At 40.6% G+C, this 112,012-nt stretch overlaps 7 protein-coding genes and 1 long non-coding RNA gene across 11 annotated transcripts; 4 read left to right on the forward strand and 4 right to left on the reverse strand.

Moving 5' to 3' along the window:
• The first annotated feature begins 5,459 nt into the window (after window positions 1-5,459).
• Window positions 5,460-17,467, forward strand: sin3aa (SIN3 transcription regulator family member Aa). Its single transcript, XM_029523065.1, has 20 exons — window positions 5,460-5,645; window positions 5,927-6,109; window positions 7,156-7,262; window positions 8,241-8,535; window positions 8,693-8,941; window positions 9,056-9,208; window positions 9,455-9,610; window positions 9,740-9,829; window positions 10,223-10,341; window positions 10,441-10,651; window positions 11,218-11,334; window positions 11,576-11,814; window positions 12,245-12,428; window positions 12,598-13,174; window positions 14,411-14,580; window positions 14,660-14,833; window positions 15,151-15,243; window positions 15,806-15,900; window positions 16,126-16,318; window positions 17,237-17,467. Exons 1-20 carry the CDS (start codon window positions 5,460-5,462, stop codon window positions 17,465-17,467), a joined length of 3,822 nt encoding a protein of 1,273 aa, XP_029378925.1.
• Window positions 17,468-28,723: 11,256 nt separating this feature from the next.
• On the reverse strand, window positions 28,724-43,858 carry crabp1a (cellular retinoic acid binding protein 1a). The gene is made up of 4 exons (XM_029523318.1): window positions 43,515-43,858; window positions 40,783-40,961; window positions 32,555-32,668; window positions 28,724-29,027 (listed from the first exon to the last, which is right to left on the reverse strand). Exons 1-4 carry the CDS (start codon window positions 43,582-43,584, stop codon window positions 28,977-28,979), a joined length of 414 nt encoding a protein of 137 aa, XP_029379178.1. The 5' UTR covers window positions 43,585-43,858; the 3' UTR covers window positions 28,724-28,976.
• A 4,039-nt stretch (window positions 43,859-47,897) lies between these two features.
• Window positions 47,898-55,381, forward strand: skic8 (SKI8 subunit of superkiller complex). 2 transcript variants are annotated; one of them, XM_029522804.1, is made up of 11 exons: window positions 47,898-47,994; window positions 48,338-48,386; window positions 48,470-48,497; window positions 48,987-49,092; window positions 49,693-49,865; window positions 51,955-52,103; window positions 52,346-52,439; window positions 52,788-52,881; window positions 53,118-53,210; window positions 53,551-53,629; window positions 54,406-55,381. In XM_029522804.1, the coding sequence occupies exons 2-11, from the start codon at window positions 48,375-48,377 to the stop codon at window positions 54,493-54,495; spliced, it is 918 nt and encodes a 305-aa protein (XP_029378664.1). In that variant the 5' UTR covers window positions 47,898-47,994; window positions 48,338-48,374; the 3' UTR covers window positions 54,496-55,381. The 2 variants fall into 2 exon arrangements, with proteins under 2 accessions (XP_029378664.1, XP_029378665.1); XM_029522805.1 differs by having other exon boundaries at window positions 47,971-48,112.
• A 276-nt stretch (window positions 55,382-55,657) lies between these two features.
• Window positions 55,658-61,569, reverse strand: slc25a44a (solute carrier family 25 member 44a). The gene is made up of 4 exons (XM_029523248.1): window positions 61,290-61,569; window positions 58,650-59,358; window positions 58,334-58,461; window positions 55,658-57,417 (listed from the first exon to the last, which is right to left on the reverse strand). Exons 2-4 carry the CDS (start codon window positions 59,281-59,283, stop codon window positions 57,226-57,228), a joined length of 954 nt encoding a protein of 317 aa, XP_029379108.1. The 5' UTR covers window positions 59,284-59,358; window positions 61,290-61,569; the 3' UTR covers window positions 55,658-57,225.
• An 858-nt stretch (window positions 61,570-62,427) lies between these two features.
• On the forward strand, window positions 62,428-75,528 carry ireb2 (iron-responsive element binding protein 2). The gene is made up of 22 exons (XM_029523434.1): window positions 62,428-62,480; window positions 64,598-64,684; window positions 64,986-65,151; window positions 65,234-65,371; window positions 65,458-65,703; window positions 66,629-66,698; window positions 66,989-67,172; window positions 67,301-67,440; window positions 67,580-67,751; window positions 68,734-68,834; window positions 69,341-69,457; window positions 69,549-69,708; window positions 69,833-69,968; window positions 70,487-70,571; window positions 70,882-71,038; window positions 71,450-71,574; window positions 71,696-71,800; window positions 71,907-72,049; window positions 72,721-72,868; window positions 73,095-73,217; window positions 73,476-73,661; window positions 74,685-75,528. The coding sequence occupies exons 1-22, from the start codon at window positions 62,456-62,458 to the stop codon at window positions 74,793-74,795; spliced, it is 2,925 nt and encodes a 974-aa protein (XP_029379294.1). The 5' UTR covers window positions 62,428-62,455; the 3' UTR covers window positions 74,796-75,528.
• A 2,503-nt stretch (window positions 75,529-78,031) lies between these two features.
• On the reverse strand, window positions 78,032-91,105 carry snx1a (sorting nexin 1a). 2 transcript variants are annotated; one of them, XM_029523435.1, is made up of 16 exons: window positions 91,017-91,105; window positions 90,713-90,848; window positions 87,337-88,246; window positions 85,184-85,320; window positions 84,902-84,977; window positions 84,630-84,673; window positions 83,583-83,724; window positions 83,428-83,506; window positions 83,270-83,345; window positions 82,897-83,010; window positions 82,099-82,192; window positions 81,693-81,898; window positions 80,692-80,835; window positions 80,323-80,403; window positions 80,158-80,229; window positions 78,032-79,816 (listed from the first exon to the last, which is right to left on the reverse strand). In XM_029523435.1, exons 2-16 carry the CDS (start codon window positions 90,839-90,841, stop codon window positions 79,766-79,768), a joined length of 2,355 nt encoding a protein of 784 aa, XP_029379295.1. In that variant the 5' UTR covers window positions 90,842-90,848; window positions 91,017-91,105; the 3' UTR covers window positions 78,032-79,765. The 2 variants fall into 2 exon arrangements, with proteins under 2 accessions (XP_029379295.1, XP_029379296.1); XM_029523436.1 differs by having other exon boundaries at window positions 90,713-91,067.
• sv2 (synaptic vesicle glycoprotein 2) lies at window positions 91,083-99,926 on the forward strand. 2 transcript variants are annotated; one of them, XM_029523438.1, is made up of 13 exons: window positions 91,083-91,330; window positions 91,618-91,710; window positions 92,113-92,175; window positions 93,149-93,311; window positions 93,552-93,673; window positions 94,298-94,461; window positions 94,547-94,627; window positions 94,868-94,960; window positions 95,631-95,719; window positions 96,338-96,465; window positions 97,542-97,637; window positions 97,909-98,068; window positions 99,214-99,926. In XM_029523438.1, the coding sequence occupies exons 1-13, from the start codon at window positions 91,246-91,248 to the stop codon at window positions 99,395-99,397; spliced, it is 1,521 nt and encodes a 506-aa protein (XP_029379298.1). In that variant the 5' UTR covers window positions 91,083-91,245; the 3' UTR covers window positions 99,398-99,926. The 2 variants fall into 2 exon arrangements, with proteins under 2 accessions (XP_029379298.1, XP_029379297.1); XM_029523437.1 differs by having other exon boundaries at window positions 91,087-91,330; window positions 92,014-92,175.
• On the reverse strand, window positions 94,246-98,571 carry LOC115056748 (uncharacterized). Its single transcript, XR_003841816.1, has 3 exons — window positions 97,898-98,571; window positions 96,318-96,985; window positions 94,246-94,582 (listed from the first exon to the last, which is right to left on the reverse strand). It is a non-coding gene; the product is annotated as an uncharacterized LOC115056748 (long non-coding RNA).
• Window positions 99,927-112,012: the final 12,086 nt, after the last annotated feature.

The raw sequence follows: 112,012 nt of genomic DNA on the forward strand, positions 1-112,012 counted from the left end.
CGGCCCCGCAGTGGAGATGATGAGTTCAGGGGCCGGTCTTGCCTGCTCAGGTTCTACCTGGAGGACACCGGACTGTTTCAGTGATGCCACCTCGGTTTTAGCGGGCGATATTCAAAATAAAGTGACGCGAATCGCGGTGTGAGCCAATCCCAGCGGAGGGGGCGTCTCCAACTATTTTGTTACAAACACGAATCCGGAGTAAGGAGTCTTTTTCATGGGTATGTAACAGCTGCTGAAACTAAACTATACCTCCACATTTTCTGCTATAACAAACTGAGCGTGTTTATTTGCAATCGCGAAAAGCGTTGCGTTCAGAGGCTCCTTTTTGTTTGTTGAAATGAATTGAAGAGGTTTTCTGTGCTCGTAAACGGCAACAGAATTGCCCCCTACTCCTCCTACAAAGAAAAAAAAAAAACAAAAAACATAAGGTGGTGGACGTCGAAATGTGTATGGCGTCATTTTGTTAGCTTGTAAACAGTCTTTCCCGGGCTTCGGGGGGGAATCTGAGGCGCCCCGCTGTCTGGAAGTCGAAACATTTTGTCTGCAGCGTTGTGTGAGCATGTAACGCTTGTTTGCGAATGGCTAGTTTGTGTGTGAAAGGGGGTTGAGTGGAGACAGGTCAGACATTTTACTACAGAAGTAAACAAATTGTAGGATTTATTAGAATCGCTTCGCTCTCTCTGGGAAAATGGAGCAGCTTCGGCCGCCTTGTTTGGGATTTTGGCGGAATGGCGTGGCACCCCCGCGCCGATGTTCCCTCGCGGCGACGCTGCAGTAGTTCCCGTTCCGTTTGACTTTGGCATTGTTTGGTAAGGGCAACTGAATCGGGGCTCTTTCCGCCAGAAAAAATGTGCACCGCCGGCCACCGAGGCCTCACAAGACCGTGTCCACTGGCGTCTAGAAGCGGGGCTCCAGGGTCTAGGTGATGCGTTTACGTCCCCTTTTGTTTGGAGCGTGCAGCCTCAAAAATACACACGTCGGCCGACCCTGAGTGTGTGTGTGTTGGGGGGGCGGCGGGCGCACTGCGTTGTCTTGCATGCTTTTTGCACAAACTTGGACCACAAAAAGATGCAGGGATCGATATTGCTGAATTAAAACCAGGCATTGTTTATTCGACCAAATGCTGGAAGTTGTCTTCTACAAACATGCACCGCCGCGATGTGGGGGAGAGCAGCCGGCACGGTGGAGCGGGGGGGTGTGTGCTGCAGCCTCCGGTCGCTGCTGAACCCCCTGCCCGTGCTGGAGGGAGGAATCCCGGGCTACTGCCTTTGCAGCTCCGCCTGTCGTGGGCGACGGTTTATTTTGGAAGTTCCACCTTTTGGGCAGTTGTAAGAACGATTCTCTTCGATGATTGGCTGAGGCGTCCACAAGAAGGCGAGGCTGAGGGGCGACTGCAGATGCTTTCCTACAAAGTGACGTGTTACCTAACTCCAGGAAGTAGATAGATTAATTGATCGATAGATAAAAACCTAACTAAAACAAATGGTGTTCCATTAAAAATTAAGTTGAAGTTATTGTTTAGAAAATTAGGTATAGGTGAAAGTAGAGTTCATAAGTGGCATAGTGAATTTTATACATCATACAATATGTTATTAGTTTGCTTGGTGCTTCAATGTCAGAAAACAGCCTGTTCTATTATTAGTGAATGACCCTTGTTATAGATTCAGAGAGGTTGTGCATGTGTTTGTGTGTTTACTGGGGTGCCTATAGGGAAGTCAAAAAGAGTCAGTTTTGGTTTAAGAATTGTCCTCTCAAGATTTATAAAGTATATCTGATTCTGATATTAAACATACACATTTCACTCACTGTTGTGTGCCATTCAAACAGCTCCATATAAAAGTTTAGACACCTCATATCAGATTTTTGCATACCATTAAACAGGCATGACATATATTTTCCAACCCTTAAGTTGAAGTTACAACAGATGTTGAAAATCAGCTTGTGCAGAACTGTTAATATTACTTTTTATTTATTTATTTTTTTTGTCTTGCGAAGAGTACTCCTCTGGTAGTTCACAAAATTTTGGGGTATTTGAAACTTCCACACATTGAAATTGTTATTGTATTGTATTTAGGAAAGGAAACGTACTTCAGATTTTATTTATTCAAAACACAGTACTTACTCAATTTTGTTAAATTAGGTCACCAAAAAAATATAAGGAAAGTCATCATACTAGAAAGTAATTTAGGATTATTGCATGGCTCGTCTTCACGCAGGGAGTAATGTTAAATAATGTCAATTTAAGTTATGGATATTTCTGATGCTGCTGAATGTTCATGAATGTTTATCAGTGACGCTGAACTTATTGAGCCATTCATTTTGTCCTATGAAACTGTGAAAATTGCCCATGTGTGGGGTTGTAATTAAAAATCTTTTGCCTGAAGAATAGTACAAAACAACCATAATCACTTTACTGTAGGGCCAAGAAATTGGTTTTCTTATAAGTTTTCATTTTAGCAAATATGAAATAAGGGAGTAATTTTTTTTTTCCTGTCAATCAACTAATTGATTACTCAACGTCATCATCCGGCTCGTCATGAAATAAGGAACGTCACATGTGCTGTGACATGGGCTGTAACGGGTGTTTGTATGGGTTCCCTCCGAGATCAACCTGGCACGACGCCCCTGATCCTATATATATGGACCAGAGCTGACTACTCGCCGCTGGTGTTGTCGCGCTTCAAGTCAAATGGGTGTGTTTGGAGACGGTACTGTAAAGTCTTGATTGACAGTTTGAAACCACAATCCGGCTCCTTGTTCCGCCTTCACGGGGTTCCTCTGAACAAATTGACCAATAGTGATCGTCAAAGGGCGGCTCTTTGTAACAAACTACGCCCCCTCCATTGGTAACCGAACGGAGATTGTTTTCCTCTCTTGGAGAGAATTTCACTTTGCAGCCAACCTCAGTTGTTTATTTTAAATCAAACACCTCTCTCAAGTTTTCTTTTCACCCACACGCCCGCTTCGGTGTAGTTTCCTACCTGCGACGTAGCGGTTAACCCACAAATATCGGATTATCAAAGCCTCATCCACCAACTTCAGCTCGCTGTTCTAGGAGAGGGGGTGAGTTGTGTTGAATTCATTCAAGCTAATGCAGCTAGCTTCCTATCTAACGTTAGCGGACGATTTAAGTGACCAAACGGAGGATCGACATTTCTCTGATTGTCACTCCGTCTTACTAACACCCGACACGAGCAGTCCGACACATCGATATTTAATCTTTTCTGCAGATGTTTCAGCAACAGCAAACCGCATCGTTAACGCGGAGTTGCTTGTGCTTCTCCGCTAGCTGCTCAGTGTCGGGCTGACCATGTTGTTTACATTAGCTGCCAGTTAGCCACTAGCTAACTGGCGGCTCTCGCTCTTGTTGAAGGAACAACTTCCGGGCGGAGTTTTTAAAATAAACACCCAAAAACGCTCCAGACTGGGCCACTGACCAGGCGGCTCTCAAGCCAGCGACTTAACGCGCATCCCATCTGAAGGGCGCCGCAAACCGCTACTCCCCTGTGCCACGCTCTAAATGGCGGGCGTGGAGGAGGCGTCGTGCTGGAACTCGAGGTCGGTGCTTGTGTCGCTAGGCCGTAAAGGGGACGGTCCGCTAACGGCTCTTAGCATGTAGCAGGCAGAACAGTTTTGCTTGTTCGTGACGGTAACATTGCTACACCGAGTGATAGATTTGATATATTTCTAAATGCTGCAGTCCCGATCTGTTTGGCCGTGGCCACGAGAAGGATTTGTCGGCGAACGGCTTCACCGGCTTAAGACTGAAGAGTCACACGATCACTTCAGTCTCACTGTCAGTGCCGCTCGGTTTTCGGCTGTAGAAACGTGGTATACTGTCTTCCCCAGCTTTATATTTTTTTTGCCCATGAATCCATTCATTGAGGATGACGTGCTGTTGCTGTTTGGAGGAAGTTGTGAATGGTAGTCTGTCTCCCACGTTCCCACAGCACCTGTTATTTTCAGCGCCGAGTCTCATTGGCCACGGAGGTTTCACGTTTTACATTCAGGACATTTTAACGTTTAGATGAATTGAAGATGTGACTCTAATTTTAGATTATTCTACGGAAAGATCTTCATTTTTTTGTATTTTATGTATTAATACGAAGCGGGAGCATATTGCTAATTTTTTTGTAGTAATTATATTTTTAATATTGTGTTTTAGGTTTCATACAGGTCCTGTGTGATATTAGATAACAAGCCGGAGGTGTATCGAAAGGAAACGGGCCCCTATCATGCGGGCCGCCCTCTCCTGCAAAACTTGAAATTCTAAATTTGTTAAAATTTAAGGATTTTGTCAGGCAACACTATGGTCATCAAAACACAATTAAAACTTTTTAAAATAAGAAATAAACTGAATAAATTAGCTCACTATTATCTTTTGACCATATTAGTGCATGAAAAATTTGGCCATCTAGATGACATAATTGATTCTCCTGTCCATTTTTTTTATTCCTCAACGCCGATTTAAAACCAATCTGCATATGCTGTTAGAGCAACAGGTCAAATAGTTGAACATTGCAAGGCTGACAGACTGTCACATACAAAAGGCTTCCTGAGATGTATGTTTGTTTTTTAGCTTCAGGTGAGAACATTCAAGCCATTGTTTATGTGACTATCACTATTTAATTTCCAAAATGCATGTGTAATATATGTTTTCCCATAATGTGGTTTCATTAACTGCTTCTAATTGATGTATGAAACATCATAAAACTAATACTGAAATGTGAAATGTACAAAATATGGTGTCACTTCATAAGGCTGTTATGGCAGTTCTGTCAAATAAAAGCTAATTTTGCTTTCTAATCTAAAGGCCAAAATGAGTATTCTAATGTGCTTTTAATGTGCAAACAAATACACAAGCACGCAACACAAAGAGAAACAAACATGCACGTATTCCTCCCATAAGTGCAATAACAAACAAATATTTTCATCATCAGGTAGTCTGCAGATTTTTTTTTCCCTTGAAACTGATTGGTTATTTGATCTAATAATTTCACTTGGTTGAAGCTCATCACCTTATGTAACTTAAATTACATTTAAGCTGCATATAATAAATAAAAACACTTTAGCAACATAACATGAGGTTCAATGGCATTTATGCTTTAAAACAACTTTAACAATTAATTCATTTTTAATGTGCAAAGTTGTCCCACCCATCCTCTCTGCAACAGTGTCATAGTGATGTAGCTCCTCTAAATGCAGCAGGTTTGAGGCTGACCATCACATCTCATGAGTTTACAGGCCTGGGATTGGCAAATTCAAACAAAAGTGTAATCGGACACACAACGGCAGTATGCAATGACACGCACTGACTGAATCCTCTGTCAGTCCAACCTGTAGTCCCTGCAAATGTACCAGATAAACTATGTTGGTAATTCACATAATTTGCCAATGTAAAACAAGGTCTGCTACTCTTTCTTTTCAGGTCTCTCAGCTCTCGTGAGTATGAGTTCATAATGAAGCGCCGACTGGAGGATCAGGAAGCAGTTTTTGCGTCCCCGCAGCGGCGCCTCACTGGCAGCACAGAGGCTTTCCAGCATCGTGTCCTCGCCCCTGCTCCAGGTCCGGCTGTGTATGAGGCTGTGTCTGATAGCATGCAGCCCACTACAGGTGTCCAGTATTCTGTCCCCCAGGGATACCAGGTAAACTATCTGTCCAATGTAGATATTATTTAGCTTACTCCAGAGTTTGTTTTACTACACCTCTTAACTATACGTCATATCATTTAAACCTGCACCACCCCCTGTGGTGCACAGCAGCCAAAGCTGTCAGCATATCCTAATTTTCTTAAAGATAAACTGCTTTACAGTTATTGTGTAAAGCAAGTGTTTAAGCGTTTCTTCAATGTGACATGGACCCATTGGATAACATTCAGTTACTGTTTATTTCACATCGATTTTTACAAGTAACTCTGCTTTCCCAGGTTCCCACTTTGGTGCAAAACAGTGGCGGGCATGGGCACACGCAGAGCCCAGCCGTCCATGGGGGGTCCCATCATCACAGCCCAGCAGTCCAATCCCATGGGCCTTCAGTTATGTCGGGACACAGCCATACAGCTGTTCCTCAAGCCTCAGCACAGGGTCAGCAGCAGTTTCAGAGGCTCAAGGTTAGTCTGCCACTTTTATTTTGACAGCTTATGATGGTTTTCTCATCCACCTTATTTGAAATAAACATATACTGGTCAGCCCACAGCTGCGTAACTGAATCACAGAGTTATACTGATGCTTATACGGATGCTGTTTCCCCATTGGTCGTTGTTCTTTCATAATGAATTAGTGCCAGGAATTCAGTACATTTGGCTAGGTTTGGCCACTTTTCAAAACCCTTTAGCAACTCCCCCAAATAAACCATAGCTACTTTCCATTGAACACCGTACCAGTAAGTGAGAGTTTGGCCTCTCTGTGTCCACTCTGTTCAATGAGCAGCAGAAAGGTAGAGGTTGCAAACTGTGTGAGAGAAATATGTTCTGTCACTTCTAACATCTGATGGTGGCAAAATTTGTTGCTGCAGTAAAGTTGACAGTACAAAAGGAAGTAAATCTAAAACCCTTAACAGACAAGATAAATAGTAAATAGTAGCACAATAATGATGTTTTAGAAGATATGAAGAATATAGATATATGCAAAGTTTACAAAATAGCAGCAGAGAGGAATATGCCCAGTTGGTGTGTGAATTATTGCACAAAGTGAGTTGTCAGTGGTTTACATAGTGCAATTTTTGTGATGTAGTAGGAAAAAAAGATCCTGTCGTGCGAAACCTTGGAATTGGCAGCTGGTTAACATATCATCGAGCTTCAGTCAAGACTTGAAACTTGTTCCATGTCGACAACAGAAGAAGAGGAACATGTAAATGAGAACAGCTTTGTTTGAAATTAAGCTATGTTAAAATACTGTATATGTGAGCACAGAGAGGAGGAGAGAAGCAGACAGAGGTCTGAAACCAGCTAACACCAAGCAGAACACAAATAGTACACAATGATGTCAGATGTTTACAGTGGTTCCACAGACACTGTCCATATGAATTACAGGCAGACTTTGGCCTAGTCTTGTTATATTTGTTTGTTATGTTGTTTGATATCAGAAATAGGCCTCTGCTGTCAAATATGAAAGGAAGAACATAGGAAGTTGACCTTAACCTTTGTTTCTCCTTGAGGTGGAAGATGCGTTGTCTTACTTGGATCAAGTGAAACTGCAGTTTGGCAACCAGCCACAGGTCTACAACGACTTTCTGGATATAATGAAAGAGTTCAAGTCCCAAAGGTGAGGCCACAGTTTTACATAGAGAAACTGCAGGACAGGGTTCTCGTTCAGCCATTTCATGCAATTCGCAACACCAGTGGTTCCACATTGTCTAAGTCAAGTCTGAAATAATATTGTTTATGGAATCAGGCACCTACATATGCATCTATCTGTGAGATTCCATATTACAGCAGAGCAAGTAGGTTGACAAACATTTACAAACATTTGGCTGTGCTGCATTTTCTTTAAGCAGTAGCCTCATGCTTATACATTGTGGCCACAAATCACATTCATTTTATTGAATGTCTATGTAAGATACCGTGTTCTTGAGCCTTAATAACTCCCTTGTCTGTGTGACAATATGGCAAGTTGTGGAAAATTATTTCTCGTCATAAAAATAAGGAATATCCTTTTCACATTCCTGGATCCATTTGTTATCTCTGTTGCAGTTGGCAGATAAAAGTAGGCATTTATTCAGAATAATGTGAAGTTCAATGTTGTGCAAGCAGCTTTTGGTTTTGTAAAGCTGATGTCAGCTCACATTGTTGAGAGCTTCTGAAAAATCACATCTCCCGTATGACAGCTAAAGATTAGATAAGGTTAGATTAGAAAGTATTTATATGTTGTCTGGGGAAATTTGGTTTGCAACAGTAGTCAATACAGTCCATAGATAAAATAACACAAGAAATTCTTCAACATAAATCCTATGACATATTGTAGATTTTATCACAATAATAAGTTAAAGTAAAATGCGAAGCACTATGAGTCCATCAGTCTTTCTTCATTACAGTAAGAACCTGGCCAACAACTTCTTGACAAACCCAACAGCTGACAGTACAAACAAGCCCAAATATCTGTTTTGAGGCAGCCATCCATGGGCGGGAGGGTCATGGGGTTTTGACAAAATGACCTTTGCCCTCTCATTGGCTGAGTGGCAACTTCGTGCCAATAATTTCTCCAACAGATTTACATTTTTTTCTCTGTTTTTCCTATTTCTAGTATTGATACTCCAGGGGTCATCAGCAGAGTGTCACAGCTTTTCAAAGGTCATCCCGACCTTATCATGGGCTTCAACACCTTCCTGCCACCAGGCTACAAAATTGAGGTCCAGACCAATGACCTGGTCAATGTGACAACACCCGGTCAGATTCACCACATCACCCCACATGGTATTTCAGTTCAGAACATCCCCATAACAGGAGCAGCTACCCAACACCAAGCTCAGCTTCCATGTGCAGCAACAACCACTGCTCCACCTCCTCTAACACAGCCTACCCCTGCCAGGATGAGCAAGGTGAGTGCTAATAGGAAGTGACTGATGGATACCAGCCATGTAGTAAAAGCAAAAAACCAAGTTGTTCCCATCTCAACTGAGTCTGGTTCAAGTGTTTAAAAAAAAAAAAAAAAAAAAAAAAAAACTAGTAAAAATCTAAATCTCTCCCTTCTTGTAGCCTCTCCAGCCCCAGGCCTTGACACCAAGCAGCCAAAGCAATCCGTCCATCCCTGCATACACATCTCCTCGCTCCCCACCCATGCAGCTCCACCCACCACTCAGTGGGACCCCCACAGGCCCACCCATGCAGAACAACCAGCCTGTGGAGTTCAACCATGCCATCAACTACGTCAACAAGATCAAGAACCGCTTCCAAGGCCAGCCCGACATTTACAAAGCCTTCCTGGAGATCCTCCACACGTACCAGGTCAGTGGTCAACCTAAAATGCTTCTCTCCGAATCACCATCAGGAGGGGCAGTTTTGAGATCAGGGTAGGCGAACTGTAAATTCTTATGGCTGTCTTGTGCTCATCTACTACAGAAGGAGCAGCGCAATGCGAAGGAGGCCGGAGGGAATTACACACCAGCTCTAACTGAGCAGGAGGTTTATGCTCAGGTGGCAAGGCTCTTCAAGAACCAAGAGGATCTGCTCTCTGAGTTTGGGCAATTTCTACCTGACGCTAACAGTTCCGTGGTAAATAAGGCCATGATGTTACATCTTCTTTAAGTTTCAATGCAGTAGTGCAGAAAGATATCTCGCATAGGAAGTTGGCACAAACCAATTTCCTATAAAGTTGTCCTGGTTATAACTCTATAATGTGTTTTACATTTTTTTTTAAATTGAGCTTTATTTCAATACATTGTTATATTATCTAAATGGGTAAGTTTCCAGCTGCTACTACATGAGTGCCTTAGTTATTATGCTGTGTATTCTACACAGCTGTTAAATAAGACCACGGCTGAGAAGGCAGAGTCTGTACGGAACGATCATGGAGGCACTGCTAAAAAACTGCAGCTCAACAGCAAACAGAGGCCTAATCAAAACGGCTGCCAGATTCGTCGACATCCAACTCCAGGGACCACACCACCCATCAAGGTCTGTACAAAGACTGACACACTGCTGAAGCTGTCAGCAGCTTCTGTTTCCTCTTCGATTTCCCTTTTTCTTTTAATGAATTGAATTGGTCATTATTGTGCTCTCTCTGTTATTTTGGTATTGCTGCAGAAGAAGCCGAAGTTGCTGAATTTAAAAGATTCCTCCGTGGCAGAAGCCAGCAAGCATGGAGTTGGCACAGAGTCTTTGTTCTTTGAAAAGGTGAGCTGAGGCTCTTTTTTTATTTATTTATTTATTTATTTTTTATTTTTTTTTAATGCATTTTTCAAAGCAACTCGTGAAATAAGAGAAGAAATAACCCATTATACAAGCAGTAACTATAAAGGCGTATTATCAGTAATTCACACTCAACTTCTAACAGAATTTTTGGTTTTGATGTTGTCTGTTTGTTTTACCATTTATAAACACTGAAACACTCATGTAAGAGTTTCAGTATGACTGTCATCAAACAATTTCGATTTGAGTTTCATTACAGTCAAATTGTCGAGAGCATCAACATTTATGCTGTTGTCTGAATTAAAAAAAACAAAAAACATGCTCTTCTCTTACATAGTTTGACCTTTTAGCTGTTTTTAAGATTGTTTCTAATCACAGGTACGTAAAGCCTTGCGAAGTGCCGAGGCCTATGACAACTTCCTGCGGTGTTTGGTCATCTTTAATCAGGAGGTGATCTCCAGGGCTGAACTGGTGCAACTGGTGCTGCCCTTTTTAGGGTGAGTGGTCTCATGTAGCATAAGAGATGGGAGTCTTTGCACAGCATATGGCTTGAAAATCTGATGCCCTTTTTTTTTTTTTTTTATTCTGTCATTCAGCAAATTCCCCGAACTGTTCAACTGGTTCAAAAACTTCCTGGGATATCGGGAAATGTCCCACATCGAACCATACCCGAAGGAACGGGCCACCGAGGGCATTGCCATGGAGATTGATTATGCCTCCTGTAAGAGACTAGGCTCCAGTTACAGAGCCCTGCCCAAAAGCTACCAGCAGCCCAGATGTACTGGCAGAACTCCACTTTGTAAAGAGGTGAGAGGGGAAAGGTTTGAGCCTCATGTGGGTTTAGAGAACAGCTTCAACTCCTTAACTGTAGCTACTGGTATACTCAAAGTATCTGGTCAGTCATGTGTATTTCTAATCTCAGAGGGAAGAGAACAGTGACAATAAGAGAAAGACAAAAAGACATGGACAGTAACATATTTAGAGCAGTAGAGTCTTTGGAGTTAATTTTTTTCATTATTATGAATGAACAAAACTCAGAATCAGATACAGAGATAGATCTGGAACAACCCAAACCTGTGTGTATGTTTCTGTGTTGGCATTTTATTTTATTATGGTTTAGAGTGCTTTTAGCTATTAAATAAGGACAATTCAAGGCGTTACTTGTTTTCCCTTGGTTTATGAAGCCATTACAGTGAACAGAAGTCTTGATTGAGTGACATGTAATTAGCTGAGGTTGTGTTGAGTCTGATTATGTGGAGCACTTGATAACAAGAGGACAGTAAACATCTCATTCTCACTGGTATCATTTTACATTGCATTTTTATTATTTAGAGTGTGCACCTTAAAGTTGACAGTGTTTCTGCTGTCTCCAGGTCTTAAATGACACCTGGGTCTCCTTCCCGTCCTGGTCTGAGGACTCTACATTTGTCAGCTCTAAGAAGACTCAGTATGAAGAGCATATCTACAGATGTGAAGATGAACGCTTCGAGGTGAGCCTGGATATTGAACTTATACAGCAAATTTTTACAGTTTGTATAACCATAAAAATTATTTTACTGCAAGTTCTTTTTTTTTTTTTTTTTATTAAACCTTGTCCATAAAAACTACGTCAAAGCAAAGACTTTTTATTTACCAGGGAGAAACTGCTCAGTGGAAGACACTGTTAGCCTTTCAATGAAGCATAGCCCCATCTATGTATCATAAAACATCTGTTTTCCTTTTGACATCCAGTTGGATGTCGTGCTGGAAACCAACCTTGCCACCATCAGAGTCCTGGAGACAGTACAACGGAAACTATCCCGCATGTCCGCTGAGGAGCAGGCTAAATTCCGCTTGGACAACACGTTGGGTGGCTCCTCTGAGGTCATACATCGCAAAGCCATCCAGAGGATATATGGAGACAAAGCCCCCGATATCATCGATGGCCTGAAGAAGAACCCTGCAGCTTCTGTACCCATCGTATTGAAGAGGTGGGTGTTACACTAAGGTCTTCTTGGATTGATTTGTTAGCTTTTTTTTTGGGGGGGGGGCTTGTCTTCCTTCTCCGTTACTGGAAGGTGTTTGGCTCACAAACCCCTTTATTACACAGTGTGGTATATGTGTGTACACATAATCCGTTGAGCCCAGACTCAGGTTATGAACTGCAGTGTACAAACTCACTAATCCACAATGGAGAGGAAAAGGCAGTTTGGAAAATTAAAATGACCCCTGGGAATTAATGTGCTTTTAAAGATGACAAACTTACACTGCTGCAAAAAGGATTTTAAAAGATGTTGGCCCTGTCAGTATTTTAACACAGCATTCCTGCCCAAAATGTTGCTCCAGATGTTTGTATGATACACAGTCCCTTACAGTATTGAGCCTGTATGTTAATCACCTGAGGCATCTGTTCTAACCCAGGTTAAAGACGAAGGAAGAAGAGTGGCGGGAAGCCCAGCGAGGATTCAACAAGATCTGGAGGGAACAGAACGAGAAGTATTACCTCAAGTCTCTCGACCATCAAGGCATCAATTTCAAACAGAATGACACCAAAGTGCTCCGATCCAAGTCCCTGCTGAATGAAATCGAAAGCATCTACGATGAGGTAATAAATTAAAGAAAGGCAGTGCCAGCACCAACACAAAACCTAAACTGAAACCTATAGTCACACAATTGTGTTGCTGACATTTTAACTGTTCTGTAATGGTTATTTTACATAACAAACTGCTTTATAATTAATTGAATCAATTATGATTCCCCCCGGCCCCCCGCAGCGCCAAGAGCAGGCCTCTGAGGAAAACGCCAACCCACCCACAGGACCCCACCTCACACTGGCCTACGAGGACAGTCAGATCCTGGAGGATGCAGCGGCTCTCATCATCCACCACGTTAAGCGGCAGACAAGCATCCAGAAGGAGGACAAGTACAAGATCAAACAGATCATCTACCACTTCATCCCTGACATGCTCTTCTCCCAGCGAGGTGAGCTCTCTGATGTGGAGGAGGAGGAGGAGGAAGAAGAGATGGACCTGGAGGAAGGAGCCTCCAAAAAGCACAACGGTGTCCCCAGCAGCGGGAGCCCCTCCAAGTCCAAACTGCTCTTCAGCAACACAGCGGCCCAGAAGCTGCGCGACTGTGACGATGCCTACAACCTCTTCTATGTCAACAACAACTGGTACATTTTTCTGCGGCTGCACCAAACACTGTGCTCGCGCCTGCTGAGGCTGTATGGGCAGGCAGAGCGACAAATCGAAGAGGAGGTCAGAGAACGAGACTGGGAGAGGGAAATTTTGGAACTCAAGAAGGAGAAGAACGACAATCCAGCCATCCAGCTACGGCTGAAGGAGCCCAGTGAGTAACAACACAATGACCTTGTGCATTTTCATCAATTCTCTCTCATTTTATTTGTGACACTCCACTCGCGTAGCTATTGACACTTTGTTTTAGAACATCATAGGAAATAATCAGCTAACAGAGTAGAAATGTGAACTAAGTTAGCTCACAGTTAGTCTGCTCTTGGATGGAGCAACATGTCAGCAGTTATCTGTTTGATAGTTGCTGGTAACAGACAAACTCATTGACTACAGGATTTAAAACAGGTCAATTAAAAGAGAATGAACTAAAACCTCTGAAACAATAGTAAGATGTTAGTCGCCAGACTTGTGGTGTTTGATAACATCTGGCTGGTGTTTGGAGTTGTAAGTTGATCAGCAGCACCACTTGCTGTCTTGCAGTTGATGAAAATAAAGTCCTGCAGCTCATAACAATGACTTGATTACTGATAGACATGCCTCTTTATTTTGAGATCACCTGTTCGATTCCTGGTTGACTGATTGGTATGTTGCTTTTCTGTTCATGTTTTGTGTTTTGTCACTGACCCTTCTGGTAGAGAAATAATACCCTGATGGCTTATAGGATGGGAGATGGTCTTTGAGATGTGTTTTAGTGCCCAAGCGTTTTTAAAAAAGTTTGAGAAACATGTTGATGCCCATGCCAACATCAAGATAATATTTGTGTTGTTTTACTTTGATTGTTGTAACACAAGATTTATGTCTGCTGCAGTCACATAAAAATGAAGCTTTTTTTTTTTTTTTTTTTTTTTTTTTTTTAATGGAGGTCCAGAGCGTTAGAAATTAGTTGATGTGTTGATATCACCTACCGGACATCAGGGAACGTGCTTGTTTGGTGCAGACCCATTATCATTATTATATTTTTCAGTGAAAGTTAAGTTTAAAAAAATTACCTAAAATAAAAACACTTATCTTATAGTATCTGTCAAAGTAACTACATCATTCAGCCCTATATTTTGTGCTGTGTTCTGTTTTTCCTTGAGAATCTCCAACCTGCAGCCCGTAGCTGCATGGCTCCCCCATCTCTTCCCCTGGCTTTCCTGTTTCCCCCACTGTCACCATCTGAATAAAGGCAAAACTTTAAGATGATTAAACAAATAAATAAAATAAATAAACAATTATGGATGAATAAGGAAAAAGCATTTGCCTGTTGGATATTGAAAAATATAGCATATGGACTTGCTGCCAGAGGTCTGTCTGTCATACATTGATTGACGATTGATTTTCTGCTCTGTAGTGGACATCGAGGTAGAGGATTACTACTCAGCCTTCTTGGAGATGGTGAGAAATCTGCTGGATGGAAACATGGAGGCCTCTCAGTATGAGGACTCGCTAAGGGAAATGTTCACCATCCATGCTTACATTGCCTTCACAATGGACAAGCTCATCCAAAGCATCGTACGGCAGGTGAAAATTTGTTTGACAGCTCCAGATTTCCTCAGGTTTAACATTTGTCACTCAAACACCCAACGCTTTCTACCCCCAGCTCCAACACATTGTGAGCGATGAAATCTGCATCCAAGTAACAGACCTGTACCTGGCAGAGAGCGCGAGCGGGGCTAGTGGGGGAACCATGTCCACCCAGTCCTCGAGGAGCTCTGCAGAGGCCATCTACCAGCGGAAAGCTGAGCAGCTCATGTCCGATGAGAACTGCTTCAAGGTGAGCACACAGGGTTGCTCTTGACGAAGATAAACTGAGGCATTGGTGGCATGAGAATGGGAGTTGAAATAAGTTTTAGTATTTAAAATGATCAGTTCTCCACATGCCTGCAGAGAAGAGCATCTCACTCATCCTGAAAACAATCCCAAACTATTTTTACCTTTGCATAACTAAAAGAATCAGAGCTGATGGAGACTATGATTTTACAACCAAGATCCTGTTTCACACTCCAGCCCTTCAAACCCCTCAAGACACCCCAACTTATTTGTGTTGTACACTTCATTTCAGTCTCACACCCGTCTGTGTCAATTTCTCAGGTGATATTTTTGAGAAACAGGGGGCAGATGCAGCTCATGGTGGAGCTACTGGACACAGAGGAGGAGAACTCAGACGAGCCCATGGAAGCTGAGGCAAGAAAACCTTCACTCTATCTCTATCTGTTTCTCGAATATGAGGTTTAGCCCATGAGCAAAGACGTAGGATAAACTCTTGAAAGTCGTTTTTTTAAGCCACAAGCAGTATTTTTTTTAGATATTTCCTGCTTCCATTTAAGCCATTTTTCAATACAGTAAAATCTTTTAAAGAAAAAAAGGCAAAACAAAAAAAATAACATCATCTTTAAACTGCCAACATGGGTGAGGAGTTACGCAAACTTACAGCATTGGAATTGAGCTTTTGGCAGGGTTTGTTCTCCCCCATTGTTGTTTAATGGTTGAAAATGATTTTTGGCTCAGATGAAGGTTAAAACTTAATTTTGCTGGCGAATATTATCCTCATATTCATTATGTAGCAATTAAATGGAAGTAAAAGTTGTCATTGTTTTTACATTTTGTCTAGTAAAAAGGTCCACTTTTCCAGCTGGAGTGAAAATACCAGTAAGGACCTGTTGCCAATCTTTTGGTGATACCAGTGTTAAGAGGGTCTTTATGTGCCCGTGTAAACCTTCTCTTCGTTCTTGTTCTATCTGTGCAGCGTTGGTCTGATTATGTTGGCCGCTACTTAAATCCAGATTCCACAACGCCAGAGTTGAGGGAGCACCTCGCTCAGAAGCCAGTTTTTCTTCCCAGGTAAGTTATAACACCAGGCTGTGTGTTCATGGTCAGGATTTAGGATTTGAAACAGAGAACCTCGATGCCTGAGTTCGTTGACTGATCACTTCCTGTAACAGGCAAATGCAAAAGACCCAACATGCATCCGTTGATGAAATTAGTTCTATTTGGTTTGTTCCAACACCTTTCCCCTGGGCCTCTTTAGTCACCCTCAGTATGCTTGTCTCTACCCTTGCACACTAGGAATCTGAGACGGATCAGGAAGTACCAAAAGAGCCGGGAGCAGCTAGACAAGGAGGCCTGTGAGGGTGGCAAGAAATCCCTGGAAAAGGAGAAGATGGAGTGCATGTTCAAACTCAACTCTTACAAGATGGTTTACGTCTTCAAGTCTGAGGATTACATGTACAGACGCACTGCTCTGCTGAGAGCTCACCAGGTATTTCCCGCAGTCTCAGCCACCCTAACTTTGTGTAGCTATCACTGGCTTAAAGATGTTCATCTGTAGCGGCTGCTTCAGTTTGCTCACTGAGGTTTGTTGTCATGATTCAGTCTGGATTAGAAATCCATTCACAAATTTATTCAAATTGGCAATCTGTAACATTGGCAACTTTGGTGGTAAACGGTTTAGGTTTACAAATGATTACTGGACTAAAAATGCATTGATATATGATATACGGATACAATACACAGGTAGATTATTTAGAAAGACTGGCGAAAAGCCTTTCTGAATGAGTTTTTAGCTTTCTATAGATCGCAGACCCTCCATCACTGTAATCCAGTGACTCCTGTATTCCTTACTTCAGGTGCTACAGTCTGAAAAGCACAGTCACCTCAGTCCTGTAAGACTGGTTGGGCTGATGGCCAACAATAAACACTTATCCAATAAATAGGAAATTAATAATAATAAATGAACATCTGCCCGACCAAGCTCAACACACTATGAGCTTCTGCTGCAGATGATGACTCATCGTGAGGGTCGCACTGCCTGGCGGTTTGGTTAATGCTCAGCAGTCAGACTGTCAACAGGGCTCAGAGAAACACAGGACAGTTCAGACAGACAGACCAAGGCAGCTGTACCAGAGCCAGACAGAAGAAGTGGAATCAGGTGGTACAGTTGGCATGTCTGCCTGATTCACACACACTTGTGTATGAATCAGGCTGACAGTTTGGATGTCAGGTAGTGTGTTGGATCATAGCCTCCAGTCACCAGTGAGGGGAGCTGCTGATTCTCACTAATACTCGTTCACCCTGATTTATTCTTTCATGTAGCCTACATTTGTGGCGACCTCAGTCATTATTCATTGCAGCATTATTGTAATCATTGCCCACAAACCCAGTCTCTGTTTTCTCTCAGTCACATGAGCGGGTGAGCACACGGCTGCACAAACGCTTCCAGGCCTGGGTGGAGGCATGGGTCAAGGAGCATGTCACCCGCGACATGAGTGCCGAGACCAACAAGTGGCTGATGGGAGAGGGACACGACGGGTTATTACCTTGCGCCACCACCTGCCAGCCCGAGGTCCTGCACTTCATGAACATCAATAAGTACCGTGTCAAATACGGCCCACCTGGCAAGGCGCCGTAGCTGAGGGGAAACGGGGAGAGAGACTGATTTCTGGGGGTGTTTGTTCTGAAGTCAAACAGGTCAGAAGTAGAGGAAAGGAGGAGGGCTTATTAATGTGTTTTTAAAGGGAGACATGGGAGCGCTGTGTATGTTGCACCCAGGGCGGCAGGATTACTGATTTTACCAGCGTTTTTAGCTGGGCCCATTTTTTTTTTTTTTTTTTTTTTTTTTGCAGGGCGTTCAGTGCCAAAACTTAGGAATCATCATGTTCCATTCACAGACCTGAGCTCTTACCAGCACTCAGAGCCACGTCTAAAACTAACCTCCCTGAGCCTTTTTAGAGCAGGGCTTAGTAACACAAACAGTGAGCTTGAAAGAGACAGAGTGGTGCTTTTTGTACTTTATCACGAACCAAGCTTCGGTTTAGCATTCAACCGACCAATTTGTCTGATTGACATCAATCACGCAGGGATTTCTTTACGACAGTGTTATTCTACGGCATCCATGAGAAACAATATGGTGGACAAGTGCACTTATTGAAGTAGGGGAGGAAAATTTCAAATAATTTAGTTAACCAGAATAAAGATTTGGATGGAGTTCCATAAAGTCTGAGAGATCTGGTTCAGACATTCCTGCGTTGAGGCCAAATGACTTATGTATCTGTCACTAGACGGAAAGAGGGTTACGCTTCCTTTTCCAAAAACACATGGCAGCATTATTAGAAACTTCCTGAGCCACAAACAGTATTGTCAGGTTAACATCGAAAAGCACTGTTGCATCTAATGTAAGTAAAAGAAAAAAAAAACTTAGCCTCACAGTACTGTTTGGTCTCAGACTGTAAAACTGTACAGCTTGTGAATGTCAGATACTGACATGTATTCCAGTATGTGTGTTGTGTGTATATATATTATATATAGTTCTATTAACACAAATGATCCTCGCCGCCCTGGAAGTCAACCTTTTTAAAATGCCCTCTGCCATTACACCAGCTTGTATACATACATACATACATACATACATACAAACATAGGCACACACACACACACACACACACACACACGTCTTGTTCTGGGAGGTCTGTCCACACACCGCTCGCTTTGTAAATACAATGTATATAGTCTCAGACTTTTTATGACAAATCTGTGTTGTTGTGCTAGTAATACTTTTCAAGGTTACAGTGGACTTTAGTGATAAATGGCTAAAGTTAGTATGTATATGAAAAAGACAAATGCAAGACCATTTATTACAGTTTTTACCAAAGGGAGTCAATTAAAAAATAGCTGTTTCCCCCCTTTGTGTGTTCCTTTACGACTTTTTCTTTTTAATTTCTGTAGTAAAAACATGTGGAGAAGTAGAAATGTATCCAGGTCTTTTGGTTTTTATATATGAAAAATTACTTTTTTTTTTTTTTTCCCCTTTTTCCCCTTTTTCCTTCTCAATGTGACAGTTGGTTTGTTTAAAGACAAAAATCACTGTCCCCCACTCCCTTCTCTCCCCTTTGACAACCAACACCGTCCGTGGTGTTTCAAAGTTTAGCCTTCAGATTGATGGACTCCACTACGGTTTCACCTTGTCTTGCACGTTTCCTTCCCTGGATAGATTTCTGCTGCAGATGTCACCCCCCACCATATTTTTGATAATGGATAAAGTCACATGAGCATGTCTTTAGTCCCTTTATTTAGACATTATTTAAAGTAATAATAAAAATGACATTTGTAGCCTACAGAGCTCTGTGGATTTTGTGTCAATTTTTATCATTGTCTAATCATTTTTTTCTTTTTTAATCTGCCACTTTTCCTTTGTTGTGACAGTGAAGCAACAGTTCCAACCAATACTCTCACTCACTTTTTCATTTTACATAATCATACACACATCAGTCTTGCTTTTCAAGCACATTTGGATAGTTTATATCCTCTCAGAAGTAGACAGGCCTCATTGTCATCGCATTGTCATTTCAGACAGAAAGACACTGATCAGCCTGTACATGATGACCACCTACCTAATATCATGTAGATTGCTTATGTAGTCAAAACAGCCCTGACCCATTGAGGTCTGGACTCCTATAGACATTTGAATGCTAGGTGAAGCTATGGTATCTGGACCAGGACTTGAGTAGCAGATCTGTTAAGTCCTGGCTCATCTCACAGTTGCTTGACTGGACTGAGATCTGCAGAATGTGGAGCTAAGTCAACATCTAGAACTTATTTTTTCTTCTCAGGTCTTTCCTGAAGCATTGTCGCAGTTTGGAAGGGAGCATAATCCGGCTGAGAGAGGCCACTGACTTTGGGGAATATTTTTTTCCATGAAGGGCTGGGCTTGGTTTAGGTCAGTGCTACGTGCCAAAGTAGACCATCCCACAGAGCTGCAATTTTAGGTAACTGAGCATCACAACTGGGCCCTTGTCAAAGTTGCTCACATCTTCACACTTGATCATTTGTTGTGCTTTAATGTCAACTTCAGGACTAAATGTTCACCTAATACATCCTAGCCTAACCAAAAGTTTAGAAAATTTGCACTCTTTATAAAATGCTTGAAGCCTTAATTTTCCAATCCTTTCGAAAATATCTGCAATTCTTGGAGAGTTTTAAAATTCCAGGTCAGTTTAATAAAAATAGGTCTTTAAAAAGCCATAAATTTAATTTTAGAAAATATTGTATTTCCATAGTTGCACATGTACACTAAAACACATAAATTGGATGTGTGCACACAATCCATTTTCTCGATTTTGGAGTCAGTTCAGTCCTTTGTTCATTAACTCAGATTTTAGCAAATACTTAACTTAATTCTAAGATTATTAAATGAATCCATCAATTTCTGCATCTGGCAATTGTAACTAATTTATGACGGCGTATTGCTGAAAAAATGCATACAAATAATTGTCAGGAATATCAACAATACTGATTTTCTATCTTATCCCCATACTGTGGCTTAGGTCATAAATACATCGAACATACATCGAACAGCTTGATATAGGGACATTTTTTGAGCATCTGTTAGCAGGTGATGCTGAGTGCAGATGAGTCTTTTGTGTTTACTTTTCAAATCCTGCAGAGGGAGCCCTCAGCACGCCTGCCAACAAGTAACAAGCATGCGCATGTGTAATCTTTCCATTGTCATGATAGCTGACAATTGTCTGGTCTCTTCTCTCCATGACTGACGGAGCCAATACTTCATCCTCCTCCCTTATTAGAGACATCCAGCGGAGGGATCAATGTGAGATTTCATCAGGGGTGGCGCTTATTTCTGTTTTTATTAATACGTTTGCATAATTTTTTCAGTTGATTCTAATCTAAGAACTACAACTATCCAAAGCAGCAGATCCACACATTTAAAAAGTACAAACCAGTGATAACTTGACATTTTTGCTTGGTAACTGAATCATCTCAGCTCACACTAATTCTCTTTATCTTTCTACTTAAATTTCACATACAAGTGCATCAACAGTTATAAATTGGTCTGATCAAGAAACTCCTCCATGGTTAATGCATGAGATTTCAAAATAACTGTCAAATAATCCCTCCATGGTTTCACATTTAAATTTTTCTATCTGGCCATTTCTGTGAAACGGAGATGCATGTTGACAACTGATTTAAACACAAACAAGAGGGCATTTTTGGGAAACACTGAAAAGCAAATTTGGAGCTGATTTGTTGTTGTTGCTGCTGCTCAAAAACCCACGAAGGGCCACTAATATCAGCCCCAACCTGTGTTATATTAACACTGATGTAACAAAACTGCTTTGTGTGAGATTCAGATCTGATGGGAGGACGATTGCTTGGTGATGCAGAAAGGCAATTTGCCAGACTCTACCAGGCCTCTGTAGCTGAGACAGGACATGTACCAAAACCAAACTTCCCCCACTTACTGTACCTGCGCACACTGTTTCAAGCACACACACCCTCTACCCACTTGGCCATGGCAGCTCTGGGGCCCTGATGAGGAGTGGGAACAACACGTCTGCAGAGGCCTTCATACCTCCCACTTGCAGCGCTAACAATGGCTTCCTCAAAGGCAGCACCAGAAAAGGGTGATTGGAGGCCTCCCCCTCCAAAAAGCTCTTCTGCGTGCTTACTCCCTTGGAGTGCACACTCCTGAACTTTCAACAGCTTTCAAGTCTCCAATGTCGGCACTTCACAGCTTCTGAGTTAGAGAGCAGAGCTATTGTCAGAACTAAAGAGCTTGTATTGTCAAGCTTGGAAGCATTGGCACCCACAACACCAAGCAATCAACTGAATGGGAGCATCCACGTACATTTCTGTTCTTTAGTCTTGTATGCCACAAAGTTTTGGTTCTTTATACTGTTTGCCATATTTCAATATTGGGCTGGTAGTCTTTGACACACTACAGTGCTTTTAAGGAGATAAAAGCTCTGACTGCATCTTAGTGGACGAGACAATTTTGCCAATCATGACTTTAAAGCGTTTGGATGACGGCAAGTTTTTTTTATTGCTCTGGAGCAAGACATCAGTTGTATTGCTGAGTAAGAACAGATGATGCAGAGCCTTTTGTATTCAAAAAATGTTTTAAATCTTGAAGTGATTAAAATAAAAAGCATGAGTTAGAGCAGCTATTAATAACTCAAAGCATTGTTTTCCTCGCTGGGTGATCTCTGCTGGCTTTATCCTGAGGATGTTTTTGCCTACATGAAAGGATGCTGTGGTTGGTGGCAGTCTGTGACATCTCCTTCACAGGCTGATTTGTCTTGGTGAGAAGCCACAACCCTGCAGGCTCCAATCAGCTCTGTAAAAGGATTAGTGAAGTCTGGCATTCTTGCATAACCACTGTGAGCTCCAGTGCTGAGGAGTTGATTTTTCATCAGCTTCAGAAGCTTCCACTCGCAAAAGACAAAAAAAAAAACATCCAACTGTTTTTATCATCTTAACAGCTACTTTGCAGCAGAGGTGTAGAACTCTTCCAGACCTGTCGCACTCTTGTTGGATTGATCCACTCTTGGTTTTTTGTTCTAGTGTCTTCACTGAGCCTCAGACTGTAATCTGAACTGCTCTCACACTGCCATCAAACAGAGCTGCTTCCATTGCTGCATTTGTTCTTATTAATAGTTTTTAACTGATCTGTAACATACTGATAAAATGTATCAGCTATTAAGAGTTTAATTACAAAAACTAGCATCTATTGAATGGCTATTGACTCTGTCTATCATTTATTAACATACCAGCTATTGTTTAAGGTCATAGGAGACTGGAGCTGATCCCTGGTGACACTGCATGACGATGGGCTACATCCCGTACAGGTAATTCTATCACAGGACAAACAGCCATTCATACTTACACCTAGAGAGAGGTTAGTCACCATTAACCTGCACACCTTATACTGTGGGAGGACACCCACACAGGCACAAGGAGGACATCCAAACTCCACAGGGATGACAAATTCCACAGCAAAAGGCCCGGGGCAACTACACTCCTCGTCTTGGATCATTTGTACAACAGCAACACCTCAACTACATGCATTAGAAATGCTCCATTAAGCGTCACACAGCAATTACATCCATCATCAGTGGGCTAATGGACACTACCAGCAGCAGTCTTAGTCTGCACTCATATCCAAGATTTGAGGACCATCTTGTTAATGATCCATGGGTCAGATATGATGGTGATGGTGTCATATTGAAATTAACGTCAACCCTGTTTTCTTCCCATATAATGAACTTATTTACCACTGGGACATGTGTTTTGAATCACATTAAAAATATAGTGAGTCATATTTTGTTTTTTAAACATTGCTCTTTGATTCTAGCTCGGTCCAATACTGAGTAAAGTTCATTGGGTGAACTGCAGTCATTTTACTGGCATGCGGCTCAAAGTAACTTACTGTAACATTAAAAAATAAAAATCTGGAAAGAGTACAAACCTCTGAGTACCACTTCATCCTCCGTGTCAGGTCATCATGTTATAGGAGTTGACATGCTCATATTTGCACTTTCAGCTTCAACATTTCTACTGTAGGAACTGTCATGTGTTGATAATGATTTTTTTAAATTTTCTGTGTCAAAGTATCACACCTGGGAACTAGTTTCTTGCAGTCATATAATTGAATTATAATGGTACCTAATAATTTTGCTTTTACTTTTACTTTTTCAGGTTTTCAGATCCCCATCTCTGAGACATCTGCCTCCCTCTGACAAAGTGGAGATGAATTTAACTTTAGTTAAACCCATCCCTAATTAACTTTGCAGCTCCATAAAAAATTCCAGTCAATGACTGAACAGACAGAACAAAGCTATCTGCAGACACAAAACCTAAAACTGGATGAAATGGCCATTAAATCTAACCTTACGCTTGCAATATGAAGGGTGGAAGATTGGACTCCAGGATGGACAAAGTGGGTGAACAAAGATAATACTCCAAAATTGCTGACTTAAAGCATCCCATAGAGAATCAGAGTGCAATAAGACTAAGCTGTGAGATAAATTTTCTGCACCACAGAAGAGGAATTGTCAAAAGAGTCACTGACTTCAAATTTTTAAACCTTAGAAAATCAACCATTTGAAGAAAATTCTGCAGGCCAGTTCATTCCTTGCTGAAAAAAATGAATAACAGGGAGGAAGCGAGGAAATCAGACCCAAACCATAAAAATTGTGGACTATGCACATTGCTAAAGACATTAATAGTTACTGGGCTGAATGGTATTCAGATGTCTGATCTTCCTCCTCGTATGTTTTCCTGTCTTCCTCTTCTTCTCCTCCTCTGTAAGCAGTGAGTTGTGGCCCAGTATGCGTTCGTTCCCTCCTGAGAAAACCATTTATCGAAAGTTAACCATGACTGAATATATCACAAGATGGAACTCACAGGGGACGTCAAAGGCACAAAGCACTTTGGGTAATTTAATGTGACAGCAAACCCCCCTCCTCTCCCACCAACACACACATACAGCCTTTTCCATCCTCCCTTGATGTTCATCTCCAATGTATTTAAGTGAATGTGCAGCATGTTACACTTCAGTGTAGAGGGTTAGTCAGCACCATCTGCCAGTCCATCTCAGGGCCCACTAACAGAGACAAAGACTAACAACCACTGACATTCACACTCAGACCTATGGACAATATATAGTCACTAGATAACCCAAACATGATGTCTTTGGACAGTGGGAGGAAACCCACACAGGCACAGGGAGAACATGCTAGCTTCGCACAGAAAGGCCCCAGGACGAGAACCCGTGACCTTCTTGTTGTGGGGCAGGCCTTAAATCATACAAGAATATTTTGATGGATTAGTTAAAAGCCATCAGTAAGGACAAACTTTAAAATTGCTTACACTTTCCAAAATGCTTTTTTGAAAAATCCCATTGATAGTATTAGTCATTAAGCCATTAGTTACAGTCATAAATAACATCAGCCATGAATTTCTTAGAGTGGGCAGGGTCACCTACCTGGCCAGTGCCAAACTTCACCAAGCTTCCTGATGGTCCAAAAATTGAAACAGGGGAGCTATGGGCAGAGCGGGGCCATGATAAAATTTAAACAGATGAGCTTGATGAAGAGGGCTCTTCCATACAGATCTCATGAAGGAGTAAATTAAATAAAACCAAAACATTTTTTGGACCAGAAGGTAAACATTTTCAGATTTTATTTGTGCAGTAACATTTTTATATTTATGTTTTTTTCTGTGGTTGCGTATATTTACATCAGAGTTTCTGGGAATTGACACATTTTTGGAACCAGACACCATAGGTCATAGACTTGAAGCCAAGTTGTGTCACTTCCCTGCTGGCTTCATCATTGTTCCTTGTTCCCATTACCATATGTATGGTTACCACTGTGTATGTGGACACCTCTGGTAAATACAAACAGTTAAAGCTAAATCAGGAAGTCTCTCTGTAAATTGTGACAATGATAATGGGCTTTCTAAATGCTCTTCAGATGCTGTTGGCATATTACCAATTTTCAGCAATTAACTTGCTGAGTTCAGTTTTGTCACTAAAAACAGGGACAGTGGTGAAACTAAAACAATACAATACAATACACCTAGGTTTAGTCACAGTTGAAATCATCTCTAAGGATATACTAATGAGTGTAAAGTGTAGAAAAACCTGAGGGCCCTTTTCAGTGGCCTTTTGCACTCTGAAAATCGGGCATGATTTTTCCTTTTTAGGAAGCAGCATCATATTTGACTGTACTCACAGAGGCCCCACTGTTTGGTGACCAGACCAGAGCAGTAAGAAAAGTGGAGGGGCCCCTTCTACGCAAAATGGAGCACAAAACACAACAATCCCTTTATTCAGCTGTTTGGACTTGCCATCTGAACAGCAGCTCGTCATTAAATTAACATCACAGCAGGCGCGCGCCCTGGCCCTTGCTTCCCGGGGCATTGTGGTGCAATCAGGAGGAAACTCATTCTTTCAGGGGATACCAGGTCAAAAAGCAGGGGTGGCATAGACCAGTCCCAGCAGCCTCTGTGTTTAGAAATAGAAATTCTCACCAGGTCTTCGTGAGGCATAGAGTTGAAAGGACAACCTTTTAATCCCTGGCAACCGTGAAGGGCGGAGACAGATTTGCTTTTTGTTTTTGATGATGTGCCATTTTCTGGCCATATCCACCCCCTGGACATGACCAAAGTCCATGCCAAGGCCTCTGATCATTGGTGAGGCTGCTACACATTCAGTTGGACTGAGGCTGTATTGGCCACAGGCCACAGGCTCATCTGTTGTGCACCTGCTCCGGGGAAATGTCATGAATACGTTCCCCAAGGGTTTCCCAATAGAAAGATTTGTATGGTGCTAGTGCGTTGCCTGGCTCGAGCACCCGAACAGTAAATTAGCTCCTGAGCAGCACTGAAACACTAAATTATTTGTAAAGACAGAAGAGTTTCAAACCAGTAATTGTAAGAAAAGCCACACAGTCACTTTACCGTTTTCATACACAAAATGAACGGACTCAGTCATCTAATAGAAACCGTTGGCACTCCACTCTGGCTGAATGGGTTGGCTTTGCTTCATGCGTCTGGCTGCAAAAGACCTTTCTCACAGAAAAAAAACCAAACAGTTCCTGCTCATCAGAGGAGGAGGGAGAGATTAGTCAAACAACCAAATAAAAAAGGTCCAATAGGCCAATGTGTAGTTGGTAAAGCATATAAACTCAAAAATCAAATATTTTATAATATAAAGTATCCAACAAAACATAAATCCAAAAAATGTCCAATAATATTGACTGAATCTTGAGACATTTCTAGAAATGTTTCCCTCTGTAGTTTTAAAGTGCAGGTTTTCATCACACACTAATTCCTTCTAAGTAACTTTATGTCTGTTTGTCTGTAAATCTTTCAATCGCCGTTATCAGACCAACGATTCCCAGCATCTTGGCCAGATTAATCACTTCAGTCGACTTCAACGATGTGAAGAAGCAACTCTGACTTCATGCTGAAGTCATTTCAGCTGGCTCAAATCCTCACTCATCATACAAAAGCACCTGAGTTTGATCATTATATACTGCACAAGATTAATTACTGGCACAGTCCACTTCTCTCCTTAGACCTGAATGTTTTTCAGACCTTAAACTGAGCAGTAAAGTTGTAAAAATGTTGGTCTTGCCTCCAAAACAATGATATGAAGAAGGTTGTCCAGAAATATTTCATGACAGCAAAACATGTTAGAATTTATTATCATTGTCCATTTAATTTTTCCAAAGATGACAAAAATATTGGCTAGAAGAAACAAAACGGATTTATTTGGGTTAACCATCAATTGTGTCTTCACTGTTGGATCTGGACTTTCCATTGCAGCATATTAACGTGAAATAGTGGGTTATTGCTCAAAAATAATGTACACTCATTACAGATGGGGGAACTGGCTTCAAAATTAATTTCACATATGTTTCTGTTTTTTCCACTAACTTAATTTGGTCTTCTGGGCTGCTCTAAAGTGTGTGATCCCACATTTCTAACAATGGTTCATGTATTATAACAGTATTACCACTGCATTCTCTCGCTAACGTTGTTTTAGTTCCTTAACCGACCACCTTGTTGGTATCATAGATCACTGGGCAATCAGGTTAGAAAGGCTAGTGAAGCAAAAGAGGTCAGACAGACGAACTGACCACAAGGCTGCTGTGTTTGTTCATTCCTGTGACATTGGCTCCAAATCCCAGGGCCATCTGAGCGCGAGTCACACAAGGACAGCTGTCATCATCACTTTGAATTCCCTGATACATCATGCCAAGACTGACAAATGTCCGTGGTGATTCTGTGGATTTAAAATTCATTTCATAAGAATGATGTCTCTCATATGGGGATGGTTGATTCATGTAAACATTAAGCTTTGGCATCAGTCACGCCGCGGCCACAGGGTCCTTTTGACTGGGTTTGCTCCAGACTCTTATCTTGCTGCCCCACTCTGCCTTTAATCTTGTTGCCTCAGAAATGTACCAGACACAAAGACATGTCTCTCGGGAGTGTCTGGGAAGAAGCAGAGCAAGCAGGGAGCAGCAGTGTGCAGCAAGAGGAGATGTGGGCTTATGAACCTACGGCTCTTTTAAGGGACATGTTTGGGGTTTTCAGAAAGCGTTTGTGTGATATCTTTATTCATTGGGACTTTTTGCAGATCAGCCTAAATATTCCTGCACTAAATGTTTGTATGTCTTAACAGGGTCTATAACGGTGTACCAAACCAAAACTAGCTTCTTTTTTTTTTTATGATAATATAAAAAAAAAATTGTATATAGGACCTGTATGTCTTCAAAATTGTTGTTTTTAACTAGATCTGGATCTCTGTTGAAGCTGCTTTCTGCCCATTCTATCACTATCAACATGAAACCTGTAAAGGCCTGAGCCAGTGTAGCAGCGCCAGAACAAGACCTTTTTGGTCCTAGTTAGGCCACCTCACCCACCCAGGTGTGTTGGTTGGTTGGCCCTGGTTTTAAAAGGACAGGGAGCAGTCTGAGGCTTGATAATGCTCTAAACCCCAGAAAGACTGGAAGATGAACATGTTGACAAAACGACACCATCTCAGCTTCCATTTAGCAGCTTTTCCTGAACTTTTGATCATTTGGAGTTTGCCCTTTTCCAAAGTTAAGGAACACATTAAGTTGACAGAAGGGCAGGACCTGTGTGTTAGTCCACAGCCAACATCACAGGTGGGTGTTGCAGAACTTCATGTAGCGACATGCTATATTGTGTGTCAGTCCATCACTGAATGTGAACATGTTTGTCAACATGAAAAACAGTATAGCTTTAATATAAAGTCATATAATCAGGAAAGACGCTCTCATACTGTTTGTTCCAGTTTTTATTGTTTCCTGCCATGAATACTTGATTGATGCAATTGATGACTACATCCTATGTAAACAGCTAACACCAGGGTTGCAGGTATGGACACTGGGATGTCCAGCTACTGTACTGCAAACACTATAATACTCACTACAAGTAACCAGATTATTGACACTACATAGGGTTGATGCTTTCAAATTAAACAGGATACGTTGCAAATGTGTTAGCATGTTAGAATGACGGTCTTGTTGGGTTCAGTTGCGGTCCAACAGGATCTCTGCCATGTCCCAATGACGATTGCAGGTCAAGCTTCATTCCCGGATGTAAATCCGTGTGCACACAACGTCATCTGCCCCAAAGATCTGGAGGAAACAGAGAGATACCTTTTTGTTTTAGACACCTGATAGAAGATTCACACTGACAGACAGCTGAATAAGCTGCTTCCCATGCAGCTTCCAAGACCGCATTCACAGATCTGTCATTCAAACTGGATATATGATTAATTAATTTCACTTGTACCAGCTGCCTTGCAAGAAATACAAAAGCACCAGATGAATTATCGAGTGTTTGTGTGCGCGCATCCATTTGCATCAGGCATAAGCACTATTTCACACTAACTGTATTTCAAATATGCTGAGCCCTCAGTCCTTCCTGAGAACAACCTCTTTCACAATCTTTGATTGTGTTTCTGTTACCATATTGTTTTGTTATGATGATGGTCTAACTTCCATAAATTCAAATCTGGATTTGACTTCACAGTGAGAAAAACTATCCAACTAAATTCCAAACTGTATAAAGACAATGATGTATGTGTCACAAGATCACAGGCCAAATTTTGTCAAGGTCACCTAACTGTTGGTGATGAAATCAAAAGAAACTGCTTAATGACTAATTTATGCATCACTTAAATGCACAGGCTTGAGGTCCAATCTTTTGACGTGACACAATATTCTGATTTGAATCCAGGCTGATACAGCGGTAGAAAATCACCATGTCTGGGGGCTTTCTGGGAAAACAGATGTAGATATTCCGACAGTGGTAGTCGTGCTTTTTCCAGTTGCTCGTCCCAAAATTGACAAGTTGTCTAGGTGCAAAGATAGCTCACGCCTGTCTCTGAAAGAAGCTTTACATTTTCAAGAATTGTATTGAAGCTGTATTTGTTTAACCTGTATCAGGTTTTGTATTTTAATAGGCAGGCCTTGTTCATTAGCAGGTGATTTAATGCTGTAGTTTCCTAAATGATTAGGTTGATAGTTGAGTTTGAACATATGGCAGAGTAGTTAATGAGATATCATTTTTACCTGTGATTATGTGATATAGCAGTTGAATGACTCACCTGTGTTGTATTTGAGACTAAATATTATGAGACTGGACCAAAAGCAGCAGGAGCAGCCATAGTCTAATTTTGACAGTGAGGTGAGGACTATTTTGGGTGCCAGCAGAATCAGACTGTCAGATGCTGCTGCTTTACTCCCGAGATATTTTCTCTGCTTCTATCATAATGGTCCAAAGATAGCTGAAAATGTCTGGTGTTGTTCAGTGTTGATTTTGAAGAAGATCTTTGTGTCAAAACATTTTGAACTTTGTGAATTTTATATTAATTATGAAAGCGGTTGATATTTTAATCCAGATTTCAGTCTCCAGAGTTGAGTTCCAGGGCGGACTCCACACTGACATATAAATATAAAAAGGGCAACATTAAATACAAACTCAGCTATCATCATTTAGGAAGGAGTTCTGTATTATTACGCAGTTTTTTGTTTTGTTTTGTTTTTCTTTTTACTTTGGGTCAGAATAGGCCAACAAATGCACAACTTACAATGCCCCAACTTTGCACACAGGATTACAGTCAGTGCTCAAGTCCAAGACAAGTCACAGTTCATAGAAACCTGGATTCAAGATGGAGTACAAGTTCAAGTCCTGGTCTCAAGTGCTACAACACTGGTCAGTTGCATTCTCAACGCAGGCCTTCATATTTCTATTTATTGAGTTGTATGTCTATGTTCTTGTAATTCAGGATATGCACATTAATTCCATGAAAGTGACGTAGTCTGTGAACAGCTATCTTGGCTGTTCCAATTCAGGCCATTGTCTTCCAGAGACTTCATCTGAAGACTTAACATGTCAAATTTGGCTCGACTTGACTGTCATAACAACATATGTCTCCTATTTCCAGAAACCCTGGACCCTTTGCAGCCCAATCAATCCCAAGATTCACTGTGTGGTGGTAATGAAAATAGCATAGCAGCAGGAAACGGCAGCATGAGAGCCTGAGAAAGCCACTCTAAAATGTCAGTACTGTCCTCATTCTCTTGAAGTGGGACATGGCATGATGAGCACATTTGTTTGTTATTCCTGTCATGGTAATAAAGGCAGGTTGGATATACTCAGAGCCAATTTCATTCCATATATCTACAGCACGTGTAAAGATTACAATATAATGCATTAGTGTGACTTCTAATGAAATCCAGCATTGGGTTTGCACCAGCCGCAGCACAAACCGCCTGACTGAGAGTTGGGCGATGGTGTGACAGCAGGGAGACACATGTAGGCTCGACTGCCATCGCAGGTCAGCTGGATCAATTTCCATTAGTGCACGAAGGCTTCACAGCTGCTCCAGGGCAGCAGGGCTAAAGTGTCACCAGAGAGTCATCTCAGCTAAACGCTGGGAACAATTTCATACGGTCTGTCTCATCCTGAGCATTGAAGGGAGGAGTAAATCATGTCTCTGCTCCTCATGTCTGGGTTGTGATACAAAGCTCTGCAAACATCCTCTGATTTATTTTTTTTTCAGCGTCTAAAACTTCTACACTGTTGTTTCAAGCTTTTGCCTGTTTACATTCGTCTTACTAGCACTCGAGGACCAACAAAGCAGACCATGGGAGCGTTGAAAGCTTGAGAGAAGAAAACTGTGGAGTCCTTGAGAACCTTTGGTCTGATCCGTTGGTCTTGGACTGTTCCCCTGCACATCGTTCAAGGGGCCCATATTAATACGGCTAAATACAGGGGGTTTTACTGCAGTGTCAACGTAGCAGCTTCTCTTGTTCTCCTTTCACATGTCCCTGTGGGGTGGATGAAAGCTCGGCTCCTTGGGAAACGGCCTCTCTCATTTCCTTTACTGATGAATCTCCAGGGTGACTTCATTCACTCCTTGCCTCATTTCATTAACTATTTCTCTAACATAGCACACTAGCTACTTGAAGATGCCATTTTGATGGACCTGATAACTCCAGATCCTCCACAAGTGCAGGCCGAGTACAAATTAGCTGAAAGAACATGCAGGGTTTGGATGAATTCAATTTCTGAGCATCAGACGGGTGCTAATACAGATCCCACATGACACTGAATTACCTTCCCTTTTGGCTTTTTGCAGGACTTTTTCTATTTCATTTTCGAGTTTTATATTTCAGTTATAAAATTAAATTTCAAATTGGCTTCAGAAAAACTAGCTGGACCTACAGCCTAGTCTATGTATTTTTTTGGAATTTTAGGAATTTTAATAATCAACCTTAATAATCATCCACAAAATGGTTTTTGATCAGTTATCAGTTGCTTTATCACACTTCCTCCTCATTTGCAGAGCGCTTTGTCAAATTGTTGCATCTGGACATAGACCTGCATTGTAGCTTGTAGTTTGGTAGATTGGTTCATTCTCGCTTTTTATTGAGAAACTTTGCAGCATGATTTTCAATGATGAAAAAATTCTAATCATATTAATGTATGTCTGTAAAATGTTACGTGTATTTAAAATGTGTAGCTAATTTTATCTTTACACAGACCTCACAAAAGTGAAGTTTTTGAGAGTTGTTAATCTTGGGTACGAAAGTGTTTTCCTTTTGTTCAGTAATTTATTAAGAGGTGAGATAATGAGTCATGGCTGTGAGCTCACCAGAGTGAGCTCATCTCCGTTCAGCTCTCGGGTCCAGTAGGTTTTGGGGCCGTGGCCATCAACCAGAGTCTGCTGGCAGCGGATCTTGTTCTCTGACTCCCAGGTGGCGAGGCTCTGAAGGGGGAGGCACAGCAAAGCGTCCAGGTGAACATGGTGCGAAGGTGGATCTTTACAGGACTTTACAGCAGAATTACAGATTTTTGTGTATGAGGGAACTTCAGAGATGAGCTCTGACGGTGTTGTCACAGTGACACACTTCGGAGGTTGCAGAGCAAGGTTTCCAGCTCAGTGTGTGTGTGTGTGTGTGTGTGTGTGTGTTAATCACATCCCCCATTAAGTGTTTGTCTCGTGCATGTGGACATGGGTGAGACGAGATACAGGGTTGCCCTGTTTCTACTGATCAACAGGTGGCAGGCAGACATGACTACAAACCTGTAGCCAATACATGGAGTTGATGCTGAAGTTAAAACACAAAATGTAGCTTTAATGAAATATAACATTTGGTTACAATAAAACTTCAACCTCTGAAAGTTAATTGGCCTTTTTAATCTATTTTTATTATTCTTTTCATTTACAGAGATTTTTACATTACAGAGAGTTTTTCAATATTTATACATCGCAAAGTTCACTATGTAAAATTTTTGTGGTTCAAGGGACCTCATTAACAACAGTTAAATAAACAGATACAGCAATAGACACAGCAGAAAACCCGATTCTGCGACCTGACACTTACCTAGAAATGTGAAAATAAATGGAAAACATTTCAACCTCAAAATGCTATATTCAGGTGGGTTACTGAGTTACTTTTAATGGGAACTCTTAAATTAACAAAATAAAAAATTTCTAGTTGTGGAGTAGTAGATGTGGACAAAACTTGTCAGAGCCCTGACGTCAACCCCATCAAACACCTGTGAGAGAATGTGGAACAGTCTGGTCTGGACCCTGTCCCCAGGCATCAGGCATAAAGCTGCTGAAGCTGAATGGAGAAAAAACAAAAAAAAATCCCTGTTGCCAGGGTATAAAACGTGGCACAAAGTCTGTTAAAGCTGCATACTGTTCACACAATGTTCAACTCTTAAGATATATAAAAAGTATAATATTGAATGTGTAATAAATCTCATACTTAGTAAAACTGAGTGTCTCCACAGTCATATATTGTACGGGCGAACAAAGAAACATGCTATTAAATCAGTGACCTGACTGAGAAGAAAAAGAAAGAAAACCAACACCAAATCCTTTGAGCACACAGTCCTGTCTGCTAATTCACTTCAATAGTTCAAATGACTTCAGCAGGATTAGTCAGAGTTTGAACCAAACTCAAATTGCCTATCAAAGTACAGGGTTCATAACGGATCAGGACAAAGGTGACCCTGTGCCACTAATTTGTCCTAGCAGAAAGGATTTGTCATTTTGGTGAGCTCACAGTCTATTAAACTCGCTTACGTTTCATTACTTCATCTATCTGCTGTCAACCAGGCTGCTCTGCCACACCAGCAGTTTGGGTAAAATGCTTTTTCCTTTTTTACTTCGGATTGAGATGACAGATGTGTTCCCACTGTCATAAGATTAATAGATTAAAGCTTGTTAATTAGCCATCACCTGCAGATGTGAGTTTTATCTGACTCACTAACTTATGAAAACACATGTTACACAGTTATTTTAAGGGCTGTTCACGTAGTGATTCTGATTATCCAGCGCAGATGAAATATGTTTTTCCTCTCGATAAATCCAACTTTTTGCTTTTTAGCATATCACTTTGAGTTTATAACCCCAGTCCAAAGCCTGGGACTGATCAGAGCTGTCGTTGTTTCATTCAACTCAAGCACAACACCTACATCCAACAAAATGAAACTGAAAGAATGAATGAATACACATGTATGTTTTTATGATGTTTTTTTCCCACAAGTATTTTCTAGCAAGCTTTTGCATTTTTATAGACAATGAGCAATTAGCTATGACTCCATTTTAGTGTCAGCATCAGTCAGCCTATGACTTGGATTGATTTTCTCTCATTCTCTCTATTGTTCGTTACCTCACACACAAATTTTCTCACACATAGTGTTTCTCTTCCCAGATAACACAAGTGAGCTTGTGATAACATGCATTTGAACCCCCCCCCTTGCGTTTCACCTATAAGACTATCTCATCTGCCACCTATGGCTTTTGTTTGGGCTCTCACCCTAACCCGAACCCTGACCCCAGCAATATTTAATTTCCTGCCCGATTTAAAGTTTTTATGTTGGGCTTCACAATGTTTCTCTAACACACAGAAATAAGACAGTAATTTCCACCTCTGTACCGCTCTATTCCTACAATGTGATCACATTTCTCTCCCGTCTCTCCTTCTCAGTAGTTTATGTCTTAGCCTGAGGTAACAAAATCTGAAACACAGTAGCTTTTTATCTGATCAGCTCATTTTCTTTGCCCAACAACAAATCTTTATAGCTAAGACAGTGCAGAAATGTTGTAAACTGCACTTCCTCAAATAAACACCCAACAGCTGAAAAAAAAAGTTAATTGAAAAAATGATCTTTTTCTTGAATAATTGGTTTCTGTTAGAAGTTTGAGCTATGGTGAAAAAGTTGGGTGTTTGTTATTTGTTTTTGATTTTTTTTTTATCAGGGTCCCTGAATCACCTGAGGACGTGTCAGCCAGAGCCGACTGAATTCTTTACCCATTCAAAGCAACTTCAGTAGCTAACAAATGTCAAAAGTGAAAATTTAATACATTTACATCCTTACTCTTTTGCTTTAATTTACTTCTTATTCAAAAGCTTCTTTCTCACTAACTGTCTAACTATTCAGTATTTGACACGAGTGTCGTCAAATTCCCCTTTCCATTTTTCCTTGATGTTGTGCCAATTTCCATCAAGGGAAAGTGGTTTGACACTTTGTCTTCCTTTTTACTTGGTTATTCTGCTGTGTATTTACTTTTTTCTCAATATGAAGGGTAACTGATATGTGATAGGCCTCACGTGGGTAGTGGTTGTTGAACACTACCCAGCCAGCCATATTTTGATTTCCTGGCTCAAAGTTTAAAGGCCTTAAATATTTCATGCTTTAATTTGCTGAAATTCATCCACTGGCTTGTGTGTATCAAAACTTGAGACAATTTCAGTGGAAACTGGAGCAACAAAGTCATTCAGCCCCACGTCCCGGTGCCTTTCATAGTGCTCACATGTAGAACATGTGAGCATTTCAAAGACATAATCCTTTAATTTGTAAAGATTGCCAAGAACAAATGTATGATACATTTACATGCACACACGCAAGTCATGCATTTACTTTCAACAATGTAATCAGTTATTCCTAAGTTTATTGGAAAGAGCTAAGTAGTTCTACGTACAATGGATGAAACAGACAAAAAAAACCAAAATAAAAAAAACATACCAGTAAATCGTGCTGAGTTTACTCTGGGAAAAAAAAACAACATTATTTATCTCTGAATGCAGTCGTCTTCACAAATACTAAACTGGATTTTCAGTCATTATGTTTGTCAACAGAGAAATATGATAAGTTTTTGTGTCGTTTGTTAATTTGTTATTCTGTGTCAAAGTTGCCAGTTTGCTGCAGCTTGCTACGTTATTTTCAGCAATGCTCCAATTCAACCAGAACTGAAACTGTGCATGACAACACAGTTGCTGCTGTGTCTTTTATATCACACCAGTTAAATTAACCTGGTGCAAGGAGCAAACAAGGACCTCTTTCCTTGAATGAAATGAGACTCCATTTCTACAAACAGGGCTGTGGATCTCTGCCTCACTGCTGACACTCTGTCAAGATAACAGAAATTTGGCTCTACAGTTTTCCTCTCCCTGCAAAAGCCTTTCAAGATCCACAGAAGAGACCAACCTCCATCATCCGGACACAAACACAATGTTGTCCTTGTCCCTTTGCCAGTTTACGATTCAACTCTTAGGTTTGTGATGTACACAATATTTTCTCGTTCACACAGCCTGCCTGCTTCCAATTTCTTTCCCAAGTCACCATTGCAGGTGACTGATACTTCAAGTGTATCTCTATGGCAACCAGTTGAGTTAACAGATCCCATTTGTCAAAGTCTCTCTGCCCAGAAGTGATTTTCTTTGTTGGCTAGAAAATGAAGTGTATGCACTCAGGTGAAAGTACTGCAGAATTGCCATAGATTTCTTGATGAAAGTCATGTTTCAGTATAATTCCTCTTAAACTGCACCAGAGAGCTCAGACTCTTGTGCATATTTTTGTGTTTCATCCTGTTCAAAATGGTCTCATTATGACTCCCACTGTGCACTAAAGCTGTCTGCTGTCTGCTTCCCTGTCGTCCCCTGTATGACTGACAAGACGAAGCCTTATCACCTCCCCTCCTGGATGTGAGAAGAGGCTGTCTAATCTTGCTGCGCTCTCACAGATTAACAAGAGCTCTTTAACCTTGTGGCGCTGTTGATTGGCCCTCTGCTCTTCGCCAGGCACGGATCAGCATGTAATCCCTTTAACCACGGGGGCAGCTGGACTCAGCCAAAACCCATTTAGCCCTCTCCTACCAGCCACTCTACCTGAGACTCCGTCAGCACGCTACAGGGCTCCCCCTCACCCCTGCTGCGGCACATGTGCCAGCATCACTGGGCGCTGCCTTCTGTAGGTTTAACTCCAGTCTTGTATGCGAAGCAGTATAAGTAGCACAAAGAACCACAACATCAATAATTTCTTTGACTGAAATAGACAAAAAGTACAGAACTGTCAAAAACAATTGAGACTACTGAGCAATTTTTCATTGTGTTGACTTGTGTCACATTGAATATGAAAAGATGACAAATCAGATTTTCAGGTTCTCACCCTTGACATGACAGTGTTGTAATTATCAGATGAACAATGTTTGTCAGTTAACATAAAGTTAACACCAGCATTTCATATTTAAACAATTCCTCAAAGGACTATGAACACTTTCACAAGGTTTGTCTGTGGTGACAAAATCTACAGAGAACCAGATTGAGTTCCACCTGCAGCATTTCGGTGTCACTCAACTCAGTGGAAGGAAACAATAAATTTTTTGTGTCCAACAGCAAATAGCCAAGAGGCAAAATTGGTGACTATCTGATGAACAAAGTGGAGCAAAAAGTGATGGATGTACCCCTCAGAGGTTGGTGGAGACCAAAACAGAGCTAAAAGAAAGTGAATACTGGACGATTTCTGTACTAAAATCTTTACACAGTTCTAAATTGTCAGTGTTGTGCTTACAGGTTGTTCTAATGTGACATTGATTGGTATCTTTTATTACAGTCATCTTCAGTACCAGTTTTGACCCTTTGTTTTCAGTCTTCATCGACAAAGCAATAGACAGTTATTTACAGCACGTTGAAACGTACACACTTTGACCATGTAGGCATTTTTACCATTTCAAATTCAATATGTTGGACAAGGCCAGACTAAACAAGCCCATTTTTTTCTGTAGGCGAATGCTGTGATGCTGAAGCTCAAATCCAGACAAAAAGGATGAGTCGTCATGTGACAAGAAAATGACAGTGAGAGCCATCTAGCCCTGCCCAGTACCCAGCATGCCCCAGGGCACAGACAGAAGGAGCCACAATGTCTCCTGGGATCTGAAATAGGTCATGTCTGCTCCCCCTGACTGCAACGCAGAGTTCAAACTATAAAACAACAGGTAGACGCAAAAATGCCATCTTTTATAAGCATCAGGTATATCTGCAGTTTTACGTGTTAAAAGATGTATTTTAGACAAAACACACAGATCAGCCACTTAATCAAAACCATACAGGATCCAGCTGGACATCATGCCTCAGAAAACACATGAATATTATTGGCTTAATATGCACTCTGTTACACATTTTCCCTTTCCATGTGTAATATTTCTCTTCTCTTTTCCAAAAGCACTAATGTCACAGTTTTCTGCTGCCCAGGAATGTTGCAGGATACTAATATTTTAGTAATACGTTGTAAGATTGCAGCAGAAATGCTGTAGCCTTTGAAAACATAATATTTGTTTTGACTGGGCAGTGGTCCTGCAGCCGAGACTGATGCAGTACCTTCCCTCATGATCCTTCAACAGAGCAAACTGTACACTTTTCTCTCAGCACAATTATGATCCAGTACAAGTGAGTTGAAGCACTGTAACAGTCCAGCTGACAGCAGTATCACCAACTCAACAGTCACCTAATGTGATCGTGAGTCATAAATTGTTACAAATTATCAAAAGATCAGCCTATCTTCCACAGTAAAATAAGAATTTCCTAGAAATGCTTTAGTCCTCTGATGATAGATGGATGTGTCAATAATATCAAAAACACACATTATTAGCAGCAATGCAGAGCTCACTTATTCCAGACTTGTCCATAGTTGCTTTCTTTTTTTCACTAGAGGATGACGGGTTGAGAAACTGCAGGCTCATATCTACCCTGTTGGACTGTCCATTAGCAAGACCGAGACACTATAGTCCTGCCAGCTGCAAAGTTTTCACCAAAAAGGAATCTTTTTTCCAAAATTGCATCTTTTCCACAAAATATTTCTGTCTTTTAAGGGAAAATGGCTGCTTTCTGTATTAAATCTAATTCAGACAATCACACAAGCTACAGCCTCCTTGATAAGACTGAAACTTCATATCTGTTTAGTTTCTTGGATACAATGTTAACATCTAAAATACTTTTCTCAAACAGCCCCACAGTTAACTTACATAGTGGTAATGAGAGAACAGTAATTTAACGCTGCATTGTGTTAGTTAATAAATTGTTTTCTCTTTTTGTGTGTGTGTGTGTGTGTTTTATCTGTCCACTTGTGTTGCAGGACATCACTAGATTATGTCTGGACCTTGTTCAGCCACTGTATCTTAACTGACACTAAAGTGACTAATTTATGTCAAATAGAGTCAAGAATTTCAAACTATGCAATCATCTCTGAGCACATATGAACACTGGAGGGCAGCTCAGAGTCCACGGTCTCTGACTTCGTAATAATGTGTGTGTGTGTTTTATCTGTCCACTTGTGTTGCAGGACATCACTGGATTATGTCTGGACCTTGTTCAGCCACTGTATCTTCACTGACACTAAAGTGAGTCAACCAGACCCAGGTTGCCGGGCGGAAGATGATAAACAGATTACATCTGAGTTGAACTAGAACTCAGAGATAGTTAATGAGGGAGATTCCCATTACCTGAAGTGAGTCAGCAACAAAACATCTTGTCTCAGCACAGGCCTCTGAGGACACAAAAGAGGCCAAGAGAATCTCAATGATGTGAACCGTTTAGAGGAATTATCACATTATATGTCCATAGATGTAGAATAAATTGATGGTCATCACTTCAACATCAGCAACCTGATAAGGTGGAACAAATACATGGATTTTGGAAAGAAAGTGATTCAGAGTATGTCAGTGCATATTTGTATAATATGTATATGTATGTATAATATAACACGTCATGTATAGTTCAGTATGTCTGCCAAATACCTTGTTAATGTGTGCTAACAATGACTGTATGGTAATAAATGGCTTTACCCAGAACTAAGGACTAATTTATGTCAAATAGAGTCAAGAATTTCAAACTATGCAATCATCTCTGAGCACATATGAACACTGGAGGGCAGCTCAGAGTCCACGGTCTCTGACTTCGTAATAATGTAATTAGCACAATTAATTAGCTTCCATTCATTTATGTATAGATAAAGATTCAGTGGCATATTTTGTGGAAAAGTAGGGAAATTGACGAGTGTCACTTGTGTGGCACTCGAAATTTTCGCATTGTGTTGAATTCGTTGCATATTTATTTCATCCTTTCAGGATGTTTCAAAGCCCCAACCTATCATATCAATGGAATAATACACCGCCTTCAGACTTACAGGTCATTTTCCCTGCAGGCCACTCAACTGACAGTCACCAAAGTTAGAATGTGCAAATTCCACATAGAGAAGACCAAGTGGGATGCATAACCTTCCCTCCAATCACTGTACCACCATGCCAACACAATAATGGTGCATCATTTTCAGAAAATGAATGTGTCTTTGGTGCTTTCTGTGCTATTTTATATATAGAGAGATTCTTTCTGCTAGGAGATGATGTAACATGTAATGTTCTGAAAAATGGAAAGTACTTGCTGCTGGAGCTAAATAAATAAATAAGAGAGTATAAAACTGTAGCTGTTCAAAAACGGTCAGCAGATAATGTGAAGTACACTTGAGAGGAATTAGTTTCATCTTTTGGATCTGACTGAAACTTGTTTTTATTCTACCTTCTACCAGATCTACCTTGCACTTTCGCCCGTCCACCGTCTCTTCGTTGAACTCTTCGCCGATGTGGAAGTTGATCTCTGTGGTGCGCACGCTGGTGGACGTTTTGATATAGAACTGCTCACCGTCCTGACGGATTTCCACGTGAGGGTTAGAGGCCGCTGCCACAGCCACCTTCCTCAGCATGGCGTTCACCCCTGAGAAGGCATGACAGCAGGTACAATTAGTGTGATGTTTCACTGCCTCAGCGAAGAAAATGACTGTATTATATTATTGGGGTCATTGACTCAGTAATTACATCTTGTGGCTTTTTTCGACTAACGCTCTTTTGATTTTTGTAATTGAAAAAAATTGAAGCAAAAACAGTTGTTATTTTGATATTTACAGCTATGTATTGTGATATTTTACATATTTTTTATATTACATATAAAAAACTGTTTATTTTAATTGATGAACTGAACATTTTTAATGTTTTTGTGTCCATTTTATTCTGCCATAATTAAAGGCTTCCATTGTTTTGCTTGCTATTGGCCACAGACATAGAGTCACAGATTTTTTCACTAGCCATAAAATCAACTTTAGTCATGAGCAAACTCATAAAGGAAAAATTGTTACTGGGCAACTGAGACATTAAAATTTTTAATATTTTGTTTGAACAAAATCTAACTTATGTGTGATACCAATCGGCATAAAAGAGAGATAAATGTTCCCTTGTCTTTCTATTCTGCTCTAACCTCAGCCCCACCCAGACTGAGGCGTCCCCAGGCCTTAATGCTATGTGTATCTCTGTATTGTGGACAGACACAGGCTTAAAAAAAATCTAGATTCACAGAAAAAATATGATGAATGTTCTGTGGCTCTGACAGAAATCTCAACAATTTCTCAAAACTGGGAGAAATCTGGAGGCTGTTAAGGATTATTCGGTCCAGTCTGGAAGAAAAAAAATTGAGGATGTCAGTGCCTCTGTTTGTCTAGGGGCTGTAAATGTGGTAAGTATGGGCTTGTTGCAACACTTTGGTTGGCCATCTGGCTCATGTCCTTCCAAATTATTTTCTTGTCCTATTCTAGTTTAATGTATAAAAAAATCTATGATTTTGAAAAAAAAAAAAAATCAAATATTCCTATTAATATTTCAAAGCTTTCATTTATCTTGAAAAGAAAAAAGATCCTTGTAACCCCAAACCAACTTTGATATTGTGTAGTATATTGCTTCGATATCTTAGAGCTGACCCCACCCATGATCTAAGGGGTCGGGCCATGTATTTTTATTACACTAAAAATGGATTAACGTTAGATTTTTCAGCACTTAAAAGAAACCAATTGTGTGAATATACTTCATACTCATCATCTTAAAGAAAAGCTACCAATAACCAAACACCAAACACCAGGTTTGCGCAGGTCCTGACAGGGTCCCCATTAACTGTGACAAGTCTTACAATTTATATTTTAACATTCTTTGATCTAATGCAGATGCATTTGGTTGCTCTCATGTTGCAGACTAGGTGTCTTTTCATTTCACACTGCTGAGTTCACTCAGCACGTTCATATCTGAACCCTGGATGTAACAATTCCCTCCTATAGTAAAGAAACCTCAGAGTCAACGGATAATTATGAAGACATTGATGGAAAGTGGTGGCTCGCTCTGCAGCACTGGAATCCACATGAGCTTCCCATCACAGCTCTCAGTTGGTCAGGCCCTTATGTAAGAGCGGATGAATGATTTGCCCCGGCAGATGTAGTTAATGTGCCCATGAATGGATGAGGTGCCAAACTCTGAAATTACTTTTATGATTCAAAATTGATAAAAAAGTGATAAAAAAATCTGATCTTTCAGTTAATGAATTTTATTAAATTTTATTTAAAGAGTATTTTTGATGGCCTTTTTGATGGCAACAATGGTGCGTGTCTAGTTTTTCATGTGGTTTACAACCACAGATCTTGGCCCACCTCTGAAATCTAACTTTCACAGCCTCGCTGTACCTCTCAGATTCATAATTCATTTGATTTTGTGCAATTTATAAACAGCTAAAACAACTGGGCATTGTAATTTTGTAAATTAAACTGAGTGAGTCCAATTTTGCAGATTTTCACTGGCTTTATAAAGCTTGAAAGTATTAAATAGCACAACACTTCAGCTGAGTTCAGTTTGGTGTCAAGATTTCCTGGAGAGTTGTGGAGGCTGCTTGCTGTACTCTCATTGGGACTTCTCCCGAAAGATTTCAACATTATTCTAAAGACGCCATGCCTTCTCTGTTTCAGCAGTGCCGGCGTGACGAAACACTGCAACACAATTGAATGACCCAGTTAAACTGATCCAAACTGAAATCATCACAATCATCAGTTAAGACCAGGATAAGGCTGAAAAAGAATGAAAAAAAAAAAGGGACACGAGAACAACACTGGGCTCCAGAGACTTTCCCTGGCATTGCTAATGCATGCCCCACTTAAATGCTTAACATGAATAATGATGCCCCCCCCCCCCCCCCCATCTCACAATACCACGTCTGTTTAGACTGGAATTCAGCATCCAGTGTTTCATATCTCCTGTAAAGCCGAGGGCTTTCCCTTCAGTAGCGTCTCCCTGTAGCTTCTCCAAACAATAAGATGTTGTTGGAAGTCAGGCATGCTATTCCCAAAAGAACAAAAGCAGCCTTTTTCTAAATGGACATGATGGATAGTCAACCTCATGCAGGATGTAGTGCTGGCTGTGAAGGAGTGAGCGAGGAGAAAAGGGATAGGAGAGGACTTACCCAGGGCTTTGAGAAGTTCATCAAAATTGTCACTCTTCTTCATCTTCCAGGTGCCGGCAAAGTTAGGCATTTCTGCTGAGGCTGAGTGCAAAGACTGCAGAGAGAACCTGTTCCACACTCTGATGTCTCTCTTCCTGTCGTCCCCTTTCTTGTCTGTCTCTCTTTGACTCTTTCTTACCCTCCTCCTCCTTCCTCGAGCTACTGTCTCCTCAGCGCTGGGCTCAGCCTCTCGTTCACACTGTTACACACGAGCCTTTCTCTGGGCTTCTTCTTTTATTTATTTATCCACGCAGCCAGGGGCTCTCACATACACAGACGCACAACACAAACACAGATTTCTGTTGTGTCCTTGCCCGTGTGTCTCAATGTGCTGACTGCAGCCTTGTCTTTAGCTGCTTTATAGCTACTGTCTTTAATGGGAGTCAGACAGGGCCCCTCCCCCTGAAGCTGTGGCCCATTGATACAGTGGAGCAAGACTGATGTAGCCGCTCTCTCTGGAAATCAAATTCACTCTTTTAAAGTGTATTTATGGATGTGTTTCTATGGCTAGAAACAACCCCATCATGAGAGTTTTTTTCTTTCTTTGTCATTACGTTTTCTTTCCCCAACAATGAAGAAGGAGAAGAAGAAGAAGAAGAAGAAGAAGAAGAAGAAGAAGAAGAAGAAGAAGAAGAAGAAGAAGAAACTATTTCATTTTGAAAGTCACAATATTATATCACTTTTTTCAAAATTAGCATTTCAGGTTTAAACTTTTTTAAATAGTTTAAAACTTGTTTAAATTTTATTTAACCCCTTATTGCAGAATATCCACACATTTGTCAGATTTTCTTTTTTTTTTTTAAAGATACTGAGACAAATTTAGGCCAAAATCACAAATTGACAACTTTGTACGCACACATACACACACACTGCTGTTAAGTATGGAAATTTGTAATAGTTTGAACCACAAATATTTCTAATGATATATTATATAGAAATATAAACGTAATGCACAAAAACATGTTATTAGATACAAATTACAACTCAAATATACTACAGCGCAGATTCTGTAGTAAGTTTCTGGGTAGCCACAGTTTACCTGCCACACATAAATCACAGTTATTTATAATTTATACAAAGATACATTCATCTCTAAGAATCCCCAAACATCATTTTGTTGTATGCCTGCAAAGGCAACTAAAACACCCTATGCCTTATTAAATATATATTATTATGCAAATGTTGTCAATTTGGGGGGTTTCACACACTGAACTTACAGTGTAACTCCTACGCTGTTTCCACAGTTCCTCTGTTGACTTTTCTCTGTTGGCTAAATGAGATATTATACTGAAAGTTAGAACAAATTGGCCTCCAACCAATCTTGAACCACAAACATGGATCAAAGAGACGCTTTATCGTGCTGATGATGAATCATTTAGATGTGTCCCTGTTGAGTTCCCCCCAGGCTTCAACAACAAACAAGGAATTATTTATTTATCATGTTGTATCATCCAATTGTATCCATTATTTATCAGTCGAGATTATTGTGTAAAGTGGAATCAGTGTAATCACTTAAGTTAGTTTTTTTTTTTCACATTGCTCAGTTTGAATGAACCATGAAATTTCTTGTACCAGGTGCCCTTGAGCAACTGTTCAACCCCAAACTCAACTTCAAGCAAGCTGAAGAAAAAGAAGAAGAAGAAAAGGAAGAAAAGACCTGCAGTCAATGCATCAACATAAATTATCAAAGCTGTTCATGTAAGTATATATTTTTGATATAATGCACTGACCTAAACTGCAATATTTCACAAGGCTATTCTAAACAATTGTCAGATCAAAAATAATTTCCATCCAGGAGATTAAAATGGCTCACCCTTCTTAGAAATGGACACTTAGAAATTATAGTTTCTAGTTCTGTCTCTTCCACTCACACAGTTTCTCAGGTCCTATAATCAGACAGTCCTGAACATTTAAAAGCCATAAGGGGAAGATGAAGATTAAATAAGGGGCTGACATGTTTAAGGACTTTTTACAGCCTTTTCCCATTTGTCTTTTTCCCCCAACCTATTCCTAAAATAAGGAGCAGAATTACAGAGGTACTTGATTCAGATGACTTTGATCAAGTTTCCTGAACATAATATAAGGGCAGAACACCACAAACAAAACATCACAATCATTGATTTTGGAAAAAAAAAACTGATAGGAAGTGCTAAATGTCTAAGACAATAGTGAAAGAAAAAGATTATATACTGCTGCAAAATTTTTTTTAACCACTTTGCATCATCTGTTGGGTATATTTTCCACGAGATATTTCTTGTAAATGTGTATTGTAGTATATTGTAAATTGATAGATTGAAACAGAAGAAGAGGTAGAGGAGGACAAGCATAGAGGCAGGTGAAGTAAGGGCCACAATTGTGGCATATTGTCATTCACAGCCTCATCAGTCATGGAAACATCTCATAGAGAGAACAGAATTGTGATTCAACTGTGCGCACTGTACTCTGAAACTGGACTGCTTGCATTTTATGGGAAGTATGGCCTTGTGCATTTTTCATCATTGTCATCTAAAATGTACCCCAAGTTTAACTCGTTTTGACAACATAAGCATTTCGACTAAACAGTGACCAGAAGAGTAGTCATTGTGATGCAACTGGCATGATGTTTGATATGAATCAAAAAGGTAAGGTAAAAGGTAAAAACCTTTGAGAGACAAAGCTATACCAAAGCTTTGATTTTGTTTTTATTTCTGTTTTTCATAGCTTAGGTTTTTCCAATCTTCATCTCTCTTCATCTCTTCATGTCTTCATACGAGTACAAGTATGAATAAACAAGACAAAACAGACATACTTTCAGCATGCCGCTGCTAATGCAATATTGTCAGGCTCATTACCCACCATTATTTCCCTGAAAACACAAATTAATCACGTGGCTACAAATAGCAGCATAATTGTCACTGCTGCCAGCAGGACTAACAAGATAAAATGTACAATTGCATGCAACAGATCTAGATTTATTGCATTCATAATTTGGAAAACATGCCATAACGTGATATTTTTCAGTGCTTGTATACTCGTGCTTTCTTCCCAATAGCTGATAAAAACATCAGTAAACACTTCAGCTTTAATCTACGTTAAAGTGTTTGCTAGCCTTGATAATTCAAGAACTTGTGAATGCAGGTGCATGTGAACTTGAGTTTTGGTGAACAATTTTGCTGGCAGGATCTCAATGATGTGTTGATACAATACACGGCCGTTTCTTAGATACAGCTATGCCCAGCTTGCCCAGTCAGTATCTTTCACCAGTTCCTTATATCTGTCTGCTGCACTATGTTGTATGTTTTACCAAGGCTTTAAACCAACCATCAATAGTAAAATTATAATATTATACAAAAAGATCAGAGTTCAACTGGAGTGCAAGACTATGGTTGACTATGGTTTCATAAGCATATAAGGATCCGTTGGTTTTTACTTTGACTTTGATCAATAATAAACATTTTCATTGCACAACTGTATAAACCTGGATTTCTTTTGAAAACTAGTCCCTCTGTGCTTCTTCCAGCCCTAGATTTCTATGGGGTTAAATGAAGAATGGTTTTCTGATGCATTTACTGAAATGTCAAAAATGATGAGTGAGGATGCGGGGCTTGGCTATATTCTAAGGGATTATATATTATTCAAAATATCTGCTACAGGAACTGCAAATGGCTAAAAGTACAATTATCTGGGGGTCTCAAAAAATCCCACCAGGCTCTCTCTGTCTCTCACATGCACACGTGCAAACACACACACACACACAAAGTCATGCACTGTTTTAAATAGGCCCTCTCTCATCTTCCTCATTATGGTCAAAATATTGGGGCAATTTCCTACTTATTCCCCACACTCATGTTTGCCTTCCTCTGTGTGTCAGATGTTTTACTTTAAGTCATTAGTATTGTTGTCAAAATATACAGGAAGCTCCTCTGGAGACATATATTTAGGATATTGTGGCAGTTTAGGCACCTTCGAAGAGGTGTTGCAGAGAACATTTGGAACATTTAGTGTTTCAGTTCTTTTGCTTCTATCTGGTCTGTGAAACAAAACCTAATAATATAATGTAATGTCACTGAATTTGAAGTGGGATTTAATTAAAACACTTCTTAAACCCTTGAGAAATTTGGATGGATAATTCCATTACATCAGTTTACTAACTAATAAGATTAACTTTTCCTTATTTTATTCTCATATATGTTTCACACATATGCATGTAGTTATATTGTCTATGATTTCTGTGTGGATAACTTCCTTTTATCCAGTTCAACATTTAAATCATAATGATAATGATCAACGTTCGGTCTCACTCTGCTTTTCCGCCACCATCCACCGGAGGCGATAGTGTTACTCCCTTTATTACCAAACGAAGAAGACAAACTCCGGAAGTAGAGCTATTAGTTATCATGGCGTTTCACATTTAAATCAGCGAGCTCCAGAAATTCGGCGAAACACATTTAGACATTTGAAGGTATTGAAGTTGTTGTTGTTAAACTTGCTGCAGTTCATTCGTCTAAAGAAACGAGAGTCTGATGTTAAAGCTGTAAACGTGACTTTGTTTTGAAAGAGCTGCAGCGCTGTTAGCCGGGGTAAGCGCCGCTAGCTACAGTGTTTCAGCACTTTGGTGCATTAATAATTGTCAGGCTACATTTGGATTTTACTGTCTCATTCCTGAACCTCAGTAACATGTTTTCTAGTTGAATGTGGGTTGTTGTTTTGTCTAGTGAAAAGTAACCCAGACAAACGACACCTATTTTTATTCAGTCTGCTCATTCACTCTAACGAACTAAATGAAACATTAATGTTGTTTGCAGGTTGAACTAATTTAGCTGTCTCTCCTGGACCAAAATAATGAGCACCCAAGTAAGATACAAGTTCACTGGTTTCATATTGGCTCTGTTTCCTGGATGGATGAGATTAACTGTAAACTTGTGTTCTGCTTTCAGTACAGCATCCTTTTCAAGCAAGAGCATGGTGAGCGACAATATTAAAATGTGCCTCATTTCTAACTTAGTAAATAACTAATTCAGAACTATTTCCACTGGATTTTCATCTGATTGAAATTGTGGTGATTTAATGAAAGCATAAATAAACTTTCATTAACTCACCACTTGAATAAACCAAGCGATCTACCAACATGTTAGATCACTTGGGTTATTTTTCTTAATCTTATTAAAGTCCTTTCAACCATATTTTTAAGTCAATCTCACATTCAATGCCTTTACTATCGAAATTTTATGAATGAACATCTCCAGTAGCACCACTAGCATTAGAGCTGAAAGCTACAAATGCGCTATGAACTCGAACTAATAAACTCTAGGTTTTGGTATGTTCATGGGATTTGTTGACCAAAAATAAATACTTTTCCTGCCACCAGATTCTGTTCTGCTAGGAAATATCACTTTTGCTTAACTACGTTTTATCTTTATTTTTTTATTATTATTTTTTTTTCCCCTCTGGTAGCACATGACGATGCCATCTGGACAGCAGCGTGGGGTAAAAGCGAGGCAGATGGGTCAGAAACCATTGTCACTGGATCACTAGATGATATGGTGAAAGTCTGGAAATGGTGAGTTGGTGGTCTTTTTTATGCTGCTGCTCTGACCAATTAAACAATAAATACCAACCACTAACTTCTTGGATTTTGCTAACTGTCGACCAATCAGCTGCCTTTCAGAGTATTCAGAGGAGAGAGTATGGATTGTGACCTCTGCAGACTGCAACAGCATGCTGCACTGCCTTTTTCGAAGGCACAACTGTGCCTGCACTCTGTAATATGGCATACATTACTTACTGGCAGAATAGAGGTGACTTTTATCATCTAGAGAACCCTATGATCAATATATAAGTGGCTTATAACACACTATCAGAGGGAGGTATGAGAACATTAATTAATTCATTCATTCAGCATTTGCACCTTCGAAGAATCCCATGCAACCCGGAAATTTGTTGCGGGGGATTCTGGAGCCAATCTCACTTCACATTGGTCGAGGGTGGGGTACATCCTGGACAGGTCACAAGTCCATCAAAGGGCGTGTTTCAGTATTTCAAGGATTTATTCATATCCAACAATTATTGTAGCTCACGTATTGCAGTTTCAGTGAAATGGAACCCAGATGTCCTGGTTCACATGGGAGTAAAATGTCTCTGTGCCACATTGTTAATACAGGTCAGATGAGAAGCTGGAGCTGCAGTGGACTCTGGAAGGACACCAGCTGGGTGTGGTGTCAGTGGACATCAGTCACAACGGAGCCATCGCCGCCTCCAGCTCTCTCGATGCTCACATCCGTCTCTGGGACCTGGAGTCAGGAAAACAGATCAAGTCCATGGATGCTGGACCAGGTAAGCCTGGGCCTTAGACTATAGCTGATATGTTGATATGCCTATATGTCATTGTCAGCCTGTCGGGAGCAGCAGCTCTTCTCCCTGCAGAATGTTGTTGTGTTCTGCTCTGTGAACAGTCAACTTACAGCAGGAATGATTTGATGGACCTCTTGACACACCTCACCTGTGTGAGAAGGAGCAAGAGATTCATGTTGTAATAGCTACGGGAGCTGAGATGGAATAAAAGACTCAGTCCACCTTTGCAGCAATATATTGAGGGAGAAAAGATTAAATTTATAATTAATTTTTTCTTTGATTGTTATTAAGTATTTGTCCTTTAAATGCAAATGAATGGAAGTTTTGCTTCTTTTTTAAATCATTATGATTGTTTACTTTTCACCTCTTATTTACATAACTATCAAATGAAACCCTAGTGTCCAAGTGATAGCTGACTGCAATATTCCCACATGTATTTTGTTATACTATACTATAAGACACCATAGCAGCATGTTGACAGTTGAACAGAATAGGCTATAAATTGTTTAGTCAGTTGACAGAAGAAAAGACGTTTGCGATTTCCTTCATTTTCTAAGTAAAAATGCAAAGCCTAATCTCTCACCCCCCCCCCCGACCTGTCCTGTTCAGCAGCTAGGGCAGACAGTATAAATGCTCCTGGTGCATTGTTGTGCTGAAACAGTTTTACTCTGCAAAGGAGTCTGACATACTCCTCCTGTTGCCATCTGTGATTAACTTTATTGGCAATGGTATTGGTTTATTGGTAAAGCTACTGGGCTGAGGCTTAGGAGTGGATAGAAAGAGAGAACAGAGACAGAATAGGGAAGACAGGAGTTGGTGAACACAAAAACAACAGCAGCAACAATATTAACAGAAACAATGATATCATTGGTTGCCAGAGCAACACGCCCCAGCAACTCCCAGAACACAGGGAGCCCCAGGGAGCCCTCTGGGTCCACCGTGCACGGCGGGCTCCCCAGCTGGAGGCTCATGGTCAGGGCACCCACTCCCATCCACAAAGAGGAGGCCAAGGTCTGGGTTGATCGCGAGACCTTTCTTACATTTGGAGGTATAGGAACAGAGATTGTTAGATCTGTTGTAGACAGTGTTGACTTAAATTTAGACTGTAGTTTAGGCGGTGAAAGCTGTAACATAACATAATATACAACATAACATAAAAAAACATAATTATTTCAGCTTAGTTGTGCGAAATAATATCTGCTCATTATTTTGCGTCAAAGTGAACTGAGTATTTTTAGGTTTTAGATTTTATGTTGGATGAAAAAAAACTTTTGATTATGTTGGTTGGACTTGACATCTTGTTAGATTTTAAGAATATTACTAAAATCAAAAAATATTTTTCGGTTCAATCCAAGTTTGAGGACCTTCAGCTTTTTTGGTGATAGATGGAAAATAAAATATGTCACAAGAGACCATAAATGAAGCAGTATTATTTTACAGAGATGGCTTGTAAATAAATCATATTCTCCAGGTGTGAGAATATTGTTTATTACAGACTCCAATTAAAGTTTTTTTTGTTTTGTTTCTTTGCTTTTTTTGTCAATACTAACACCAGAGACCAGAGAGGAAATTGTCAGCCAGTTTTGTCTAACAACAGGACAGGTTGTCCAGCCTGCAACTTTTATTTTTCACTCTTATCTTTGAAGAACCCCACACCCAGAAATTTCTATACCGTTGTGCCTTCTGGCCTGAGCTGTATTTTATCTAAATACCATTTCACCTTCCATAAGTGATCCTCCATTTCACTCAGTGGTTGTTTCGGGATTGATGGATTATTTTCTTCTCTGTTTGAACATACCATACCATTTTTCAGACAAGACATCTGTATGTTTAAAATTTTTTTTATTTTTATGGCTTTACATCATAATACTTAACAGTCAGCAGAGGACAAGTTTTTTTTTTTTCCTTCCCTTAGTACAGCTAGAGAAGTCAGAGTTCCTTATAGTTATGTGTATCAAAAAATATTTTAGAAGTACGTTAAAAATCATAAAGTTTGCTGTAGACAACCCTGGTAAAAGAATCTGTACAATCAGTCAGATCTTCCTTTTGTGTTTCTTTCGCTCCTCCTCAGTTGATGCATGGACGGTTGCCTTCTCCCCAGACTCCAAATACATCGCGACAGGAAGCCATCTTGGCAAGGTCAACATCTTTGGTGTGGAAAGTGGCAAGAAAGAATATTCCCTGGACACTCGAGGGAAATTCATCCTGAGCATAGCTTATGTAAGGAACCGTAAATTGTCATTTTGCACAGATGGGCGGTGTCCTATCAAACCCAGCGTCTCTGAGGACTTACTCAGATGAAACCTCACCACCTTGACTTCACAGTAACTCATCTTGAGTATTGTTTTGCCTCAGTCACGTCATTAACATCAAGGTTCCTATTTGTTTTAACTTTTGAACTTTCCCGTGCAGGTCAGGTTTTTTTTGTACTTTCATAGGTTCTATTCTAATTTGTTACTCAGAGTCCTGATGGAAAATATTTGGCTAGCGGCGCTATCGATGGAATCATCAACATCTTTGACATCGCCACCGGAAAACTGCTCCACACGCTGGAAGGTAGATTCAAATATTGATGTGCATTATTTACATTACAAAGAGGTTTAAATTTCTCTTTTCTGTCAATAGTGTATTTTGATTCAAAGTTAAAACACTGTTTTGTATGTCAGTTGGAAATTCTTAAAAGTTGTTGAATTAATTTTACTAAACAATTGTTTTGTTTTTTTTTTTTAGAATGTATGATAATATATATTAAGTATTGTTTGGATAATCTTTTTAGAACTTAAATAAAATTGAATCGAAGACTAAGACAATAACATAACGCCGTAGATTAGAATTTTAATTCATACTCTGAACACTCCCCCCACCCCTGTCTCCCCCCCCAACCCCCACCCCTCACCTCCTCAGGTCATGCCATGCCCATCAGATCTCTCACCTTCTCCCCTGACTCCCAGCTCTTGGTTACAGCATCTGACGACGGCTACATTAAGATATATGACGTGTGAGTTCACCTGGCAGCTTGCTTTTCATCATGATGTCAGTTCTGTTTCTTTAGATAAGATACAACTTTATTCATCTCAAAGATGCTCAATATATATAGAAAATAAAATATGCAAACACATAACAAGGAAGAAATGTGGCCACAGTGTTCCTATGTTAGAAATATGCACAGATACACAGACAGAATACAGAATGACCAAAAAAACTTTGGTCTGCTTGAAAAAATTTGTTTTGCAGGCAACACGCCAACCTGGCCGGTACACTGAGCGGCCATGGATCCTGGGTTCTTAATGTTGCATTCTCCCCAGATGACACCCACTTTGTCTCAAGGTAAATCTACATCTCAACTTCCGGTTCAGCTGCAACTCTATTAGATTTGCGGCTGTCTTGGGTACATTAACATTACACCTAATTTTGTGAAGTTGAAGAAAAGGAGAAGTTCAGAGTTTTTGCTCACTATGGCATTAGTGAGTTAGTGTGCATGTTTCTTGTGTCTACTTTCCCATGCTTTCACTCCCACTGTGCAAAGCTGCTGTCATCTGAAGCTGTTTTTCAGACATAATTTCAGACATAGAGCCAAGAAAAACCGAGCAGATCAACAAGACAAAGTTTAACTCTGACCGGAAACTGCTTAACATGTCAAATGTTCTGTCTGCTCTGCCGCCTCCAGCTCGTCTGACAAGAGTGTGAAGGTTTGGGACGCCAGCACCAGAGCATGTATCAACACTTTCTTTGACCACCAAGATCAGGTGACAAATCCGGCAGTGCTACTCTTCACTGTGTGTTACCATCAAATTCAAAGTGAGAAAACCCATCCACTGTTTTCCACTGGAAATCAATATGGCCAATGTGATTTGCTGGCCACTCACGTAACCCTGGTCTGATGTTTCTGCTCAGGCAAAACCAATAATCCCAGCTGTCATTACATCTCCGGTTGCAGATGTCTGTGGGGAGTTTTTTTAATCTATTCTCAGACAAAGCGTCTGATTGATATTACACATTTCCACGGAGAGGAGATCAGAGTCGGTTGAGTCTACTATATTGTTTTTGAGTCTCATCATTCTGTGATTGTGAGCCAATTAGTGGTTCTAGTTTTGCTTCTGCTTCTTCATTTGTATGGAACATTTTTTCAACCCTTTTGTTCTTGGCGGTCTACTCTCTGTGCTGCTCCTTCTATGATGAAACAAGGCTTTCTATTGCGTTTTTGGAAAAAAAAAAAAAAAAAATTAACAGCTTCCATGAGCACCAGTGTTTACCTTGGAAACCTATTTTCTTTATGCAGTTTTATACTTAAGCGATAATTTGTGATGGAAAATTTGAGAATTTTGTATTCAAAATTTTAAAGAGCATTTCACAGGAACAATCATGTTTTCTGTAAATGTTGGATTATGTGAAAGTTTCTCCATATAAAAAAAGTTTTATATTTCTGTCCTCTTAGTAAAGGTTCAACACAAGATAGCAAACCTGTGTCACTCATGCAAAGCGTTATTGAAAATCATATCTGCTCTGCTCCGGTTGTCTTCAGGTATGGAGTGTTGAGTACAACAGTACTGGCTCCAAGATCATCTCAGCTGGAGACGACCGTGCCATCCACATCTACGACTGCCCCATGTGATGAAGGGCATCCAGTACAGGCTGCATGGAGGAGGATCTTCAGATCAGTTTACTCAAATCATTACCAAGTTATGACTCGAGTCATAACTTGGTAATTGAGGGGGGGGGGGCAGATTTTAAATGTCATGGATTATTTTGCACTGGCCAACTTTGGTCAAATAAAAGTGTTTTTTTTTTTTTTTTTTTGTACTTTTGGTTCTCTTGCATATTTTTAGTGCATCATTTGAGTCATTCAAAATAAGCTTTATTTCTGTCTTCCAATTTGGCATCAGAATTTTGCAAGGCATGTAGTTGTAAATAAAGTCAAGAGTTTTATAGATACTCCAGTGCTTCTCTGGCAGGCCTTCCTTTGTGCTCAGTGAAATAATTTCAGGTGCAGCAACCTGTCTAGTCTTCAATTTGCTCCAAAAGGCCACATCACTCCTCCATTCATCAGTCTACACTGGCTACCCATGGTCAGTAGAATCAGGTTAAAGTCACTATATTGCTGAGAGACTTCTGGATCGGTACCATATGCTTTATTCATTCTTCCTTCTTGACCATTGTGATCCTCCATGAATGTGATCTCTCATCATCCCTGGAAACAAGGCCATGCTAGTCCAGACTTATTCTGGTCTGTGGTCTGTGGTTTGTGTTGGTGAAACCAGCTCCTGATTCCTATTAGAAGAGACATGTCGGTCCTCTGTCTTTAAGAAACTCTTGAAAACTTATTCTGAGCAAACCTCCTTTGTTAAACCCTAGCACAACTGGCACTTCAGTTGAACATAATTAACAAACGTATGATTTAATATTTACACTAAGACCTTTGCTGCACCAAAGATGTATCACAAATGTAAGTCATTTTGGATGTGTGTGGTGTCTGCTTTACTCTTTAATAAATGCAATGTTAAAAACAATTTGGTACGGAGGCCTTACGTGGACAAAGAGCAGCAGAAGATGTGACACCACCATACTGGTAGAGAATAGTTTTTAGCTGTGCAGTGACATTAATAACTGGCCTTAAGTCTAATTTAAGATTTCATCTTCTTGTCTGGTAAAGAAATGCAAGTAGAGCATGGGGATAATGAAGCGATGGTGTGATTATGCCATCCAGTGGTCCAGCTGTAGTACTGCAGCCTTACAACACTTGCATTAACACTAATAGTTTTGAAAGAGATCTTTATTGTGAAGAAATCATCATAGTCGTGACAAACTACAGCAGTGATACACAATTCATCTCTTTTTTCAAACACCCACAAGTTGTTTAAATCTTCAAACTGAACTTTAAATGATCCACATACATTATCAACAGGTAGTTGGTAAGTGCAGGCGTAGCACTCTGTAGGTTCAATGGTCCATTTAATCCTGGAAGAAGTGTTCTTCTAGATCACTTGAATACTGTTGTACAAACTGAAAAGAAAGTGAGGTTTATAAGAACACAGTGTCAAATCACACTGAAATGGGGTTCTCTGGTTGTAACAGTAAAATGGCTGTGTTTACATTTCTCCAAACATGGCAACACTGACCTATTTCACACTGCGATTGACTGAAACCTGAAGGCCACTGTGGATTTAAGTTGCTTCTGCTGGTGTGGTGCTGCCCTAACCCTAACCCTCACCCTGAGTCATCTGAACAGCATAAATAACAGTTATAGTATATACAGATAAAGTGACACATGAATAAAGGATTGGTTTGCCACTTTGCCGGTGTAGTTTCAAGCATTGGGATGTTAATCTTCTCTGCTACATCGCTTCTTGTTCTGTTGTGAGCCTTCAATTTTACCCTATGCCCTATGTACCTACACATAGAAACTTCACTACACCTGCACTACTGACTTAACAAGTGGCCAGAGCTACATTAGAGATACATAATGTCAAACCACACAGACCTGAATTTACAAAGATGCTATGTAAATAGACCAAACACAATCTACCTCACTCTTTTCACACTTAAAATGATAAATACATCTCTTCTTTACAATTCATCAGCATTGTTATAATTTAAATCTCTCTTCAATTAGGTCAAAACAAAGGAGATAGTTAGCAGATGTTTGCACAATATCTTTCACTGGAATGCACTCGGATATCAAACTCTTCTCCTCTGCTCTTTCCTGTGTTCATCAGGGCACAAACAAAGGCAAGGGTGTGTTCTACATTTTAGCACAATGAACACTCAGACACTCTTAAAATACGTACTATAATTTATATGTAAAGCTCAATTTTAAAAATTTAACCCAGCTGGAAAGTACGCTCTACATGCACCATGTTCACATGAGCTCAGGCTGCTGGGGTGCACAGTAAAAATAAAAAGTCTGACTTTATTTCCATAGCAAGTCACAAAAAAAAAAAAGATCATTTTGTGTTGTTACAGTATTGAAACAATGACTTGAATTATCTGCTGTCTTATAAGAAGCAGGCTCTGGTAATTTTTTAGTGGCTAAAATAAAAAAAAAAACACTTAAAAAATTTATTTAACTTTGCAACACATTGTTTTCTCAAATATTCAATACTTGCAGTAATAGCCTCACAAAAAGGAACAAAAATAAGATTTGTCAAATATATAACAATAAGGTAATCAACTCTGCGACTCGAGTTAAGCTGGTGACAAACATCAACACTTGTGCTAATCATACAGTGAATGGCTTGTGGCAGCTGTGGCAGCAGCAGCAGTTTACCCTGAGGCTGGAGACAGATCCAGGCCATTATCTCCTAGGGCAAAGCTGGTGCAAGGACACTGACTCCTGCTGGGCTTTTCACCAGTGTCTGGACTCAATTAGCTCAGCTCGCAGGCTCAATCTCTTCAGAGTCTCATAGCCCACCACAATGAGTACGGATGTGGGTAAGGAGGAAATTATGCGGGCCGACAGTCCCTTGGTCATCCCCCAGACACCTTCCTCTGCCAGCAGCTGCTTGAATGTCTCGATGACCGATGATCGTCCCTCCACCTTCAACACACAAGCAAGTATAAAACAGTTGAAATAAATAAATAAATAAAAAACACCTCAACAGAAGGTCCATGTCCTGTTATATTGGGGAGAGTGAAAGCTCCAGAACAGCTACTAAATGGAGTTTGTTGTGAGATTTTAATAGGCAGCTGCTTCCCAGGTCAACAAGGATTTCTCAAATCAATTCTATCATAATCTATCATAATAAATTTATCATAATTTTTTTAAATTGATGTATTTTTAGGGTTTTTAAGGCCTTTAAATACACCGTAAATGGCAGAGATGCCAACAAGATACAGGGAGAGAGAAGGGGAGGATCTACAGCATAGGTCTATGCTGCAGGTCCTCTCCCCCTGTCTCTCCATGGTTGGATTTATTTAAAAAAAAAAAATCGACTGTGCTGGAATTAGTCATTTTGTCATCTAATTCTATTGTGGACATAGGGACTGCACAATTAATCATGACAAGGCCAGGTGCAATATACAAAAGGTGTCACATTATTGTGCATTATTAAGATGAGTATTGTGGTAATACAGAGAAGGCCGAAACTACATATGATATTTTCTGGTAACATGATTGTTTGGTCCTTGCCCCTCTCTCACACATTTTTTCTGTGGAAATGAAATGCAAACATGATCATTACTACTGAATATCTGCCAACAAAAATCAAGTAGGTCTGGTATAATTTTGTTTCCAAAACTTAGAGGAACACAGTGCAGTTGTACAGCATTTGTTTCTGATGCGTAAGCCTTGAAGAAATTAATGTTATGTGTTTACACCTGAAGAATAAGCGATCAAATATCAACACTGTGTGGCTGTAGCGACCTCATTTAGAGGAATCAGCATAGGGTTTGTTTCTGTAATGTCAAGTTTAGTAGTAGGTGATGTACTGATCCAATAAAGGTTCAGGATTTACCTGCACTCTTGCTCGGACAACATCCATGGGGTTGGTGATGGTGGAGGCTGTTGCTGCTGCCATCGGTCCTGCCAAAGCCTGCAGGATCAGGTGTGGGCACTCACTAGGTGCTAGAAGGGACAGCTGCTCTGAAAGTAGAAAAGATATGAAGGCAGTGTAAGATCAAAATTTGCAACTGTTTTTGTGTTTGTTTGGTTTTTTTTATGCTTTTTTTGCTACAATTTTTTCCCAAAACATTTTTTCTTGTACAGTTTCCTTTCAGATGTATTTGATGTTACTATTTTTTGGCCACATTTCCTTATGAATCAGATTTTACCTGCATAAAAATGATAAAAAGGCCACCACAGTGCGCTGTTTGGGATGTATGTGAGGAGAGATGCCACATAGCCACGGTAAAATCCCCTGAATCCATCGGCGGCAAATATCTGCACCGTAATTTCTCGTGTTTGCCCGAAAGTCAGTCTGCGCTTTGTTGCTGCGAGCATCATTTTAGGTTTGGACTTGAAGCGAGTCAGGTGTTCCCCTTGTCCTTGCATCATGAGGTGCTGAGACACCACGTCGATGGGCACAGTGATGGTCTGGGCTACCAGGGATGCCGCCCCTCCTGCCACCACTGACTTCACTGTGTTACTGGGTGAGTACTGAGACACATACTTGCGCACCAGTTCATAGGTGGTGATATAGGCCTGTCCTGAGATGAGGGTGAATGTGTTGACCATGAACCCACGGTACAGCCCTTGTACCCCTTCTGCTCTCAAGATCTTGCAGAAGGCATCAAAGGTGCCAGAGTACAGGGCCTTTCCCTTTTGCACCTGGAGGCGAGTTCGGATGAGACTGGCAGGGTAGACCGTGGCCCGGGTGGTCAAGGTCATAAACACACCAAGGGAGTAGAACTTCCTCTTGTCCAGGTCCTCCCATTCAATAATCTTGATTGCACCTTTCTGCTGCATAGTGCCGGGCAGGGCAGCACTGTGGCCCCTAGAGCCACATGACCACAGTCACCAGCCCTCCAACTGCCATCACACCTGAAACCAAGAGAGATTAAATTGATGCAATCATTCAACACATAGTTTATTGAGTGAGAGGAAATTAAGCACAACATGAAAACCATATTAAACATTTTCAAGCAAACATTTCTAAATATCAAAGTTGATTCAAGGACATCTTATGTAATCATATGATCATTATTATTCTAAGATTTTATGAAAGGAAAAATCTAAATCTACATTAAAAAAACAAGATGAATCAATAATGAAGATGATATAGAATCACAGTGTTGTGCAACATAAACTAAACCTTGATGAAGCGCTCACAATACAGATGATGAATTGCGGGTGCAGTCAATGATCTACCAGGAATTTTTAAATTAATCCGATTACTTAAAAAATCCATGGAAGATCATTTAAAAATGCTAGTTGACAAAGTTATCTTATCTGAACCAAAGTTCAAAATCCCAAAGATATTTATATTACAGTGATAGAGAAAATGACATAATCAAATTCACACATTTAATGAAGTGGAACATATTAGGTACTTTCTTTAATGTCAAAGTATAACTAATGTGAACGTATGTTGCCATTATCTAGCTGAGGAGTAAATCACTCTGATAAATAAAGCGACTGACCTGGAGTGAGTTCATATCTATTACTCACATTTACTGTTACATACTGAAGTGATGGTCAGGCCACAGAGACCTTGCTTCCCTATCAACTGCCTCTATTTATCATTTCAAACACCTTAACATGATGAATCTAACATTACCATCACCTTCTGCTTTTAATCTGAACTGAGCAGTGTTACAAAAGAAAATATTTAAAATCATATTGCACTGTGTGAATTCATAAAATGCATGTTATTGACCTGCTAAATTACTGTTGTGTTTAGTTTCTGTTTCCCCACATGGGAGCTGAACTATGATTCTTTTGTGACAAAAGCAACACAGTGAAGTTGTTGGACATCACTGTGGGTGGATCTAAAACGTATTGCCTTTGCAGGAGTGCCCAAAATAGAAGTGATCTGCAGAGAGTGTTTGAAAACTCAAATCAGGAAGAGAAACAATCTTAGTTGGCTACAGGTGCTATATCCAGCTGGTGATACTGACTTTCCGCAAACTTTTTCACGTCACAAATACTTTTACTTTATTTTGGGTAAAGAAGTAACATTTCACTGCATGTCTGCCCCAGGGGTTGTATTTATTTACGTATTTTCTTAAAAAAATTCAACTGACTAAATCAAATCAGGTTTATTTGTATAGCATCAAATCATAACAAAGTTACATCAAAGCACTTTACATAAAGAGCATGTCTAGACCAAACTCGTTATAAAATGATTTAAAGAGACTGAACAGATCCCCCCATAAGCAAGCACTTTGTGACAGTGGCAAGGAGACTAGTCAAACACCTTGACTAGAATGTGGTTTGTCGCTTCATAACATATAAAAAACAGGCCAGATCCTGATGGACCTCACAGACTTGTCGCATCCGTAGGAGGACCGACTGCATGCCAGCAAGAGCCCACAGGGAGGAATGCAAAAAACAAAGCCACCCGCTGCTAACACGGAATTGAAGAAGTGTACTACAGCAGACATTTTTGTGTCCAGATCTCATGTTCTCACTAAACGAACAGTTTGACAGAACTGATGAGTTTGCAGGAGGAATGTGAAGTTCAGGGTATTTCTGTGCAGTAGTCATGATCGGCAGCAACACAAAAACCTAAAGGGTCCTTGTTACGGTCTCCAATTTAAACGTCTTTACTGTTCGAAAGTTTTGTCGTGGTAGAGCCTAAATAAGTCCATCTGACATTTATGTCGTTTCGCTGCCGTTTCTGAAGCCACAATGTGAAACACGTGTAACATCACCGTGTGTACCGTCGCTGCCAGTTAGTTAGCTAGCTAGCCGCTGGAGCTAGTTTCTTGTTTAACATTTACCGGAAACACAGTAAGGTTGAGTTGACTTACTTGTCAGGGGGTCGTATAGCTCGGTTTCACCCTTCACAGACACCGAAGCGAAGCTCGGCTGCTCTGCTGAACTTATACGGCCTGTCTTGCTATGAGGGGGGGGTCATGACTCACGTCCATTATTGCAGTGAACATACAGTGTCAAAGATGAAAGGCCAAAGGTTGTGTTTAGCCGCAGCCCGATGCCATTGTTACGCTTTTCCCAGATGAATAAAGACTTTGCGGTGAGGATGATTTTTTTTAACAGTAGATGACTCTTGGGTTGACCATGTTAACGAGCGTTTTGTGTAATCTGACGTGACTGCGCTGGTGCGTTTCAGGCCACATGCAAATGTAGGAAATTCAACGACTACGTTAAAATCAATCAAGGCAAACGTAGCATTGAATGTGTATTTTTGTAACAAGTATTATTACCATAACGAAATAGTAGTCATACATTCACAAGTTTAATTGGTTTAAACTATTTGCATCTGGATTTTCCTGATGTGCTAAATGTTTTCGTTTACTATGTATATTTTATATGAATATAAACTGTGTGCTTTTGTGCGCATGAATTTCATTCATTATAGTGAGGCCTTCACATACTTGAAACCTCATAAGAGTCTTCAAGGAATTAAAAAGGAACAGCTACAAATAATTACACATGAGAAGCATTTGAATGTTTTGCATGTTGACATAAAAACGGCCGAAATTATTTGAATTAAAAATGTTCTGTCACTTGACACATCGTAGCTGTACTTGTATTTTCTATTGAGTGGTTTCATTTTCATCAAAACATATTTTATGTCATTTATCTATGTTCTTTTTGCAAAGTTATTATTTGTAGTGTAATTTGTAACCAGAACTCTCATTTACAGTTGAATTGCAAAATATAACTGTGCAATTTAGGCTTTTTGAAGGGACAATGAACAAAAACAATAACCATTTTACCAATGTTACAAGATTTAGCTGGTAAATTAAATACATCTACAAAAAAGATCAAATAGTATAAAATGGAAATACACAAGAATATTTATCCAGTTCGTCCTAATTGTAATGACCTGATGTCATTATTTTGTTACAAATTTACGAATGGGCGTGGCCTCTGTTGTCTGCACTCTGATTGGTCCGCTCAACCCTGTGCTGTGCTGTAGGGAGGACAGATCGTGTTGGTTTCAGAAGTCATCATGGCGCTCACTTCCCCAGTCAAAGGTAAAGATGTGTGTTCTTCTAACCTTAGCTCGCAAACCGACCACCGACCGACCTTTTATCCTTCACGGACGGGCATCGGTTAGAGACGGGAACCTCTTCGCCCGAACAACACTGTCGTTTGTTTGCAGATGTTTCATTTACTGAGCCGGCGTCAAACTGGTAGAGATATACAGCTAACAGTAGCTAGCCTCGTTAGCCTTGCTATGACTAACCAAGCGCTGTTAGGTTAATCAATTCCGCAAGCCAGTGGCGGTATTTTGCCTTGTTTTGAATGACACAATAACCTTTTAACTAAAGTGAAATTGGGTGTTAATTGCCTAATTTTGTATTATCGCTTCAAGACGTCCAGCAAGTGGCGGCTGTGTTCGGCGATAAGCCGATAAGGAGAAGCGTTAGCAGCACTAGCCCCTGCTGGTTTTCTATGCCTCTGGAGGATGTTCATGTACAGCACTGTCATCATCATCACCTTATATAAAGCAATGCGTTGGTATCGCTCTTCTATTAAGCGCAGGGACAGCTTACAACGACACCTGATTTTATTCTGAATTCAAGACCGATTGTTTCTGTTTTCGAAAGAACAAAAAAAAATGAGAACAGATGAGCTTTGGGAATGTTTTGTAATAGCCTTTTCTGTCTTATTGAAATAAATTTTATTTTCACCTTTTGCCTACAACCAACCTTGCTGCATGTTCAGTGAAATCAGAGTTTCCCATAAGGACCCGTCTCCACGGGACCTCTGCAGTGATCAGACACCGTTCAAGTATGACTTATTTTAGTATGATTTATTTTTCCAAGCAGTTATTAAAATGAGGTAGGGAAAAAACTCGTTAGACCGGCGTTCGAAACAGAAGATTTAGGATATCGTAAGCAAAAAGAAGTCAAATTGTGCGGAAAATGTGTCATTCGCAAGGTATAATGCATTTGTTTTAAACGTTCCAATGATTCTGCCATATAAAGATTTGAATCCAATCCCTTGCCACATTCACCTACATTGGTATTGATGCTGGTCTTGTGTCAGGATTCCTATGGTGAATTGGAGAAAATGTATTACTGCTTATTTTTGCTTGGTCTTCAATAGCAGTGAAATCGGCTTAGTTGCAGTTCCCCTGCATTAGTGTTAGAAGTTCAGAAGCTACTGCACATTGAGAGGACAGGAAACATCTGATGTGCCATCATATGTGGTTCATGATTAAATTTGTAGGAGTCAGAATGTTATGGGTGCAGCCAACTTTTTTCAAAGTTAATGTTAGGGCCTTGCTTTCACCTCTACATACTTGATATTGTTTTGAAGGGGTTGCAGGATTGTCCTCAAACACACATTTTCTTTCTTTTTATTTATTCAGTAAACAGATATTCAGGATTCGCGAAACCAAAAGCTGCACAGCATGCTGTATATTAAAGACAATGTCTTGGGGTTGCTCCAAATTTCTCTTTGCAATTTCAGTCTCACGTTGAAAGGCAGTAACCTAAGAGCCAGAGTTACAGCATGATGTCCTGTTGAGAGACCAGAAGCTAATGCCAAGTGTCCATAGCAGTTCAGCATTGACTTTACTTTGTTTCTAACCTTAAATGAGAAGTACATCAACACTGGAAAACTACACTCTGAATATATCAAAATCCACCTTTTAGGCTGTGATTTTTATTAAATTTTTTTTCCCCTCATCAATCTTAGAAATGAATATGGGACTATTTCATTAATTTCTTTAAATATTTTTGTTGAGGTAACGCTGCAGCTCAGAAAGACCACAAAGAATGGAATGAAACCAGAAATGTTTTTCATTTCTCTTTTCTGTTTTTTTTTTTTCTAAATCTGTCCTAAAATTCACTTTGAATCATTTTTAATTTTTATCTAAACTTACTGACAGCCCAGAGAAGTGAAAAAACTGGCTCTGTCTGAGATATTATTTTCCAACATGGCATATAATAAGTCAGTTATAAGGCTGATAAGCAGAAATAGTACAGAGCTATTTTGTTTTGGGGAGATGTTGACTGTGTTAATGTTGGTGAGGTGGATCACAGACTAAAGCATAAAAAGCACATTTTAAATTGATCTATAAATTTCCTTCTCTCTTAACACATATGTTTGAACTGTGTGATGAATGTTTGTCTTTCTACAGAGCACCCATATAACCATCTAATTGAGACACTCAATGATGGCAGGATCAAGTACTTCAACCCACAGAAATTAAATGATCAGAGATATGGTAAGTTTAGTTCCTTTGACTAGCTGTTTCCTTAAAATGGGGTTCAAGGACCTCTAGGGGCTTTCTGAGTGACCACAGTGTACTGAGTCATTGTTTACCAGTGGTTTCCCCCAGGACAACAGCGTAAACCTTTATGGATGCAAAAGGTCAGAGAGATTATTTGTAAATAATCTTAAGGCATAAATCATGTCTGTGTACACACAAGTTAACAGAAGACCGATACATTTTAATTATGGAATGAATGTAACTGCATGTTGTTGACCAAAAAGAAAATGAAACATGTTCTCTTTGCCCTGTGTAGACAAGCTGCCTCTGTCCATCCGTGTCTTACTGGAGGCAGCAGTTCGTAACTGTGATGGGTTTTACACAAAAGAAGAGGATGTCCAGAACCTCTTGGACTGGCAGCAGCAGCAGTGTAAAACCGAAGTGCCGTTCACTCCAGCACGAGTCCTTCTCCAGGACTTCACGTGAGTTTTACACTGGTCATCTGGGCAGTAAAGCATTTCTGAAAAGGTTGAATTATTTTCATCTTCTGCTTTCTGTTGACAGTGGTATTCCTGCCATGGTGGACCTGGCAGCCATGAGGGATGCTGTTGCCAAGCATGGTGTGGATCCCAGCCTGGTCAACCCTAAATGCCCCACAGACCTTATTGTAGATCACTCACTCCAGATTGATTATAGCAAATGGTGTGTTAACATTTCTCTTTTCCATTTATACATTACGTTTTTGTTGGGCTTTTTTGAGTGAAGCTATTAATTTTTTTTGTCCACAGTGCCATACAGAATACTCCAAACCCAGGTGGAGGCGATGGCCCAAGCCAGAACCAGGGTCCCTCTCGTTCTGCTCCCTCCAGGCCTCTGCCCAGAGGGGGCTCACATTGTGGAGGCCAGCGGGGCACATGTAGTAAAGCTGCTGCTTGCAGTGATCCTCTGGCCTCCCCAGGTCAACCTCCAGCTTCTGTCCAGCAGATTGAGAACACACCTCTACTCTGCCCTTTCCACTTAAAGCCTGTGTCTGAGTAAGTGGTGCTTGTCAGAGCGGCTGTCGATGCAGCTGAAATTATTCATTTTCTGGGAAGGAGTGTCAAATGAGTAAAGTTCTGTTTGTTCGTTTTGTTTTAAGTTAGAGAAAAATGATTCTTGATTATGCAGGTTTTGAATCTTTGGCAGAGATTCTTCTTTTAGCTCCCTTTCCACTGGTCAAAAACCTGCCAAGACCAGCAAACATAAGGCTTATGTCTTCGATGGAAAAGGCTGCACTCAGCATCAGACCCAGCTCAAATCTGTCTGCCATTTACACAGGTGTACTTGCTTATTTTTGCCTCTTTTCGTTCTATGACGTCTCTTGGAGCATAGACATGTATATATCTGCCATCTTTCCAGCACATTCAAAACCAGAAACCAGCTGCTGTTGAATCAAGAAACCCTACAGCTACTCCTTCTTCTAGCAACTAAAGCCTTTAAGAACTCACAATTACTGATTGAAGCGTATCACATAGACACCAACACTTTTACAGGTGTATGAAAGCTTAACATAAAAGAAGAGATGAAATGTAACACATTTTTTTTTATTTTTTTTATTTTATTTTTTTTCATCTTTCACAGTGAAACTTAATTTTCCTCCTCTTTGTGTGTAAGTGCATGAAGATAAAATTTGTTGCAGTTGAGTATCCTGAGTCCAAACAGAAAGATGAAGTTCTGAGAGTGGAACACAGATCAATCAGTTTGTATTAGCAGATTTGAATGTATATTTAAAAAAAAAAAAAAAAAATCCTCTTCTACCTTTTGTTCGTTGGAAAATCGGTATATATGGTATAAACAAAACTGCGTGTTAGCAATTTCTAATCATTCTAGGAAAGAGGACTGTTCTCACTGACTGACAGTTCCCCTTCAGCTTGCTTGCTTACTGTTGTTCTGATTTATCTATATATTTATCTTTTGCAGAACTGAAACAACTTTGAAAAACCAGGGAATGGAACTAATTCGAAACAAAGAGCGGCTACAGTTTTTCAAGGTGCAGCAAAGAACAACAGATTTATTTATTTATTTATTTATTTATTTTTTATATTACATCATCTACTGTAGTGTGTGATGGAAGTGTTGTGCTGTTATCTTTTGTTTACTTTGGAACTGGTTCATAGTTTTTATTAATCACATGCTTTTGCTGATGGGAATATTTTTTAAGTTCTCTGTTAAAACCTACAACAGCACAAAACTTCATTTGTATCTTTATGAGACACAAAATGTAAAGTTTTAAAAAATGTCTTGCTGTTATTTACTGATGTTTCCCTGTCTATTGGACAGTGGTGTTCTAAAGCTTTCAAGAATGTGAATGTGGTTCCTCCCGATGTTGGTGCAGTCCACCAGGTGAATCTGGAGTATCTGTCCAGAGTGGTCCAGGTCAGGGGGGGTTTCATCTACCCTGACAGTGTGGTTGGGACAGACTCTCACACCACCATGATCAATGGCCTGGGTATCCTGGGCTGGGGTAGGTCATTTTAAAACTTAAAATTCTGCCTCTTATACTTTTGTTGTAAACATTGATACACACTGAGGCAGAAAAATGGTTCAGCATTAAGAGTAAGGACAGAGGAGGTTGATCATTTCTGCCTCCAGGTGTTGGGGGAATTGAGTCTGAGGCTGTGATGCTGGGCCAGCCGGTGTCTCTGACCCTCCCTCAGGTGGTGGGCTGTAAACTGGTGGGCTCCATCAACCCCCTCACCACATCCATAGATATTGTCCTCGGCATCACAAAGGTAACACATCTCTTCTTTGTATGGGTCGCAACCAGGACTGCAAGAACTGACAGCAAAGTGAACTGTACCATCCTGAGAAGTGGTATTTAATTACTAAAAATGGCACTGAGCTGTGATGTGCCACACTCTCATTTTCCAGCACTTGCGGCAGGCTGGGATCGCCGGAAAGTTTGTAGAGTTTTTTGGACCTGGTGTATCGCAGCTGTCTGCCCCTGACCGAACCACCATTGCCAACATGTGTCCAGAGTACAACGCTACTGTCAGCTTCTTCCCTGTCGACCAAGTCACAATCAAGCACTTTAAAAAGACAAGTGAGTGCTACCTACCAAACAAGGCACTGACTTTCATTCCAAGGCTTATATGAAATAGGAAAACATCATGCAAGGATTATCCTGTGCCAACATGTCATTCACCATATTATTGTGAAACTTGTTGTTGTTGTTGTTGTTGTTGTTTTAAAGTGCCCCTTGTGTTTTAGTTGGCTTGCATGGAAAATTTTTGTGGAAAAAAGTTTGGGTTCCCTTTCTTATTGTGGGGGGGGAGGGGGGGGGGGTTGATGTCTTAAATGGAGAGATCAGTGACAAAATGGAATGTGATATTAGAAATGAAAAGCAGAATAATAAGTATGCCTTTTCCACCCAGAACTCTTTTCTATGTATTCACCACTCTGTAATAGAGAGATCATGCCTCGCAAACTATAAGATAGCATGCAGAGCTTCCCATGTGGCTTTGTACTTAATGCTTTGCTGTGATCAAACAGGTCTCAGTCATGGTGAAGGCTTGTTGGTAAAAGTTAACACTTCCTGTGTGTCACTGTTTGTTAGCGAGAAGCACTTTATAGTGTACAATTATCAAATCATCTTGGAAAATATGTTTATCAATCATACCTCACCACACACACCAGGCTCGTTCTTTTCTTTTATATATACATTTATAAATTACCCCTTAATAACATTGTTATTTTTAATATAAATTAAGTCAAAGTGGGACTGTTCCCAAACTGAACCACTTTCGTTGTCAAACAGTCCTGCAGCCTTGATTTAGATAGGGTGAGATGTCCCAACCCTGGTCCATAGTTCGTAATCTCCATGCCATTTTATAGTTCCACAGCAAGGTCATAAACAATTAGCGCAATCATAGAGATAGTTTTTTTTTTTTTTTGTATTGTGATATCTGCTGAAATTGCATATCATCCCTATCTGGACTGTCCCTAACTGTTTACTGACTACAACGATAACATCAAACAGATTATCACCAGATTTAAAATCTAACCTGATATTACTGTCTTTTCAGATTTCACCCAGGAAAAACTTGAATTGCTAGAGTCTTACATGAGGGCTGTAAAGCTTTTCCGTTGCTTTGATGACCCTTCAGAAGACCCACAGTACTCAGAGGTAACTGATGTAAATGTGAATCTGAGCAATACTGCCTGATAGTCCTTGTAATATTATTTCTGCGGATCTGCAATATGTGAGCATTTAATTTTTAATAGTTCAGTAAAGATGACTTATTTCCTCTATTTGATATGATTTTTATATATATATATATATATATATATATATATATATATATATATATATATATATATATATATATATATATATATATATATATATATATAAGATTTTATATTTTTATATATTTTATATATATTTTATATTATATATATTTTATATATAATATATATTTTATATTATATATCATATCATATCATATCATATATTATATATCATATACAATTTATATGATAGAAAATGCAGAAGATGAGCCCTAACATGCTATATGAGGAAAATTATTGTTGTAAATTATGTTGTAATTCCAGGGAAGTAGTAATGATGATTGGAAGCTCTCCATTATGGGTATTTGTGCTGAAATTATCAAATTATTATTCTTCATGCAGGTGATTGAAATCAACCTGAGCTCCATTGTTCCCTATGTGAGCGGACCGAAGAGGCCGCAGGACAGAGTGGCTGTCTGCAGCATGAAGGAGGACTTCCAGAGCTGTCTTGATGAGAAGGTAAGAAAAAAACGCTTCTAAATGTGATGCTGGTGATGGTGTTGTGACTGATATTGTGCTGAGTCATTTATTTTCTCCGGCCTTCCTGCAGGTGGGATTTAAAGGCTTCCACATCTCCAAGGAGAAGCAGGAAACCCGCGTGCCGTTCCTGCACTGTGGTCGGGAGTACCAGCTGGCCCATGGCTCAGTGGTCATCGCTGCTGTCATCAGCTGCACCAACAACTGCAACCCAGCTGTCATGCTGACTGCAGGTATATTTCATCTTGAAAAAGCTACTACCTTTAAATGCACCTTGACTTTCAGCAGTTTCAAAAATGAACATGCTGCGTTACTTATCTTGCATAACATGGCGATGTTCTTGATTGTCCTCCTCAGGTCTGATGGCAAAAAAGGCTGTTGAGGCAGGACTAGTTGTGAAACCGTACATCCGGACCAGCCTAGCTCCTGGAAGTGGCATGGTCACTCATTACCTCAGCACCAGTGGAGTCCTCCCTTACTTTAGTCAGCTGGGGTAAGCATGTGCGACACACAAAAATACATATTTACACAGACAGCTGTGGCTCAAAAGGTAAAGAAGTTCATCCAGTATTCTGAAGGACACTGACCTGCAAAATGTGTGAATGTGTGTATGATCATCCTCATTGGTCATTTGGTGTCACTTTCACTCTGTCATCCTCACTCTGTCATCTTCGCTCTGACACTGTCACGCTGTTATCCTCACCCTGACCGGCCTGAAAGACATGAAAGCAGGAAAATGATAGTAATAATATATTTGATTCATGTTCCTTTGTTAGCAGAGTGGGCCTGAGTGCATTTTAACTACACAGTGAAGGAGGAGTACACAGAGATGTCAACCACAGGCTGCGCCATTATTGTGTGCTCTTGAGAAAGATCAGATACTGATAGTGATAACCATAGTTGTTTATCTCCATTTCCAGACACAATAGGTACTGTTAGTTAACTTCTGTCAGAATTCAGGTATTGTGTACCTGTCTTACTGACTTTAATCTTTCTTCCTTTATGCGTCAGGTTTGAGGTGATCGGTTATGGCTGTGCCACCTGTATAGGAAACACAGCCCCGCTACCTGAAGCCGTCGTGGATGCAATCAAACAGGTACAGTTCAAGAAGATATTTCATGACCATCCTATTGGTGGCTATTGAAACCAAATTTCACCAGGAGATCACAGGAGCCCCTAATGTCAGATGCTTTTAGAAAAATTTTATTTAATGAATTTGTTTTTTCCTTTTATAACTATACCATTTCCAGTAGTATCTTCTGTGACAAATACAGATGTCGCATACATTCAGTTTAATATCAGAAACACATTGAATGGAAACGGCTGATTTTCTACACTAGAAGAAACAATTGGTGAGATTGTGTTTTTTATTTAAATGTCAACCCTAACAATCCACTGTGCTTCAGGGGGACCTGGTGGCCTGTGGTGTGTTGTCAGGCAACAGGCACTTTGAGGGTCGCCTGTGTGACTGCGTGCGTGCCAACTACCTGGCCTCCCCTCCCCTGGTGGTGGCGTATGCTATCGCAGGGACTGTAGGGATCAACTTTGAGAAAGAGCCTTTAGGTAAGGAGCATGCACATCAGGAGCTAATGCTGCCAGAGCTGAGGCATTTTAGTGGGATATTTTATGGTTTTGGCTGATTTCAGTGAGAAAGTGTATAATGAACAATTGTCCTGTCAAACTAAGTCAGGTTAGTTTTGGTCTAGCGTCCAAACTACTGGTTTTACTTGCCTATATATTCAGTGTAACAAGTAAAAACATACACATAACGAATTTAGTTAATAATGACCTTTTAGTTTTACTACAGTTATATATATATATATATATTTTTTTTTATTGTTCATGGATGTGTTTGTTCAGTTTGAGTAGCAAAGATGGCACGGTGAGCACTGACAAAATAACAAACTAGTCAATGCAGTCATAATAAACCTTAATGGTTTTGCAGTACTGATGTGGGGCTTGTTGTGGATGCAGGAGTGACATCGGAGGGGAAGGAGGTCTATCTTCGAGATATCTGGCCGTCCAGGGAGGAGGTCCAGCAGACAGAGGAGGACATGGTCATCTCCTCCATTTTTAAGGATGTCAGGGGAAGGATGGATGTAAGGAGATGACCTTCGCTGGTTCCCTCTACCTTCCTGCATTGCCTCTCTCTCCTTTCTGCCTGTGGTTTAATTCAACTTAAGTGAATCATTATTTTTATGTTATTGTGGTTTCTTCCAGAAAGGGAACACATTCTGGAACAACATTGATTGTCCAGAGTCCATACTTTTCCCGTGGGATCACAAATCCACATATATCCGCTCACCATGTTTCTTCAGCAAGTTGGTAAGTTTTCATGGAGCATTGGGCACCTCCTGGTTTCTACTGTTGAAGTTACAGGGTCATCAGTAGGTAAATGGCACCTCCACTTGTCTTCCTCTTCTTCTCTCAGAGTAAAGAGGTTCCTCCTCCTCAGTCAATAGAGAATGCTCATGCCTTACTCTTCCTCGGAGACAAAGTGACCACAGACCACATCTCACCAGCAGGCAGCATAGCCAGGGTCAGCGCGGCTGCCAAATACCTGCAGAGCAAACGGTTAGTTGCCCTCTCACTCCAGATTTATTGAGTTCTCTTAGACTTTTATCAGCTAAATACTCTTTCAATCTGTTTTATGCTTCTGTGCCAGCAGCAGCCACACCTTAAGGCTGTCACTTCAGCCAGCCCAATTTCAGATTTGGCATTCACTAAGCCTTGAAGATGAACTCATTAGAATATGGTGGTTACAGATCAAACTTACGTCAGTGTGACCTCACAAAAACAAACGCAATGGGTTGTTTGTTTCACACTGCATGTTAATAACAATCCTGAGTTGTCTGGTTGTCTAGATGTCCTCATTGACCAGAGGACATTATTTGCATCCTGAATCAATGCTTGATGCAATGGCAAAATTTTCTTCCAAGGTTGAAAGATATGACATTCTCTGTTTCTAAATAAAATGTGTTAGCATCTTTGTTAAAACTTGGTATTTGGTGGAAAAAAGAAGTAGTAATTGCAAATTAAAAACTTCCATTGACAAATAGAAATGGAAAGGAAATCAACTGCTTTTTCCAATGGATCATTTAACACCAAAGATAACACTACTTCATAATAACTTTCCTTTTCACATTATTAAACAAACAGACATGCTAATATGACCCAGGTGTTTCTGCTACTGTTTCCTCATCACAGGACTAATTAAGTATTAATACCTTGAAATTTCTCCTCAGTCTGACACCGCGGGAGTTTAACTCTTATGGTGCTCGCAGAGGGAATGATGCAGTGATGACCAGAGGGACATTCGCCAGCATCAAGCTACAAAATCGATTCATTGGCAAGTCGGGCCCCAAGACTTTGCACATTCCTTCAGGCCAGACAGTAAGTGGACCCCTCAGCAGCCCTGGAGGTTAATTTCATTCAACGCATCACAGTTTTTTCACCTTTGATGAACGCTCCTCTGGCTTCCCTTTGAGCTTTGAGCTTGAGCATGAGATGTGTCTTGCACTTAGTTAGTTGCTACAGGATAGGACTAGTTTGGTCTAGATTGTTGTTTTTGCAATGAGCTGCTGCTGACAGTCTGTCCTATTCCTGTTTGTCTGATTAGCTGGATGTGTTCGAGGCAGCTGAACGCTATCAAAGAGATGGTATCCATCTCATCATCCTGGCAGGCAAAGACTACGGCTCCGGAAACTCCAGGGACTGGGTAGCCAAAGGGCCATATCTGCTGGTAAATAACAGTAGGCTCACTGCACTGATCAGGTAGTGATAAATGATCAGTAACAACCATTTTGCCATTTTGCACCCATTAACCTACTAGTTTACATGACATGTTGTTAAAAAAAAAACAAAAACAAAAAAAAAAACATGCCAATCTTTTACTTTAAATCTTTTTAGACTATATAGACATTTTATTGCTGTATCACATTAACATGGAGAATGTTCAGTTACCTCAAATCTGATTCACCTACGTCTCTGGGGTTGACAGGGGGTACGTGCAGTCATTGCTGAGAGCTTTGAGAAGTTGCACAAGAACCAGCTGGTGGGGATGGGAATCATGCCGCTTGAGTTCCTGCCAGGCCAGAATGCCGACTCGCTGGAGCTCAACGGGAAGGAGAGGTTCACTATCACCCTGCCAGAGAGCCTGAGTCCGAGGCAGCAGCTTAATGTCAACGTAAGACACATATGCAGTTTAGATGGCAAACTGTTTGGTTCAGTTTTATTATATGTGCATAAAAGATTGCTTCAGTCAAATAAAATGAATTGTCTTAATTTTCCTTATGGAGGAGAAGTAGTAAAATATGCTTTTGTCACTGTAAAAACAGACGAACGATGAAACAGATGAAAAGAAGGATCAATAGGTGAAGCAGAGTTTAAGAAAAACAAGGAGTTTAATTCTTCTTTACTGCTGAAATTAACAGGTTTTTAAACCCAGGCAAACCTGCAAAAGAGTCTTATCTTTCCACTGCCAGGATGTGATTGTTTTGTTTGTTTTTTTTTTTTTTTCTCCTTTGATGTGTGACATACACATGACGTATCAAAATGTGCCAGAAAGAATCAGTGATGGAGATAGGTGACTATGAATGTGAGTGTGTTATTGTGGTTTCACCGTTACATGGTCACAATAAATGCTGTAGCTGTTTAGGCAACATCTGCAACTCAAATGTGCATTATACTCTTATGCTGGAAAGGGATCCAAAATTACAGGTTCACGTTAATGCCAGTCAGAGCTGGAGCCGATGTAGACCACAGTTGCTGACAAACTGCAGACTAGCATGGATCTTAGCCAGTTTTCAGCAGTGGAAGAGGGACCTTATTAACAAACTAAAGCTCAAAGCACCAGTTTCAAATACACTGAACAACCAGTTTCCACAACATGACACTAAACTTATGTCAAAGAACAAACAGCACAGGTAAGTTAAATAAAGTAGCAAAGTAGGAGTAATCACATGCATCACATGTTGTCATTTGAGTTACCAAAAACATTAAACCACACACCTTTAAAAATTTATATTTGGTGACTCAAGTATTAGCAGACACAACTGCATGTTAGTAACTGAGTTAATGAATTAATCAATCAATGCTTGTATGTCACAATAAAGAGAATTTAAGGGGAAAGGACGGCTAATGTGAGACGCTTTAAGTGAACTGTGTTTGCAGGCTCCATAGAGATGGCTGTGTCTCTGTTTTCTTGCAGACCAGCCAAGGAAAGTCCTTCATAGTCACTGCACTGTTTGACACCGAGATGGATATTATCCTTTTCCAGCATGGAGGGCTTCTTAGATATGTTGCCCGGACTTTCCTCTGAAACAGCCTGCAGTTCAACCTTACTGAGGGCCACCAGGCTCATGAGCTGCAGCCATTATCATTTCACCAGGATGATTTCAGTTTTGGATGAAAAAACAGCTGCTCGGATAAAGACGCCAGGACGCAATGGTAGTTTGTCTGTTGAAAGTGGATGGACAGTTTTAGCTGCAACCACCATCACTATGTGTGGCTGTCTCTGCTTTTGCCACAGCCTTGTTATCCTCACATGGCCACCACAACAAGGACAAGAAGAACTGCTGATGTGCACAATCTGTATTGCTGGAGACTGAATGTTGCAGAGAACAGAGATAAGTTTTCTTTTGCCAAAAAGAAATTATTCCTGTCTGCTTCTGTTGTCATTTAGTTCAAATAAAAGAAAGGAAGCCTAGAAAGGCTGAGATGGTGCTAGGTACTATGGCATGAATGTTGTTTTTTACACTGCAGCACAGCCTGCTTTTCCCACTGTCCAAGTAAAACAAATAGCTAAATGTTGCCAGTCATCAGTTGCCTTCTGAGGCCCAAAAAAAAAAAAAAATAAGTAAATTGCAGTTTGGTGAATATTTCTATACTCAAGCTTTTTGGAAAAAGTACATTTGCCTCTCAATACTCAGTTTCTATTATGTGGAAAATGTGAAATTCTTGTTTTTGCTACTATCACTAAGCTCCCGCCATTAACCACAGCTCAACTCCAACTGACAATGTTCTGCATCACATTAAAGGTAACTTAGAAAATCTCTCCTTCATATATAATCTGTCATTACTGACACAGGAGCTTCAGAAGGTTGTTGTTTTGTTTTTTTTTCCTGCAAAAAGTTAGTATATGCATCAAAAATATCAAAGCTGTTGAGGTTAAGCTACATTTACACTTGTCATTTTGATCTAATGACTTTCACCCATGAATCTCCTGCAGCAACTCTTGAGCCCGAGCATCATTGGTGCAATTATGTACCAAAACAGGACCTCAACCAATTTTATGCTATGTTGCAGTGTTGTAATGCCAAGATCTGTTTCTGGCTAAAAAGAAGAAAGCACTGAATTTAAAGGAAAACTGACCTGTGATCAAAATAAATGCGACGACAAAATGTGTCTGTAACAAATCAGTATGTATCCAGAGTTGGATAATATTAGCTGACATTAGCTTCAGTAGCAAAACTGAATGTGTTTGGTCTGAGGGAGTGTGAATTTATATTTATTATGTATTTGTTTCACGAGTAAAACGGATTTTCATTTATTCTTTTGAATAAGTTTACCATTTTGTGAAATTGGTTTCTATGGCTGTGACTATGGAGCACTCTTTAAAAGCATAACTATGTAACTTTTGTGACAGTTCCAACAAACTACAAAATTAACGTATAAATGCTCAAATACAGCAGAAGCGCACCAGTGCAGAGGAGCCAGCCATGCTTATTAAAGGGCATAGTTATTTACAGTTAGATAATATCAGCTGATAATACAACTGCCAATACAGAGGAAGTTTTAGTGGGAACGCTCCTGAATGTGCTGAAGGAAGATGAACTTTTCAAATGTAAAATTGAAGAAGGTGTCATTTCCTATTTAAAGGAATTATTAGTGATTTTGTGAAATGGCTTTCTCTGGAAGCAGCTGGCTGGGCTCTGACTGTAGCTGCACAGATAAACCTGTCAATAATGAGCATGTAAGATCGTGGTTGTTTAGCTGCTGGTAGCTGGATTTTGGTTACAGCCAAGCCAATCAGATTTAAGGGCAGTGTCAGTGAGTGTGATTGAAAGGTTTAAAGCTTTGTGTTGAAAGTGACAAATGTAAATGTAGTGTCTCATCTCGTTGGTGCTCTTCATGGGTAGACATGGATGGGATCAGTTCACTTTCGCCTCTTCCATTAAATACAGCAAAGAGAGAGGCACGAGAAAATTATCAATCCATCCTGGTGACCGATAATCAACACTCCAATCTTTTCCCAGGTGAACTGCAGTTTGAGCTGACTGGACACTGGTGCTGCCTGAAGTTCACGCATCCTTTAGTGTGCCATCCATCACTATGATGTTCAGCATTCCCTCTGAAATCATGCTTTTCTTTTACTTTCAGTCCTGCAAGATTCCACGCAGGTGCATGAAAACAATTAAGCTCACTTAAAGAGTTTTGTCTTTTGCCTCTCTCCTGAAATCATCCATCCAGTGCAAAATATCACATTGTACAGAATGTGAATTGGAGCCTGAGTGTTTTTCAGTATATTTTGTGTGTGATGGTCCCCACTCTGACGAATGCGGGTGTGGGATGATTTGTAACACGACTGACATGAAGGATCCCCTTATCTGCAACTTAAGTATGGGAGGAAAAGTTTTGTTGCTGCAGGTCAAACTGAGTCAGCCGATTAAAACCACTGAATAACAGCCCGGCATGCTGGATTCTTCGAGCTACTGTGCAATTTATTTAAGTAAATACACAGCAGAAAAATATTTTATTCTTTTGGTAGAATTCAACAAAGATATGTACTCAAAGTCTCTTTCTAGCTGAATAATGGACAGCTCCGTGCCCTCTTGTGGACAATTGATGAAATTGAGAAAACATTGATGTACTTGTTTTCAGCAAATATTAGACAGGTCTGTTACTCTGGACTGCGGTTGAGTTGCTTAACATTTGACATTTCATCCCTAATAAGATTGTTTCATCTTTTGGCCCCAACAACTCTAGGATCATTTAAAGTTGAAGTGGAAAAATAATAAAGACACAGAAGCCTAAAGTTATTAATTTAATCTCCAAGTGTAAACAGTGCAATTTATATTGATTTGTTTGAAAAGAAATCTCTACGACAGTGCACGTTGCTGACATTGTTCTGCACAGTGGCATAGTGTGACGACACACTAAGAGCTGGGAAAAGAAAGCGCTATCTAATGTAACAACAGGTGAAGCATGGATGTGGTAACGGTCCGAAACCAAAACAAAAGTGCTAAGAAATGTCTGCAAATGTAGCTATTCCTTAATGACATGAAGTGTAGCGTCGTTGCAGCACAGCTTCTGCTGTCTGCATGTGAAATTAAAGCTGATCATAAGATGGCCACCCCGCCACATAAAGCCAGGTCACTGCAGACTGAGGTGCCAGAGGTGCATTAGGTTCACCGTGACATAAGCACATTTTGTATTTCACCTAAAACTTACTTTCACAACATCAGTCCTGGATACGGAGCTGAAATTAGGAACAGATGAGAATTACTTAATTACTGTCATAAAAGTGAAAAAAGAATCAAACGTGTAATGGTGTCACTTTCTCAAATGTGTATATTTGAGTGTTCTCTTAACATTAAAGGTACCCTGTGGATTTTATTTAATTTTTTTTTTTTTTTTGCAAAAAAACATTTTCAGAGCTGTTACAAATATTTAAATGCATGTACTCCCATATTAAACTTTTACAGAACCTTTTAAAAGGAAGGTTAACTGTTGTGATCTGTCTTGGCCTTCGCACAGTCGTTCTTTGGCAGCTGTCGATTAGGGGAGGTAATTGAACCATCAGGACTGTGTGCCTTGTCACCCATGTGTGTTATGGACAAAAACAGACCAACATAACATGTCAAGGGTAAAACTCTACAGGGTACTTTAAAATATCTTTGGGTCTAGAACTGATGCTGATGTCACCTCAGGCTCTGATCTCTTTGATCTCTTACAAAATAGAAACAATTGACAGTATAATTAAACAAAATTCATAATTTCATTCAAAGACATGATTACCAAACATATTTCAAAGCAGCATTCGACCTTTTGGGGAATAGTGTCCATTCATTTCATTACAATACACTGCTCTGCTCCACATGAACACGTCGGTATTAAATGGATTCTTCTTGAAGTTAGTCACCATTGCTTGTTAAAGCCTTAACTGACACTGACACTTACAGGTTGACCACACAATGATGATGAAGCTTTGACAGAAAGACTCAGGGGTGACTGACAAAGACTGACAAAAAGGTAGCAAATATAAATGTAAAGCTTACAGAATTTAGAGAAAGAAGAGGAAATGTCTTTTTTTAGTGAATGGACTAAAATGAGAACTCCCGCACACCTTAACCTCACCACTGACACTTATATCATGAAGGCTGCTGTGGGAATGACAAGCTTCTGCCCTGAACAAAACTGCACACAACTTTCTCACAAACCACAATTACTGTAACTGTAACTGTAAGTTAATTGTGTCAGGAGACGAAACACCGTTCAGACTATAAAAGACACAGACAATAGTGAAGTTTGCACAATGATTGAATTCTAATTTAAAACATTACGCCCATGAACTTCGCCTACAGCCCAAAGTAACCCTTAACCACAGCTAGAATTTGCTGATCTAATGCTTCTCTTCACCATGCACCCACTCCCCTCAGCATCAATAGTATTTTAAATCTCAAGGAAAAGGAAAAAAAATGGCTGGTATTGAAGGACTTTATCCACCAAGTGGAAGTGCTGATAATGCTATTTTTAACTGTTCTTTTATCCCTTTAAGTCTTAAAAAAGAAAGAAGGTGTGAGACTCTTGGCCACTTTCTTCATCTGGGTCCCCTGAAATAAATGATGAGAGAGCATTGGTTCATTGTTTACAGTGTAAACAATGTTTGTAAACAATGTTTACACTGTAAACAATGAACCGCTCCTGATGTGAAGGAGATCCTTATAACACGAGGGAGAACAACCCACTCACCTCATTTCCCTTCTCTTGTGGAAAACAATTCATCAATTCATGAAGATTCATGAACAATTCATCTACACTTTTCTTTCTTTTTGTGTCCTTATCTTTGTATCAGCAAAATCTCTAATAAGAAAATATTTGTGAAAGATTAAATGGAAAATATACAATTATTAATACAATAGAATACAGAGCTATTACATTAAAGGTGATTAAAAAAAACTTTCTGATTGTATCTCCCTTTACAATGCACTAATTTTCCTTGGTTGGAAGGCAAAAGAGGTAAAGTGTATAAGAAATAGGCAGCCTGTTGCATCTTCCAAAAGGCTGGGGCTAGGCGATTGCTTTTGCCTCTGGTAAGAAAGCCTCCCAATACTTTATCAGCTGGAGAAAAAAAAAAGAAAGTGAACAGTGAAAGGTACAGTCATAAGTTAGTTTGTTATATTTTTTTAGCTAATCGTCAAAAATTGAACATTTATTGGATTTTAACTGCAGTTTTGTAAAAATGTTTATTCATAGCACTTGACCAAAAAGCACAGCATCTTTGGTGAAGTGCTAGGAATAGATATTTTTACACTAAACAGAAAATTATGATAGAAATAGAACATGATTTTACAGTTGGCTGGGAAAACAGCACCGGACCTATTTCTATTGGCTGTTTGGACAGGATTAATGTTCGACTACACATTTATTTAGGCTTTATGCCTCGCTGGAAAAACACTCACCTGCTGCTGAGATTGGAGCAGAGACTCCAGGTACTTTACTATCTGTCTTTTGAAATGTTTGGCCTTTTCTTTCTGTAATAAAAAATGTGAAACATCTATCAGTTATGGCAAAAACGTTAAGCCAGGAAGAGTCAGCCAGAAAACAGAAAGGATCAACACTGGTACCTCAAAGCGAATGACCTCCTTGCGCACGGTGGCAGAAACCCTTTCAAAGTCTCTCTCATACTGTGTCACTTTGGCCTCCCACTGTTTAGGAGAAGAGAGGACAAGATTCAAGTACCTGTATAGAAGCCAAATTGTGTTTAAAACATTTGCAAGGATCTTCAATATTTGGCAAAAGCGGCGTGTTTTTGTAAGACAATGCAGTGTGAAAATCTCACTGTACCACCCTGTTGAGTATGGCTGTGATTACAGAACAGGTGAAGATCCTTAATTACTAAAACATTGTCCCTTAGGCAGGAAAAAGAGACCACATCAAACTCCAGCACGTCCAGACATCATTTTGTGTTGTGTTGATGTTGGGCGGTATTGTACCTCAGCGATTTCCTCCTTGGCCAGCTGCAGCTTGTCTGGTTTGTTGGCCCACAGCAGTTTAGCCTCGGTCTCTCTCTTCTTCTGCAGCATGGCCTGAGCGTCCTGCCAACGCTGCCACGCCTTCATACGCTGATCAAATGACCCCTGCAGGTTTGAACCCACACACACAAACAGAGAGTAGCATCGTGGTCACAATTTTAAACAAACTCCTAAATAGAACATCTTTCACAATAAAGGTCAAGCCTTTGTTTGCAGTCAGTTAAAATCCTGCTTGTTTCTTCTTCTGTGCTAAACATTTTTGTGATGTGTCTTTACATTATGCCAAATGTTTCTAGAAAATCTAAAACACAGAAAAATACATGTCTTTTGGTCGACTGTTAAATGACATCCTATGCCCTCTGTACATGCAAGTGTTGCTGGTCAGAAGCTTAAATCAACCACATTTGTATTATACGCCTAAAGCTGTGTCATTCTTACTTAAAAGGATTAAAGGATTTAAGGGCTGATGACCAAAATGCCAAGCACAGCTCAGTTCCCTTACACTACAAGATGTCGTGTGCACCAAAGAGCACAATGGCAATGCTGGTAATGCTGCTAATACTGAAGAAATCCAAGCTTAAGATGGTGATGACAACTCCCATGTCCTCAAACCAGTTATTGACATTGCAGAGCAGCATTTTTAAATATTTTGACTGACAGACCCTTCACAGCAGATGAATGATTGGTGTTGCCAGTTTATTTCAGGATTTATTTTAAATGCATTTAAGGCCAGGTTTGATCCTTCAGTAAATTTCTTACTTTTTATGAGCGAGGATGCAAGCTGAGATCCTCCAGCAGCTCTTTCCTGAGCTGAGTTTAACCACAATGTAAATTTTTTCCAACTGAAATGAATGCATGTGAGTCACTTAGATTGTGACTTTTTACAAATAATATGAACAGCTGACACAATACTATGCATGAATAGCTTTAATGATGAATTAAATTCCATAATTTCTCAGTACCCTCACGGCCCCAAGCAGACGGATGAAATCTGCGATGAGTTCGGCAAAGCTGAAGGTGTCGTTGGCAGCCTGGTCCTGGTGTAGCTGCTCCATCTTGTCCTCCACTTCTGCCAGCTGGGAAAGAGCCCGCGACAGAGCAGTGTTATCCTCTGCGCTGCCCAACATGGCTGCACTCTTGGCAAAGCTCGCTGTGTTCAATGACAGCTCTAAAGAGGTGGCAGCAGAAATGTGAAATCATTAAAAGATGATGAAAATAGCAGGGAATATAAGTCATTTCCTAATTGCACACACCAAAGATGCCATCAAAATCAGACAACTACTTGCCCCCCCCCCCCCCCCAAAAAAAAGAAGCATCTGCTTCTAATCTTATCAACAGATGTCTTGTTTCTCATTGCAGACAGCTAACCTTTCCTATGGATGACCAGGGATTCAACAAGAGTGTGGAGCTTCCTGAAGTGCTGGTCAGCAGACTCCACTTCCTGCAGCTTCTCCTCAAACCACTGCGGCAATACATACAGCTTGGTTAGTAAAATGAAAGTTAGGCATGTCCCCTGCATGTTCGAATTTCTACTCTTATTTCAATAAGTCAATTTCTAATGTGGACTGGACTACCATGGGTGGGTCCGCCTCACTCTCAATATATATGTCAAACCCAGTGTATTCAGTATCAGCTGTGCTGCTGATGAAATCACTGTCCACTTCCTGAAATTACTGTATCTCTCTAACTCTTTCTTGTTTCTTTTTACTCACGCACATGCGCACCATGACTGCGTGCCCCTCTTTTTTCTCTTCTTCCACCCCCCATTTAGTTACCATTGACCCTATTGTTGATGCTGTTATTACTATCACTGCATGTGACCCTATCTGTTTTTCACCCTCTCTCTACCGCTCACTGTCTCTCTCTCTTTCTTAATCTAACTGGCCAAGGCAGATGGATGTCCACCCTGAGTCTGCTTCTGCTTGGGGTTTCAGCCTCTTAAAAGGAAGTTTTGTTATTCACTGCTGTTGCCAAGTGATTGCTCCTTATGAAAATAGTAATAGTAGTAAATTTTGTATAAACATTATGGACCTACTATATTTTGAAAGTGCCTTGGGATAACTTCTGTGAGCTGGTGCTATGTAAACAAAAACTGATTCGGTGTTCTTAATGAATAGAGAGCGTTGAGAGCAGCAGTTGTGTGTGTGTGTGTGTGTGTGTACTTACCACATCTGACTCATTCATCTTAATGGTCATTTTACTGACAGCATCTGTTGCTTTGTTAATCATTTTCAGGAAGCCGGCACCACTCAGAGCCTGGGTGCTTACTGCTCTGGGCAACTGAGGGGAGAAAAAAAAAACACACACACACACACACACACACACACACACACACACACACACACACACACACACACACACACACACATACATATCAATCAATACTGTATTCATAATATATATTTACCCTAAAGATAATTTCCTCAGCAGCTTCTTTTGTGCTTTTGTTGCCAGGTTGTTACTGTGTCACACAGCACAGCACTAAATAAGTAAAAGTTAAACCACAAAGCTATAAGGCTCCTTACACTCAATTACTTACTTCCTCTCTCTCTAGGAACTCTCTGACATCTGGATCTTGGAGAAGTGATGGGTGATTTACCACCCTCTGGAGATACCTGTGGAATGAGAAGGAAAGTCACTCTCCTGTGTGTATGACAGAGCCAACATCAAAAACTTTGATTGTGTTTTTTCTCCTACCTCTCCAAAGCACCTCTTCTTCTCTCAACAAAGTCTGCAGCTGAGGAATCGTCCTTTCCTACCTTCACCTTTGTCATACCTGCACAACAAAGATCACAGCTGATGGAAATCGGATTTACTCTGACAGAAAAAACAAGAGGGAAGGCCATATTTACCCAGGATGCTCTTCTCTGGTGGTGGAGGCACAATGAATCCATTTGGTCCATGTTTTTCAGAAAGCTTTTCATAGAGGCCGAGGAAGTCGCTGAAGCGTCGCCTCACTGTGAATGTCTTGTTGCGGAACATGGCCAGAGTTGTCTGAAAGAGATGTTTCTCTCACTTTAAATCCTCATATCATTCACTTGATGTCTCTCAAATGTTCAAATCTGAATTACTAATCTAAAATTCTGAGTCTATTGCTGTGTGTCCAGTTGTGCACTTCCACGTGCATATTGGTTAATATCCACCATTTGACTGTCTTTCCAAGTGGACATGTGTTATGCTGTAGAGCCTTAAACCTGCAATCTATCTGACCATCAGTGGACGGTTCAACTAGTTATATGAAGTGGTCAGTTTGTATTGGAGCATGTGGAAAAATGGCCTCATTTCTCACTTGATTTATTATCTTAGTAAATGTTCAGTAAAAAAAAAAAAAAAAAAAAAAAAATTGACGGGGATGACCAAACTACAAACAGGAAGCTTTAAAAAAGTAGCTATGATAGTGATAGGTGATGTCATGGAACACTGATACTTCGTACAGCCAAATGCACTGAGCTACAAGTACCCAGATGATGCTCTCAACATGGGCCAAAAAGTAATGGATGCTTCTGTCCTTAATAATCGCCATCTTTGCACCACAGTAAAAGGGAAGGGACCAAACAGTGGAGGCTGGATACACTGTCAATGTTGATTTCTATGTTGAGTGACACAGGGGGGCTCACACAGACAATTAAATGTTTCTTTTCATGTTGGGAGGTATTTTGAAAGGTGACAATCATGGACAAGTTACGATGGTCATTTGTGGTGAGTACAATGTGGCAGTGTTTGACACACAGCTTGTCTGAACGTGTGTTTCACCTATGATGCAATGACTAATGCTTTGACTCCTTTCACTCTGACCATACCAAGACCAGGATGAGAAGGGACAATATTTACTTAATCTGGTCTACAGATGAACAACTTCATATCAAGATCAAGTAAAAAGGTGTGAGTAGTGATTTTACCTGTGTGGAGACTTTGTAGGCCATGTAAGCATTCATTCCATCCCCTGAGGAAAAATAAAAAAGGTACAAATAAATAGAAATCCTTCCAGAATATGACACACATTCAATTTGTAAGCCTTTATCACTGGTATCATTGTCTTGATTTCTTTTTCACACTTGAGGTCAAAACTCGGGCTCAGAATTCCTTTGCTTGCTTGATTTTTACTATGTAAACCAGCCCAAACCTTCACTTGAATGAATTCAATAAAACAGGATAAAAAGGAAGGCCTCACCTATTTTTTCCGGGTCTTTGACAGAGACATAAATGTCAAATTTGTCTTCCTGCTCCTCTTCTTCGACTTCTTCCAGCTGGAAAAAATAAATAAATAAATAATATATATATATATATTTTAAGAGGAAATGAAAATATTTGCAGTAGCAACTGGCAGTTCCTTGATGGAGATGAGACAGATAAATAAAATGTTGCACAGTGATGGCTTCTTTAGCTGGAACAGTTTTTAATCAATATTTTGCTACACTTGGACACTTCACTCTTGGATTAGATATCGCTCTACCTCCTCAAGAGCAGCAGCCTGTGGCATGGTCAGGCTGGCAGCAGCTGATAAGGAGAGGGCAGTCGCTGATGGTTTGTCTATCACCTCCTTCTTTCTCTCAGTGCGTGGACTGTCAAGAGACAGTTCCACTGTTGCTTCTGTTAAACAAAAAATAAATAAATAAATAAATAAAAAAAAAAAAAATCAGATTTTGAAAGGAAACTTTTTATTTGACACCCTGAACTGCCTGGGCCCTGTTAAGTCTTTATTGATAGCATGTATTTACATTTACATACTGTCAGTGGGGGAGAAGTTATCTTATACTTTAGTCAAAATTGACCCCTTTTTATTGCTTCTGAATGTGAGCTGTTGTTTTCATTTCACCATAGATCAAAGAAAGCACAGGCAGGCAAATTTCAATTTAAATTTTTTAACACTGCCATTCTTTCTCACCTAGCTTTCTCACCTAACAAAAGTGGTTAATCTTGTTTTATACCTGAATGTGATGATCTTTCCTTGGCCTGACAAAGAAACCTATTATTTAGGTTTCTGCCTACAGGGATTGAATTCTTGCAGTTTTCCTTCTTTTCATTCTTCTGGGTAAACATCAGTCCAGTTTAATGTGGCTCATTGTTTGGCCCATCTTTTGAACTGATTGTTTTTGTCATGAGGGGGAGAAAACAGTTTCACCCCAGCATAATCAATGTGACAGTATTTCTATTGTAAGTCGTCTCTGTTCTGTGTGACTATGAAGGAGAAAAATTGCACCACTGCGACCACAAAATAATTAGCAACATAATTGGTTTCAGTCCAACCACAGACCTTTGCTTAAATCTCTCTTCCTAAAGAGCTGACATTTTCTGTGAGCATTCTACCCTAACTCATCCACCAAAATACCTTCCCTAAGTATTCACCCCCTCAGTGCTTTTCCTGTTTGGCTGCCTTACAACCTGGGAATTTAACTGATTTTTTTTGGGAGGTTGCATAGTTGGTTTACACAAGATGTCTGCCACTTTGAAGGCGAAATGACATAATTCAAAGTATAAATAACATATATCATCCCCTCAAAAACAAGACCTCTGTAGAACAACGTTTTTGCTCTTGTTGGGTCCATTACATAAACATTTATCTGAAATCCAGGCTGTAATGAAACAATGCAAATGAATACAGCTAAGTGGTGGATTTAATTCAAGCAAATATATACCAACAAAAGTACTGGGATAAAGAATCAGAACAGTTTTGTCTATTATAATAACAAACTAACGATTCCCTCAAGACAAAAAAAGTAGTAGAATTTGGACACTTTTTCTTTCCTCTATTTTTGATTTAATATTTCCCATGAATGTACACTGCTCAAGACTTTATTAGAATGTAGAATCTTCTCTTCCTGAACAAATCATAAAACTGAAACCACATTTTCACCCAAGTACAGCATAAATAATTGTTGCACCCTTGTGGTTTTGAATTCAACATTGGATCGATTACTGAACAGGATCACTGGGGGAAATTGAGATCTACAAATTAATTACAAAGAGGAACAGATATACAAACTGTGACACAAAGAGCACAAATCCATACACAACACCCGCAATGGGATACAAAACAGAAACAGACAACAAATGGACATAAACAACTATGAAAGGAAGAAGTAATCCTTCCATTATATGAAGCATAGAAACACAAAATAGCCAGAGAGAGAAATAACTAAACAATATCAGATAACCACAGACATACACAAAATAGTGAGAGGATTAAACTCAAAATACCAAAAAAGACAGACAACATAGATGCAAAATGACAAAAATAGATTCAAACCAATCACAGACAAAAAGTAACCACAAATAGGAGCAAAGCAATCACAAATAGGTGCTAAATATCAAATAGGTGGCAAAAAATAGCCATAAAATGTAGCAAAGATAGACTACAAAGAGTCACAAAACAACTAGAAACAATGTGGCCTACGTACAAAGGGAGCAGGGACTTTTACATGTTCATGAGCCAGACAACTGAATGACTAACTTAATCTGTAACTAATCTGTGGCTCTTAATGTAACTGGATTCACATGATCTATGTGAACACTCCCTTTGGCACTAATCCTTATTTCAGAGAATAAACCCTACCAATGGAACCAAAGAATTAAAAAAAATAAATAAAATAAATAAATCTGACCCACCTGCAAAGATATCAGTGTCCTCCTCAGAGAGGACTCCATTGGTCTTGGCGTTGACAGCGCTGGCTTTGCTGGTGTTGCTGATGCTGGGTGCTGAGGCAACAGCTTCTTCACTGAAGAGATCAGCAGGTTCTACAGGTTTACTCTCTTGGAGAGGCCCCGTTATGTTGATAGTATCATCTGCAGCAGCTTTTGTTGTGACAGGTTTGTTCTTCTGCTCTTTATTAAGAGTTTTCTTTGAGATGGTGTGCAGCGGCTCTCCAAACAGATCCTCATCAGGTTCACCAAACAAGCTTTTCTGTGGCTGCTTGGCAGATTTAGTCTGCCACGGCTCTGAGAACAGGTCGCTTCCCTCGTCAATGAACGGGTCAGTTGTAGTGCTTCTGGGATTTTTGGCATCAGTGATAAGTGGAGAATCATTGAGGAGGTCAGCCAGAGGGTCAAAAACTTTGTCAGTTCCAGGTGGCTGTTGCGTGTTGCTGGACGATGATTCACTGAGGTCGATAATTGGGACAGGGGAACTTTCTTTTGCTTCCTGTTTCCCATCTCCAGGTGAATCTGTGTCACTGCCTGCCACTTCACTTTTACCCATCACTGCTTCAACACTCACATCCGCCAACACCACTTCCTCTCGTGGTGGCTCAGTTTCACTTCCCAGTAAGTCAACAAAATCATCTGAAGGTTCATCTAAAGAGATTTCAGTTGCGTCTTTTAATGTAGCTACGACATTGTTTGTAAGGTCGATAAAATCATCAGAGTGTTCACTGACGGCTGCACTCGCTGGTTTGTTTTGTGTTTGGCCGCTGGCAGGTTCATTCAAGGGATTGTTCATGATGTCAGAGGGAGGCTTCAATAGATCATCGCTGGTTTGACTGGCAGTTGGCAGTGTGGTGTCGGTCAGTGGAGGCTCAATCTGGACAAATACAGGGAAAAGGGCACAGGATTTTGGATTATATAACAGCACTGCAGCTAAAGTCCATTATTTTTTGATGAATCAAGATAATCATTGGGATAATAATATGTCAAGCAGAAACACCTGACAAAGAAATAATATATTGCATTTTTAATCATAAGCAGCAAAACATCACATTTTAGAACTTATAGTTGACCAAAGGCTTCATCAACCAACCAAAATGACTTTTTTTATCATTATTAAAAGTTACTTATCATCCAAAGCCTATCTAAAACGACTATACTCACATCAGAAAGATATAATCTTCCAAAGTTGAAACAACATGTCCTCACACCATAAAGGTCAACTATATTAGACTGTCCATTCAACATTTTCAAACAGTTCCAAGTTGCGTATCCAATGTCATGGTTTGATGATCCTAAACACATGTATTTTTAACACAATACTTCAAAAAACATCCCCACTTCCACAAATTTCTATCACTAATGCAATCTCAATCTCCCATTCAATGGCTTTCTGACTAGTAGCAGATTTTCATGGAATTAGTTGAATTAAAAAGGCTTAATAAGTAAGTTGTGTAGTACGACTAGAGTGAGTGAGAATAGATACCACCAGAAAAATAGAACCTGATGTCAATTTTTTTTGTTTTTACTCACATTTAAATGACAGTGTTCAACCTGATTCAGGCCAGATAACATATCCACATAACAAATTGTAAAGCTCAAAAAAATACGAATAAACCATTTTCCAGGTAACCCGGTGTGCAACTGATAATAACATGTTCATTTAAATTAAAAAATTAAATTTAATTAAAATTAAACGTTGGGAACTTGTAATTTAGGAAAGTAATAACTGCATGAAAAATTGTCAGAATTATCAAATTTATCAGATGAATGCTCAAACAAGTCTAATACCAGGCCCAACTTCAAACATGCCAGCTCAGGGTTTGGGAGCACTTGCCAATTATGATGTTGTGCAATGCTAAGCAAATTGTTTCTGGAAACAGTGCATTTGCAGGGAAAAAAACAAGCAGTTGAATGAAATGATCAAGAGAATTCAGTATAACACTAGCAGCCACTGTCTGGTCCGTTTCCAAACATTACTTCAGCTACAGGCTCTGTTAAATGTAACATTCACAACTCCTGGCCATAGTTTTCCTACAGCAGTCTGTCCAACTCTCAAAAAAAAAAAAAATCTAAGACAGCAACTTTCCAATCTGTCCTCTGAACCTTGACTGCAGGAAAACATCCGGGTTCAGACCACGTGACCACAGCTGCCTCACATGACAGGACTCCGCCTGTGCCAGCTTTGAGTGCTCACTCAAAAAGACTGAATTTGAACCCACTGATAAACACAAAATACAATCACAACCTAAAGATAACAGCTTTCACAGAAAAACTATACACCTTATTTCCTGAAGGCTGCCAAACCACAAAGTCTCATACATGCGGAAGAGTTCTAAGTTAGGTTTTAGAAAGGTCAAAGGTATCCTGCAGACATTAATTGGAATGCTATTAAGAGGGATGCAGTAGTAAGTAAGCAATTTCTTTAAGAAAACGTTTTCGCCCTGGACTATTTTTCTTCAACCAACATTCTCAACCACTGACCAACTAATTATAGTGATGTCAAACCAAAATGAGCCTCACATTAAACTAGTAAATGCCCTGAAGGCCTGTTAGTCCATCTGTTCTACTTATCACAATTTTGCACAGCTCAGTGCACATCTTCAAATTTAGTGTTATGTTCAAGCAAACCCAAAAATGTCTCGTTCACAATGATTATTGGGCCTGAGGCTATTTGACAGTGTCGGGATTTTTTCTTGGAGAGAACCAAGGACTGCAACTAACAACATTTATCTTCATTACTGAGCATCCAATCGATTAGCTGAACACAAAAGCGAAAAATTAACCAGCTATCCTTTCCCACAGTGACATGGTTCATTATTTTCAATAGTTCACTTTCATGCGACAAAGAAAAGTTTTGAATCATCATATCTGAGTGGAATGAAAGACTCGCTTGTAGTAAAATAATTGTTCATTTAAAAATTGACTAATCGCTGCAGCTCAAATGACTGAAACATAATCACATTTTTGTTGTTGTTGATCGTTCCAGCTAATGCGTATCCAATGGATCCAATGGATCTGATCAAAACTCTTCTCGGGAAAAACACGGGAGACTTTCTGCATTAAAACAGCCGCTGAGCTTTTGACAGCTTTGACACATTTTCGGTGCAGCACTAAGCGACATGACAGCTGCGTGTCCCCATGGAATACTTTGGAGTTTATAAACGGTAAAAGCAGCACGTTGTTGGTGGAAACCTCCCGTCACCAAAAACCAAACTTGGTGGAAGTGGTTCATTGGTGGCTCACTTTCTCCGCTGACGTTAGCTAAATGGCTCGGAAGTTTTTCTGGGAGTTAGCCCGACCTGAGGCCACTTTGCCCCCAGACGGACCACCACCGACGTACCGCACTCATGAAGAGGTCTTCACCGTCTTCCTCATCACAGTCTCTGCCGCCGACCTCCTCGGAGTCCAGCACATATTGGTCCTCGGAGTCGGGGAACGGAGGAGGACTGCGCTCCGAGCTGGTCGCCATCTTCAATCTTTAAAACAAAAAAACAAACAAACAAACAAACAAAAAAAAAAAAAACACGGGCATATATGCAAGAGAATGTAATGTCAACCGCTCTCATGCACACACTGACAGAGAGAGACAGACAGACAGACACAGACAGACACACACGCGCGCGCAGTCTGAAGTTGTAGTTTACCTCAAGACAGGCTGACTAAAAACAGGAACAGGCGGCCGACTGGAAGCTGTGGGCCCGCCGCTGTCTCCTCACTTCCTGGTCTCTCCTCACTTCCTGGTCTCCTCCTCCTCCGTGTCAGGTTAGCTCTGCTCGGTGTTAGCTAGCCGGCCCCCGTAGCAGGAGCAGATGTGGCGGTGCACGCTGTAACCGAACCGGTCGGCTCCCTGTTCTCCCGCTCACACTGACCGAGATGTCCCATTACCTGCGGCCCGGAGATGGGGATGGTCGACGGCCGCTGCTTCACCTGCAAACTGACGAAATGGACTCGGACGAAGGTAAAACAAACAAACAACCAACCAAACAAAAAATCCCAAAAAACTGCTGCCTCATTCCATCATTTCAGCTCCGGCTGGAACTGTTTGATTTCTGGTATCAGGAAACTCAGTATGTTCCCCATCTGAGCATTTACGCAAAACCCTCTCTCAGTTTTTCATGTACCGTTCCATTTCATCTCAATTTGTGCAGGATCCAATGCCACTGTAAGGTCTGTTACATCATGTGTCCGATGAGCTTCCATTTTCTTGACCTGTTGTGTGTAATGTGTGTCATTTCTGATCCACAGGTGAAATCATTTTTGACAGGGGCACATCGTACAGTAATCTTGAAGCCATTGCACATAGGAGATTAACATATGAGGAGGCAGTGGAGGAAGCAGGTCAGTCACTGCCCAGTGGTATGAACAAGACAAGGAAACTCAAGCAAGATGTGAAACAAATATGAACTATGGTGAACTATGATAATACAGCATATTTATGATAAAAACTGGAAGCATTATGCACTCTGAGATATTTGTTCAGTTTTAGAAATATTACTTGATATTTTACCGTGTGATTTTGATCATCGCTATCATCTACAAGGCAGCCAGACATTACTGTTGACTTTATGCAAAGTAGGTCTATGAGGATTTCTTTCCAACTTCCCTCCTTTTTGTTTGCTCTTTGTTCTGTTTTTCCCTCAGGTTTTGGTTTGTTTCATTGGCTGCTGTTGGTGGTTTGTGGTTGGGCCAATGCTAGTGATGCTGTGGAGATTCTATGTGTGTCTTTTCTCCTGCCAACAGCGCGTTGCGATCTGCTGCTGACCTCCTCAGACATGGGCCTCCTAACTGCCAGCATTTTCCTTGGTGAATAACAGTCATTCAGTAAACCAACTGTCATACCTGAGCTGGTTCAGAAAAAAACAAAACAAAACAAAACAAAAAAAAACTGAGCAACACCATGTCACCAGTGGACAATGACTTTTTTTTTTTGTTGCTCCTTCACAGTCCTTTTTCAGTTAGGTCAATGTAAACAAAGCTGGCTGAAAATGTTGCATAGTAGGTGGAAGGACATTGGGACACACGAAGATAAAAATTAAACATTAATAAGTTGTAATGTTTCATGATCTGAACATTATCTATAGAATCTACTTGTAAATTAACAAAGAAAAGGAAAATAATGTTTCAGTTGTTAAGCTTTTTACTCCCAATTATTATTTTTCAGTTTTACACAACATAGAACATTTTTGCAAGAATGTAATATAACAATCTTATCTTGAATTAGGGTAGGCTTTGTCACCACTTAAGACTCACATCACAAATCAGTTCACAATCGGACAGCATTTTTATATATGTATATATATATATATATATATATATATATATGACACATCAAGGAAGTTTAGGTTTCACTATCTTGACATGTGTACTGGTAGAGCCAGATATGAAATCATCAACCTTCATATTAACAGACAACCAACTATAGCTCCCGAGCCCTTGGCCACACTCTAATTAACTTTACAGTGATTATTTAATAGCTATTATTGGGAATCTGGTGAGTTTAAAATTGTCACTACAATAAGTAAATTTTGAAAACATCAGTGGAATGAGAATCTGATTAGTTTGAGTAAAATTAAACAATCGAATCCAGCAGCTCTGAACTCAGTCACATTACACATGATGTGTTTTTGGGCGTCATCTCAACATCTCAGGCATCAGGAAAAGAATAATTGAAAAAGAATAATTTATGTCATTTAAGGAGAAATGAGCAGTCACAAATAGAGCATCACCTAGTATGCTATTATTATGTTCAGTCATATTGTTAAATCCTGTCCTCTAGGAATGATGGTGGGTGGCTACATGTGGGGATACTTGGCCGATCAAAAGGGCCGTTGCAGAGTCTTGGTTCTGTCTCTGACAGTGAACGGGGTGTTTGGAGGTCTGGCCAGCATGGCTCCCAGCTTCTGGCTCTTCTTGCTGCTGCGGTTCATCAGCGGTATTGGGTAAGCACTTGATTTGCTTTGTTTATTTCCATTATTTTTTTATTTACAGACAGCAACTAACTGGTTGAAGTCTTTCTGAGGATCATAGAAGTGGTTTAAAATTACTCTTTTATTAGTATTTTACAATGTTTGCAGCAACTACCCCATATAATTATAATTTGAATTTGAATTTATTATTATAATTTGAATAAAAATTCCAGAACAAAAATTAAAAATGTTGAATCATATCTGTCTCTGTAGGGTTGGTGGGTCGATCCCTGTTATTTTCTCGTACTTCTCAGAGTTTATGCCTCGACTGAGGAGAGGCACCATGATCAGTGCTCTGGCCACCTTCTGGATGGCAGGAAACATCCTGGCTGCAGGTGGGAAGACACAGAAAATCATAAAAACTGTGACACTGCGTAAACAAAATTTTCACAATGTCAATATTTGACAAGTCAATAGTAATGTCATATTTATATTTGCTTGTGAAGAAGTATAGACAGGAAATAAGAAGAGAGCGTCTAGGGTTTGAAGCCTTTCTGAAGAACCCTAAACCTCCATTCTATCTACTGGCCATCAGGGGGAACTCCACTGGTTGTAAAAATTTGTTAGATTGCAATGATGTCTATGAGAAAACGGTCATACTTTTCCAATACAAGATTAAATAATTTTTTTAAAATATGGTCCCATTTTGAGGAAAATATACGGTAAAGCAGGTCGTGTTTGAGCTTGAGTTGAGTTGAGTTGTCACATCCCACAGGTATAAAAAGAAATGATGAAAGCCTGGTGGTAAAAATCCCTGGGCTGATACCAATTTTAGGCAGTGAGTCCTTGACCTAAAAACAAAAAATAAATAAAATTTAGACTGTACACCTTGGGCATGAAGGCTTTTATTTCCTTGTCAGCCACCATCAGAATAAAAGAAAACAAACAGAATTCTGAAATGGAGATTCTACAGCAGCCTGTGTTACATCAGGAGTGACTGTGTGTGTTTTTATCTTCAGGGCTGGCCTGGCTGGTGATTCCCAGAACTTGGGCACATTTTTTTCTGGGAGGGCTAGACTTCCAGAGCTGGAGACTGTTCGTGGTGCTCTGCTCCATTCCCAGTCTCACCTCAGCACTACTCTTCAAGCTGGTCATGCCCGAGAGCCCCAAGTTCCTCATGGAGGTATTCAACTTCCAAACCAGTGCTTGTGTCAGCAGGATGCTTCCTATCCTGATCTGTCTCTTGAGATTTTCCGCTGTCCCTGCAGGCTGGCCAGGAGAGAGAGGCGCTCCGAGTCTTCAGACTGATGTTTGAATGGAACATAAGGGGAAAAGGGAAAACCTTTCTGGTATTAAATCAGAACTGCCCTCTGTACATTTTAATATATTGTCGTCATTATGAAAAAAAAAAACCCTTGATCTGCTAAAGCACAATCATGACAAAAGTTGAAAAATTTAATTTACAAAAAACTGTAAAAGGTGAAATCAGCAACTTCTATAAACCCTTCCTTTTACTGCTCCTGAAGTGGTTTGAACTGCTGTAAGTTTAATGACTGGGATTTAGCTCTGATATAAAACTTCTTTTGCAGGAATTTGGTTTGCGTACGAGCTCGAAGCACAAAGGTGAACTGGAGGAGACCAGGACTTGGCAAAGAGAGCATTTTATCCATGTTTTTAAAACGGTAAACTCACATAGTCATACAGATAAATTCAATCCTGGACATCCAGAGAGAACATTTATTCCCTCCTTGATTTAACTGGTATTTTTAACTCTGACCAATAAATTGCCTTATGTTTTTAATTGGAGCAGCAGGACCACACTAACATACTGCAGGCCCCCGTGGGATAAATTTTTTTCATTAACCCATTAACAATCAATTCTTTCTCCTCACCCTCTTCTTGCGAGAGTTTAGTTTCCTTGGTGCTGTAAAATTAACTGACTTCAGGTTTGAGGCTGCAGTAGAACCTGTTTAGCTTGCAAAACCAGATTATGAAAAATGAATAGTCCAGCTCCCACAACCACTGTTTCACATCTTTGTGATCATTTGATTATCCCATATGAATAAATGAAGATGCACACTGTGAACACAATACCCACAGAAATAAAAATGTGTTTAACTAGAGTTTGATAATAAGACCAGATTAGATTAGTTAAAGAAGCAGGAACCACAATAAGGCTTTTACCACAAATCTGGTGACACTGGGCTCCTTGGAGCTTCAAGTGCTTTATTTTAAAACCAAAAAATAGGTTTTTACCTTTTTAACAATGACATACTATTTATTCTTTCAGATTTAATAATTAGTACTGCTTATTACTCAGTGTCATTTCGATCCTGTCTTCATCATTTGCAGGGTTTGGCCCCCGTTAAACAGATGTTTAATGGTCCACTCAAATCCAGGAGTTTCGCTCTCCTCATCATCTTCTACTGCATCTCCTTCAGGTGAGAAATCCTATCTGTCTGCGGTGAACAGTGAAGTTTTATCTTGTGTGCTTTAACACATTCTAAATCTACCGCAGGCTGCTTTGAACGGCATCAAGATATCACAGTTGGATGTATTTTATCATCAACAGCCAGACATCTTGTAATGCCAAAAAGATTTGTGTGTGATGCATTACACCAGAGGTCGGCCCATAATTCCTTCTCAGCTAGTTGCTGACCCAGAACACAATTCCAATTAAATGGCAACAAGAGTTTGCTTTTTTATTATAAAAATGTTCTTTAGGCTTCAGTCAGCTGTTCTTACAGCAGGAGCCTTTGAAACTTCCTGTCTGAACATTTCCAAGTGAAACTCACTATGGCTCAAAATAAAGCAATCCTCTGGCTTTTATTTTGTAGGCACATTAAATAACTGTTATGCGAGAGTTCTGTAGTCAGGCCCTCTGCACTGTCAATAATGCAGCACAAAGTATAAGCATCACTTGTGGGTTGATTCTCTTTAGACTCATTTACAGCTAAACTTGGTGCTGTCTGTTGGGTATTGTTACTGAAATGTCTAGCACCAGTGAGTCAGGTGTTATTTCTTGGGCTGCTGACTCACTGCTTTCCGTGTGTCTGTAGTTACTACGGCCTGTGGATGTGGTTCCCAGAACTGTTTGCAAGAGTCGAGGACAGCGGGTCGCCCTGTGCCAACATTTCCCGCCCATCTGCACTTCACAACGAAAGCTGCTACCCGGTCAAGACCAAAGGTGTGTTTCAGGAACCATCAGAGAACCCAGAACGTGAATGTAGAGCTCAGTCATGGAAAATAAACCAGACAAAAAAGGGAGTTTGTTTATAAGAATGGGATGTTATCAGGACTCAGAACAGAGGAACCCAAAAGCATGAACACAGAGACAGTTGTAAGTCTTGACAGGCTTTAACCAGTCTCAAAACAGACAGGGGTCAGAAACCAGGCAGATAAGGCGGACAGAATCATGAGGGATAGGCAGAAGCTTCAACCAGAGAGACAGGCAGGAAACCAGGCAGAATAATCCAAGGGGCTAGGCAGAATCTCTAAAACCAGGTAGACAGGCAGGGTTCAGGGATCAGACAGGCATGTAGGTGAAGAATGTTGGACTCCTACGCAGGAAAACACACAAGACAATCTGGCAGAGAGCAGGTAAACGTGGACTGGTATAAGTATAAGAGACAGATGTGGGAAGATGGGTGGAGCGAACCAGGTGCAGGGAATGTAGGTGATAACCAGGCAGTTGGGTGTGTCAGGAACTGCAAAGACAGGAGAGAGACATCAAGTAGATCTCCCCAGACATATTCAGATCATATGTATCAACCACTAAATGTTGTGCCAAAATACATGTTAGGACCTGCCTTGATTATACTTCATTTCATGAATTGGCCATTTCCTTATACCTTCCAAAGTGTTAGAAAGAGCCATGTGATTTGATCCTAGTTACAGGGAAATAGAGGCAGTTTTTGGATTGCAAATCATGGTTAGTTGAACCTACTGCTTGACCTAGTATACAGGCAAGAATTCAGAATATGCTGATTAAAGGTTCTGATAATGAATGAAGGAGTATAAAATCAGTCATTCTCAAGTAAATTCTTGATACTTAATGCAGATTTCAGGGTATTATAAGTAGGTTCGTTGGCTTGTTATTCCAACAATGGCCTGAGCCCAAGGCATTATGTTTTCTAGGTTGTCCTGTTCTAGTCATTTGGTGTCATAATTCTGCACTATAACAAAGGAAAGAGAGATTGTGACCAGATTTCCAACAGAAGTTGATTTCTTCCTCACTTCCTGTATCTGTTCATCTCCTGGCAGTGTATGTGGAAGGCTTTGCCATTGCTGCATCCAACCTGCCAGGCAACATCTTCACCATCCTGAGCATGGACAGGATGGGAGGAAAGGCTCTATTGTGTGAGTCTGTTTATGAAAATTATTTATTTCATACTCTTTCCAGCTTTGTTTTAAAGCATCTGCCTGAAATTTAGTTTAACATCCACTCCACTGTGGCTCAATGCAATTTATTTCTGTCTTCCATAATACAAATGTCGAAGCAGACTTCTTTTAACCCTTAGCTGCTATTCAATAGGTCACAGTGATCACCATCACATCATTGTAGAGAAGAGAATAGTGTCCTGTCACTGAATGAATGCTACTTAATGTCTGATCCTTACTGTGTCTTAAGGCTTAAGCCTGTTGGTTTCCAGTCTGAGCGTCTTCTTCATCTATCTGGTCCAAACTAAATCCCAGAGCCTGTTCCTGTCCTGTGTCTTCAGTGCTGTGTCTGTAATCGCCTGGAACTCTCTGGACGTGTTAGGAACCGAGCTCTTCCCAACACAGCTACGGTACCTCATCCTAAAGCATTATGTAAAAGGTAGAAAGGTCCGTAAAGGCAGCTTGAATGTGCAGATTCAGACCCACGAGAAGAAGCTCGCAAGCAAGGATGTAAAAATAACTGTTATGCCCCAGTCTAGGGGTGCCTAGAGTACAACATGATAAGGTCCCATCTTCCCCAAGTCCCAAGTAGCCACAGAAAAAACTACTGTTTGTAGCTATGGATGGGATTTTTATTTACAAGGTGCTCTCGACACAGGACCTATACAAAAGAATAAACTAAAGGTGAGCACTAAGCTTCAGGGTGAACCAAGGACAAAACAACAAATAGAAGATTCCTAACTACAAAACAAAAGACAGAGGATTTACCTCCCTACCTAACAAAAACAAGAGAAAAACACCATAAAGCAAAAATAGCAGTCCACCCCTACTGCTCACGAGTTTTAAGTGCAACACTATGCAAGCTAGCGTATCCGGTTGGGAGAGGGGGAAGATGAGCAAATGCCAGCTGCTTTCCCACGTCCGCCGCCTGGCCTCCTCTTACCTCAGGTGGTTCTGGTTGTCAGCTTATCACAGGCCAGGCTGGAACTCATCCACCAATCGGCTACCGGGTATGGAACACACCTATTTACATAGGGAATAGAACACAGACACAGGGCAGACACACCCACACCCACACACACACACACACACCAGGTCCAACCCACACTACCATGCACTTCTCACAAACTGACTCCAGTCATAACATAACTGACTTTAAGAGAAAACTCCATCAGGCATTTATTTATTTTTCTGTATTTTTTAGCTGTCAATAGACCTGCCAAGTGCATCTCTTGATGAGGATTCAGGGTTACATGGTTTTTCTTGTTACTTTCACCTCTTGGAGGAAATTCATTTACATGTTTTCAGCTGCATTTTTAAGATTTCTGCTGCTAATAGGATTAAACTGGTATGACTTAGTTTGTACCTGTGTTATTTTATTTACTTACTTTTTTTCCCTTTATTTCACTTTAATCCCAAAATAGGCTGTTCTAGTCAAGTTTAACAAATCAACAGAAATCTTCAAAGTTTTGTAAAAATGTGAGGTTAAGCTCAGGTTGACGTAGGTTAATAAAGCATAGATTCTCACACAGATTTCCTTCTATCTTTACTTCAGGTCCTCTGCTCTTGGATTCTTCACAGGCGTGGGCCGAGTGGCAGCAATCACAGGCAACATAGTCTTTGGAAAGTTTGTGGACACTAACTGTGCCGTGCCAATCCTGCTGGTCTCTTCTTTGCTGTTTACTGGAGGACTGGTGGCCCTTCTGCTTCCACAAACCAGGCAGACTGAGCTCAGCTGACTGCTGACGTTCCTAACCAATAAATTATTAGCAATCATCCTTTATATGTCCTTAAAGAAGGGGGAGATTTGAGGGTTTCTGCCTGTGAAGTAGATTTTTGTATCTGTGTCTGCTCTCAGAGGACATTTAGATGCTGTGCCTTGTATGGTCTCTGTATGGTACTTCATATAAAATGCCAATGAAAAGAAAAAAAATATCCAAGGATAGCAGCTTCTTTCATCATTCCATGAAATATTGTTTATAAATGCACCTGGACTAGAGTATGTACTGTGAGCTTCCGAGAATGTAAATCATCAGAAAAGTCAAGGTTGCCTTTAAAAAGTTTGTCATTCTTCAAACTTTACAGAGATTCCTGTCTCCTGAATCAAAAACTTGGAGGCTAAAGTTTAACTCACTCATAAATGGCCCAAAATGTTTTTGTCATATTTAAAAAAGGCTTGAAAGGGATGTTTAGGATTGTTATATGCTACATTTGATTAACCCTAACCCTTGGTTAAGGCCACAAATTAAATCTGTGGGTGTGAGATGATTTCTCTATGTCTAGTCTTTCATTTATATTTCGTTTGTGAAACTTTTAAATGAGAGAACTTGAGGTTTAGGTTTAAGTTTTAACTGTCCATTTGTCAAGGGCAAAACGGTGATGTGTAGACAGATCTGGGGTTTTTTGATCTGCAGGGGCAGACCCACCTCAAAGTGTCCTAGGAAGGGCACATAAGCATCAGAACTGGACCTCAGAGCAAAGGGCCTGAACAACTGCTCCCACACTGTTATAGTGCTTCAGGATCAGTTTGAGGAAAAACAACCAGCTCAATGTGTTGACTTGGCTCCAAATTCTCCAGATCTCAATCCAGTCCAGAATCTGTCTGACCCATGGAGCCTCCACAACATCTAGGACTTAAAGGATCTGCAGCTAAAGTCCCAGTCAAGATGCCACAGCTCACCTTCAGAGGTCTAGGAGAGTCCAGACTTCAATGGGTCCGGACTTAGACTAATTGGACATGTGGTCCCAATGTTATGCATCATATATATATTATTGTATTATTTGTTTCCTGCTCTGTTGAAAATGAGTGTCTCCACTGAAATGTTTTGGTGCTTTGAAAGTAACTGTAAAATGTAATAGGCAAATGGACAAGTCAAACTTGACTGTTTACAACTTTCCTTTTTACCATCCAAACTCAAACTGCCCCCACTGATCTCCATGAATTTTACTGTTAACTGACTACTGTTGGGATCACCTCCCACGTGCTCTAAAAAGAACAATAGAGGGGTCTCTCCTAACGCATGTGCCAGAGTTGTCTGCCTGTTTGAAAATGGCGCCACGACCCCCAGGATCCACCTCTAAGGTTTGGTTCTGAGTTTGAACAGGAGGGAATTGGCTGGACGCCAGTCCCCTCAGCAGGGGTCCCCAGTGACTTCACACAGGTAATAAAGGCGCTCCGTGGCTCTCTATCTTCGCTTTTTCCCTTCCCTTTTTTTCCCCTCCTCAAACGTAGCGCGGACCGCCGCACAGTACGCTGATCCACGTGCTGGGAAGACCAGCACGGCAACTTTGTTACCTATTTATGTGACATTTGTGCTAAAAGTCCGAGGGGGGGGGGGACTTCTGTGCTGGGACGAGTTGCTCTGGGGACAGGTAAAGGGGGGCGTCGCCTCCCCCATTTCCTCAGACGCGTCCTGGAAAATCAATGATACAGACTGTTTTCTTACTGCTCTGCGTCACCTGCTTAACACAGGCATTGTATTTGTTATTGTGGTCCTCCACCCTTGGGACCCATAACGTGCATTTTGTTTTACCGTGTCTTTTGTTTATTTTTTGATTCAGTTTATCTGTTTGCTTTATTTAGTTTTTTCCCCTAAATCCCATAAATTGCAAAAGTGATTGGTGCTACAGATCTCGTGCCGTCACGTGATATTAAAGGGTATCGGCAAAATGAGGAGCAGATATTCCCATACCCTCAGAGCACAGGACTCCAAGGACGTGTGCCACCTGGAACTGCAGTCCGCGGTTGCCAGCCTTATGAGGCTATCCACTGAGGATCTAAGTAACCTAAACAGCTACACCGTTAGCCAGTGTGATGACGAAATCCACAAATTGGTCATGTACATAAGTAACCTGACCGGTAAAAAACTCACCGTAACAAAGGTGCTCCACCGCGAATAGTGAAGCAGGAAAGGAGACCATGGTAGAACGGATTCATAGAACGGCAGACGTCGACCTGTCTGACACCAGCTCTAACCTGGATGTAACCTCCACCCTGAAAGAAATAGCTAAGTGTCAGCCCACAGAGCCCTTAGAAGAGGAGCTACAGGCTGAACTCTATGCTGCCAGAGCTCGGGCGAGAGCCTTAATCAAAGAGCTTGACGCCGCGTAGCGGATTGCTCAGTTGGTCTAAGCCACACCGGCTGACCAGAAAACCGATGCCCCTGAAACTTGGTTTGCTTATGCCACGCTTGACCAGTACCCACTGACAATTCATGATGGTAAGTATGCAAAGGCATCTTACCCAAGAACCGCACCTCATCCCGTCCGTCAGCGCTCCATTACCCCTTTTGAGGGAGGAAGAACTCCCACCTCCCAACCAACACACCAACAAACATCAGATGATTTAGATGGCGCGGGTGCCCACCGAGAACAGGACATGCGCACACGTCCGCTTGAATCTCTTGCGTGAGATATAGAACGCTTCGACCCTGGGAACGAACGATTGAAGACTATTCAAGAGAAGTAGATCGCTGTCTCCTTGACTCGACCAGTGCTTCTGCCAGAGAGAAGCTGCGCCTTATCTGGAAAACCACCTCCAGAAGTGTCCATGTCTTCATGGAGACCCTTCCGCCGGCGATCAGAGACTGCTATTCAGTACTCTGTCAAGCCCTGCACGAGGAGAACTCCCAATTCACTGTGAACCACCGAAAGAGTACTACTTCTTTGGGCAGCGTATTGCAAGGGCATAACGTGCCTGGCTTAGAAGAAAACCATACCTTCAAGTCCCTCTTTCTCCATAACTTACACAAAAGTGTGCGTTATGATGTGACCATGCGCTGCCGTGTGTCAGACAGCAGTGCCAGGGTCCTGAAGATCCAAGCACCGGCTCTGGCAGACCTGACACTGGAAGCCCCGTGTCAAGGTCGATGCCGTCGGTTGGACAGGACAGGTGCCCAAACAATGACTGCAACCAAGGGAAACCACAACAACAAAACTCCTTTGAATAATGAATTGAGCAAAACTGCAAACAAGGTGAGAAATTTGGCGGTGAAACACAGAACGAGGACTTCCAGCAACAGAGCATGGAAGACTTCTGTGTGTGGCTGAAACAGTGCGGGGAATGGATGTCTCCAATCGCCCGCCAACCCAACCGGTACCCTCTTCACCCACCGCCAAAGTCTGCTTTGTGGATTGGGGAAGAGGACCAACTGGACCCAGGACACTCCCTGAGATTCATACACTCACCCTACTCCCATGACCTTCTTGGAAGACCTTGTCTGGAACAGCCACGCATGCCGCATATACACTTCAGTGGTGATAGGGGGCTGCACCTCCTCTCTGGCTCTGCTGGATTCTGGTTCTGAGATAAGTCCCATGAATCTCAAGTCTGTTTGCCGAGGTTTCCAGAGCAATGATCTCCCTCGGCAAACAACCTTCCTTGGAGGCCTGTTATGTTAGCATCACAAGCTCCATGCAGGATAAATCTCCCATCACACGAGTGTGGATCAGCATCACTTTCCTGGAAATAACCCTGGTACATCCCTTGCACATCTGTGCTATCGACACAGAGCCCCTGCTGATTGCACAAGAGCTGTTGGACCGCTTGGTCCCTCTCATCGACTGTTGCCAAGGGCATATCTGGGCTCAGGTTACAGTCCCCATACCCCTCGAGTCTTCTTCATGCCCACCGGCCCACAGCCGACATGTCAACGCTGTCCAAACCTCTGAGAGGTCGTTGCCTCCCCCTTTCCAGCACTCCGGTCCAGTTCTGTTGACAACCAAGCTCTTTCTTGCAACCACAAATCCTTCCTGTGTTCCTTGAAGAGTGAAAACCAATCCTTGTACTGCCCTTGGGTGGATGGAGGCATCTGCTTGGACACTGTCTTTGTCCCAGAAGCATCTGTGGCACTCTTGGTTGGAGAAATCCGCTGTGAGCCAAGATCTGTACAATTCCTTGTGTCAACGGGACAGTCCTCCAGTTTTTGTGCAGCGTAGCCATCAGCTTCTCTCGGCAGGATCACCTCAGACCCCTCTCAAAGGCGTAGAAGTGTGCACCCTTGTTGTAAAAATTGGACGATGGCAAGTCTATCACTTTGTTGTCCCGAAAGCGTCAACCAGCGTTCCTTGTGGGAGCCAACCTCTTGGTCAGTCTTGGTGCCCGGCTGGACACAGTGAACAAAATCTTGTGGTCTCAGAGCGATGCAGAGAAGCACCCTCTGACTGCTGATCCTCAACACATGCGGTCCGGACAGACCATCCCTCAGGCCTGTCAGGTTTGCAACACCATTCCTCCGCAGATGGCCGGAGCACCCATCCGACTTGTTTGGATGGGGGCTCCGGTCTGCAGCACCCTGCTTCTTGAGCTGGACCACCGGTCCACCTACTTCTTGGTCCAAAACCCAACGTATGCCACAGTTCAGATTGTGGCCTGGCAACCCTTAGGGATGCAGGTCGACAGCTTGTTCCATGACTTTGAACTCACTGTGCCAGTGATAGGGGAACTACCCCCATCCTTGTCCACAGACAACCCATCCAACATTCTGCTCACGTTTCCAACTAAGATGATTACGATAGCACACGATGAACTATTACCGGGGGGATGTGACGCCACTCTTGGAAACCAAGGTGATATGGTGGTGTACTCAATCACAAGCCAACCTGTCTATCCAAGAGACTCTCGATATGCTCTTGAAGAAGGAGATCATCAGGGAGTCTTAACTCCACGTACAACTCCCCCATCTGGCCGGTGCTGAAACAAACAGGTTTCACTTTCTCACTGGCCCATGATCCACCTAGACCAGGAATTGGCTAAGTTAAAAGGGGGACAACTTATTCTCCACAGTGAACATCTCCAATGGTTTCTGGACCACGAAAGTTGATCCAGCAGACCAATACAAATTGGCCATCTCCTTTGGCAACCACTAGTACAACTTCTGCCCATTTGGGTCGCCAAGGACAGTGCAACATCTTTCTCCAGCCGATGAGCGATGCCACAGCCCATGGGAACCTCATCTACATGGAAGACATCCTCATGAGGAGCCAGACTTTGATAAACATCTGAATGCTCCATCATGTGCTGTCAAAGCTGTCTGCAGCTGGAGCCAAACTGGCAATCGCCAAAGGACAGTGGTGTTGCACCAAGGTCCAATACGCAGGTTTGACTGTCGGTCCTTATAGCATTGAGCTGCAATCAAGCAGGGTTTAGGCCATTCAAAACATCTAAGCGCCATCTAGCGTGTCAGAGCTCAGAACTATGCCGAGATAGCAAACCCCTAACTGGGCTCCTCCGTAAAGACCAACCTTTCGAATGGGGAGAACCCCAAGAGCAATCCTTTCAACAAATAAAAGCCCTGCTCCAGGTTAGGGGGGTCACAGATTTGGGGACTATACCAATCCAACCTCCAAGTCGATTGAACTGGCCCACTCCCCAAATCTTCTTGAGGTAACAGGTTACCTGCATAGTCACCCGACCAGCAGGAATGTCAGAGAAATTCTTTCCTAGCTGGACAGGCCCCTTTGAAGTCGTAGGGAAACTGTCGCCAGTAGCCTACCGCATCAGAATTTGAAAACCGAGATGGCTTCCAACATACAGATGGGTCCATGCCAATCAGATCAAACCCTACAAGCCGTCCACAATCCCGGGAGTTGCAGCAGTCCCCACACCAATGAGGTGGGAACTGCCCCAACCCCAGAGCAATAAAGACACTGATTAAATCATACACAGTAGGGGCATGCCCTCAACTGACCCATTGGCATGCACTAACACCCCTCTAACATATTAGCCTCTTTGTCACACCACACCCCAACAACAGACCTAATCACTGATTCACACTACCTCTCTTCCGTCCTCCTTTCTTGTTGTGTTTACATTGGGGATGTTTGATGTGTATGTTGTTTTTGTTTTTTTGTTTTTTTTCTCTTGGTGAAAAATGCATTAGGGTCAGATAGGATGTTATATTCATTTAGACGTCTCTGCCTAGGCCTTGCCTCAACTCTGCCCAGACATGATAGCCTATAAGAACTTGAAACTTTGAACTGTTTAACCTTTGCCTAGCCACCAGACATGATAGGAAGGACACTAAGGATTATCACGTCCTGCACATGGACTGTTTGACCCTAGAACTGCTGGGACACTACTGTTAGAATAAATGTACATAAAGTGATTATCACAGTACTGCTCAACTTTTACTGACCCTGCAAGAATGCAGAAACCTGTGTTTTTATTAGCAGGAGCAGAGGTCATACCTCCGAAGAAGAAGCAACGACCTTCGAAGAAGATTTATGAAGAAAGGCAGGATGTCGAAGCGAGATTACTTCGTTCATAAACTAACCCTCAATGTGTTTGAGTTTCTTGTGACTTATAACTTGAATATAAATCATATAACAAGCGTCTATTCATTCACTACTTGCAGCTGTGTATTCTCACCTTTAGAGCTGCAAGAATTTGTAACTAGGGACCACCCTAAGGAAATAAAAAGAGGGGAGAACAGAAGAGATACTCCAGAGCGGGTAGAGAGTGTCACTGAGCACATCTCTGTCTGTTCTCCTTGCAAGTAAAATGAGCGCTGTTGTCCTTTGTCCTTCTTCCCTGTGTGTTTAATAATGTTCTAGGTGGGTTAAACCTGACATTAATTTGGTCCTTCGAGCCAGATACCAACAGACCGGAGGATTCCAGCGGGCGGGTGGATTCCAGGAAAACCGTGGCCACGGCGGACTCCTAAAACAGTGAGTCCGGAAATAAACCCTTTCTGGGACTGGGTATCGGCCCGCCAGCTGGGATCCAAAGGTTGACGGGATTCCGAGAGGGGAAAGACAACAGAGGTGAGTTGAGTCTTGACTTAAAAAGAGTGAGTGGCCACGGCGAATGACTAGGGGTCATTGCGCATGAACAAGCCCTGAATATTCTAGACACTGGCAGGTAAAGAATAAGAGAGACCAAGGGAGTCTCAGGGGACCAAGGGAGTCCCAGAGAAGGGGACCAAGGGAGTCCCAGAGAAAGAGACCAAGGGAGTCTCTGCAGAGGATGACGGAGTCCTGGTGTGCACCCTTAAATTCCGAGTAGGAGAGTGAATGTGAGTGTGAAAGGAGATTGACATACCACTAGGTATTTCATCTCATATAAAACAGTGGGATTTGTAAGTAGTCAACTGGTGTGGATGCAAAGGCAAGAATTCTCCACTCGAAAGAGTTGAGGTGAGAATTACCACAACAGGAATTTGAGAGACTACCCCACTGATGAAAAATCGACCTCTAGAATACCCTAAGTGTTGCAAAGGTCGAGTCAAATTAATAAAATGGGAAAGGGGTCGAGTAAAGAAAAACCAAGAGATAAATTGCAGTGTCAAGATTGGAAATTTATAGAACAACAGGATCCATGTAAAAATAAAAAATTAGACAGATGGATTGTAAAACACAATTTTGAAGGAAAATTAAATACACAAAAGATAAATGTATTGCAAGAAAGTATTATAAGAAAAACTAAGAAAAAAAAAATGAAGCAGGAAGGTTATGAAGAAACAGAGTACTGGATGAAAATAGCAGAACAGAGAGAAAGAGGAGAGAAAAAGAAAAAACAGAAAGAGCAGGAATGCAGACAAAACAATAAAGACAAAGACTGTGAAAAAGACTTAATGTATCAGAGAAAAGAAGATGATGAGACAGGACCTAACAGACGTCCTAGAGACGACCGAGACTTAGGCCAAGGGGCAGAAGGGGGGGCTGCAGGTACAGCTCCCTCAGGACCAGGACGAGGACTTTACCCAGACTTAAATGAATTACCACCATATGATGAACCAACAGAAACCTTTAGAAATACTCGATCTAGGGGAAGAGTAGGAGACTGGTCCAAAATGATGGGAAAACTTTTTTCCCCGGGAGAGAAATCCCCGCCAGTAATACAACAGGATGAGGTAGGGACTTATCCAATGATTGAGGTAGCAAATCCAAATGCTGATGAGTTTAATGATCCCGTCATTCTAGTCTATAGGACATGGACTATAGACGATGTAAAGAAAGCCATAGAAGGAGTAACCTCCCATAAGGAGGATGTCACACAGTTCGTTCAGGATATAGAAAATTTGCGACGTTCTTATCACCTGAACGGACAAGAAGTACAACAGGTTTGGATGCAGGCACTAGGACCAGACTGGCACTATATCAGGGGCCAATGGAATCCTTTAGGCGTAAATGGCCGTCCCCTGGCTCAGGATGATCCAGAGTTGAGTAACCGCATACGAAATCTAAATGACGGAGTTACTCTACGGTTTAGACATAGAGCTAATTACACTGAGATAGGTAGAGTAAAACAAAAGGAGGATGAAACCTTTGAAGAATATAAGATAAGAATGACAACTAAATTCAAAATCCACAGTGGATTGCAAGATGATGGGAATGTAAATGGAGCATTCCAGCAACAATTAAAAAATGCTCTTCATGCAGGATCAAGAGATGGAATACGTTGCTGGGTTAATAAACATTACATAGGATTCGCTACAGGAACCATGGAGGACTATGTTAACCATGCCCTCCATGCAGAAAAAGTAATTAAGGAAAAGAAAAGTGTAAAGACAGGGGGAGTGTTTTATCAGGAGAGAGAAGAGGAAAAAGAGGGAGAGGTGTTCTACCAGGATAGCGGCGTGGACTGTAAAGGCCACTTCATGACTTCCGTACTGGTGCAACAGCATGGTGCTAAAATGAAGCCAATTGCATATTTCTCGTCAAAACTAGATAGTGTGGCCTGTGCGCTACCACACTGTGTCAGAGCAGTCATAGCAGCATCTATGGCAGTAGAAGCGAGTGCAGCCATAGTATTGTTTCATCCACTTGTACTAAAAGTACCACATGCAGTCTCAGCGCTATTATTACAAACTAATATGACTTTTCTATCACCAGCAAGACACTTGTCATGTATGTCTATTCTCTTATCCCAACCTCATTTAACAATAGAGAGATGCACGGCGTTAAACCCGGCAACATTGTTGCCAGTACCTGATGATGGAATGAAACACGATTGTCAAGAATTAGCTGAACAAACAGCTAAAAGTAGAGCAGATCTTAAAGATCAACCATTAGAAAGAGGAGAAGTGTTATTTGTAGATGGTTCCTCAAAGAAGAATGAACAAGGGAAAACCCAGACAGGCTATGCAGTAGTTACACAAAACACAGTGTTAAAAGCAGAAAAATTACCCTCCCACTACTCAGCACAAGCTGCAGAGTTAGTGGCATTAACAGAAGCATGTAAATTGATGAAGAATAAGGAAGCCACAATTTATACAGACAGCCAGTATGCTTTCGCTACAGTACACACTTTTGCACAATACTGGAAAAACAGAGGCATGGTTACCTCTACAGGTAAACCAGTAACTCATGCAGAATTGTTATCAGGCCTGCTGCAAGCAGTGTAGCTGCCAAAAGCCGTTGCAATATGTAAATGTACAGCTCATATGACAGGCACAGATGAAGTTTCTCTAGGAAATGCATTTGCAGATAAAACAGCAAAAGCAGCGGCAGCAGGACAGGTTCAAGTGCTAACTGTGGAAGAATGTACAACTTTAGAGGACACTACACTAAAAGATATGCAACAACAAAGTCCTCAATCTGAAAAAGATATATGGTTAAAAAATGGAGCGAAGTTACAAAACGACATGTATGTATGACCAAACGGCAAACCTATCCTACCAAAAAATTTATATAAGTGGGCGGCAATATTGAGCCATGGTGTGACACATGTCTCAACAGGAGGGATGGTAGGACAGATACATCAGCATTATACCACTTATGGATTTAACTCTTATTCAAAAAATTTTTGTAGATCATGTTTAACATGTGCAAGACACAATCCTCAAGGGAATTTAAGGCCACGTAGAGGGCGATTCCCTACACCTCAATATCCATTCCAAAGTATCCATATGGACTTTATAGAGCTAAATCAAAGTGAAGGAAAGAAATACTGTTTAGTCATAATAGATGCTTTTTCAAAATGGATAGAGCTTTTTCCAACGAAACATCCAGATGCAATAACAGTATCTAAGGCACTGTGTAAAGACATAATACCAAGATATGGAATTCCTGAGAAAATATATAGTGATAACGGCACACATTTTGTAAATCAGACAGTAAAAAAGATTGGAATAATGTTCCACATCGATTTAAAGAATCATTGTGCTTATCATCCTCAAAGTGCAGGCCTGGTAGAAAGAATGAATGGAACTATAAAAAATAGATTAAAGAAATGTATTGAAGAAACAGGAAGACCATGGACACAGTGTCTTGATCTAGTGAAATTGCATATCAATATTACAAGCTCAATAGGTCTAACTCCGTATGAAATGCTATTTGGAAGACCTTATAGATTACCACAATTCAAAAATCAATGGGAATCTGATGATGAAGCTAACTTGGCAGATTATATGAGGAAAATGTTAGAAAAGCAAAAACAGGCATCTGTTGATAATAATCCTTCTGTTTCTCAGCAGGAGGCCCAATTAGTACTACCAGGAGATTGGGTGCTGGTACGAAGTATTAAGAAGAAGTACTGGTATTCACCCAAGTGGGAAGGGCCCCATCAGGTACTGCTGACCACACCTACAGCCGTACAAAATAGCAGAAAGATCAACATGGATTCATTTAACGCACTGTAAAAAGGTCATTTCAGTTGAAAGCTCCGATAGGGGAGGTGAGCCAAAGACTGATAATAGGGTAGATCCAGACGTTTAGAGGCTGGATAGACCTGAAAGTCAGTGAAGTTTTTACAAGACACCAAACCAAGTAGAGGAGATTGATTTTCGACTAAAATGACTCCTAAGTGGTTATCACGGGCCATCAGAGGATCGTTGGTGACTATATTCCTTATAATAACCTTTCTGCTAATATGGCACTTGTGGAAGCCACCCCGAGGGGATGGAACAGACACAGTACAAACGTTAAATCAGATGAAAGAAGGAATCAGACTTAGTTCAAGATCAGTTCAAAGACGATGGCCTAATCTGCCATACAATCCGTGTAACCGTCCCCATAATGGAGAAAGAACCACAAATGAACTTTATGTTTGTTACAATGCAAGTAAGTTTGTTAGCACTGTATTCATACCACGGAATTCATTTAAACTGGGGGGATATGCAGCAGATCAGTGGAAAGGGTATATATTTTACCTAGACTCACAACAAGATAAAATTGAGAAAATAGATAGAGCTTACCAGCATGTTGGAGGGAACAGATGGGGCCAAGTGTTTGCATATAGTGGAAGTGGATGGTCACATGGTTCATACGGGTACCATCCACGTGCACAGAACTGGACTAAACGATTACAACTTGGTGTAGATAAAAATCAGATAATTTTGAAGTTTAATACCACTGCAGTTCCTTTACAAGATAATAGTGAAGATCATGCTACACAGGCCCCATGTCATGTTTTAAGCCTTTGTGTATATAGACAGACTGCCAAGGACCCCTGTGTACATTTGAGTCTCTGCCCTAATATAACCAGCCCCGTTGAAGCAGAACAAACGGAACAGAAAAATGACACCATAGGAGGCCTCACGACTGGCCCCAAAGGTGCTGTTAACATACAAATTATTAACCATAATGGTGAGATAAAAGTCGATGAATGGTTCCAAGTTATAACAGGTATTTCAGCACAAAGCAACAACTGGAGGACTTATGGTAGAACAAGCTGCAAATACAGCTAAAGGTGATTGTGTAGTGTGTATGGGTCCTAGGCCGATATTACAAATAGTACCTGCAACAATAGATAAAAAATGTGTTGCGGAAGTAATGAACAAAACAAATCCGAATATCACTTGTGCGAAGTGGGATTTTGTATTTCCAGTCACTATATCAGAAAAAGAGAAACCTATATTTTCCAAAAGAGTTGCATTTGGAAACTTTACTTGTATAAATATAACAGGAGGTGGAAAGCTTTTAGGCAATCTCTCCAGTGAATGGTGCTCTAAGGTAATAATTGTGACTGGACATTTCAAACCGGTGCCTCGAGGGGACATTTGGTGGTGGTGTGGTGATGACAGATTATTTGACAAATTGCCTAAAGATGTGAAAGGATTTTGTGCTCTAGTAACACTATTACTACCAGTGTCCATACACCCTATCTCTGCTAAAGAACTTACTGTTAACTTGTCTAGTGTTTTACCTGAGCAATGGCACTGCAAGAAAAGATCTGCAACTTGGTTATCAGACGGTGATCCTACATATATTGATGCAATTGGTGTACCACGAGGTGTTCCAGATGAATACAAATTAGTAGATGAAGTAGCAGCAGGATTTGAGTCATTTTTATGTTGGTGGTGTACAATTAATAAAAATGCAGACAGGATCAACTACATCCACTACAATGTTCAAAAGTTAGGTAATTGGACACAGAGCGGCTTCGAGGCGGTACATGGACAGTTGTCTGCAAC

This window comes from Echeneis naucrates, chromosome 16 (assembly GCF_900963305.1).
Source record: "Echeneis naucrates chromosome 16, fEcheNa1.1, whole genome shotgun sequence".
Taxonomy (NCBI): Eukaryota; Metazoa; Chordata; class Actinopteri; order Carangiformes; family Echeneidae; genus Echeneis; species Echeneis naucrates.

Coding starts and splice junctions, on each gene's coding strand:
- sin3aa (XM_029523065.1), top strand. CDS start 5,460: ATGAAGCGCCGACTGGAGGATCAGGAAGCAGTTTTTGCGTCCCCGCAG. Junction 13,175..14,410: donor GCTACGGCTGAAGGAGCCCA/GTGAGTAACAAC, acceptor TCTGCTCTGTAG/TGGACATCGAGGTAGAGGAT. Junction 14,834..15,150: donor CCGATGAGAACTGCTTCAAG/GTGAGCACACAG, acceptor TCAATTTCTCAG/GTGATATTTTTGAGAAACAG.
- crabp1a (XM_029523318.1), bottom strand. CDS start 43,584: ATGCCTAACTTTGCCGGCACCTGGAAGATGAAGAAGAGTGACAATTTT. Junction 40,962..43,514: donor TGAACTTCTCAAAGCCCTGG/GTAAGTCCTCTC, acceptor ATGCCTTCTCAG/GGGTGAACGCCATGCTGAGG. Junction 29,028..32,554: donor ACGGAGATGAGCTCACTCTG/GTGAGCTCACAG, acceptor TGTTTCCTCCAG/ATCTTTGGGGCAGATGACGT.
- skic8 (XM_029522804.1), top strand. Junction 52,104..52,345: donor TCATCCTGAGCATAGCTTAT/GTAAGGAACCGT, acceptor TTTGTTACTCAG/AGTCCTGATGGAAAATATTT. Junction 52,882..53,117: donor TACATTAAGATATATGACGT/GTGAGTTCACCT, acceptor TTTGTTTTGCAG/GCAACACGCCAACCTGGCCG.
- slc25a44a (XM_029523248.1), bottom strand. CDS start 59,283: ATGCAGCAGAAAGGTGCAATCAAGATTATTGAATGGGAGGACCTGGAC. Junction 58,462..58,649: donor TTTTTATCATTTTTATGCAG/GTAAAATCTGAT, acceptor TTCTACTTTCAG/AGCAGCTGTCCCTTCTAGCA. Junction 57,418..58,333: donor TTGTCCGAGCAAGAGTGCAG/GTAAATCCTGAA, acceptor TGTGTGTTGAAG/GTGGAGGGACGATCATCGGT.
- ireb2 (XM_029523434.1), top strand. CDS start 62,456: ATGGCGCTCACTTCCCCAGTCAAAG. Junction 66,699..66,988: donor AGCGGCTACAGTTTTTCAAG/GTGCAGCAAAGA, acceptor TCTATTGGACAG/TGGTGTTCTAAAGCTTTCAA. Junction 69,709..69,832: donor AGCTGTCATGCTGACTGCAG/GTATATTTCATC, acceptor TGTCCTCCTCAG/GTCTGATGGCAAAAAAGGCT.
- snx1a (XM_029523435.1), bottom strand. CDS start 90,841: ATGGCGACCAGCTCGGAGCGCAGTCCTCCTCCGTTCCCCGACTCCGAG. Junction 83,725..84,629: donor CCTACAAAGTCTCCACACAG/GTAAAATCACTA, acceptor CATCTCTTTCAG/ACAACTCTGGCCATGTTCCG. Junction 83,507..83,582: donor ACCAGAGAAGAGCATCCTGG/GTAAATATGGCC, acceptor TTTGTTGTGCAG/GTATGACAAAGGTGAAGGTA.
- sv2 (XM_029523437.1), top strand. CDS start 91,246: ATGTCCCATTACCTGCGGCCCGGAGATGGGGATGGTCGACGGCCGCTG. Junction 91,331..91,617: donor CGAAATGGACTCGGACGAAG/GTAAAACAAACA, acceptor TCTGATCCACAG/GTGAAATCATTTTTGACAGG. Junction 97,638..97,908: donor GGGAGGAAAGGCTCTATTGT/GTGAGTCTGTTT, acceptor CTGTGTCTTAAG/GCTTAAGCCTGTTGGTTTCC.